The sequence below is a fragment of the Jatropha curcas genome, chromosome 2 (genome assembly GCF_041381405.1).
Source record: "Jatropha curcas cultivar XTBG-Jc1 chromosome 2, XTBG_Jcur_1.0, whole genome shotgun sequence".
Lineage (NCBI taxonomy): Eukaryota > Viridiplantae > Streptophyta > Magnoliopsida > Malpighiales > Euphorbiaceae > Jatropha > Jatropha curcas.
Genome location: NC_143152.1, coordinates 31,045,192 through 31,182,854, shown reverse-complemented (window position 1 = coordinate 31,182,854; position 137,663 = coordinate 31,045,192). Strand labels below are relative to the sequence as shown.

General features: G+C 33.1%; 21 protein-coding genes and 2 non-coding genes across 35 annotated transcripts; 17 read left to right on the top strand and 6 right to left on the bottom strand.

Moving 5' to 3' along the window:
* Window positions 1-44: 44 nt before the first annotated feature.
* On the top strand, window positions 45-16,067 carry LOC105647719 (myosin-9). Its single transcript, XM_089717443.1, has 37 exons — window positions 45-408; window positions 1,501-1,773; window positions 1,898-2,043; window positions 2,127-2,283; window positions 2,408-2,466; window positions 2,705-2,864; window positions 2,974-3,123; window positions 3,199-3,335; window positions 3,432-3,578; window positions 3,669-3,770; window positions 3,891-3,948; window positions 4,029-4,130; window positions 4,314-4,351; window positions 4,543-4,669; window positions 4,753-4,923; window positions 5,106-5,237; window positions 5,350-5,459; window positions 5,615-5,675; window positions 5,890-6,067; window positions 6,230-6,435; window positions 6,530-6,649; window positions 11,272-11,370; window positions 11,648-11,869; window positions 12,356-12,495; window positions 12,696-12,807; window positions 12,929-12,970; window positions 13,081-13,335; window positions 13,441-13,596; window positions 13,682-13,888; window positions 14,011-14,151; window positions 14,622-14,692; window positions 14,804-14,903; window positions 14,974-15,030; window positions 15,109-15,165; window positions 15,251-15,331; window positions 15,411-15,493; window positions 15,575-16,067. Exons 1-37 carry the CDS (start codon window positions 406-408, stop codon window positions 15,696-15,698), a joined length of 4,584 nt encoding a protein of 1,527 aa, XP_089573569.1. The 5' UTR covers window positions 45-405; the 3' UTR covers window positions 15,699-16,067.
* Window positions 16,068-16,149: 82 nt separating this feature from the next.
* On the top strand, window positions 16,150-21,183 carry LOC105647720 (Peptidase C13 family). The gene is made up of 10 exons (XM_012233911.4): window positions 16,150-17,291; window positions 17,448-17,489; window positions 17,617-17,761; window positions 18,237-18,466; window positions 18,795-18,852; window positions 19,139-19,216; window positions 19,350-19,438; window positions 20,000-20,081; window positions 20,521-20,706; window positions 20,798-21,183. The coding sequence occupies exons 1-10, from the start codon at window positions 17,125-17,127 to the stop codon at window positions 20,936-20,938; spliced, it is 1,218 nt and encodes a 405-aa protein (XP_012089301.1). The 5' UTR covers window positions 16,150-17,124; the 3' UTR covers window positions 20,939-21,183.
* Window positions 21,184-22,085: 902 nt separating this feature from the next.
* LOC105647722 (c-Myc-binding protein) lies at window positions 22,086-24,501 on the top strand. 2 transcript variants are annotated; one of them, XM_020684594.3, is made up of 5 exons: window positions 22,086-22,351; window positions 22,514-22,586; window positions 22,700-22,748; window positions 23,538-23,674; window positions 24,208-24,501. In XM_020684594.3, exons 1-5 carry the CDS (start codon window positions 22,334-22,336, stop codon window positions 24,219-24,221), a joined length of 291 nt encoding a protein of 96 aa, XP_020540253.1. In that variant the 5' UTR covers window positions 22,086-22,333; the 3' UTR covers window positions 24,222-24,501. The 2 variants fall into 2 exon arrangements, with proteins under 2 accessions (XP_020540253.1, XP_012089302.1); XM_012233912.4 differs by having other exon boundaries at window positions 22,114-22,351; window positions 23,538-23,661.
* An 847-nt stretch (window positions 24,502-25,348) lies between these two features.
* On the top strand, window positions 25,349-31,196 carry LOC105647723 (AT hook motif DNA-binding family protein). 2 transcript variants are annotated; one of them, XM_037639998.2, is made up of 6 exons: window positions 25,349-25,808; window positions 28,112-28,164; window positions 29,199-29,330; window positions 30,239-30,391; window positions 30,579-30,858; window positions 30,942-31,196. In XM_037639998.2, exons 1-6 carry the CDS (start codon window positions 25,421-25,423, stop codon window positions 30,995-30,997), a joined length of 1,062 nt encoding a protein of 353 aa, XP_037495926.1. In that variant the 5' UTR covers window positions 25,349-25,420; the 3' UTR covers window positions 30,998-31,196. The 2 variants fall into 2 exon arrangements, with proteins under 2 accessions (XP_037495926.1, XP_037495925.1); XM_037639997.2 differs by having other exon boundaries at window positions 30,933-31,196.
* Window positions 31,197-32,751: 1,555 nt separating this feature from the next.
* On the top strand, window positions 32,752-37,071 carry EIN4 (Signal transduction histidine kinase, hybrid-type, ethylene sensor). Its single transcript, XM_012233914.4, has 2 exons — window positions 32,752-35,356; window positions 36,238-37,071. The coding sequence occupies exons 1-2, from the start codon at window positions 33,608-33,610 to the stop codon at window positions 36,778-36,780; spliced, it is 2,292 nt and encodes a 763-aa protein (XP_012089304.1). The 5' UTR covers window positions 32,752-33,607; the 3' UTR covers window positions 36,781-37,071.
* A 963-nt stretch (window positions 37,072-38,034) lies between these two features.
* LOC105647725 (Methyltransferase family protein) lies at window positions 38,035-44,002 on the top strand. Of its 5 annotated transcripts, XR_005178461.2 has the most exons (9): window positions 38,041-38,336; window positions 38,419-38,528; window positions 38,602-38,804; window positions 38,891-38,982; window positions 39,797-39,899; window positions 40,060-40,202; window positions 40,379-40,507; window positions 40,738-40,776; window positions 43,786-44,002. XR_005178461.2 is itself a non-coding variant. In XM_089718344.1 (8 exons), exons 1-7 carry the CDS (start codon window positions 38,139-38,141, stop codon window positions 40,475-40,477), a joined length of 948 nt encoding a protein of 315 aa, XP_089574470.1. In that variant the 5' UTR covers window positions 38,041-38,138; the 3' UTR covers window positions 40,478-40,507; window positions 43,786-44,002. The 5 variants fall into 5 exon arrangements, 4 of the variants coding, with proteins under 4 accessions (XP_089574471.1, XP_089574470.1, XP_037495933.1 ...); XM_089718344.1 differs by lacking the exon at window positions 40,738-40,776; XM_037640005.2 differs by lacking the exon at window positions 43,786-44,002 and having other exon boundaries at window positions 40,738-41,015.
* Window positions 44,003-45,102: 1,100 nt separating this feature from the next.
* AHL19 (AT-hook motif nuclear-localized protein 19) lies at window positions 45,103-46,734 on the bottom strand. The gene has a single exon (XM_012233919.4). The coding sequence runs from the start codon at window positions 46,224-46,226 to the stop codon at window positions 45,369-45,371; it is 858 nt and encodes a 285-aa protein (XP_012089309.1). The 5' UTR covers window positions 46,227-46,734; the 3' UTR covers window positions 45,103-45,368.
* Window positions 46,735-50,502: 3,768 nt separating this feature from the next.
* On the top strand, window positions 50,503-53,542 carry LOC105647727 (nucleolar/coiled-body phosphoprotein). Its single transcript, XM_012233920.4, has 5 exons — window positions 50,503-50,783; window positions 51,272-51,579; window positions 51,676-51,765; window positions 52,616-53,004; window positions 53,147-53,542. The coding sequence occupies exons 1-5, from the start codon at window positions 50,600-50,602 to the stop codon at window positions 53,409-53,411; spliced, it is 1,236 nt and encodes a 411-aa protein (XP_012089310.1). The 5' UTR covers window positions 50,503-50,599; the 3' UTR covers window positions 53,412-53,542.
* Window positions 53,543-54,405: 863 nt separating this feature from the next.
* On the bottom strand, window positions 54,406-57,057 carry LOC105647728 (pentatricopeptide repeat-containing protein At3g26782, mitochondrial). The gene has a single exon (XM_012233921.4). It carries the CDS (start codon window positions 56,904-56,906, stop codon window positions 54,480-54,482), a length of 2,427 nt encoding a protein of 808 aa, XP_012089311.1. The 5' UTR covers window positions 56,907-57,057; the 3' UTR covers window positions 54,406-54,479.
* An 881-nt stretch (window positions 57,058-57,938) lies between these two features.
* LOC105647729 (peptidyl-prolyl cis-trans isomerase CYP19-3) lies at window positions 57,939-60,010 on the top strand. The gene is made up of 2 exons (XM_012233922.4): window positions 57,939-58,049; window positions 59,233-60,010. The coding sequence occupies exon 2, from the start codon at window positions 59,247-59,249 to the stop codon at window positions 59,769-59,771; it is 525 nt and encodes a 174-aa protein (XP_012089312.1). The 5' UTR covers window positions 57,939-58,049; window positions 59,233-59,246; the 3' UTR covers window positions 59,772-60,010.
* LOC119370910 (small nucleolar RNA snoR86) lies at window positions 58,399-58,519 on the top strand. The gene has a single exon (XR_005178462.1). It is a non-coding gene; the product is annotated as a small nucleolar RNA snoR86 (small nucleolar RNA).
* On the top strand, window positions 58,911-59,032 carry LOC119370911 (small nucleolar RNA snoR86). Its single transcript, XR_005178463.1, has one exon. It is a non-coding gene; the product is annotated as a small nucleolar RNA snoR86 (small nucleolar RNA).
* A 215-nt stretch (window positions 60,011-60,225) lies between the features above and the next one.
* LOC105647730 (rubisco accumulation factor-like protein) lies at window positions 60,226-61,901 on the bottom strand. The gene has a single exon (XM_012233924.4). It carries the CDS (start codon window positions 61,822-61,824, stop codon window positions 60,466-60,468), a length of 1,359 nt encoding a protein of 452 aa, XP_012089314.1. The 5' UTR covers window positions 61,825-61,901; the 3' UTR covers window positions 60,226-60,465.
* A 6,906-nt stretch (window positions 61,902-68,807) lies between these two features.
* LOC105647731 (ethylene-response factor C3) lies at window positions 68,808-69,920 on the top strand. The gene has a single exon (XM_012233925.4). The coding sequence runs from the start codon at window positions 68,815-68,817 to the stop codon at window positions 69,550-69,552; it is 738 nt and encodes a 245-aa protein (XP_012089315.2). The 5' UTR covers window positions 68,808-68,814; the 3' UTR covers window positions 69,553-69,920.
* Window positions 69,921-75,290: 5,370 nt separating this feature from the next.
* LOC105647732 (RNA-binding ASCH domain protein) lies at window positions 75,291-80,133 on the bottom strand. Its single transcript, XM_012233926.4, has 7 exons — window positions 79,849-80,133; window positions 78,093-78,236; window positions 77,293-77,360; window positions 77,143-77,193; window positions 77,002-77,061; window positions 76,459-76,905; window positions 75,291-75,741 (listed from the first exon to the last, which is right to left on the bottom strand). Exons 1-7 carry the CDS (start codon window positions 80,012-80,014, stop codon window positions 75,703-75,705), a joined length of 975 nt encoding a protein of 324 aa, XP_012089316.1. The 5' UTR covers window positions 80,015-80,133; the 3' UTR covers window positions 75,291-75,702.
* Window positions 80,134-82,194: 2,061 nt separating this feature from the next.
* Window positions 82,195-89,014, top strand: LOC105647733 (serine/threonine-protein phosphatase PP1). 3 transcript variants are annotated; one of them, XM_012233927.4, is made up of 4 exons: window positions 82,195-82,699; window positions 86,343-86,902; window positions 87,258-87,524; window positions 88,353-88,715. In XM_012233927.4, exons 1-4 carry the CDS (start codon window positions 82,525-82,527, stop codon window positions 88,386-88,388), a joined length of 1,038 nt encoding a protein of 345 aa, XP_012089317.1. In that variant the 5' UTR covers window positions 82,195-82,524; the 3' UTR covers window positions 88,389-88,715. The 3 variants fall into 3 exon arrangements, with proteins under 3 accessions (XP_012089317.1, XP_020540382.1, XP_012089318.1); XM_020684723.3 differs by lacking the exon at window positions 88,353-88,715 and adding an exon at window positions 88,073-88,339; XM_012233928.4 differs by lacking the exon at window positions 88,353-88,715 and adding an exon at window positions 88,733-89,014 and having other exon boundaries at window positions 82,196-82,699.
* A 4,024-nt stretch (window positions 89,015-93,038) lies between these two features.
* LOC105647734 (phosphoenolpyruvate carboxylase kinase 2) lies at window positions 93,039-94,609 on the bottom strand. The gene is made up of 2 exons (XM_012233929.4): window positions 93,722-94,609; window positions 93,039-93,625 (listed from the first exon to the last, which is right to left on the bottom strand). Exons 1-2 carry the CDS (start codon window positions 94,503-94,505, stop codon window positions 93,579-93,581), a joined length of 831 nt encoding a protein of 276 aa, XP_012089319.1. The 5' UTR covers window positions 94,506-94,609; the 3' UTR covers window positions 93,039-93,578.
* Window positions 94,610-101,659: 7,050 nt separating this feature from the next.
* Window positions 101,660-104,355, bottom strand: LOC105647866 (putative terpene synthase 6). The gene is made up of 7 exons (XM_089717356.1): window positions 104,194-104,355; window positions 103,764-104,037; window positions 103,298-103,670; window positions 102,958-103,176; window positions 102,713-102,854; window positions 102,360-102,608; window positions 101,660-102,175 (listed from the first exon to the last, which is right to left on the bottom strand). The coding sequence occupies exons 1-7, from the start codon at window positions 104,353-104,355 to the stop codon at window positions 101,888-101,890; spliced, it is 1,707 nt and encodes a 568-aa protein (XP_089573482.1). The 3' UTR covers window positions 101,660-101,887.
* A 2,742-nt stretch (window positions 104,356-107,097) lies between these two features.
* On the top strand, window positions 107,098-108,455 carry LOC105647867 (transcription factor MYB15). The gene is made up of 3 exons (XM_012234091.4): window positions 107,098-107,463; window positions 107,544-107,673; window positions 107,911-108,455. Exons 1-3 carry the CDS (start codon window positions 107,331-107,333, stop codon window positions 108,284-108,286), a joined length of 639 nt encoding a protein of 212 aa, XP_012089481.1. The 5' UTR covers window positions 107,098-107,330; the 3' UTR covers window positions 108,287-108,455.
* Window positions 108,456-109,665: 1,210 nt separating this feature from the next.
* CJD1 (Chloroplast J-like domain 1) lies at window positions 109,666-114,991 on the top strand. The gene is made up of 10 exons (XM_012233930.4): window positions 109,666-109,901; window positions 110,301-110,397; window positions 110,507-110,611; window positions 110,747-110,824; window positions 111,304-111,359; window positions 111,532-111,589; window positions 112,283-112,408; window positions 112,539-112,634; window positions 113,714-113,785; window positions 114,750-114,991. Exons 1-10 carry the CDS (start codon window positions 109,795-109,797, stop codon window positions 114,810-114,812), a joined length of 858 nt encoding a protein of 285 aa, XP_012089320.1. The 5' UTR covers window positions 109,666-109,794; the 3' UTR covers window positions 114,813-114,991.
* Window positions 114,992-115,621: 630 nt separating this feature from the next.
* CDC5 (cell division cycle 5) lies at window positions 115,622-121,922 on the top strand. Its single transcript, XM_012233931.4, has 4 exons — window positions 115,622-116,336; window positions 117,131-118,855; window positions 119,763-120,044; window positions 120,758-121,922. The coding sequence occupies exons 1-4, from the start codon at window positions 116,160-116,162 to the stop codon at window positions 121,562-121,564; spliced, it is 2,991 nt and encodes a 996-aa protein (XP_012089321.1). The 5' UTR covers window positions 115,622-116,159; the 3' UTR covers window positions 121,565-121,922.
* Window positions 121,923-122,427: 505 nt separating this feature from the next.
* LOC105647738 (putative low-specificity L-threonine aldolase 2) lies at window positions 122,428-127,522 on the top strand. Of its 5 annotated transcripts, none has more exons than XM_012233937.4 (11): window positions 122,428-122,578; window positions 124,443-124,486; window positions 124,958-125,405; window positions 125,595-125,706; window positions 125,947-125,997; window positions 126,122-126,193; window positions 126,293-126,425; window positions 126,518-126,576; window positions 126,814-126,914; window positions 127,119-127,185; window positions 127,275-127,522. In XM_012233937.4, exons 3-11 carry the CDS (start codon window positions 124,963-124,965, stop codon window positions 127,311-127,313), a joined length of 1,077 nt encoding a protein of 358 aa, XP_012089327.1. In that variant the 5' UTR covers window positions 122,428-122,578; window positions 124,443-124,486; window positions 124,958-124,962; the 3' UTR covers window positions 127,314-127,522. The 5 variants fall into 5 exon arrangements, with proteins under 5 accessions (XP_012089327.1, XP_012089324.1, XP_012089326.1 ...); XM_012233934.4 differs by lacking the exon at window positions 122,428-122,578 and adding an exon at window positions 123,527-123,679; XM_012233936.4 differs by lacking the exon at window positions 122,428-122,578 and adding an exon at window positions 123,741-124,122.
* A 4,589-nt stretch (window positions 127,523-132,111) lies between these two features.
* On the top strand, window positions 132,112-133,710 carry LOC105647739 (protein LIGHT-DEPENDENT SHORT HYPOCOTYLS 1). The gene has a single exon (XM_012233939.4). It carries the CDS (start codon window positions 132,831-132,833, stop codon window positions 133,425-133,427), a length of 597 nt encoding a protein of 198 aa, XP_012089329.1. The 5' UTR covers window positions 132,112-132,830; the 3' UTR covers window positions 133,428-133,710.
* Window positions 133,711-137,663: the final 3,953 nt, after the last annotated feature.

Sequence of the window (137,663 nt, the reverse complement as noted above, 5' to 3'; positions counted from 1 at the left end):
AGTAACCACGAATTGGCGCGAAACCAAAGGGAAGCAAACCGAACTCGGTGGCCCTCTCAAAGACTGTCTCAATACCCACCAAAAAAAAGGACTCTCTGCACTCTCGAATCTTTCCTTTTCCTTCTTTCGATCAAACATTTTCCATTTTCGATCTGCATCCCTTTCTTTTCCCCTTTTCATTTCCATTTTTCTTTTCTTTTTGAATCTGTCAGCTGTTGGTGATTGGTCATTTGTGTTTTAGTCTCACTTGATCCAGTTTTCAGAAAACTGTGTTATTGGTTCATGTTAGTTTTCAAATGGCATTTATCAGTTGGGATTTTTGTGATCAAGAATGGTTGAATTTCTACAGTTCATGCAGATAGAACTTGATTAGCCACCAGGCGTTGATTGATCAAAACCTTAAAAATGGTACGTGAATTAATGCTTCAAATTCATAATTTAACCAGTAGAACGCAGGTTAGACTGTTACATTATAGGCTACAATTATTTCCAATAATAATAACAATTTTCACCTTTTAGTTTTAGCATGATATATTATTTGGGATTTCAATTCTAATTCTCAAATGAAAAACAAATGATTTTTGATCATAAATGGCTCAAGTGGATGACTATTGGAAATAAGGAAGATATTGTAAATTTGACTTAGATATTTGGGTAGATTGCCCATGATTAACAAAATGCACTCATGTTGGCCATGTTAAATAGTTTGGTATCCGTTGGAAAGAGATTAGGATGGCATTCTCAAGTGTTGTGAAAATTTTTCTGGAAGGAGTAGAAGAGGAAGATGGATCCAACAGGCAATTTGACCAGCAAGATAACATAGTTCTTAGTAGTATTGCAATATTATTTTTGATGATCACTACATAGTGTTACCATATGGGAAATAGGTGTTTGTCAGTTTGATTCAAGTTACAATATTAAGGTTAATAAGATTGAGGATGAGAATATATATTTCTTACGGATGGACACAAGTCCATAATAGTGGTTCAATTATCGCGAAGAACTGTTTTAGCTTTTCATGGAATTGGCTACTTTATATTGCATTCAAAGTGATTATTGCTTCAATTCTAATTGTTCGTGTAGAAATGCCAAATGCTTTAAGATAGCATATAGGCAAGCATGGAAAATATAGAGCGAATAAAACAAGATACTTTGAGATGCTGGTGAACATTTGTAACTGCTTTCTTCTGGGGAGGTTGAGTAAATCTTTTGGTTGACTCCAACAATTGAGAGGAAAGAAATATATATAAACATTTTGAGTATGAAACAGAATTGAGAGGATTTTGCTCGAACTATTGACATCAGTTAGAGTTCAAGGATAGATACCAAAGAAATATCAAGACGAATGATGTTTTAACAGAGCTTAAAGATCAAGTTATTCCCATGTCATTGATAAAGGATTTGCCTGCTTCTTTAAATTTGCTGTGGAAAGCCTATGCTGTTTAACTGACTCGCATATTCTAGCTATATAAGCATTTAATTGTTTGATGTCTTCTGTAGGGAACTACAGTGAATATCATTGAAGGTTCTCAAGTCTGGGTTGAAGACCCAGCACTGGCTTGGATTGACGGACAGGTATTAAAGATTACTGGAAAGAATGTTGAGATTGAGACAACAGATGGAAAGAAGATTACGGCAACCTTATCAAAACTATATCCAAAAGATATGGAAGCACCTGCAGGTGGCGTTGATGACATGACAAAGCTTTCTTATTTGCATGAGCCTGGAGTTCTGCAGAATCTAAAATCAAGATATGAACTCAATGAAATCTATGTAAGCTTTATTTTCTTATATTTATAGCATAACACATAAACGATCAAAAAGAAAAGGAGAAACTCTTTACTTTCTCCCTTGATTGTCTGTGAAATAATATGTAATCTATCTGATTCCATTCCAGACATACACTGGAAATATCCTTATTGCCATTAATCCATTTCAAAGACTGCCTCATATCTATGATGGTCACATGATGCAACAATACAAGGGAGCACCATTTGGTGAGCTAAGTCCTCATGTTTTTGCAGTTGCTGATGTTGCGTACAGGTTTTTCCTATTCCCATACTATGAGCTATACATTACTTTCTTTATCTATGAATGCTCAAGGGTAATGCTTTTACCAAAATCAGGGCAATGGTCAATGAGAAGAAAAGCAATTCCATATTGGTCAGTGGTGAAAGTGGTGCAGGTAAAACTGAGACCACGAAAATGCTTATGAGGTATCTTGCCTTTTTAGGTGGTCGAGCTGCTACTGAAGGAAGGACTGTTGAACAACAAGTTCTCGAAGTATGTTTCAAAAGTTGGATTTGGTTCTAAATTTGATGAAATCACCACTCAGTATTGTTTTTAATAGGTGATCTTCCTAAGGTTTCTAGTATGAATTCTGACTTGACTTTCATATTATCTGCAGTCAAATCCGGTCCTTGAAGCTTTTGGGAATGCTAAAACTGTTAGAAATAATAATTCCAGGTGAGATGTTTCACTTGCATCAAATAATATGATGTTTGATTATAGCCCCTTCAGAGCAATGTGAAAGATAATATCAACAAAGTTGTTGCATGCTGTTTTGCCAAATCCTCCTAAGTTGTTAAGGATGATTTAACTGACATGAATATCCTATATTAGCCTCTAACATTTTATTTAGAGGTTTTAGACCTACATATGTTGGTCATTTGACATTGATGTTCTCCTATTAATACTGGTGCAGTCGTTTTGGTAAATTTGTTGAGATCCAGTTTGATAAGCAAGGAAGAATCTCAGGAGCTGCCATCAGAACTTACCTTTTAGAGAGATCTCGTGTTTGCCAAATTTCTGATCCTGAGCGCAACTATCACTGCTTTTACCTTCTTTGTGCAGCACCACAGGAGGTAATTTTATGAAATTACAGCTTTAATTGTAATTCTGATCCTGTAGTCTCTGCAGATTTGAAGTATTTCTATTTGAATTGATTCTAGCTGAGTTCATTGTTATTAACAGGAAATTGAGAAGTATAAGTTGGGGAACCCAAAATCATTTCATTATCTTAACCAGTCAAATTGCTATGAACTAGTTGGTGTAAGTGATGCCCATGACTACCTTGCCACAAGAAGAGCTATGGATGTCGTTGGAATAAGTGCAAAGGAACAGGTATAGCTTGTGAAGCTTTTGACTCGTATCAATATGTCTGGCATCTTACTCTCTCTCTCTCTCTCTCTCTCTCAGGAGGCAATTTTCAGAGTTGTCGCTGCAATCCTTCATCTTGGCAATATTCTTTTTGCCAAGGGAAAGGACATTGATTCCTCAGTTCCAAAGGATGAGCAAGCCAAATTTCATCTTAAAATGACAGCGGAGCTACTCATGTATTAGTTCTGTTTTCACATCATCAACATCGATGGTTCTCAAATAGGTTTGTGATCAAATAGATGTGAATATTTATAATTTTGTTTTTATTTTAGGTGTGATGCCATAGCTTTGGAAGATGCATTATGCAAGCGTGTTATGATCACCCCTGAGGAGGTTATCAAGCGAAGTCTTGATCCTCAAAGTGCAGCAGTCAGCAGGGATGGTTTAGCTAAAACAATTTATTCACGCTTGTTTGACTGGTAAGCAAACAACTGAGATGAAATTTATCAAGTCAGATTAGAATTTTGATAGTTGTATAGTACTAATTATTTCTGTCTGATTATGTACAGGCTGGTGGATAAAATTAATAATTCCATTGGACAAGATCCTAATTCAAATTGTCTGATTGGAGTCCTTGACATCTATGGTTTTGAAAGCTTTAAGACTAATAGGCAAGGACTAAATCAAAATTATGTAACACATATAATTGAGTAAATTGCACAAACAACCATAGATATTTCATGAAACTAATTTTGAAATTCTGACAATTGTTCACTGTTGCTGCTGTGCAGTTTTGAGCAGTTCTGTATTAATTTCACCAATGAGAAGTTGCAGCAGCATTTCAACCAGGTAACTATGACATAATTCTGGCCATTTGCTGGACTTCATCAATTCCTTTTAACTGAAGAGAGTTTCATAATGACTTCCAGCATGTATTCAAAATGGAACAAGAAGAATATACTAAAGAGCAGATTGATTGGAGCTACATTGAATTTGTTGATAATCAAGATGTTTTGGATCTTATAGAAAAGGTTATTCCTCTATGCTTCATATTAAATGCCATATGTTTTGAACACGTTATCCTATATTTTTGTTATTCCTAACTGTGATGTGTTAATTCGTCGTGCCCTTAAACTACTTTGATGTGGTTTTTGGTTCATACTATTCTACTACATTTGATAAGTATTTACATCATTTACATTGGTATCTTACAGAAACCTGGTGGAATAATTGCGCTCCTTGATGAAGCCTGGTATGTAATTATTATTGCTTGTAACTATATTTTGATTTACTTCTCAAAGAATGTTGCTGCATATACCAATGTTACTATTTTAGATGCTTTCCTCTTGACTCATGTAGGCTACATATAAATTATTACTTTAAGCTTTTACCGAAGGATCAGATTAGTTTTTCTCATTCTTGTTAAAACGCCTTGTTCTTCAGCATGTTCCCAAAGTCGACCCATGAAACATTCGCAAATAAGCTTTATCAGACATTTCAAAAACACAAGCGTTTTATCAAGCCGAAATTGTCTCGAACAGATTTCACCATTGCTCATTATGCTGGAGAGGTATGACTCCTAAAGCATCAGTTGGTGTATAGTTGTGAACTGCTGTTACATCAATATTATCTTCCTCATAATTTTCTTTTCAGGTCCTGTATCAATCTGATCAATTTTTGGACAAGAACAAGGACTATGTGGTTGCAGAACATCAGGAATTGTTAGGTGCTTCCAAATGTTCATTTGTTGCAGGCCTTTTCCCTCCACTTCCAGAAGAGACAAGTAAAACGTCAAAGTTCTCTTCTATTGGTTCTCGTTTTAAGGTAATTTTATATGTGACAAAAATTGGATTTTTTTTTTATTTTTTATTTTTTATCTTACATAAAGTGTTGGTTGTGTAATTCCAAGTTTTCCAACCATACCTCTTAATGTCATTTCTCATGCTGTGATGCTGCCTTCTAGTCCCAAAACTGGAAACTAATTCTCTATATCATAAATAATGCAGCTTCAACTACAACAGTTAATGGAGACATTAAATTCTACTGAACCTCACTATATCAGATGTGTAAAGCCAAACAACTTACTTAAACCTGCCATATTTGAGAATGTTAATATCATGCAACAATTGAGATGCGGTGTAAGTACAGTTTTAGCCCTTATTTAAGTTAAGCTCATTTATGGGAAAGAAAATAGATCTGATTCTTTTCTTTTTTATTGGATCCAAAACTCAATGCTGGTTGTTCCTTTAGGGTGTCTTAGAGGCTATTAGAATTAGTTGTGCTGGATACCCGACTCGCAGAGCTTTCTTTGAATTCATAAACAGATTTGGGCTTCTTGCTCCAGAGGCTCTGGAAGGAAAGTAAGTACTTTTTAGGCTAAGCTGCAGTTTAAGAGGACACTTATTGCAACATGTTGGACATTGAAAAATGGATCCAGATTGAATTTGTTCTTGTACTTTTCTGATTGAACTTGAATAGAATATGAATTTATTTGTTGTGAATTCACTGTGAGCAGCTATGATGAAAAGATTGCCTGCAGAAAGATTCTGGAAAAGAAAGGGCTTCAAGGCTTTCAGGTAATACTGGATGCTTCTTTGCTGCTTTGACAATAGCTGATAGGCTGATAATCTGTAAAATCATTATGGTAGTACGTCCTGGTATTAATGGATTATGGATGAAATAAAACCTAAAATGCATGATTGATCACACTTGTTTTAAAAGGTTCATGAGTCCAGTTATGTGTACTTTGATAAAAGCCACTTACTCAATTGGCCCTGAAATGGCTTTCAGATAGGCAAAACGAAGGTATTCTTAAGAGCTGGTCAGATGGCTGAATTAGACGCACGGAGAGCTGAGGTACTCAGCAATGCAGCAAAAACTATCCAGCGTCGTGTACGAACTCATTGTGCTCGTAAACGGTTTATTGCATTGCGGCAGGCTACAATATATCTTCAGGCAGTATGCAGAGGTAATGCATCATAAACGTACAGTGACAATTTTCTCATTTACCCTGCCAGAGTAATTTCATTCATGGTTGTCTTATTTTCATCTTTAGTGATTCTTTCAATTATTTTTCTCAATTCTATCAGTCTCTATTTTGACTTCTTTTCACATGAATTTATATTTCTAGGAAGACTTGCATGCAAACTTTTCGACCACATAAAAAGGGAGGCAGCTGCTGTGAAAATTCAGAAGCATGTACGCAAATATGAATCCAGAAAAGCATTCAAAGAACTCCATGTCTGTGCACTTGTCTTACAAACAGGTTTAAGAGCAATGGCTGCTCGTAAGAAATTCAGATTTAGGAAGCAAACTAAAGCTGCAATCATCATTCAGGTATCATTCTTAATGCATTATGTTGATTATACTTTACTTAATGGCATGTGCAACTGTCATTGTAATTCTCTTTCACCTTGATTGGCAAATATAGACTCAATGGCGTTGTCGTAAAGCTGTTTCTTACTACAAGAGGCTCAAGAAAGGAGCAATTGTCTCACAAACCAGATGGAGAGGAAAGATTGCGAGAAAGGAGCTTAGGAAGCTGAAAATGGTCAGTATTGGCTGGTCTTTTATAAATAAGGTTTTACATAATTTGCAGCTGTTAAGCATTATTTTGTTAGTATCTATCAACTTTGAGTGCATAGTCATTGCACCAAAGTGAAGGGCATCATCCAATGAGTGGAATTGTGTGTTACTAGATAAGACACCTATCCGACTATACTTGTGTTTAAAGATACATTATATGATTGATCAAGAGAACTGAGGCTTATAGAGATGAAAAAGGTTTACAACACAGAAATCATGTCAAAATTTAAGAAACATGGGGGGAATGATGGTTGACAGTCAATGCTTTAAATTAAAAGCCAGTTCTAACCATAAAGATTGTGTAGTTGCTAAGAAGACAAAAGAATTTGGAGAAAATTCTGTATCTTCATGCTTCTGTATCATATACATTTATACAAGAGATAGCCTACAATATTCCTAAATTTAAGCACATCACATCCCATATTTACATCCCCAATAAATCCCCAGATTACAGCTATTAAATACCAGAATTATAGCAAATTAGTAAAGATATATACAATAATTACAGCTGATATTGACTCACTATACAGCTGTTATTGACACCCCCCCTCAAATTGACGCTGGTGAATCAAGCAGCATCAATTTGTTTACGAAAAATTGATGTCGAGCAACAGTGAGGGGCTTGGTCAGGATATCGGCGATCTGCTGTGTTGTAGAAATATATGGGAGGCTGATTACATTATTATCAAAACATTCTCGGATTGAATGACAGTCTATTTCAATGTGTTTGGTGCGCTCATGGTAGACTGGATTAGCGACAATCTGGATGGCACTAGTATTATCCGCATGAAGAGGAGTTGACCCAGCTTGAGTATAACCCAATTCAGATAACAAACCACGCAACCATATTATTTCTGAGCATGTTGCAGACATTGCCCTATATTCCGCTTCAGTGGAAGACTTGGAGACTCTGTCTTGTTTCTTGCATTTCCAAGAAATTAGAGCTTCACCTAAATATACACACCACCCGGTTGTAGACCGACGAGTATCCGGGCAACCCGCCCAATCAGAGTCACTATAAGCAGCAAGAGTAAGGGAAGAGTTAGCTGGAAAAAATAGACCACGATGTGGAGTTCCATGCAAGTACCGAATTATGCGTTTCACAGCAACCATATGTAAGTGGCGTGGAGATGCCATGAATTGACTCATCAAATTGACAGCAAAAGAGATATCCGGTCTTGTTATTGTCAAGTAGATAAGACTTCCAACAAGGCGCCGATATAATGTAGGATCCTGTAGAAGTTCACCCTCCTCTTTACGAAATTTGACATTAACTTCCATAGGAGTATCCACTGGTTTTGTGTTTGTTAACCCAGCCAAGTGAATTAGTTCTTGAATGTACTTGTGTTGATTTACAAAGATTCCCTTGGTGCTTCTGTGAACTTCTAATCCCAGGAAATAAGTAAGAGACCCTAGATCTTTCATGTGAAATGAAGCAGTTAAAGATGATTTCAATTGTTGAATGCAAACAGTATCACTACCAGTGATTAAAACATCATCCACATATACAAGTAACATAACTATGCCTTGAGTTGTCTTTTGGAAAAATAAAGAAGGATCATATTGACTCTGTTGGAAGGAGAGATCAAGCAAAGTTTGACGAAATTTTGCAAACCAGGCACGAGGGGCTTGTTTCAACCCATACAGAGAACGTTGCAGATGACATACCTCATTTGGACCAGTTTGCAATCCCTGTGGCGGACGCATAAAAACATTTTCTTTAAGATCCCCGTGAAGAAAGGCATTCTTAACATCCATTTGATGTATAAGCCAGTCTTGAGAAGCTGCAATAGCCAAAATTGTACGAACTGTAGTCATTTTCGTGACCGGAGCAAATGTTTCGTCATAGTCAATCCCATATTCCTGGCGATTTCCTAGCGCTACCAGACGAGCTTTACAACGTTCAAAAGAACCATCTGCTTTCAATTTGACAGTAAAAACCCATTTGGAACCAATGGGAGTGATTTCTGGTGGACACGGTTTAAGTTGCCAAGTCTGATTCTCTGCCAGAGCATCCAGTTCATCTCGAATAGCTTTCTTCCAACAATCAGATTTAATTGCTTCTGAATATGACTTTGGTATGGCAATAGAAGACAAAGTAGCAACCATGGATGTATGAGATTCATTTTTTCTTTCTGGAGAGAAACCATACCTGTCTGGGGCTCTGATGGTTCGAGCAGATCTTCTAAGTGGTGGAGGTGCAATGTCGGGCTCAGGTGGCAGAGGGGACCCAGGCGAAGCTTCAAGTGCCATTACTGTTGATGGAGTATCAGATTGTTGTTGAATTTGTCTATGAACAGGTCTTCTAGTATACACAATCCCAGGATGAAATCGGGTTATTGGAAGAGAAGAGTTGGAAGGTGAGTCATTGAAGTTGTCTTCAAAAGATGGAAGCAGTGTATAAGAAGAGGTATTGGATGATCCTTCAAAGGAAGAGTAAAATTTTTTGGTATCGAAAAAAATGACATTACGAGAAATACGAATCCGTTGGGTGGTTGGATCAAAACACTGAAAACCCTTTTGATTTGGTGCGTAGCCAAGAAAGACACATTTTATTGATTGTGGGGAAAGCTTGGTTCGTTCGTGAGGTGGTAGAAGGACAAAACATACACATCCAAAAGGATGTAAATGTTTATAATTTGGTATGGTTTTATGAAGCAAAAAATATGGTGTTTGATTATTGAGGGTCTGTGAGGGAAGTCGATTTATGAGATGTACGGCAGTGGATAAGGCTTCAACCCAAAATTTTGGTGGAACAAATGATTCAATGAGCAAAGTTCGAACCACATCAAGTAAATGGCGATTTTTTCGCTCAGCCACACCATTTTGCTGAGGGGTATATGGACAACTTCGTTGAGATAGAATCCCTTTTGATTGAAGAAAAACTTGGAATTTTTGTGACATGTATTCCCCACCCGAATCAGAACGCAATATTTTGATAGTCTTAGAATACTGATTTTCAATTAAGGCTAAAAATTTTTGGAAAACATCAAAGACCTCTGATTTTTGTCGCAAAAAATAGATCCAAGTGAAGCGACTGTAATCATCAATGAATGTTACAAAATATTTGTAATGATTATGAGAAATAACAGGTGAAATTCCCCAAACATCACTATAGATTAAATCAAAAGATTCATTTTTATGAGTAGCATGAGATGGAAAAGGTAAGGTTTTGCTTTTACCCATTTTGCAACTAGAACAATTAAAATCAATATTTTTAGACAAGGTTTTAGTTCCCAATACACCAGACTTAAACAAAAGAGAAATAGTCTTATCATTAGGATGACCCAACTTCGTATGCCATAAGTGATATTCATCTTGAACTGAAGTAGTTAGAAAAGAAGACACACTTTGAAGCTTGGTCGGTTCATGGATATTAAGAGGAAACAATCTGCCCCATTTAGGTCCCTTTGCCACCGTTTTCCCCGTCATTACCTCCTGCACAACACAACCAGAGGGAGAAAAAATGACTTCACAATTATTCTCCACTATTTGTCCAACAGATAATAAATTTGTAGTGATTTTAGGAGCAATAAAAACATTCTTCAGAAAAGGAGAGGAAGAAATATCACCAGTAGCCATAATGGGAACATGATTCCCACTAGCAGTCTCGATTTTCAAGTGCCCATCATATTTTTTAATGTTACACAGATTGTCAAGTGATGGAGTCATGTGATTTGATGTAGCTGAATCACAAAGCCAGATTTTAGAGAGGGATTTGTTTTTACCCGTAATTCCAAGTGCAGAAAGAGCTGAAATGACTATTTGTTGAACTGCCTCTTGAGTAAGTACAGGAACAGCTTGTTGAGAAGCATTATTCGATGTTGATGCCGCCAAATGATTGGTTGTTGAAGCATGCAAAGCCTGAACATAAATCTTGAATTGAAATTCCCAAGCAAAGTAATTCTTGCCTGTGAATTTGATGCAAGCAACAACGTCAGATTTTTCCATGATTAGAAAACCAAGATGATATGAAAAAAGGGGAAAAAAAAAAAAAAAAAAAAAAACAACACAAGATGAGAACTATCTCAGACAAGAAAACACAAGAGAGGTATCTCGTAAGGCTCTGATACCATAACAAGACAAAAGAATTTGGAGAAAATTCTGTATCTTCATGCTTCTGTATCATATACATTTATACAAGAGATAGCCTACAATATTCCTAAATTTAAGCACATCACATCCCATATTTACATCCCCAATAAATCCCCAGATTACAGCTATTAAATACCAGAATTATAGCAAATTAGTAAAGATATATACAATAATTACAGCTGATATTGACTCACTATACAGCTGTTATTGACAGTTGCATAGTTTCAATATTTATATCTAATTACATTTGGAAATAGAAAGACTGGATAATGCAATATGTATTGATATGGAACCTACACCACTGCAGAACCACTGACTGCAGGGTTTGGTAGTCAACAAGAAGCCAAAAAGCTATTATGGAGGCCACAATATACTGTCATGCAGCATATCTTGCATGGTTTATGTTTCTTTCTAAAATGATTTGAACCTGCTTCAGATTAATGCTTCCTATTATAAATTGGAATACTGATGTATACCTCCAATTTTCTGCAGGAGGCAAGGGAAACAGGTGCACTAAAAGAGGCCAAAAATAAGCTCGAAAAACAAGTAGAGGAACTCACTTGGCGTGTACAATTGGAAAAACGTTTGAGGGTAACTTTTATTTTCTGTGGGTGGACATTATTCATTGAACAAGATATTGACATGTGCTTCTTGACTAATGAATTATATATTTAAATTTACAATAATTTAGTAGTATACCAGCGCAATATCAGTTGTCATGTCAATTTAGAAATCTAAAAGAAAATTATCCCCACTCCAACACACCTCAATTAATTTTCTGCTCCTTTTCAATCTGAAAAAAACTTGCTGCTGCTTGTTGATATAGTTAGATTATTACTTATGCCAAGTATTTAAATCATACATGCAGACTGACTTGGAAGAAGCAAAAGCGCAGGAGGCAATAAAGTTTCAGAATTCATTGGAAGAAATGCAAAAGAAGCTAGAAGAATCAAATGCCTTGCTGGTTAAGGAAAGAGAATCTGCAAGGAAGGCTATTGAAGAAGCACCTCCTGTTATTAAAGAAACTCAAGTACTTGTTGAAGATACAAAGCAAATTGAGTCTCTAACAGAAGAAGTGGAAAACCTAAAGGTAAGAAGGTTTGAGCAGTAATCTTCAATGCAGGAAGTCTCATACACTGGGGCACCATTTTTTGTTATCTAATTTTTGGAGATCTTATAGTAAAACCTGAGGCTTTCATGTCCATTAATTATGAAATGGAGCATTGTCGTAGCAGAAAACCTTTGAGACCCAAACTGTCAGACTTGACTCAGAACAATAACCAAAGAAGACTAATATTGAGTTCATAAATGGCCATAAAGATAATTGGATTTTTTATTGCAAATGGTATAAGCATACCTTATTGCTAAAGTTTATATAGCTGCCTGAGATAGAGGTATCCAGATGGCATTATATCCACTTAAGTTAACATGCTCAGAAACTTTATATTTATAATTCATAATCTACCAGAGTATGACTTAAGTTTGTAAACATTGTTTTAGTTCATTTTACATGCACTAGCTGTAGAATATTATCATCAGCACAGTTAAGTTTGATATTGGCCTTTCACATCCACAGGCATCATTGGATTCTGAGAGACAAAGAGCAGATGATAATGAGATAAGATTAAATGAAGCATATGAATCTAGCGAGGAAAAACGAAAAAAATTAGAAGATACAGAGAAAAAAGTTCAACAGCTTCAGGAATCTTTGCAGAGGTACTGTGTAACAAATCATTTCACATTTTCACTCACCTGTTTTATCTATATTATGTCAGCACCTTTTGTGCCAGAAACAATAGCTATTGAACTGTAAACTTTGTAAGTTAAACTAAGTGCATCTTTCTATGAGGAGAAAGTAACCACTATTAACAATTTTTCCTGTTTAAGTGACTAGCTCTTATACTTGTTGTGATTAGGCTAGAAGAGAAGCTTACCAATTTAGAATCAGAGAATCAAGTTCTGCGGCAACAAGCTGTGTCAATGGCACCCAATAAGTTCCTTTCAGGGCGCTCCCGATCAATTATGCAGGTACTTCCATTTGATGAATAATATGCTAGATTTGCAATTTCCACGCCCCCCCCCCCCCCCCCCCCCCCCCGGGCCATGCCCAATAACCTAAGAGCTTTTTTGTTTTCATGATGATTGACAGAGGGCTGAAAGTCACATTCCAGTAGATACAAAGTCAGGTTTGGTAAGTTTAGCTTATTTAAATGCACACGTAGCCCCAGATAAAGAACCAGAATTTTCCAAATTTCAGAAGCTGAAATTTTTTTGATGTTGTCACCTGATTAAATGAATCAGGATCTGCATAGTGCTTCACTAAACCACAGGGAACTGGCTGAAGTAGATGACAAACCTCAAAAGTCACTAAATGAGAAACAACAAGAGAACCAGGAATTGCTTATTCGATGTATTGCACAACACCTAGGCTTTTCAGCAAACAGACCTATTGCTGCCTGTATCATATACAAATGCCTTCTACAGTGGCGATCATTTGAAGTTGAACGTACTAGTGTCTTTGATCGGATAATTCAGACCATAGGCCATGCTATTGAGGTTTAAATGCCAAAACTTCCATGCTACAATCAACATCAAAAACTTTTTTCTTTCTCCTTCTCAGAAGTTGCCTCTTTTAACATATTATTGCAACTTGGATATCAGACCCAGGATAACAATGATGTATTGGCTTATTGGTTATCCAATGCATCAACACTTCTCTTGCTACTCCAGCGCACATTGAAGGCAAGTGGTGCTGCAGGAATGGCTCCACAGCGTCGCCGATCATCATCAGCTACTCTTTTTGGAAGAATGACACAGGTAAGTATAAGGGCACCTCATTGAATCATAACACCAAATTGCATTCTTGAACTAATTCAGGTGTCTCCTGTTACCCTCTGTTCAGAGTTTCCGTGGAGCTCCCCAAGGAGTCAATCTTTCCTTAATCAATGGTGGCATCAATGGAGGAGTGGATACTTTGCGGCAAGTTGAAGCCAAGTACCCGGCTTTGCTTTTCAAACAGCAGCTTACAGCATATGTAGAAAAGATTTATGGAATGATTCGAGATAATCTGAAGAAAGAAATTTCTCCTTTGCTAGGGTTGTGCATCCAGGTACATTATAAGCAATACACATCACAGAATTGCTAAATTGTTATGTGAAACTGTTACTGTTTTACTAATAGGTTTTAATTCCTTGTTAAGATAACTTTCTGTTTGAAATATGATTGACAAAGGCACCAAGAACATCCAGAGCAAGCCTAGTTAAGGGAGTGCGTTCAGTTGCTAATACTGCAGCCCAGCAAGCTTTGATTGCTCACTGGCAAGGGATTGTGAAGAGCCTTGGAAACTTCTTGAACACTTTGAAAGCAAATCATGTAAGTGAGATCTCTCCGTTTCGTCCCTTCAACTTAACTTTAGTGTTTTCGGCCTCACTATTATTCTGGGAATACCGGAAGGTTGTGACTTGCATCTCAAGCCAACTAGCTTTTCCTCTGTATGTTTTTATGAAAACAAGAAGAAATGATGGAGGGTTGACTTCATGGGACCTATGGGTCTGATCAGCCACCATTTCATTTTCTTCTCCCAGCTTTTCTGTCACTTGTACAAGGATGGCTACAAGAAACTGAACTTCTCTTTCTAACTTGTTAAACAGGAACTCTTGTTCTTTCATTTTACTTTCACTTCTGCCCTTCCATATAATATTTGATCAACTAAAGTTTCATTTTCTTTAATTGATCATTTTCCTGTATTCATATTATCTTTCTGCACATCAAGTGAAGTCTCTCTTGAAATAAAAATATATTTCCAACTTATTTTCTCCATTTTTATGCGATTCCTTTTCCAGGTACCCCCCTTCTTAGTTCGTAAGGTGTTCACACAAATATTTTCCTTCATCAATGTTCAACTATTTAACAGGTAATCATTCTGCGCTCCTATTTTCAGCTGCTGTTTGAGTTCCAATGATAGATTGATTAACAATTTTCTTATTAATTTTCCTACACTCTTCCCCTATCTCCTCCTTTGCAGTCTTCTATTGAGGCGAGAGTGTTGTTCATTTAGTAATGGTGAATATGTTAAAGCCGGATTGGCTGAATTGGAACATTGGTGTTACAAAGCAACAGATGAGGTTAGTCATCCACCCATTACATTTTCAGCTTGTAACATAAATATTTACTAACCAAAAATTATAAATGCAGTATGCAGGTTCATCATGGGATGAGCTGAAGCATATCAGACAAGCTATTGGGTTTCTGGTATATTTCATTTTCCGCCATCGCATATTGCAACAATGAAAATGGAAAAACAGTGATGCGATGAAATTTTTGTTGCAGGTCATACATCAAAAACCAAAGAAAACACTGGATGAAATAAGTCATGACCTGTGTCCAGTGAGTGATGCATATGAAAGGACATTGGAGTACACATAATATCTAGTTTGCTAAATTACAACTAAGTTAATTGTTCTTTTTACAGGTTCTCAGTATACAGCAGCTATACCGAATTAGTACAATGTACTGGGATGACAAGTACGGGACACACAGTGTGTCCTCAGATGTAAGCTTTTAGTAATTTCATTACACGAACTCTGTTCCATATGCTGAGCTTTACTGTACAATTTTTTTTTCTTCTCTAGGTTATATCCAATATGAGAGTGTTGATGACAGAAGATTCAAATAATGCAGTTAGTAGTTCTTTCCTGTTAGATGATGATTCAAGGTTGAGCTTCTCCTCCATTGGTTTCTTGAATTTAAATAATAATATTATTATTTTAACTCAAAAAGGTTTGTTCTGTTGCAGCATTCCGTTTTCAGTTGATGACTTATCCAAGTCAATGGAACAAATTGACATTTCTGACATTGAACCACCACCTCTAATTCGAGAGAATTCAGGTTTCAGTTTCTTGCTGCCGCGTGCGGATTAGACATGAAAATAGCAGAAATGGATGATGCTGATGCATGGATTATCTCTCTCGTTTCTTTACCTATAAAGAAAGATGTGACTCGCAAGGCAATTCAATTTTGGAGTGTCATTGTGGAGTTTTTCCACTATTGATTTTGCATTACAGTAGACTTTCTTTTCTTCTTTTTGATATCTTTTTTGGGTTAATGGTAGTAGATAGTTTTGCTTCATAGAAAGGGATGACATTTCTCCCTTATCAATATAATGAAACATGAAACAATTCCTTTTTTTTTTTTTTTTTTTTTTTTTTTTTTTTGTTGTTGTACAAGTAGCTCATACTTTCCTTAGAAGGGTAAGAAAAAAGAAATAAAAGCATACATAATTTTTCCCATGAATTATTATTTTCACTCCCCAAGACAGCAATATCCCGAGAGGAAAAAAAAAAAAAAAAAGAAGGATGTAGAATTCGGAAATGGGGAAGGAGAAACACAATCACCACAACCGGACACAAAATTTGTTAAATACGATGATAAGGTGAGACCCATGATCCTAACACAATTATGGTAAGAAAAATGAATAAAATAAAAAAGCATACATTGTTTTCTAATCTAAAAAATGTAAGGGTGTGAGTTCAGTGTCCTTATCCTTAATGCCATACAATGGTAATTAAAGACGAAAATAGCATGTTGAATAGTATTGATCCGAAAAATATGATAGTGGAGACCAGGTATAATACTCTCCTCTGTCCCGAGACTGGTGCGGAAACGAGCACTAGTGAGCTAAAATGCAGACATTATATTCTATCAAGAGGGGCTAATGTCTCCATGAAAAAGAAGCTCTGTAGATACTGCAGGGCCATGCTTATAATGCATATCTCTCCGCAAGTGAAGAACTCGTTAGAATCCGTAAATTAGTAATTAAGTTTTGCGTGAACCTAGTCATTGAATAGCATGAAAATTTCAAAAGAAATACTACTAGCCTCTACCATTATCTGTAACCCACTCACTCGTTTCCGCTGGAGGAGAAAACTTTTCCTTCCTATGTAAGAAAAACTTTCTTTTTAAAAAGTTTCCGTCTGACGTCAACACCTCTTTCGCAAAGTCCACAGGACAGCTACTCCAAAACTCACATGAAAATGTCCATTCTAGTTTCATAACCGCTTCAAGTTAAACGAGGGCAAGCCCATTAGGGGGGTTTTAGTGTTAATATGAGTCGTAGTTTACTTAGACAGTAGACGACAGGTAGTTTATTTGCTCGTTCGACCGGCGGTCTGGTTCGATCCACTCCTAATCATATTTTTCATGAGGGTCAGAAGGGGCTGTGATTCAAAACTAGCTGAAGTTTGAAGCTATGCGTTTACGCAGATCGGATCGCTATGTTGTGAATAAACGACGGAGGAAAATTTTTGACAAATTGCGACTGGAAGAAGTATAATTAAATCGAATATCATGTGGTTCGAGATTTTCAATTCTAAAATGGCAGTTTGGCTGTTGTTGATGCTTCTGGGTTCGAACTTTGTCAGCAATTCAATTGCTTATACTTCGCATTCCTCTTCAACTGACACCACCATGCACACCAACAACTGGGCTGTCTTGGTCTGCACTTCTCGCTTCTGGTAATTAATTCAGTACCCATTTGTTAGATTTTATGAAGTCCCTAACTATGTTGGGATTTTATCTTTTCTTGCTTTTTGGCATTTCTGTGTTTATTTCCTTTCCTGATTTCGTGAAGTTTATTAGTTGAATTGGATTTTGTCACTTTCTTTTTTCAGGTTTAATTACCGGCACATGGCTAATACTTTATCTTTGTATAGGTAAGCATTTGACTTTTCTCTGGAATTTTTTCTTTGACTAGCTTTCCCATTTCTTTTCCTGTGTAAATTTATGTATGCGTGTTTTGTCTATGTATGTATGATACTCTTTGTTTTTGTGGTTTTGCAGGACAGTTAAGAGACTAGGAATACCTGATGAGAGGATAATACTTATGTTGGCTGATGATATGGCTTGCAATGCTAGGAATAAGTACCCTGCCCAAGTCTTTAACAATGAGAATCACAGACTTAACTTATATGGAGATAATGTTGAGGTCAGTTTTCGGGTATCCATTAGGCTTCTGTGCCCTTTTAAGCTGTATATGCAACTCGTGTAAATGGCTTTGGGCAATACATTGAGAAAGAACAAATGGAGAATGGCACCTCATCAAGAAAGGAATTCTTCAATATTCTTGCCAACAAATCATGTGATTTCTAGTTTGCTATCTTTATAACTGAAATCTAAAGATGTTAACAAAATTTAGTGTTCAATTGATTACTCATCTCTACAATGGTGAGAAGCCTTAGATTAATTTATTTATATGATATGCAATGACTAGATGAAAAAACAGCATTTTATCATAACTCCTTATTTCTTCATAACATATTTATTATACCTAATTCTCTTATCCAATATCAGTACATTGGAGAGGAACATTTTATTGTTTTGAATCAAATGGTAGTTGAAAGGCTTTTGAAGTTTGTGTTTTCTCTAGGAGACACTGATTTTGTTGAGCTGCAATCAATCAGGTTGACTATCGAGGTTATGAAGTGACAGTTGAAAATTTTTTGCGGGTTTTGACTGGGCGCCATGCTACTGCTGTTCCAAGATCAAAACGTCTTTTAAGTGATGAAGGAAGTCATATCCTCCTGTATATGACTGGACATGGAGGAGATGAATTCTTAAAATTTCAGGATTCTGAAGAGCTCCAAAGTCATGATTTAGCTGATGCTGTGAAACAAATGAAGGAAAAGCATAGGTGAGATGCTTTTTAACTTTGTGCTTATTAGCTCAGAAGTTGAAAATTCTTTGTAGATCCATTGTAAAAGATAAATGAAATAGTTTGTGGATGTTATAATTAATTCTAGTTCTAACATTTTGCTTGGACTAGCTTTGACTTCTTCTTGAGACAAAAACCAGCACCAGACTAATACAATTTGATTGGATCTTTTCTATGAGGAAAAGAAAAATCTAGAATCATAATTGTAATATTTAGTTGATTACCACAGTTCTTTTATATTAATGTTGATATTCGTGATCACTATAGGAACATGAGCTCACAATCATGCTGAATGTGATATATCTAGGTTCAAGGAATTGTTGATAATGGTGGATACGTGCCAAGCTGCCACTCTATTCAATCAGGTACCACTGTTATTCTAGATAGGGATGGTTTTGTTCTTGACTTTTTTTCCTGAACCTTTTTCAAGTTAATTTTATTGCATATCTTCAGTTATATGTCAACTAGCTGAGTTCATTTTAGACTTGACTAGTCAATGCAGTTTCTGCAATAGAAAAATTAAAATAAACTAGAAAAACATATTTCTCATTAAACAAACTCATTTCTGCCACTCGTCGATGGCGACTAATATATGCCACATGAAATGAGAGGGTAGATTTTCATTCTGATGCAAAGATATGGTTTTTTCAGCTTCATTCACCTGGTGTTTTGGCTATTGGAAGTAGCATGAAAGGAGAGAATTCATACTCGCATCACTTGGACTCTGATGTAAGCATGCAGCGATTGCTTTCTCATTTAGTGCTCCCTTAACTTATGTTGACCTTGGATGCTTTTCATTTTGTATCGTACCATTCAATTTTCCTTCACTTCCAAGTTTTATGTTGCCATTTATATTGTACAGGTTGGTGTTTCTGTTGTGGATCGTTTTACATTCTACACCCTTGCATTCTTTGAGAGGCTAAATATGTATGACAATGCCTCATTGAGCAGGTATATTTAAATGGCATGATACTTCTAAATTAAGTTGCTGATGGCATGTTTAAATGTACTTTCTGGTGCTGCAACAACCTTTTATGTTTATCCTGTACATACTGGTTAGTTAACTGAGTTTTACGCTGGTCTTCTTGTGCTTTAGTTTAAAACTTAACAAAAGTATATGGAAAGATTGTCATTATCAGACCAAGAATGAGAATAGGAAACAGAGGTTCCCAATATCCTTCCAACTAGCAGTCAAGGTTATCACTTGTCAAAATTTTCTGTAATTCTTTTCAGCTGGTACAAGCGTGGCCAGAACTGATGTGAGGTATTACATGCAATCATAAAAGTGAGTTATACAATCCAATTATACAGGAAAACGAGCCTATTCAAATATGCTGTCATGATCTGCTAATTCATCTATGATGTGTATTAGATTAGATCTAATTAACATTTCATTGGGTGGGGGAAAAATAATTCAGTTTGAAGTGTTTTGTTTCGTCATAGTGGAATTTTTCACTTGTGTGCATATTTACATTGATGATGAACTCAATTCTCTGGTAATTTATTTTGCAGCCTTTTTTCGTCATATGATCCAAATACACTGATGTCGACTGCATATTACCGAACCGATATATACCAACGACGTTTGGAGCAGGTATTCAAGTGCTAGGCTAGAACCAGTATACAGAAATTTTTATAAAGCTTGCTTGTATTTACTGTCAGCAGTCATGCAAGTTTAGTCGCCCTAAACTGTCATCTTTCAACCAGTAGCAATTAGCTTTCTGTGGATTTTTCCACTAAACTAAATTTCCTGCAATTTCATTTCATGTTACAGCTCTCTAGAGAATCTATAATTCTTAATATGGTATTCGTTTTCTGTTCCTAGTATACAAACTTCAAGGTTGGTACTCATAATATGTATCTGGTTGCAGTACGCTATAACATTTGAAACACGTACACCTTCTCCTAAGCCAAACTAAGGCACAGCCAATGTTTGTTTTTCATGCGTTTGTTGAAACCAATTGCTTAGCTGAATCAATACTGATGGACTAGAAACAATTGATGACTAATTTTTGCGTTTCTGTCTTATTTAGGTACCTGTGACGAACTTTTTTGGTTCTGTCATGGAAACTATACATACTGACTCTGCTTATCAAGTCCACCAAAGAAAAAACACTGATCTAGCTGAAAATAAGACACCTTTGGAGAAATCAGTTCATCATGGAGAGAGTACTTCGATAAATTATGTTCCGGATCAAATTAGTGATGTCAAGACCAAGGTAAGTATCTCACGTACCACGTATGATAATGTACATAAGTTATTATTTTATGCATGATTATCTCTAAAAGTGTAAGAGACAAATGCTGCAGGGTCAGGTTTGCCCTTTTACACAAATGTGGAGTGATCTCAACCGCGAGATGGAAAAAATTGGACATGTTGATTTGTTGGTGAATTATGGTTTGGTATTGATGCTTCCTTTGTTGATAGTTTCTGCATGGCTGTCATCATGAAGAATTAATTGTAGCTGATACTGTTTCATCATCTCCATCTAGGAACTGTTCTGCCTGCCAAATTTTTTGGTTCGCAGTTCATGACTCCATATCTGCTGATATACAATTAGATTGATACATGTGTCGTTTTTTTTCTTTGATACAATGTTTGATAAGCTGTAATAGAATGTAATGCAATCAAATACATAAAAACATCGAGAAGGATCTGAATTGAAGTTGCAACAATTGAGAGAGATTTTTTGCGAGTTTTGTGCTTATCTTGGATAATCCTTCTACCTCTCTTGTTAAAGGTTGCTCTTTGGCTCAAGTACAATCAACTTTTTTTCTTCTACTGTTTGCTGCAGACATACCAATCTTGATTGAAAATTAATGAATCCGTGTTTTTGTTTTGCATGCCAATCTCATTTCTTTTTGCATGAGGGAACATCATTTTAAATTTTGAAAAATTTTACTAATTTTCTGAATATTTTTATTTCTTTTTTCACATTTTTTATTTTATTTGATAATCTAAGAGATAAGTACCCAATATAAATATAATAAGCTTTGGAGTGAACATTTAACTTGATGCAAAATTTAGCTGCGATGCCTCATCTCGTCTGTCCAAAAACTTTAGGTTATGTTTGATTTGTTTTAGAATTATGAATGAAATAAATACAGTTTTCGGTTTATAATTTCATTTTCTTTGTTTTATTAATAATATATTTAATTACTTTTATTATAACTAACAAGTATATTATTAAACAGGTTGTAAGGTAAGTTTTGCTCGAAATGTTGTTAAACTATTTAGTCATTTTTATTCAAAAAAAATATATATTTAACTGTGAAATGGCTTGTACTATTTGATTATTTACTATTTAGCCATTTACATTTAAAATAATACTGCTTACTATTTAATCCCTCGTATAATTATTAAAATTACACTTTTTAGATACAGAAATTACTTGTCAAAAAAAATTTAAATTACTGTTAAACTTTAAGGATAAATTAGTAACTTTGTCAAATAGTAAGGACGTGATAATAATTGTTGAGCTCAAAAGACTCGATAGTTAATTACCGTTTAAACAAAGCACGCATGCCTAATTTATATTAAAAAACTTACAAACGAAACGCATTTCTAAGTTAATTACTTCAGAAAAACGATGATGGCGATTTCGATTTCTTGGAGGATTTGCAGATTAGTTTCTAATTCTAACATTTCTACTCTCCAGGGGCAAATTAGGAATAGTAAGATAGTAAGTTGGGCTGTGAGCTCAACAATGGAAGCGCATACATAATTATCTGTCAGGTGAGGCCCACCATTCTCTAATCAACCCTTCCTCTATCCTTCTAAATGTTGCAGAATGATTTTTGATTATTGAAACCCCGTGAAGAAGAAGCAGCAGCAGCTAATAGATCATGATGCGATACAAAGAGGTAATCACTAATCAATCTTTCTATCTATCTATTTGCATGCACATGCGTTTAATTCTGATGCAAAGACTGTAATTTGTTATTGTTAAATTCTTATACTATATACCAGATCTTGGATTTTGCAAATCCATGACTGCCCATTTTAATATGGTATATACTGTATAGGAAAAAGAGGTAAAGAAGGAAGCGTTCAGGAAATATCTTGAATCCGGTGGAGTTCTTGATGCTCTCACCAAAGGTATCTCCGATTCAGTTTTTTATTCCATTTGACTTTTTTTTTTTTTTTTTATATATCTTCTCTGTCAGAAATTTTGTTCTACTGATTTTTCTTTTATTTTGTCGCTTTGGTAGTTCTTGTTTCACTCTATGAGCAAAATGAGAAACCTTCTTCTGCCCTAGAGTAAGTTTTCATTTCTTTGTATGCATATCCGCAGTAATGTATTCTCTAGCTATTAAATATAATGTACAAAAGTGGGTACGAATTATTGTTGATTTTCGTAGTGTTTGATTATATCTCTAAATTGAAAATGAAAATACAATTCCTTTTGTTCCAACCTATTCTCTTTGTTCAGGGAAGTCTCCTGATATATATCCTCTGGTTTCTTTATAAGATTTGGGAATATTTTTTTCCTACAATGTTTATGTTTTGTATGACAACAAAAGTAAGGACCTTGCAACTATCTTCCAGACTTCCATACTGGCTTTTTTTTCTTTTTTTATCAGAGAAATTCTTATTGAGACTAAGGTATAGCAAGCTAAATAAAACCAATTGGCTTAACTTCAGCGACATGATTTATCTTCCATGTTAGCTTTGGAGTAGCCATGTTGTATTCTAATAGTCTTATTCAATATTCATTTGCATGCAGTGGATTGGGTGCTTGATCAAACTTCAAACTGAAGAATTGTGATTTAGTTGCATCTAAAATTGGAGAAATTTGAGGAATACTTAATTGAATTATACCAATTAAAACTCAAGTTATTTGATTTGGGTTGCATGGTTTCTTCAACCACGTCAGCTTTCAAGTAGGCTTTTACGTTAATTAGCTAGGCAAATGGTCATGTGATAGACTGGGTTTATCTCAGAAATTAGTGCATTATTCTCCCATTATTTTGGTTCAATGTTGTGAATGCACAGGATGCTTGCTAACTTTGATGTTGCTAAACATGCATTTGTTTTGAGTTTTGACAGATTTATTCAACAAAAATTAGGTGGCCCAAGTTTGTCGGAGTATGAAAAGCTGCAAGCTGAAATTTCAGATTTGCAAATGAAGTATAATGATCTGTTGGCTGCACATCAGGAAACTTGCAAAGAGGTTAGATCATCAGGTTCAACTTCCTTCAAAGAAATAAATTGCTACTCAATTATGCTAGTTGGGTGTTTCAAAATCTGTTCAATTAATTTAAATAAATCCCTTTCTTGAATCATGATTTTGCTCATTCTCAATTCTAACTTTAGCAGTCTATTGATAAACTGCTGGCATAAGCTAGACATCTTTCTAAATTTGACTATATTAATTAATATCATTCACATTTGTTACAATTCATTGTTAAGAATTTTATACTTGTTCTTGCAAAGTTACTTCCCAGTTCCGAGTAAGCTTGCCATTATGATTTTCTCTATACCAAAAACAAAAAAGGCAATACAGTGTCTGATATCATTGAAGCAATCCATTCATTACTTTTCTCTCGAAAATGAATTTACTTCTTTAATTTTTTTCATAATGGATTAATACTGTAACTCGGTGACCATCTTATCAAATACTCAATGCAAAGCTATTTGAATTGTTCATCGTTTCTGTATTTGAATTGCATATCCCCCTTTGGCTATTAATCATACCTGATCTTATGTTTTGTTGCAGTTGGAGGAACTTAAGAACTCACATAATGTAACATCCACTACAGAAACCAGCAATGGGGAAGCACCAAAGGATGAACTCTGAACTCTGGTGTCCTTGTAATGCAAAAAGTCAAAAGTTCAGAATACCTGATCTGAATTGGAATACTCCTGGATGCAAATATCAGAAGGAAAAAAAAAAAAAAAATTTATATCCTGTGAGAGTTTAATTTAATTCTATGACTATTATTTTTTGGGATTCTCTTTTCATTGACAAAGAGTATATATATATATATATATATATATTTTTTTTTTTGCATTAGTTTTGTAATATTGCATATTTTTTAAGTTATTTTTGTAGAAAAAGAAAAAGAAGAACAAAGATAATAAAAGTAAACATTTGAGGACTAAAAGAGAAGATGGAAGTCCCTTTCTTTTTTTTTTTTTTTCTAGAAAAAAGAAGCTTGCCTAACTTTGTTTTCAACACATATTTGGAATTCTATCCTAATCCCATAATTGATTGCACTTTAATTATGGAACTCCAATTGGCGTGATTGAGAAGGTTACTAAAAGTTATCACACTCTACTACAACTACAGTTAAAACAAATTTTATATATAAATTGAAGCATTTAATATAAAAAATTTTTATAAATTATTATTTAGTGTAAAAATTAAATTTTTTATAATTAATTGTACCGATGAATTTATACTTTTGGCTGTATTGCTTGTAGCTAGTGGACTCGGTGAGTCGGATAATCCGATATTCGGTTTGTTCAAACACCCAATCCTAAACACACGTGGAAGCAAAAACAATTGTAAAAAATAAGAAAAAAAATATAAAAAATACGTCATTTATCCAAAAACGTAGAATAAATAAAAGAAAGGGAAACTATAAAAATAAAAAATAAAAGGGAACTATAAATAAAAAAATAGTAACCGATTTATTGATAGAAGGTTGGAAGTCAAAATGAAGTCATCAGAGTAACAGAACAGACCAATCCCAAGCGTCTGTCATCTAACCCATATTTTATAAACCTCCTGGCAGAAAAACAAGTACTCCTGTAAGTCAAACATAATAGTCAAATATCGCACCACAGACGTAATCCAACGGCTGAAAGTCAATCCCCTAATATAAAAACCCTAAAAAATCACAAATAAAAATCAATATCAATTCTTCGAAAAAGAAAATTAAAAAAATATCTCACAATTCTCTTCTCTCTCTCTCTCCCTATACAAAATGGAACCTAATGAAAGCCAACAACACCACCTCAGCTCCTACTTCACCACCACCACCACCACTCCCGCCACCACTACCCCTTCACCCACCAATGGACTTCTTCCGCCGCCTCCCAATTCTGCTTCCGACGGTGGCGGCGGACCTCATATGGTCTTCCCTCACTCTGTCGGACCATCCTCTGCTGCTGTCTCAACTGCACCAGTGGAGCCCACGAGGAGGAAGCGTGGCAGGCCGAGGAAGTATGGAACGCCAGAGCAAGCATTAGCGGCAAAGAAAACGACGTCATCTTCTTCTAATTCTTTTCCCAGGGAGAAGAGGGAAGCGACTTCTTCGACGTCTCCTGCCTACTCGGGTTCCTCAAGAAAGTCTCAACAGTTGCTTGCCCTTGGTGGGTTTTACTCTCACTGTTATTCTATTATTATCATCTCCTTGCTAGTTGAAAATCTCATTCTTCAAAGTTCTTTTGTACTCTTTGGATCTTAATTCTGTATTCAGCGTCAGCATAAAAATTATCGTTTGATTGTGAATTTTGTTTATGTGTGACATTTTTCTTTGCGAATTAAATTTTTTGTTGCGTCCTACTGTTTTGTGTTTTAACGGTTTGCATGGGCTTAGTCAACAATTGTACTTCCAACTGCTTTTGGAAAGTTTATGGTTTTTGTCTTTCTTGTTTCTCCCTTTTTAGTTGGTTGCAACATTATATAGAGGGAGTTTATTTTGCTTCTAGTGAACTTATGTTTTCGTACGTCTCTCTTCTTTTTTCCCTTTCTAAGATATTTCTATTAGTGTTGTAGTACTTGGTCTTTGGTTGATAAGTCCATTACTTTACTATTTCTGGTGCTTTCCCACCCCCCAATCTCCCACCCCTCCCCCCCCCCCCCCCCCCCACCCCTTTTCTTTGTTGTTTTGCCTGTTCGTTATTGCATTAGTTGTCCGTTTGGAAGTGGTGCTGAAAAATCTTCACTTATTGGGTGGCTGCTTGTGAATTTCTTGGATTCTGGAGGGTTTGTAAGCCTTTTTTTTTTTTTTTTTTTTTCACCTTGGCGAAAGTTCAACATCATGTGGAATTTCATTTTGTTATTTGTATAGTGACAATTCTTGAGTTTCTGATTGATAAATCCTTTCACTTTTGCTCCTGTTGCATTTGAGTTTAGAGAGCTTTGTGACAAATTGCTCACTAGAATGGTTCTGTTTTTGGTGCATTCCAAGTGATCCTTTTTTTTTCTAATTTCAGTTTGGTCTTATTCACATGTATCTTGGTGTTCGTCTCTTTCTTTGTGCATTTATGTACATGTTTATGCGTGCACATTTTTCACTTTTGAAGAATTCCCAACTAATTGCTTTGGAGGATATTATTAAGATTTCTTTTTTTTAAAAAAAAAGTTCTTCACTTTGGAATTTTATCACTGGCATCTGTTGCAATTTAAGGCGATCATTGAATTTTTCCCTGAATTTGTCATGTACGAGAAAGGCCTTTTTGGTCATGCAGTTACTTTCATTAACGCTTTAAATGTTCGTATGACCTTAGGATAGAATATGATGTCCTCTAATCATTTAGTACTGTACAGGATAAACAAGGTGCAGTAGAATGAAACAGTTCCAGCTAATGAGTACTGTAGATATTTAAGACTAGTTTGTTGAATTAAGATCACAAAAAGGAAAAAAAATTTGAGAGTATGTTCTTTATTTCTATTGATTCCCTAAAGTCTGAGCACCACTAGATTTGATGTATGTCTCTTTGGTTGACTTGTATTAGATTCAGTGTATGTCTCTTTGGTTTAGTTGTATTTGGATAAATGCTCTTATACTAGTGCAAGACTTGTAATGGTAGTGCATATCAATTTCTACCAGTGGCACTTGAATAATCTGCTAGGATATTTTAATGTATATAGCTTAGAGTCATTGGATTTGGTATGGTGATGAGTTTGTTTCCATGAGCTTTTTTCTTTTCATTGGCCAGAAAGCCCTATCTATATAGATTGCTATATAACTGTTCATCCTAATGTTTGTTTCAGTTCAAACTGTACAGAAATTCTTGTAAATAAGAAACAAAGAAAAAGTGATTTAATATAAATTTACCAGGGGTTTTGTTTTGGTGTTGCTTTGTTGGTAACACATAAGTAGCCTTAAATAAGATCATCTCAATGTATCTGAATGAGAATAAATCATGTCCTTTTCTTTGGCTTGCCACTTATTGTGATGAGAAGGATCTGCAGGAAAAGAAAGGCTTGAAAAGAAAATATGGATAGTTTTAGAAGTATTGTTCAATTACACCTGATTGGTTTTGCTGATTAAATGTATGTATTTTTTCATTGGTTGACTAAGGTATTATTATTATTGTTATTGTTTGAAGTTTTAGAATTTGGTTTTTAACTGGTTGATTAAGAATGTTTTCTGGTGCAAGCCCTAATGCTTGTTAACATGTTAAATTCTAATGTGATGACAATGTTCGCTGATGGTGATCATGCTTTCGTTTATTGGATGTGGCTTATAGTTATATCTTTAATGATATGTTGAGTTGCTCTTTTGTTGTCATTTGCAGCTCCTCTGCGTATTATTTATAAATGTAAACATTGGATGTATCATTTTTTTTTGTCCTTTTGTCTCCTATCAATTTTTTTTTAGTTCTCAATTCAGTTGTAGTTTATATTTGAATACTTATGCTTTCATGCTCCTAATTGGTTTTTCCAGGCAATGCCGGACAAGGTTTTACTCCACATGTTATAAATGTTTCTGCTGGTGAGGTATGAAAAAAGTTTTGATCTTTGGCGATACTTCTCGTTGTTAATCAGTTAGGAGCTCTCAGTATATATGTGTTTCTTCGTGCTTTTTCCTTTCAAGAAAACATGCATTTGCTTGTACTTGCTATTCTGAAATCAGGCAGTTAGACAAGTTTTCTGAAAATTAAATTTATCGTAAACTTGCACTCATTGTACTTGATTTTAGTAAGATAGTTTCTATGGATAGCGTTTATAAAAGCAGCTGATGACAATGGTTGGCACCTAAATAAGTTTTGAGAAAGGTGGATGGTGTACTACATGCTGGACAGTGACTAGGGTATATATAGAGGGAAGGTTATGATTGTGTCGTAAAACCAAAGTTTGTGTATATTACTCCCAAATGGGTGAGAGAAGCCAACGATATTCATTATTTCTTCCATAGTATCTTCTAGCTCTTATGAACTTTCAGTTGGAGTTGCATTTTTTTTTTCTTCCATGCTAATTGTGTGGTATCATAGTATCATGTGCTTTCAGATTTAGATTCAGATCTTTTGAACTTAAAAGAATGTATTTGGCAATTTTTACTATTTTAGTTTTGAAGGAAAGGTAGCAGATTTCTTTTGTTAATGAAAACTTGGAGAATTTGTTTCTATGGTCTCTGACTGGAAAGATAAATTTTCCTGATGTAATTTCTTTTCCGGATTGTTCACTTTAGGGTTGCTTTTGCTATTTATGTCTGTCTCTCTGTTTGAAAGTTATTGTGCTCATTGAGGTTGCTAATTGGGTGGTTTGTTTGTCTCTATCTTTCACTTTTCTCCCTTTTCTTTTTCTAATTTCATAACCAATGGTTTTGCTCGTTCGATTTTACATTCATCTTTCATATTTATGTATGCATATATGTGTGTCTGTGTGCATTATTCGTTTGCGTTCACTTGAAATATCTCAGTCATTACTTGTTATATTATCTGAGGTAAGTTTGAATGTTGATACTAGTTTATATATGAACAACTTGCCTCTCTGTACATTCCTGAGTAACATAACATGTGGATCCTTGACAGGATGTAGCTCAGAAAATTATGCTTTTTGTGCAACAAAGTAGGCGTGAAATTTGTATTTTGTCTGCTTCTGGTTCAATCTCAAATGCATCCCTCCGCCAGCCAGCAACTTCAGGAGGCAACATTACATATGAGGTAGTTCACTATACCTTTTGAAGGTGTGGTCTTATGAAATGAGAGAAAAGAAGTATTATAAAAATATAGTTTCATGATTCATCATTTGACTGGAAATATGCTTTTGTATGGAACAAAGAACAAATATTGATATCGACATAATGGAAAGTAAAAGGAAAATGAAATGCAGAGAGAGCCTAGCAAGAAATTAGGATATATTAATGGCGCATGATACGGCAGACTGAGACATTGTACAGAACAGGTTGTTATTCTAGCAGGATCTATATAAATCCTGCTTAATTGTGAGTATCTTACAATTTCATACATTTGTTTTACGCTCCTGAAAGTGAAATTCATTTGGGAATATTCAGTGGAAGTAGGAGGGTAGTTATTGTTTGGACATACAAAGTCAATTTTGTCAAGGGGCTAATGCATCAGTGGTCCACTAGAGAAATTGTGGGGGATGAGAAATAGCTAATCACATCATTAAATCAATAATTTTTTTAATATTCAAAAGTAATTGCGGTTTGTTCTTGTGGTCAGACTCAGACCACTCTGGTGCAGAGTGTGTTTGCAATGCCCAGTGGATGATATTCCAAACAGGAATATGTTAACATAGAACTTTGAGAATATTCAAAAGCAAATACATTTAATTGATTACTTGGTATGCCATGCAATATTTCCCTGTAGTTCTCTAACAATTTGAAAGTTGTACATTTTTTTGTCTCCAAATTAAAAAAAAAAAAAAAAAAAAAAAAATCCTTATTAGTTCTTATTAATGGTTAATCATTTGCGCAAGGGATCATAACTTTATATCAAATAGTTTTCTCTGACAGGCAACTTTAAATATCTAATTATGGTTGGGTTACAAACAAAACATAGTTGATCAACTGTGAAAAATAATTGCTTTGTGCATATTCTTACATCAGGGTCGGTTTGAGATCATTTCGCTATCTGGATCTTATGTGCGCACTGATATTGGAGGTAGAACTGGAGGGCTTAGTGTATGTCTATCTAATACGGATGGCCACATCATTGGAGGAGGGGTTGGTGGACCCCTAACAGCTGGTGGCCCTGTTCAGGTATATCTTTTTAAATAATTGCTTGAAACAAAAATCTGGTGCATGATATAGGGAACATCCAATGACCCAGGGAAATCGTTTACGCACGCTCATGTAGAAAGAATCCTGGCTGTGAAAATTCTGTCTATATCTTTTAATAGGTTGAGCAAGTCGTTGATATCTATGATTTATAGTCAGGTATGTACAGGTCATTGTAGGTACATTTGTGCTTGATAACAAGAAGGATGTTAACACTGGTGTAAAAGTTGACGCGTCTCCAGTTGGGGGACCATCAATGTCAAACATGGGCTTCCGTTCTCCGGGTGATTCGACTGGGAGAAATCCAGTCAGGGGAAATGATGATCATCCAACCATGGGAGGCAATCCTTTCATGATTCCTCCTCTAGGTATGCATGTGGCTCCTTCAAGGCCCACAGATTGGAGGGGTGGTCCAGATACTAGAGTCAATACCGGTTATGACTTGACAGGTATATTCTCCATCAGAGAGGGAGAAAGAGTGGAGGGAGGGAGGTAAAGAGTGACTAACATCTTTATTTTCCAGGAAGAACAGGTCATGGAGCACACCAATCTCCTGAAAATGGTGACTACGAACAATTTCCGGACTAGAGATTTATTTTGGGCTTTGAAATAGTGTTTTCCCATATCTATCTCTCTAATGACACAGGTACTTTGACAAGAGAAATACATTGTACAACTTTTTTCACCCATTGTGGAGTGTAACATGGTATATCTGTACAGATTACTTGGACTCATAACTCTTTGTTAACTTATGCTATTCTTAAATTTGACGTGTTGATCTTAATAATTTCTAGGTCTATGATTCTGCATACCATTGAAATATTGTCTTCTATTGATCATTTTGCGTGCTCGTTGGTAAAGAAACTCACCCGTTCTGGAGTCGAAGGTGTGAGTAATGCAACTTGGGATAATTACAATTAGTGATAATCACTATTTAAGACATGTTATACGAAGCATGGTTTTGGTCTTCGTCCCGGATAAAAGGAAGATCCAATGTCGATATTTGACGAGCTGTAATAGCATGAACGTATGTTGTCTTTTTGCTTCTTATTGAAATGGAGTCAAATCTTGTTTGTTAGATTTCTATGCTAAATCCAGTTTTTGACTTGACGCCATCATGTCATGTGAATGGGACTGGCTATGGTTTGGTTGTGGTGGAGGTAGGAATTGTGATGGGTTGGCTTAGTCAGAAAAGCATGAGGATGAGGAAAGAAAAGTTGGAAAGCAATATTTGTTTGTAATATATGACCTTCCAAGAATGTCTTGATTCAATGATTTGAACACTAATTATATGCTTAATCTCCATTAAGCAACGCGATTAGGTAAATAATTAGTATATTATAGCTGAATTAAGCAAATATCTGAAGCGAGATTGAGCTAGTTAATGAACAGAATATGCCTTTAATAAATTTTACAAAATTCGATGCCCAAGTTGCCCTTCTTCCTCGTGTCATTGGCACGTGCATCACGTTCTCAGATTTTTTTTCCTTCTTTTTTTGGCAGATATAGATGATTGGTGTTTGTGGAGTTGGTTCAAAAATTTTGTATAAATTAAATTGGCGACTTATAAAAATCAAAATTGAATTAAATTATAAGAATATTCAAATTAGATTAATAATTTGCTTTTTTTGTAAATTTTACAAATGTGAGTTTTTCAAAATTACGGTTTTAATTTGATTTGATTTGAATGTTTTGGGTGGCTTTTAATGGTTTAGGTAAGACGATTACTTTTGGTTATGGGTTTGGGTTGACACCGTGTCAACTCAGACGAGACAAGATGTAACTGCCGGCCACACTTTCAACGGTCAGGAATTTCCACGTAAGCAACTATAGCGATAGCGTCACAAGACACCGACCTTGAGATCTACGCCAAATAGATTAGACCATCCAACGGCAGCTATTCAATGATGTTTTGCTTCTTCTTCTTCTTCTTTTTTTTTTTTTTTTTTTAATAATTATTATTATTTGTATGCATCATCAATAATCATTCGCCATGCAATTGTCTATTTTTTTTTAAAAGAAAAATGTCAAATTATTTTATTTGGGCAAAATTTCTTAAACAATAAAAAATATTCTTTATCTTCCTTAACGAAGATGAATTTTTCTCAAATATATTATTATTTCAAAATTTAAAATAAAAATTTAATATTTTTCATAAAAAAATTAAATTGATCATGATTTTTATACAAAATTAATTTTAAATTAAATTTAAAAATTCAGTCAAAGTTTAAGATGATTTGTTTGTTGTTTAATGGGCTGAGGTAAAGGAAGGGCGTCTAGGTTCTCTTCACATACACACCGTGGGTCCCCAATACTTAAACCCCTTACTTCTCTCCCAGGAAAAAGCAAGACACATTTCTTTGTACTTTTTCTTGCAACAGGAACCGGGGAGAGGGGGAGAGAGTGGGGGGTTGAGGTTCCAATAAGATTTCTTCTTCAACATATATATAAAACTCTCTTTCTCTAATTTTTCGTCTTCTCCTTAGTGAAGTGCACAGTATTTGTACTACTTATTTCTCTCTTAAAGAGGGTTTTTTCTCTTTTCTGTGTGTATTGCTTGTTTGATGGTTTTGTATATGTATTAGGACGGAAAAGATTTTTCTTTTTTTGGGGCATAATTCGAGTGGGAAAGTCTACAGAGAATCTAAAAGATTTAATTTTTGGTTTTGGTGGCTGATAAAGCTTTGATTTTGGTAGGTTTGGCACACGGGAGGCAGAAGGTGTGTTATTTTCATCTCCGCTTTCTTTTTTTTTTTTTTTTTCGGGACATTCTTTTTTCTTTCTAATTTTAGCTGCTTTCAATAAATTGTTCTTATTAAAAAAATTTTGTTGTCATGGTGCAAATATCATGAATACTCTAATAAGCAAAAAGAATTGTAAAGCAGAGGAGAAATGTGGGGAAATAACTTGTCTTTTGGATGGCCATAAAGAGAGAATCATTGTGGAATTGTCAAGTTTCAGGCTGGCTGGTGTTTAAGATCTTGAAATCTACCAAATAAATTTGTCGTTTTTGGCTGATGCTTAGGGTAAGTGTTTTAGATCTTGAACTATCACTAGTAAATAATTGGTGGGTTTATGAGGCCATGACAAAAGGAATATTCTTTTATGTTCTATTAATTTAAATCCTATTATGCAAGGGGTTTGTACGATTATGGAATTTTGATGAGAATGTGTTGAGCAAGTGTTGACTTGGGTGCAATGTTAAGAGCATTAGCTCCTGGGTTGCTTTTATTATCAGTTCTCGTGATCTCGGTCTCTGCCATTGATAATGAGTTTGTGAACTGTAATTGTGATGATGAGAGTTTATGGAGCATACATAGCATTCTAGAGTGTCAGAGGGTTAGTGATTTCTTGATTGCAATTGCCTACTTTTCAATACCCATTGAACTCCTTTACTTTATTAGCTGCTCCAACTTTCCATTTAAATGGGTCCTCGTTCAGTTTATAGCTTTTATAGTCCTTTGTGGATTGACACATTTGCTCAATGGATGGACTTATTATGGGCCGCACTCATTTCAATTGATGCTGTCTCTCACAATTGCCAAATTCCTTACAGCTTTGGTTTCATGTGCAACTGCAATAACCCTTTTGACTTTGATTCCTCTTCTTCTCAAATGGAAAGTGAGGGAGCTTTTCTTGAAACAAAACGTGTTGGAATTAGATCAAGAAGTAGGTATAATGAAGAAGCAGAAGGAGGCAAGCTTGCATGTCCGTATGCTAACCCGTGAAATCAGGAAATCCCTTGATAAGCATACGATATTGTATACAACTTTAGTTGAGCTTTCCAAAACTTTGGATTTGCATAATTGTGCAGTGTGGATGCCAAATGAGAGTAGAACAGAGATGCATCTCACCCATGAGTTGAGACGAAGTTCTAAAGGTTATCACGTTTCTATCCCCATTAATGATCTGGATGTGTTAGAGATAAAAGGTAGCAAGGGGGTAAAGATTTTGAGGCCAAATTCAGCACTTGGGGCTGCAAGTGGTGGTGGATCAGATGAGGCAGGCGCTGTGGCAGGAATCCGGATGCCAATGCTTCAAGTTTCAAATTTCAAAGGGGGGACACCTGAACTTGTGGATACCTGTTATGCTGTATTAATCTTAGTTCTTCCAAATGTGAATTCTAGAGTTTGGAGCTGTGAGGAAATGGAAATAGTGGAAGTAGTTGCTGATCAGGTGGCTGTGGCTTTATCCCATGCTTCAGTTCTTGAAGAATCTCACCTAATGCGAGAGAAGTTGAGTGAGCAAAACCGTGCTTTGCAGCAAGCCAAGAAGAATGCGATGATGGCAAGCCAGGCAAGAAACTCATTTCAGAAGGTGATGAGTCATGGGATGAGGAGGCCAATGCACTCAATCTTGGGCCTGCTTTCAATGTTCCAAGATGAGAACCTGAACTTTGAGCAGAAGATTATTATTGATACATTGGTGAAAACTGGCAATGTTCTTTCAACTTTAATAAATGATGTGATGGAGATTTCAGCAAAAGATAGTGGAAGATTCCCATTAGAAACGAGGCCTTTCCGGCTACACTCTATGATCAAGGAAGCTTCTTGCCTTGCTAAGTGCTTTTGTGTGCATAAAGGCTTTGATTTTGCAATTGACGTTCAGAGTTCTTTGCCTAATTTAGTGATAGGAGATGAGCGAAGGGCTTTTCAAGTTATTCTGCATATGGTTGGATATCTGTTGAACATCTATGGCGGAAGTGGAAATGTCATATTTAGAGTTTTCTCAGAAAATGGTAGTGAGGGTAAGAATGATAGAATGTTGGGGATGTGGAAACCAAATGCTCCAGAGGAGTATGTGTCTATAAAGTTTGAGATTGAAATTAGGGAGGGAAATTCTTTGTCGGATGGATCAATCCCAAAAACACATAATTCTGGGAGGAGGCAAAACGGTGATGAAGTTAAAGAAGGTTTGAGCTTTACAATGTGCAAGAAGCTTGTTCAGGTGAGCACACTATAAAGTTCGCTAATTTTTTTTCTTTTTTTGTTTACTTGTGCTCTCAATGATTATTTCATTATCCCTAAACTTCATAAAGGCAGATAACTCATGGACTAGAATATTGAATTTTGTTCAGTTTCATCTAGAGATAAACATTATTGTACCATATGGAAGATGGTTAGTAAAGATTTAAAATAATCAATCGCATTGAATTAATTTTCCCATCATGGAAGATATATGATCTTCAGACTTTGCATCTTGGGCAGCCTCTTTTTGCTATTTTATTGAATTAGTTTCTGTGCTTACTTGGGGAACTAATTTTTTCTTAGTTAATTGGGCCCCGGCTGGGGTTCAACTTGCAACCTCTCAGGGTTGGAGTTGCATTTTTTCAGCTTTATATTCCATGGGGCATCTAGACAAGAAATTGTAAACCTAAAATGCATGACCTGTTGTTTTATACTGGTTTATTTGTCATGTATTTTTTTTTTTTTTTTTTTTTTTTCCATATGCTAATCTAAATGAAAGGCCCAAGAGATAGATCATAGTTCTTTTGTAGCCAAATGCAACCATAAACAAATAGTTCTTTTTTGAGCAAAAGGAAACTAAATTAGTTGTACACAATCCAAGAATTGTTAAAGAAAACATAAGACTTTCACTAAATTATTCCTTATCAAATGAAGCTAACTAGGTATTAACTTCATGCTGGGCAAAGGAAATCAATTTAACTCAACCTTTTCTTGCTTAAACTTATAGGAATGCATCATCTCCTTTTTCCTTGAGTGAGAATTATGAAATTTGATATTTGTTGGACCTATTCAAATTTCAAGACGAAATTTGTATATTGTTAGGATCTGAAAGCCATCATTAATGTAATCTCATGTCTGCAGATGATGCAAGGTAATATCTGGATATCTCAGAATTCTCTGGGTTTTGCACAAAGCATGAGTCTGCTTCTCAGGTTTCAAATCCGACCTTCCTATGGAAGAGCCATATTTGCCTCTGGAACTTCCTCAGAACAACCAAATTCTAATTCTATGTTCAGAGGTCTTCGGGTTATACTTGCTGATGATGATGATATAAACAGGACTGTGACCTCAAAGCTGCTTAGGAAGCTAGGTTGTGAAGTGACTGCTGTTTCATCTGGATTTGAATGCCTTAGTGCCCTCAGCTCGGGTGAAAATTCATTTGGAGTTGTTATTTTGGATCTTCAGATGCCAGAAATGGATGGTTTTGAAGTAGCAATGAGAATCCGCAAGTTCCGAAGTCGCAACTGGCCATTGATTATAGCCGTGACTGCAAGTGCTGAGGATTATATTTGGGAGAGATGCCTACAGGTGGGAATGAATGGAGTGATTCGAAAACCCGTTCTCTTACGAGGGATGGCTGACGAGCTTCGAAGAGTTCTGCAAAGGGCAGGTGAAGGGTTGTAAAGAGCAAGTTATGGAATTTTCACACTGATTTCTCAACAAAAATCTTGAGGATTGGATCATCTCCCCTTTGTGGTCCAGCATGGAGATGCTAAGGCATTTATAATTGATGGTATAGAAAATATAGACCGTCACTTTCTGCTAACTTCTTTGTTTAGCTCTATGACTAGAATATCATAGAATGGATTAAACCTCGATGTGAAACTAGTCAAATTTTTTATCTGATAGTGAAACAAATGCCAATATGATTCACAACATCAAAGTAATACTACATACTAGCTTCTTCGACTGTTCTCTTGATGCCTTCTTCAAAATATCTTTATTTTTTGTATGAGTTGGTGGCTTATACTGCACCTTGTTTGGAAACCTTGTTCTTACAGTTGGAATTTGAACTTTCAGAGATTAGCTTTATGCTTCCCTGTTTGAAAGTAGTTGTCATGTAGAATTATGAACTTAAAACTTGAAATGAATTCGTAAACATAATGCTGTGTGTGTACAGTAAATATTCTTGTTTTGGGAGCAGAAAACTGCTATTGTGCAGGTTAAATTAGTTCTGTCACAATTGTGGTGGTTTTTGCTGGAGGCCAATCTCCATCACGCCTCCCTGAAAAATAGATCCCCATATCCATTTCTATAATTCTCATTTCCAATCCTTATCTTTATTGGAATTTTCAATTCCTTTTCTGTTTAGTTTGAAGTTTTCAATATAATACTTTAGTTTATTTATTTTAATCATTATTAAATTATAAATAGAATACTATTAATTAAAAAAGTTGTCAATATATATATACATATTTTTACATAATGGAAATTATATATATTAATTTTAATAACCATGTAAATACATAAATTAGCACTTATATTTTTATAAAACTTTTTATGGGATGTTGCGGGATGTATTATATTTATAAAGTTAAAAATTTTGATAATATGGTACATTCACCATTTTAAGAATAATAATTTTTAAAAATTTTTATTTTTTATATGTAAAATATTAATTTAATATGTGATAAAAATAACTTGTGAAATAATAATTTTTTACATTTTTTTAACTATTTGATAAGTGTTTAATTCAATTAATTTCACAATTTGAATATTAATAAATTTTTTTGAATGATAGAATGTTAATAGATTAAATATATATATTTTTATAAATTTAATAAATCAAAGTAAAATCGAGGTAATCATAAAATTTCCCTTCAAGAATAGGTCCGTGAATTTATGCATTCGACCTTAAATTTTTTTGTAAGTTATGACGTATATCCATTTCCTAACAAATTGCTGGGCTTAAGCCCAACAAACCAGGCTCCTCCATTCAGTATCTAGCACAGCCTACTCTCCGGCGACGTCGGTTGCAAACAATGAACGAAGAAGAAACAGAAGCAGAGTACTTCTCTAAGGACTTCGAATGGGAAACACTAAAGCATGAGGTAGAAAGTAATCCTTCTTTTCAATACCATTTACTTCCTTTCAATTCCTCTCAACGACAACATGAAATTGAAGATTCAAAGGCATGGCAGAGATTCCACGTCCGCCACTCCTCCGGCAAATTCTTCAAGGTCTCTCTCTGTCTCACTCAACAATTATTTTCGTTATTTTTGTTGTTTTTTCCTAAAATAAGGAGAAATTCGCCTATTGCAGGAGAGAAGGTACTTGTTGAAGGAATTTCCTGAGTTGGTTTCTTGTGGAGACTTCTCCAGGGTTTTAGAGGTTGGTTGCGGTAATGGCAGCTCTGTAATTCCAATTTTACGGTAATTTCACAACGCCTCTTAATTTTGGAGTGTTATGTGCCGGCGCTAATGCTTCTTTCTTCTTTTTGTTCAGTGGCAACAAAAACGTCATCGTTTATGCTTGTGATTGTAGCGCTGAGACTCTTCAGAAAGCTAAAGAGGTTGCGGATGATGCCGCTAATATTGTCTCTGTCCAATACCGCTTTAAGCCTTTCTGTTGTGATTTCGCTCTCTCTGGGTTTCCAAAGTGGTTGTTTTGTAATTCTTGCAAATTAGCAAAAAAACGCTTCTCTTCTGGTTAGTCGATTTCTTTGTCTTCTTTTAAGTAATATTGACAATTTCGGGTACATTTGAATTTTGGTAATTTGCGTTTCTTTTCTCAGATGTCAGAGAGACAAGAACAGTTGATGTAAATGGTTCATACTCGTTGGAAGAAGATGGTTGTTGCATTGGCGGAGTTGATTTTGTTACCTTGGTATGCTTTATTCTTTTGCTATTGTCAATTACTATGCATGCACTAAATTAATTACGCTCTTGTGCGTATACATAACATTTGGTTGATCAAAAGTAGCCAGTCATGTAATCCATAATTAAAAATATAACAATTTTCAAACATGGTGTGGATGCAGCAGCCATGGTTTGGATGTTGCTTTGGTTCAGTGGTAACTTTTTTTTGTAGGGTGATTATGCCTTTAATGAAGAGAAATCACATTTATGGCTGAATCACGAGAAAGAAATGGGAAGTCTTTAGCTTATACCTTTTGGCAATATACGTTTCAACAAAAAAAAATACCTTGTTCTTCACGTACTAACTGATTGAGAAAGCAAAATCCAAACACTCTGCCTAGTTCTGTAGTCATTGGATTCTAATTCTAATTTGTCCCTGATCATTAGCCCTGGGGTTTGTGAAATAAATCTTTATGGGAAGATTCCATAGTGTTATTTTTCCATATGGTTCAATGTCTCTCGATCTCCTTCTCTCTTGATTTTGTAACTTTGCATGACGACGTTGATGTTTATGAGAAGTTACAGGCATGTTTGGAAAAATGAAGCTTTACCATTTTTGAATTCTCTTTCTATCAGAAAGTAATTATCCTAATGTTTTTAGTTCTGAGCTTACCTGTTTAGTTCCATGCTACGATGGACCATATAACCAATTCCAAATAAATAAATAAAATGACATTCTTTTTTTCTCGTGCATGGTGCCAGTGTCTTTCTAAGAATTCAGATGCTGCATAACAATATTGATTTGGAGATTGAATTGCTTGTTTCTTTGAATGTTATGCCAGATATTCACACTATCAGCAGTGCCACTCCAAAGAATGCCAACAGCCCTCTTGGAGTGTTTTTCTGTATTGAAGCCTGGTGGCCTGCTCTTTTTCAGGGATTATGGTAATAAAACAACCACCATGAATTTACTTACTGAAGAGTCCAAAATCTGCTGTCAATAACAGATTTATCTATGTACTTGATCGACCCTTTTATCCACTCATTTCATTTCTACAAGTGTTTCCTGCACTAGCTGACAAGTTTTCGGTTTGACGAAACTCAGGGCTGTACGACATGACCATGCTGCGATTTGAGCCAGACAAAAGAGTGGGATTCCGAGAATATGTACGATCAGATGGCACCCGTTCTTATTTCTTCTGTTTAGATACTGTCAGGGATCTCTTTGTGGGTGCAGGCTTCATTGAGGTACTGACTTTCGGTTTTTTTTTCTTCCCTGATTGAGCAATCATAGACGGTTTTGATTTCAATTCAAATTTTGTATATAACATATGATACGTATTGGTACACTTCAGTGGCAATCTAGCTGCTAGGTTATCTGTAACTGAAAGAATCTTTAATGCTGCACTAATATGTATTTGCAGCTTGAGCTCGAGTATTGTTGTGTCAAGTCTATGAATAGAAGAAAGAGAAAGAGCATGCAGAGGGTATGGGTCCATGGGAAGTTCCAGAAGCCCATATGAAGAAGTAGCAGCAAATGATGTGTTGTTGAGGTACAATTTGAGATGATAGCTGCTTGTTCTACAAACATATAAATTTTATATACCAAAACACTGTTGGGTTCTCCATTTGATTTTTAAAGGGATTTAGGCGAAATTAATCACTGAAAAAAAAAACATTCTTCACTCTTGTTTTATTGGATCTTTTTTCCTTTTGTTGTGAGATTGTTGCAATGAAGATGAATTGATGAGATTAATGCAAGGGTGGTTATCGTTTTGGACAGGTAACTTGATTATCCTTCTGATAAGTAGTGCATAATCAGGTAACTTAAATAAAATGTCCTTTCAAAGTTTTAAGAGAAAAAAGAGAATTACTATTTAGTACCTATGTTATAGCCATGATCTTTATTTTTACAAAATTAATTTGATGGTCGTCCTATCCATAACTGTCCAACTATTTAGAATTTGTATATTTTTTTCTGTAAACCAACTAAAATTAAGCCCAAGAAAAAAATTTCAGTAAATGTATCTATTTAGTATCTTTTCTTGTTCCTCAATAAAATTAGCAAATTAACAAAAAGACTCTGTAATTGGGATATTATAGAATATAAGTATTATTAAAATTAGTATTATTATTAAAATAAATATAAAAAAATTAAAATGTTATAAATCAGTCAAACTTATTTTTAAGTTGAAAGTTATAAGTTAAAATGTTATTTGGTTTAGTTTATAAATTGAAAAAATTAATTAAAACAGATCAGAAGTCAACTTTTTAAATAATTTGACTAGGCACGCTTAACTACAATTAGTTGCTTTGATTTTTTTTTTTTTTTTTTTTTTGGGGGTAATTTATTTAATTTATAAAATTGGAAAATAGTGGGCTTTATTCTAATGGCCCAAAATTCAAATATGGGCTGTTTCTAACTACACAGATACATCGAGTATCTATCTGGTCAGCAGCCGGGTCTCAAGGGGTTCTAAACGCCAAACGCTTGTCACATCACATGTATGTAATGTATGCGTTGCGTGCACTGTGCAGTGCAAGTGCAACGTTTGGGTCAAAAGTCAACAAGATCTATTGCAAAAGTGGGACCCATTTCCCTCGGTGTTCGCACCCAAATTGATCCAATCCATTTGTCTGTTTCTTACACTCACAGTAGTCTCCATTAGAACTTATTTTATCATTATTATTTTGTCCATTTTGCAGCTTTATTATTACCAAGTTAATTGTATTTGGAAAATATCAATTACCTCCCTCAAACTTTCACAAAATATCACCGGTCACCCTGGCTCAAAGGCCCAATCCTCTCCCTATTCCTCTCTTCTTAAATTTCTTTCAAGCTTCTTTACTTTCTTCTCCTCCTAAATATATAGAAATAATAATTATCTACTGTTTATGTTACTTGATTCTAATTAAACCTCAAAACCCATGTGATGTTCTAAACCCTAGCTAGCCCATTACTGCCAGAGTTTTTCAAGTCTGTTTAAATGTTAGGTGCATGGCCTTAATCTCCTACAGAAAATTAAGATTTAGAACCATTGATTAGACTTTGACAATCAATCATAGGATCAAACAAGACTCCCACAAGAGATCTAAATTGTCACAACTTGTTTCTTGTCCTTTTATAAATTTGTGAAGCAAATAATAAATTATATATAGTATATGTGCTTTAAAACCAAGTGGATATAATACAAAATCACTTATTATATAAAAACTTTATCCTTCAACAGCAACCAAATGCTTCTAGCAGATTAGAATATATATAGTGTTCAAACAAAGGCAGCCATTGCTTGACCTCCTTGTGTTTTGTGTTCATGCATAAATTAAACAATATTAATTACCCTAATTTACCACACAATACTTGTGCTATATATAGGGTTTTCTTTTTCCTATTTCTGTCCTCCTATATATGTAGCTAATTCCTTCAATAGATTAGAAGAAACACATCTTCAATAATCGTAATGTGTTTGTCAGTCCTTATTAGTTAGGGCTTATCTGAATAAATTATTCATGCATGTTAGTAGATGATCAAAGAAGACAAATTAGATTTAATTAAATGTAATGAGTTTGTTCTTTGACTAATCTTTGGATAAATTGATCTTAGTTTAACTAACACACACCTATTCACAATAATTCTAGCTAATTATATAATATACCTCGAAGAACGCCAGTTGTCGCGTAGCTGATAACAGTGTTCGTTTATATATTTGGAGTAATGTCAATTGTATATATATTACTAGAAAATTGAACAAGTCAATATAATATGGTTGTTAATGAAATGGTATATATGCCTTGGCTGAACTATATGACATTACTATTGGCTGAACTAGATAAAATTAGACAAGTTCAAGCTGAGGATTAAGCACAAAACTTGTTAAGGTTAGGTCAAAAGGCACCTAATCCGGCCGCGAACAACGTGTACTCCACGGCAGCATATTAATATAAACAAATTTTCAGAATTGAGGGCTTGGAAAGTGAAGTTATGCTCTTAAAGTTCCATTGCTGATGCATGATTCCCCATTATCATTTCCTATTATACTAGTTGTTGTTTTTTAAATTGCTTTTCTTGTTCATATGATTTAGGCTTTATCTAGTGGTCCACATTTTCTTAATGCTTGTTTTCAGGATTCCTTTTCAAATTATTATATATTATACTTAAATTAATTTATTGGTTCATTGTTAGACTTTCAAAAACATATTAAAGGGCTGGGAAATGTTAGTAAAACAAAACTTTAGAAAGAGAACTAGTGCAAAGAAAAAGGAGGAGCCATATTGGAAGATTATTTTAATCAAGAAAGATTTAATTAATTAAGCTTGATTATAAAATTAACCATGGTGGGCTCCAACAGCACTGCTGCTTTTACCATTAGAATGTTGTATGCAAGTTACTAGGTAATAAAATATATATACATGTATCAGCTAGCTAGGGTTCATTAACAATGGCCATGTGAATCCATGTGAAGAGGGTCCTATGTGTTGCTATATACTCTCTTGGATCCTTTGAGTGTCAAGAAAAACATCCTTTATAGGAACATTGTACTTATCTTAATTAGCTACACAGGAATGCTTAATTAATTAACCCTAATCTCCTTTTCTTTGCTTTAATTTTTTTGCAACCATGGTGTATCTAATTTAGATTTGATGTTTATATGAATTCCTAATCATTTTTTTTTATGTTCTGCAAGATTCACTTGTTATAGAAATAACTGTGCACCTTTTCTTCAGCTATTTATCTTAATGATGCAGCATTAATTGTATATATTAGTGAACAAAAACTTGCAAATTAAACTAACTGGATCATCAACTTCTCTTATAATCTCCTCATTTTCAGGTCCGAGGTAACCAAAAGGCTGTCGATTATTTGCAGATCTAGACCTGGTGAGTTTTGAGTTCATATACATATATAACCAAAATGAATGAATTAGGTCTCCTCAATTTTCCAATAATTTGAAAAGGGATTTATGCATATTCAATTCTTTAAATTCCAATCATATTGTATAAATGTGAAAGAGGGAATTAATGAATTAATGTGCAAGTTGAAGCCATAATTAACTCTTTATATCCTTCTTTATTTCCAACTATAGCTAGTTTCCAAGAATTGCAGTGTCAAGAATTAATAATGAACAAGAAAACTGCACACAGACACACACACACACATATATATATATTTTAGTCTTTATATATATGTATAGTTTGCCACCTCCACTAAAGCCACCACTCCACCTCAACCGGTCTTCATGGTACATTAAAATATTTAGCACATTTTGTCTTCTCCTTAATTAGATTTCTTCTGTATGCACAACACCTATAATGCACTATTTAGTGATTATTAAGCTTTTACTTCACTTTCCACCTTCAAGCTTTCTGCGAAAAGGGGTCGTTCATCACGTTCTAAATAAGAAAATAATTTGTATCTAAATATTTTTTTATACAGTAATAGTTAAATATTTAAGAAAAAATCCTCATCACGTTTATTTATATACTATAATAAAGAAATCTTGTGGACATTAAAGGCTCATATGGCGAAATATGGACCCATGTTGTAAAACATAAATTGAAACCCCTATTTTTAATTGTATATTCTTGTTATTGCAGTCTTCGGATTAAATAAAATATCTTGGTTCTTAAGTTTTTTATTTATCCAAATGAATAATATAATTTTTATATATATCTTTGATGGATCATCAATTTACTTGAAATGGTTATGTTTGCCATAAAAATGGAAATAAATTGTGAAATTGGAATGATGAAGTAACTGACCCTCTCGATCTGGACATGAGATCAAAATCACGTACTTGATATGATCAAAAGAGAAAGGAGGAAGACTGAGAACAAACTAATTACAGTATACACACAAATCAGTTAATAATTTTAAGCAGTCGAATAAAGAGTGGCATAATCCTCATGTTTAAATTCTTCATAAAACTTTCCTCGCAAATCAAATATAAATCTTTTACTTCTTCTTCTTCTTCTTCTTCTTTGTAGAATCTGCAAACCCGGTGTTATTAAGTATTAATTGTGAGTTAATCAGCCAAGAAAAAGCTCTCCCCTCCATGGTGTGATTCAAAAAAAAAAAAAAAAAAAAAAAAAGTAATAAAAGAAAGAAAGAAAAAATAAAAAATCCTACAATTATTCAAGAAAGAGAAGATTTACTAAAAATGATAGAGCTCAGGTCTCAGTTAGTTACTTTTTCTAAGTTCAAAAGAAGGAGAAGAAGAAGAAGAAATAATACTTGGTAGTACAAATAGTACTCCAAAATGAAGCCAAAGGCCATAAAGCAAGAAATATACAAAATATAGATCCATAAGTCTCCAATTTATTCATTCCTAGCTTACTCCTTTATATCGCACCAGTTACCAATACATCAATCCAGAAGAAGATGAGATATTGAATCCTTCTAGTTAATCTCTCTAATTAATAGGGTGGTCTCCATCCAAATCCCTCCAGGTTCAATTGTCCCCCATTAGGAACCATATTGGGAGGCAAATTATACGCAGGCGTTGATGTTGCCGGATCCCCCATTCCTCCACCACTTCCTTCGCCGCCTCCACCACCACTTCCACCACCAATTTGCCCTTGGGCTCCACTACCCCCTTCCTCCTCCTCCTCCAATGGCAACCTCTCATAAGTAGCATTCGAAAACGTTGCTGCAATCACCATAACTGGCCCCGATGCTACTAGTGATCCCACCACACTACCTCCGACAACTTGCCCTTGCCCTCCAGCTAAATATATAGTCAGTCCAGTCGCTCCAGGCGGAGCTGGTCCGGGCAAGAAGGCTCCGGTTAGCGATAAAATCTCAAACCTACCATGGAGGGCCATGACAGCGCCGGGAGCAGATGGTTGCTTAAGGGTTACATTAGTAACCATACCACTACCACTAAGAACACAAACCCCTCTTTGTCTCTTTCTTGCAAAAGAAGCTAAACTCTCAGCTACATCAGACCCATTAGCAATCTCCATTACATGACTTTTGAGAGCATTAGGGCTATCTCTAGTCACAAAAATGGGTGGTTTAGGTTTGTTCTTGGATCCAGGAGGGCGACCTCTAGGGCGGCGACTGGCCATGTCTATAGCACCTTCTTTAGGTTCATCGCTATGTTCTCTATCTTCTTCTTGATCCTCTTCTCGTCTACCACTCTGATCAGTTGTTTCTCTATTGCTGTTCGACATGGAAATACCTAGATCTGGTTTCTTCATTGGAGATGATGAGCTAGTTGATGTGTCCATTCCAGGTAAACCCACCTGCCCGGCCCACCACCGGTTCGCCATGGCTGCTAAGGAACTCTAACTAATTATCAGAAACCGATTAATATGGAAGATGACCACAAGAAACTGAGCGTATGTATAGAAAGGTTAATTTAATTAACACACATAGGAAAGAAATTAAAGAAGGAAGCGAGAATTAAGGGTTTTGAAGAACAAGATTCAAGAAACTTGCTGGTAGATTCAAGAAAGGTTATTCAAAGAAAAGAAAGAAAGAAAGAAAGAAAGAAGAAAGAAAGAAAGAGAGAACCAAGAAAAGTATATATGTATCTGTATAGATTCTTGCTGGTAGAGTGTAATAAACCTAGTAACTTTTAGAACCTACGAAGTAATTGAAGAGAAGAAGAGAAGAAGAAGAGGACGAAGGAGGGAGATAAATGAATCTGTGTTAGATTATGGAAACGTGTGGGTGTGCCTTGAATTTGGGTGTGTCAAGTTCTTAGGGAGCTGTGGGTTTCTTGTATTTTTCTTTCAATAAAATGTGGGTTTGTAGGTATATATATTATATTGTATTAAGAAATGAGAAGATGATGGTCTCTACTCTCTCCTCAGTCCTCTCCTTGGAAATTAGAAATTAGGGTTTTTGAGTGTGGGGTCGCGTGAGCTTGAGAAGAGAGAGAAAGTGGGGCGCACGTCCTTATCTCGCGTACCGATAAATTTTAATTTATTTATTTTATATATATATAATTGAAATGACTTACATACACCTAATATATGGATTCTCGCGTACTGATAAATTTTAGTTTATTTATTTTATATATATATATAATTGAAATGACTTACATACACTTAATATATGGATTCACTGTAGATTAAATTAATAAAAAAAATAAATTTGAGACTATATTTATATATAAATTAGGAGAGAGAATGCTCCATCATAACATACATTATGCATATAAACTAGTCAATCAATGCAATGTTCAAATGATAATTAATTTATTATTTTTTTTAATTTCTTAAATAAAAAAAACATTTATAAATATTTCTTGAAAAATTAAAATTAAAAAGTCAAAGCAAATGTCTTAACGGTACCTTTTATTTTTAAATTGCACTGTATAATTATCATAAACACTTAATAATTACAATAAAGTAATACTTCAATTTTACTACTATTGTAATTCTATTATAATTAATTTTAATTTTGGCAACCCTACCAATTGACTTTTTTTTCTTTGATTGGTCATACTAATTAACCTTTTACAATCTTTACAGGTTTAATTATCAATAATTTAACCTTTTTCAAGTTAAATTAGATTAGATTTGTTGACATGACAATTAATCTTTTTTTTTTTTTGGTTAATTTTTGTTATCAAACCAAATTGTGTTTTTTATAGGAAATATTAATTTCATTGTATTAAATATGAAATACAGTATTAGAATAAAATATTAATAATTCTTTTAAATCGTGTATATATATGTGATTAGGAAGATAATTAAAAATTCAACTTGTCAATGTTATATCTTCAAATTCAATATATAGAAACAATTGTATTTAAATTTCAAGATTATGGGAGTATTTAATTATTATAAATAATTATTGTAGCATTGCGAAAAGTTAGTCTTTCCAAAACATTTATGGTGATAAAATCATGGGATTCATTTGATTGCATAAACAAATGTCAATAATACATGTATAGTTATTTGGTAGTAATATAATATTTAATTACCATGAGAAAGCAACCTCTACTTCGAACCTATAATATATATATATATATATATATATATATATATATATATATATATATGTATGTATTTGCTTTTATTTATAATTTATAACTCTAATTTTTCAACCTTATCGATAAAATAAAAAATTAAAAAAAAAATTCAATCATCGAGCGAAGCATTGAAAATTAATGGGTACTTGCCAAAAAAGCATTATTACATGGGAAAGAAGATAGTAACTATGAAAGGGTATTTTTTTTTTTATTATTATTAATTAAGTTTCATAAAGATTCGAATTTTTACTATTTAATACTTTTAAAAGCGATTTCATTGTTATTAAATAAATTAATTAAAGAAAGTTCATTGGTTAAAGAAATGCATGTGTTGCCAACCAAGAATATCCACAAAGGAAAAAGAAAAAAAAAAAAACAAATTAAATAGTTATAATATACTCATCCACCATCTTTGCATGTTCATTCACTCTCTTGGAGAGGCTATAGATTTTAGTTATTTTATTATTATTTTCTTTTTAATTAATTAATCAGTGACCAATATAAAAATTTTCAGTCCCTCTTTTAATATCTCATTTGCTTCCTTCAGTGCATAGAAAACTTCTTTTCAATCATTATCTTTCTCCAAAGAATGAGGAATATATATACATAATTAATTTTTTAAAAAATATATATATAATAAGAGTCATTTTCTAGTTATACTTAGAATATATATATATTTAATTCAATATATCTACGATAATTTTATTATTCTAGTCAATATTGCTGGATGGAAGTGGAGAGCTAAACTAATTAATGCATTATCCTAATTAATTAATTACTTTGTGACTTGAAAATTAATTTGTTATTGTTATCTCAAAGTATCTTTTAGAGAGAGTGAGCATTTTTATATAATGGAAACTTAAAAATTAAAATTAATAGAAAAGAAGAAACAAACTGTTTACATCACTTACAGTTACAAAGCAAGTTCTGTAGGTAAAAGGTAGTTGAGCTTTCACTTACAACTTACAAGTTCAACCTCCATCTCTACACATGAGGAATTAAAAATTACAGTGGCTGTTGAAACTTTGTCTGAGGACACTTACATCAACAACTAATAACTAATTTCTATCCTATTTATATATATTTTTCATTTCAGTAAATTCTTATAATATTTTATTTATATCTGATTGTCATGATTTACACCATTCCAATTCCACCCTCTTCAATTTCCTTTATTAACCCCAGTATCATATCTATAATTTATTTTGTTTATTTTTTTTGTTTTTAGAATTCATAAATTGATTTTTTTTCCATTTTTATTTTATTTTGAATTTTTAAAGTATTTATTATTATTTAAAATAAAAAAATGTTATATTTTATTATTTTTACTGAAAGTAAAATAAATCATAAACTTAAATTTATGTCTTTAATTCATTTAAAAGTCAAATTGAGCATTTATTGTTATAGTTTTTATGGTTATCTTTAAAATTCAAAGATGGGGAATCTCATGAGAGTGTTTGTTCATTTGATTAACTCAACTTTGGGAATTTTATATATATTAATACCTTTCTCTATTCAATTGTTATCATTAGAGAGAGCAATAATCAATAGTTTTGAGTGATATGACATTCATTGTTCTAATTAAATAATAAAAAGTTCAAATTATAATTATGTTTTTTTTTTTTTTTTGGGTGGCTCCTTTAAATTTTAAAAATATGAATATGTTATATGGCTGACTTCTTATGAGAATTTCAGTATTTTTATAATTTAGTAGACAAATGTCCATATTATAATTGGTAAACTCAATCTTGCATGTTCTTTTTTTTTTATTTTTTTATGGTAATTCATTTTTTTTAGTGGGCATCTTTCTATGGATCATAGCCTGCCCTATAGGGTATAATGCCGCTGTTTACATTACGATATTCTTTATTTTTTTTATTCATCAAAAAGTTTGATGTGCCGAAATAATACTGAAAGTTATATAATAGGTGTAACTCTTTTTGTATTTATCAAATTTGATGAAAGTAACCAAAAAAAACTCGAACTCGAGATCTCCCACTTCTTGCTACTCTATTATTTATTCATTACGATTACTGATTGATAAATAATAATATGATAATATATAATCTTAATTTTATCATTTTAATTTTATAATAAAGTTCGTTTGGAGATGCAGTCTACTTCTATTAATTTAATTGTCAATTAGTAATTTTATTATTATTTTTATTCATAATGGAATTTAAACAACATTGTTTTATTTTATGTAACAGGCTTTAATCTATGAAGTATGAACTTTATTTCTAACCAAAGAATAAAAATATAAACTTTCATGGATGACTTCACATTTACTAATCCAAACAATTTCTTAATTCTTTTGTTGATTTTGATTTTTTTTTTTTTAATTAGGAGGGAAATATTTCTTTACTTGCGGGATTTTTAATTTAACATGGATATTATATATGTACATATGAAATTTATGCCCTTGAATTATTTAATAACTTTTTATTACAACTTATTCGAGTTGAAGCCCATTGTAAGCCTAAATGAATAGGCTTTAGTAACAAAAAAATGGGCTTCGTTTGGCCCATTATATCATCGTCATCTTCTTCAATGGAAAAAAATTAAAGAAACAAGAAGAAATAATGGGTTTGAACTTTTCCTCGAGGAAAGAGAGTTCTGAGAATCCATAGCTGCGTGCAGGAGGGAGCGGTGGAGAGAGAGATGGGTGATAATCTATTCGAAGGCCTACCACCTCCTTCCAATCAACAGGAACAAAATCAACAAGTAGAAGAGATTACTTCAAATAACAGAGAACCATCTCCACCACCACCACCAGCTCCAACCCCAATTTTGAAAAGTGCCCTCAAACGCCCCAAGCCAATCGAATCTAACCCTGACCCAGAAGGTACCTCAAAAAACCCTACAAACTTCCAGTATTATTTGTATCTGTTTTAATCTTATTTCTCAGTCTTCTTTTTTTTTTTTTTTTTTTTTTTTTTTTTTTTTTTTTTAAATCTTGGCTGATTACTTGCATTTTGTATGAGCTGAATTGAGATTATAAAGTGTTCAGGTGTTTGTATAAGTGTGTTTTTCTGCATTTACTTGTTTTGGTATGCTTAGAGGAGAACGGGTTTAGTTGATTTCCCTTTTTTTTGGTTTACAATAAAGGGTAGAGCATATTCGCCACTGAGATTATTGGGGATGAAAAGAAAACATAAAAAGTTTGGAGCTTTGTAAAGGAATTCTAATTATATAGGACTACAGAAGCAAGAATCCATCTTGCATAGTTCAGTTTTCCAAGAGCAAGGATGCTCCTGAAAAGTTGTTAACATTTTTACTATAAAGAGAATCCCTTTTCTTGTTTTGTTTTAAACTTTGAGTTGTTATTTTCAGATATTGCACCTGTAAAGGTCATTCCATCGGAAAAACGATTGAGGTTTAAAACCACAACAGATGCCTCAGAAACACAACTAGTAGAGGCTATGCAGAAGATAACATCACATATTAAGAATCCTACGAAGTTTGCAAAGGCTTCTAAGCTTGCCATACAACTAATTCAGGCTGGAAGTGTAAAGCCAGGGACTAGTGACTGCTTCTTTGCCATACTTGAGGCTGCAATGTCTTCGACCACCACTTGTAATGATCCTTCTGTGCGGGCAGATTATCATGCCTTGTTTTCAGTGGCACAAGATGCTGCTGAAGTGAGTATGTAGTTTGCTTTCAATATGCAGATGAATTTGTCTTCTTAAGGAAAATTTCACCTTTGAGGTCTGTCTTACTATATTTTCTCTTCGCAGTGCCTCAATATGAAGCAGAAGCATCAATTAGCTACATGGACAATTAAGGCAGTGGTGGCAAACGACTTGTTCACTGATGACAGCTTTGTGGTAGGCATTTTACTTGTATTCAGTTTTGCATTTTAACTTATTTACTGATGACAGCAATAAGTATTTACCTTCAACTTCAAGCATGCTTAACTAATTTATAGAATTTTGGTTGTGTAGTACCTTTGTGCCTTTAATCATGTTTGCTCTTTTTCTGCATTCATGCACTGGAATAGTAAGAAGATATTTTGTTGCCACATTAAGGACATAACGTTTGAAGTCTTATAGAATTCTGGGGCTGCCTCAACCTGGGAAGCCAAAGTTGAAAATAAGATGGGCCCTTTTTCACTTTTGTACCTTCTGCTGTCTGAAAATTGACATTCATGCTAAGAATGATATTGGTGTGTTATCATAAGGATGTCTCATGTCCAACAGCACAGACCATTCTAGCTCTTTCCATTCTCAAATATTATATGAAAATATATCATAACACACTCGTTTTCATTTGCTAAATATGCTGTTAAACATCAACAATGGGAATATGGGCATATGCATATAAACATCTGCGATGGACACTGCTGCATGATCATGTAACAATTGATAATCACTTAAAGGCATCAGTCGGTTGAGCAGTATTAGGGTGTGTATTTAATAAATGTATGGAACCAAATCTATTTTGTAACAGGAAAATACAGATTTTGCTTAAGATTGTTGTGCTGTAATTGAAACATCTGGGACTACAATTATTGAAAGCTAACTTGTGATTACGATAACATTTTGTTTCTGTCCTTTTCTTTTTTGTATTTTGGACAAAACCATGTTAACATGGAAATAACTAATAAGAATTTCCGTAAGAGCTTCAATCTTGCCTGAAAGTCCTTTTGTGTTAATATGTTTATGGACTTTCATGCAGTTCTCAAAAGCAGCTGGACGGATAAAAGAAGCCATAACTAATCTTCCAATTGCAACTGAGGATGAGGACATCAAAGAAGCTGCAGCCCTGAAAGACGAGACAGGAACAACTGATGGAGACAGTAAAAACAAGCAGGAGTTATCTTCAGGTGCTTCAGCTGAGGCAACTAAGAAGGATGAATCTGATCCATTTGGGCTTGATGCTTTGATAAGTACAGCAAAGAAAGATGAAAGGGCAAAGGGAAAGAAAGATGCAGTTACCAAGATGAGGAAGGAGGAGGAGGAGGAGGAGGAGGAGGAGGAGGAAGAGAATAGGAGATTCCTCAAATCACAGAGAGAATCTTTGATTATTTGTTTAGAGATTGCTGCTCGTCGTTATAAAACTCCATGGTAGCTTTCTTCCCTAATTGCTACTTATCAATCACAGTTTTGTTATTATTTGGCATCATTGTTCTGTCTCTCTATCTTTCTTGCAGCTGATCACATACTTGTATTGGTTTTTTATTGAAGAGATCACTTGTTTTCTTTTCAGGTGCCAAACAGTGATAGACATTTTGGTAAAGCATGCCTTTGATAATGTTGCAAGGTTCACATCTCGACAAAGGGACGCTATAGACAAATTATGGGCTTCTATTCGGGAACAGCAAAACCGCAGAAAACAAGGGAAATCAATTAATGGTAAACTTGATGTGACTGCCTTTGAATGGCTTCAACAAAAATATTCAACGGAGAAAATTAGCATTCGGCATTCTGTTGGGGGCAGTGGGGATCGTCGTGCTCAACAGTGGCTTGGTTAAATGCCTTGTTTGATATTGTAATACAGCAATTCTGATGACAACTAACACCCAGAAAACAAATTGAAATTTCCAGTGAACTTTCTGCTTATTCCAATATATGCACAACACTCTCTCCCACTATTATCTTAGTATATGCATTACCTGTTATGTTTGTTTGCCTTTGTTTCCAAAAAATAAAAACTAAAATTTCTCACTGTGGTAGTAGCTGACCATAGCAAGGCATCTTTTATGGTGTTAAAAGTAGGGATTACATGGGTGTAGATGAGCTGCACAGACCCGCAAGTTATTTGAGCTCAGCTCGGAAAAAGTTAGAGCTCGGGCCAGTTTGTTTAGCATACGGTTAATGATATTTTGCTCGAAAAGAAAAAGCTTGAGCTCGGGCCAGTTTGTTTAACAAATTGAGTGAAGCTCGAGCCTAAGAATATTTTGCTCAAAGAAAGCTTATTAGCTTGAAATAAATAAGTTTGGGATGAATTGAACTCTAGTCTTGAATTAAGTTTGAGCTGACCTCAAGCATCTATCGAGTCAAGCGCACGTTCAAAATTTCTAAGTTCAAGCTTCAAGCCTAGCAACTCTATTGACTCTATTGAGCCAAACTCCAAGCTTGGGCAAGCCTATTGGGCTAAAGTTAAAGCTTGGCTCGATTTATTATACCCTAGGATTAAAGATGTCCCCCCCCCCCCCCCCCCCAAAAAAAAAGTGAAGTGCAATCAATAAAGACAAACGTAGCAAAAGGCAAAGGGAAATAACAAGGCCTTGACTACTCTCCAGTATGTGAAAAAGCGGGTTTCGTTTTTCACAATGCTGCAAAGTTTCAATTTCATTTGTTTTCGGCGTCTAATGTAATCAAAGAATTTCATAAACATGGTAAGATGATATTATCATCATGTAAATTTGATATATATTGGAGATTTGCAGAATAGAAGACATGCGAGCTGCTGGTTCAGCTAAACAGTTAGAAGAACTACATATAATAGATTTAACACGAGCAATATCTTCACTGTAATTACAATCTATATACATAAAAAATCAATTAATGATACATTTTGCTGTATACTTCTTATATGGCTACCAATAATCGCCGCAAGAACACAATCCTCCACTAAAATGGTGAAATCTATTACGGTCCCTCACTACAATTATCCTCCCATAAACCTTTGACAGTAGCTTAGTTGCTGTATGGCAATCATCACAAATTCGAAGATTCTTCACAACTCGAATTGGAATGCCTGGAGCTGTACTAATGAGTCCAAAAGCCATGGCCAACTTCTCACTGTGGTAGTTAACTGCAGTTTCTTTCTCTTCCTCATCAATATTCTGTAGCACCACAGATGTGTCTGGCAGGTATCCTGCCTCTTTTATTTTCTTGCACATTTCAACTAGCATTTCACTAATTTTCTCAATTTGAGGGTGTGACATGTCTCCCATTGTGAAATCATGAACTGATCCATTAATTTCAATTGAGCTGACACCAGGTTCTTTCTTAATTCCAGTGTCCTTCATTGCTTTTCTCACTCCTGCAACATCATTCCATCTGTTTGCTGCAGCATATATATTTGACATGAGAACTTTATAGCCACAATTTTGGGGTTCCAACGCAAGAAGCTCTCTTACTGCTAATTCCCCCAAGTTAGGATTTTTATGAAGCTTGCAGGCGGCAAGCAGAGCACCCCATATGGTAATATTAGGCGTCATTGGCATCCTTTGAATCATTTCATACGCTTCATCAAGTTGTCCTGCACGACCAAGAAGATCCACCATACATCCATAATGCTCAACCTTTGGATTCAAACCAAAGTCATCGACCATTCTCTCGAACAGTCTTTTTCCTTCTGCTACTAATCCGGCATGACTGCAAGCATGCAAGGCTCCAATAAATGTAATATCATTTGGTTCTACATCTAGTCTCTCCATTTGTGCAAAGAGTTTCAAGGCTTCATTACCACAGCCATGCATTCCATATCCGGCCATCATAGCATTCCACATGCAGATGTCTCGAAACTTTGCTTCACTGAACAGCCTCTGAGCTCCATTTATATCTCCACACTTAGCATACATGTCTACCAGAGCAGTTTTCAGTATTACATCTATTTCAACACCTTGTTTGTCAATGTAACCATGAATCCACTTGCCCATGTCAAGGGCTCCAGCTTCTGCACATAGAGAAAGAAGGCTGACCATTGTCACTTCGTTTGGCATCACCTTGTGATCCCTCATCTGTACAAAGAGATCAAAAGCATCATCAATAAACCCAGTTTGTCCATATGCCGTAATCATAGCAGTCCAAGTCATAACATCTTTATGCTCCAAGCTATCAAACAAATCCCTTGCACTTCTTAAATCACCACATTTTCCATACATGTCAACCAAAGCAGTAGCTAGAGCAAATTTCATTTTATACCCATTTCTCAAAATGTAGGCATGTAGTTTCTTGCCCAATTTTAAAGCCGCTACGAACCCACAAGCAATAATCATACTTAACATTGTGATCTCATTGGGAACAATATTTTCTTTAGTCATTTCAATAAAAAGCCTTTCACCCTCTTCCAAATTATTGGACCTAATATAGCCTGAAACCAAAGCAGTCCATGAAACAATGCTTTTTTTACGGAACCCATCAAAAAGGATTCTTGCAGATGTTAAATTTCCGGACTTGGCATACATGTCAATCAAAGAAGTAACTAAGGACAAACTCACTTTCTCATCAGTGCTATTCCTTATAACATAAGCATGCATTTCTTTCCCCAGCTTAATATTCTCAAGGTCCGCAAACAGATTAACCATGCTAACCATAGCAACTGCACTAGGCTTAACATTCCAAAAAAGCATATCTTTTATAGTTTTTAACCCCTCATGAAACAATCTATTCCGACTATAGCTTCTAATCATTGTACTCCAGGAAACAGCGTCTCTCTCAGGCATTGTATCAAACAGTAACCGTGCAGAAGCTAAACACCCACATTCAGTGTACATTTGCATTAAAGCATTACACACAAAGACATCACCAAAGATTCCATTTTTAATAGCAAAACCATGAATTTCTTTCCCCAAATGGGTCATTGAGGTTTGGCAGCAAGCTTTAAGAATTGATGGAACAGTAAAATTGTCCACTTCATAGTCTACATTCCGTAAATAAGCATATATGTATATTGCCTTCCTGGGTTCGTTGTTTTTAATATAGGAAGTTATAAGTAGATTGCAGAGAGCTTGAGGGCTTAATTGGGCTTTAAAAGGATGGAGGGAAAATTTGTAAGTGGGATTGAAGTCGGTTTTAATCAGGTGGGCATGGATTTGCTTTGTCTGGTCAAGGGATAGGGAATTATTTGGAGGTGGAGACGAGTTCTGCAGGTGTTTGTTTTCATGTGGACGTGAAATTAATCTGTATGTGGAAGCAGGAGGTGGAGGATAAAGAGGAAGAAAGGTGGGTGCTTGGAGTTTTTGGATTGTGGAAGGGAGGAGGGAAGAAGATTTGGCAGTGACCAAAGGCACTTCCATGATGTTTACACCTTGGCTGGACGAATGGGCATGGACAATGCCCAAACTGTTTAAGATATTTCTTAATTCTCATATAATCCTGTTAAATCCAGTCAAGCACAATATTTTTTTTCGGTCATTCTCTCTCTTTTCTCTTTAGTGATTTAGCCCTAATTTTATGTTGGGGGCCGCCGTTTAACCTTTTCGCTTCGCTTCTTTTTACTTTTAATCTTTTATTCATTTTAACAAAATTTCTTTAATAAATTCATATCTATTTTTCTCTACGATAGATTTTTCTTTTTTTGGTTTTGTTATTATTATTTTGTCTATATTTTTAAAGTTTATCTCCCTTTTTTATGAGGATAGTCCTTTTATTGTGAGGGTTTATTACTAATTAAAATAATATGATATTTGATTTTATTTAATTAGAGACCTTAAATCTTAATTTACAAGCGTGAATCTTTAATTAATAGAGCTTGGTAATGCGGTATATTTCTCCATTAATGCTATGGAGATATAATAGTGACATAAACTTATCTGGTAGTGGAGCATGTTCCTCCATTGATGCTATTGAGACATAATGGGGTAAATTCATTTGTGTTCGTTATATGTTGTAAATTGTTAGAAAAACAATACAAATATAGAAGATTCAGAAAAGTTATTATTTTGTCGTCCAAATCACTTAACGGAATAGGTGCTGTTATGAAAATTTATATCTTTTGTTAAGAACAAATCTAAGCTGGAAGATCGAATATTGTATTTTTTTTTTTAATTTTAGTTTTATTGTTCAAAAGAATATGAATTTTTTTGGTCATTTAAAATATCAACGAACTTTGTTAGCTATTAACAATAAATTTATATATTTATTTTTCTCAATATTATTATTAATGAATATTTTCAAAAAAATATATATGTAATCCTATTAAATTAATCCAAATTTAGTTGATGAAATTCATTTAAAATTTTACTGTATTTTTTAAATATATTAAAATAAAATATATGCATATAATGGCAAGTTTGAAATTATATAAAAAATCAGGGGCAGCATATCAACAAAGAATAAAACCCTAAATCTCCATCTTCTCAGCCTATATAATTCTCATCTAAAACCCTACTCCTCATCTCTTCAACCAGCAGCTTCCCCAGTAGCAGTCTCACCCAAAGGTGAACTCTTTCTCTGCGTTATTTTCCGTTTCTGTTTTTGCTATTTACATTTCGTGCTTATATACATGTATAAGTGGTTCTTTTAGCAGTTTAGCACATATCGAAGGCTTGTAGGTGATTATACCGAAAACTCTGCGAGCTCAAAACCTGTGCAATATCATTAATTCATCCACCAAATAACACCCTCATGATATTTCTTTCTATTTTGCTTGAGGATTTTACGCTGGATGATGTACATTTTATGATGCAATAGCATTCATCAAAATCGTCCATGGACTTTACGATGTGTGTTTTGTATGGAATGTTTTCTTTTTCCAAAAATTTTTTTGTTTTAGAAAGCCAATTTGCAGAGCAAGAGCGTCGATAATGGCGAAATTTGCATTGAAGGTTGGCGATAACATAGCAATTCTCCGTGCCTATCAAATCTTTCAATTTCGTTTTGATTATGGCCTCGAACAAGTTGCTACATTTTTTTAACTTATTACAGTTACTTTTTCAAAATGAATTGGTAAAAGAAACTATGCATTTTTAATATTTATTTTTTATTCAATTTGTTGTGAATTTTACAGTGTCCTTTCAAGTTTAATTGGGATTATTAGCTGATGAATCAACCTAGTTCTGTTCAAAATTCATGTTGGAAATTAAGTTCTAGAGCTTCAAATATTGATGGTTTTTTGTATAAGTTCCGGTGATTGTTGGATGTTAATAGAAAGTGTTAGGCGGCTTTTTTAGGGTAGATACTGAGTGCAGTTATTAAAATTGCTTGTCTTGGAGTTGGATAATTTAAAATGTTGAACCCAAAAGCATTTCAAGGATTTGCTTCTTTTCTGTATCATTTTATTTTTATAAAGCCAATTTGCAGAGCAAGGGCGTCAAAAAAATGGCGTGTTTTTGCTTGAAGGTTGGCAATAGCAATAGCAATTCTCCGTGCCTGTCAAGTTTCAATTTCATTTTGATCATGGCCTCGAACAAGTTGCTACATTATTTCATTTTCAAACTTGAAACTCTTAGTTAAAATTGTAACAATCGAGAGAATGTAACTATATGCTTTATGGATTTTGAGTTTTCTGTTTTAGGGAGACTCCATGTATAAGCACGTGTGTGATATGTGTATATTGGGATCAAATTACTGTATGCTTGTGATTCTGGTCTCTGACATGCCTCACCTTTTGATGGATAACAGGATTTGAATTGAAAATGTCAAACCCAAAGGTTTTCTTTGACATTCTTATTGGCAAGGCGAAAGCAGGTCGTGTTGTTATGGAGCTCTTTTCTGATGTTACTCCAAAAACTGCAGAAAATTTCCGTGCTCTCTGCACTGGCGAGAAAGGTCTTGGAATATCTGGCAAGCCCTTGCATTACAAGGGTTCAGTATTCCACAGAATAATCCCCAAATTCATGTGCCAAGGTGGAGATTTCACAAGAGGGAATGGAACTGGAGGAGAATCAATCTATGGCACAAAGTTTGCGGATGAGAACTTCAAGATAAAGCATACAGCGCCTGGTCTTCTTTCAATGGCAAATGCTGGGCCTAACACAAATGGTTCTCAGTTTTTTATTACTACGGAGAAAACCGAGTGGTTGGATGGTAAGCATGTTGTGTTTGGGAAAGTCGTGGAAGGCTACAGTGTGGTCAAGGAAATGGAGAAGGTTGGTTCAGCTAGTGGAAGCACTTCAAAACCTGTTGTCATCGAAGATTGTGGTCAAATAGCAGAGAATTGATGAGACAGTATATGACTTCAAAATATAATTCAATAAAGGAGGTTCTTGGATTACAATTTGCTGTATTGTAGGTTTATGTTAAGACTTGAGAAGAACCATGTATATTATGATAGGCTCGGAGATTCATTTGATGCCTGCCTGCCTGCAAATTTGTTTTAATAGCAGCACCCTGGTTAACATGTACAGGATTTAGTCTTTTCTGTGAAAATAATCATTTCTCATTGAAGATCATTACAGTACATTATTTGTAAGGAGCACTGTTGCTATATTTCCATAATAATATTAGCCAAGAAAATGAGAATTGATTATCTATAATTTTTATATAATCAACTAAAACTGGAAAGAAGTGGTACGCTATCAATAATTTATACTTGTCCTGCTTCTTGAATCTCATGGCAGCTGTGATCCAACAATTAAAATACCATGGCACATCAAGAAAGGTGCGAAAGGGAAATTTTCAAATGAAACTCTTCTAATGCTCTTATAGTTTTATGCATTACAAAGTTCCATAAGGAACAAAAAAAAAAATTGAGTTACATTTGTAGACTATTACAACAGCATCAATATTTTTCGCAACAAAATGGAAGAAAAAATACGTACCTTCTACTGGGTAAGTTCCAGTTTCCTCCTTCATTACAATTGTATGATCAAAGACCAATATAAACCTCCATTTAATAAAAAAAATTGCAACTTTTCACTCCCAATCTTCATCGCGCAATTGATCATCAGTCTCCTCTTTCGGTGGCCTGACCACCGTCACCACAGTCCCTAAACTGACCTCCACACCCTTTGCCTTCAACGCAGAACCCCTCTCCACCTTTAATCCACCATCACCACTGCCATCAACAGCTACCAAGTAAAACCCATCATCTATAGTCACCTCCTTCCTTCCCCTATCAGCCACCACCAAAACAGCCTCTTCTTTATACCATCTATTCACTTTCCAAGGTAAGACTCTTGCATCCGGAAAAGCCACCACCACTCCTCCTTTCCCTAACCCCACGACCGGCTCCCATGCTGGTAACACCACCCACCTCTCCCAGCCTTTCTCCGCTACCACAACGCCGAACTCACCCTCTGTCCTGCATTCCCACGGAGCTTCCAAAATCTCTTTTTCTATCTGTTCTGCTCTACAAACAGGTAAAACCACTACATTACTTGCCTCTGCAACCTCACCAAGTTTCAATCTCACAACTGGAACCCTAACGCTATCCGCCATTTCCCCTTCTTCACCATCCTTATCCTCACTATCCCCCTGTAATTCCTTCAAAATTGAATTTTTCGCCTTTTCAGACTCAGCAACATCCAATGCCATTTCCAAAGCATTTGTTCTTTGCTCTGATAGGTCCTTATGCTCTCTAGATTGTCTATAATACATGAAAGATAGACAATCTCCAGGAAGAGTATAGTCAAAGTCTTCCCACGCCTTATCCCCACGTCTACGAGGAAAATCCTTCATAGCACGGGCTAGATCCTGAGCGCCTTTAGCGTCCAACTTATGCTGTATGAGAAAGCGAGCGGCTGCAGCCCGCTGCGAAACGCTCAGGAGCCGAATTTCATACAGTAACTCTGCCCCACCTGTATCAAATTCAGCAACAATTTCTGGGTCTGTTTTAGATTGAATTAAAGATTCACGAACCTGAGCTGCAACAACTAAACGATTCTGTTCAACACCAGAAATGCCGGTAGATTCCTCAATTGATGTTGGAGAGAAACCTTCTCTAATGAGAGAAGTGATTAAAGGGGCGTACTCATACCAGAGACCAAGCCGATTGGCTAGGATTTCGAGTCGGCCGGCAGCGTCAAGAGATTGGTATTGTGGGGGGAGAGTATTTGGAGGAGGTCTAAAGGGCTGGTATAGTTGTTGACTAGCCGGAGGTGGTGGAGAGGAAGGTATTAGAGTGGCTGATATGGGTTTTAGATGGATTTTTGGGGAGGGTAAGTGGAAAATAAAGAGAGGAGGATTGGGACTAAGAAAAGAAGAAGAAAATGATTTATTTTTGGAATTGTAGAGAGATAGAGGCACATGGGTGTTTACATTTGCAGAGAACATGGTGCGAAGAGGATGTGAGGTTCAAAGGAAGGAAGAAGAAGAAGGAGCACCTTATCTGATAAAATGCAAATTTTGATATTTTCGAAGTTGTGGTTATGAACGGTACATTGGGCCTGCGTAAGTATAAAATTATGAAGAAATTCAATTTCATGAATGAGCCCATTTAACGCAAATGAAAAAATTCTATAAAGCCCATTTATGATCTGTTGGAATTGCGGTTTTGATTGGAATGTACAGTGCTTAGCTGTGGTGAAACAGAAATCTGCATCAATTGGACATTGGATTTCTGTGAACAAAAATAAAAATAAAATTCACAATTAATGAGGTTTTCTGTTTGTTTTGTTTTGTTTTGTTTTCTGACAATAAAAAGGTCACCAAATTGAACTGGGTAAAAATATTCTTGGAAAGCAATGACTCAATTTCAATGTGGATTAACTAACCTGAAGATACCATTTACATAAGTCCAAATATATTTTCTAAAAGATAAATTATTTTTCAAAAATAAATGCAGCCTTCATCATCTTTCAAAACACTAAACAACAGATAAGAATAGAGAAAAGAGTATTTAATATTTTCGGAAACATTAATTTTCTAAATGTCAAATATAAATTGACCCATCATAACAACTTTTACGTAACATAATTTAGAGTGGAAAAAGACCTACAAAATCCCATTTCGCTGAAAAAAAAAACAAGACCACAATGAAATTAAATGTGCAGCCGTTTGAAATTAAATGGTCATAATATGAGAGAATAGAAATTAAAATTTGTTTGGATTGGAGATTTGGTCAAACCAAGTTGGATGGTTGCCATAAACACTGACATCTTTTTGAGATATTAAACAAAGAAATACCAAAATAATAAGAAAAAATGAAAAATTAGTCAGTCCATATGGGTAAGGTCGCTCGTCAATTTTGATGCATGCATATTTCATCACGTTAATAATATGTATAATGCAAAAGCCAGAATTTTTTCAGTCCGCCAATAGCTGCAATTATTGATCAAGTTCTGAATATTTTGTAGATGGGTAGCTTTCGTTTTTCTCATAATTCATAATTGAAGCTCGTAACTGTTATTATTTTGATTAATATTAATCTTTAAGAACCTCTTCATTTTGTTTTTTCTTCCCCATTTTGGTACAAAGAACCTATATATTGATTTAGTAAAAGACAGCTAGGGGGGAAAAGATGCATGCACCTTGCTATTTTTGTATTATATTTGCTTTTGTTTAGCTCACATGATAACATAATATCGTAATTAAGTAATTATTCTATTTATGAAATTATTATTTTTCACTTATTTGTGAATTTATGTACTTCACAAACATTTATATGGTCAAGCATTGTTCGTCTAAATATATATATATATATATATATATATATATATATATATATACACACGCGTTGAGATTTATGGAATAAGTATTTTACATTTTAGATAAAAAAAATAGAATAGTTATTCAATGCATGTGATTTTAGTTTCATATTCTTTTATGAAACAAATTAATCCTTTAATTATACTTTTGTGTGGCTAATATAATATTTTTGTTATTTACTTTAAAATTCTATAATATTTAAGTTGAAGGGTAGACGCGAATGTTTGGGTTGGATATTAGAATCCATAATTATCGAACTAAACAAAGCTTTGAACTTACACAACTTAGTATATGATTTTTTTAATGTGAGATTTTAAAAGAAGTTAGTGTTTAGTTTAGTTTGTTCATTTCATTCGGTTATTTTATATAGTTCTGTTAATTGAATTCAGTTTTCAATATAATTGATTTAATTCGGTTTGATTCATAACGTAGAATCTACTTGTTAATGTTCAATTTATTTCCCAGAACTTCTTTTACATTAGACATTAACAAAAAAAAAAAAGAATGGCTAGCATTTGACTGCAAAATGGTGAAAGTTTTTAGCTTGGAAAACAAGTTAGGTAAACAAGACCTATATAGCATTCTCAATATGCTTGGATAGGATTTTTCTTTTTTCTTTTTTTAAAAAAAAAAATTATATTCACGAGGCTACAAAATAGGCCTCTCAATGCTCAAGATAGTTTGATCCAGTGGTTGAAGATTTGAAGCATACCAGATCCCTCTCTGATTATCTCAGAATCAAGTTATTTGATTCGAATGCTAACTGATACTAACTATCCCTCTTAAGAGACTTGGAGTTATGTTAAAAGTCATAAAGAGGTCTATACTTCCTTTGAATTTCTCTTTCCATTCACTTAAAAAGGTAATTGAGGATTAAGGATGTTGATTTCATCCTTAAAATAAATTATGTTTCCTCTATTTTCATAAGCCATATTGAAGTTTTTGACCAAAGCTGTGTGTGTGTGTGTGTGTGTGTGTGTGAACGTCCATTATAAATCCAAAGACTTTCAAAACATTCTGGAAATTCCAAAATATGTTTGTTTGACCAAAAGAGACAGCAAAGTCACAATCATCACTACATCCCTTATAATATTTGCATAATAATGTTGACCACCTTTCCAAACACTTGTCGTTGTTTCATACATTACTACCAAAATTCACAATTTAAAGTTTACTGTCCATTCGATTGTAAGTCATTTAATTATTTTATTATGAATTAAAATAAGTTATGAAAGTTTTTTCTAACAGTTTTGAATGAGCTCAAGATCCATCTCTGTATTTTATGCAAAAAGTCAAGTGGTACTTTTAACTTTTATTTTGATCTATTGAATATTTCAATTTATAAAATTACATTTATTTAACTGTTTAAATTTGTAAATTTTTTCTATTAAACACTCTAACTTTTAAATTTAAATCAATTAAATACTTATTTAATAGTTGAAATTGAAAAAATTATTCTTTAAAAAGTTGTGCAACCATACATCAAAATCAATTATTTATATGTAAATGCCAAAAATATTAAAAAGAGACTACTATAATTAATACAAAGAGGTATGCAATATTACCAAAATTGATTAATAAGTCTCTTGTAAAATTAAGTGTCCCACAATTTTTTATATGAATATAAGGATGATTTATAGATTTGACCAGAAAAATTACATTTGAAATTCTTTTTTGAGCTTTTATAAAAATTTGTTTAAAATTCATAAATTTGAGACATATGATGGAACATAGTCCTCAAGGTACTCAAATAAAGTTCCACTAAGTTAGATTCCTTGAGTGGATAAGAATAATGCTAGCTCGTGCAAATTTTATTTCAGCTTGGCTGTGTCCAAAAAGTTAAACACATGAATGAATTGGTGGATAGGTCAAAAAATTAATATGAACTCAATCATATCTATCTAGTAAATTTAGTAAACATTAAACATTTAAAAATTTAGTATCATAATTCATACATACGGTACGCTTGAATTTGGTAAATAATTTTTATAAAATTATAAATTTAATTTGTAAAAAATATTTATAGAAATCAGCAGCTTAGTTTATTACTTTTGACAGTTTCGAAATCAGTTGTTTTGAAATAATAAATTAACGTGGTCTGTAGTGGTTGCTCATGTTCTTCGGGAACTGAGCGATTGGCGAGAGTTCCAGATCTTTGTCCAACTTCATACTGGGTCTAGATGGACAGTTGGATCGGGTGGTGGCCATAGCTGGATCTGGCCTGGTCTAGAAGGGTATCTTGCACGGTGGATGGGGCTATTATGGCATCGGAAGGGAAGGTTGCTTGGGGAGCTGTTGTTCGCAATTCATCAGGTCACTTTGTTTGTGGCTACTCTTCTTGGACTCTTGGATATCACTCTCCTAAAGTTGTTGAGGCTATTGCTGTCCGGGATAGAGCTATTTTGATTCTATATTCGAGTGTATGGGATAGAGCTATTGGTCTGAGTTAAAATTGATTTTTTATGCTAAGTTTTTCCTGATTTTTATTAATAAAATATGAGCTATAATTTCAAAAAAAAAAAAAAAATATTGATAGAAAGGAATATTTACAAATTTCCAAAATGAGATTTGTCTTTTAAAAAAATATGAAATACACCATGAAAAGTGTATGAACATTAAATTTCTACATGTTAATCGTATATTGTTAGACAAATTAATTAATTAATTAATTAATTAATATTCTTAGTTATACTAGCAAAAGCATTCTATGGCTGGGTTAGTCTGGTTTACGTGTATCATTTGATTTGAATTTTCAACAAATCATATTTCTGTATTTAAATAATTATATTATATATAATAAAGTTATTTTAAAAGACAAGCACGAGGGCTAATCTTGTTAATATTAGTAATGTAATTGTTTGGCAGGCCTATATAAGACCTAGTTACTAGGGCAACTGCAATGGATTTTTTTTTTTTTTTTTAATCTAAGGACAGCCTAAGAACTTGGTATTTCATAAATTGTCTTAGTTTTTCATTTACATTTTTTTATTCTTCAAGGTTTGATATTAAGACTTCTCATTTTTCATATCTTTTACACCTTATTAATAATTTTTAATTTACATTTATTTAATAAAATAATACTAGAAAAAATAACATTTTAAACTCAAACAATCAAAATTTAAATTTATATAATTAAAATTTTAACTGTTGTATTAAATTCTCAACCGATTCAATAATTAGTCATTAAATTTCAATTGCTCAAAATTCTTAAACCAATTAAATACTTTCCGTCTCATTTTATTTGCATGTTATTTATTTTTTAAATATTTTAAAATATTTATAATGTTTCTAAATTTATATATGTAAACAATTATTTTTCTAATGATTAAAGAACTCATTTAATAATAATCATATTTATTACAATCATTTAAAATTTAATGATTAAAGAACTCATTTTTATGGAGCTTGTACCTTCAATAATTATTTTAACATTAGAATACCAGATACTCATTGAGTTAAAATAATACATTTAGTATGTAGCCTTACTATATCGCACAGACAAAGAGAAAGATAGCTTTAGACTAAACTTTTTTGACCCCTTCCTTTTCTATATTTCTAGTATAATATAAGAAAGATAGCTTAAAAAAAAATTAACATATCTAAAAAGAAATATATAATACTACCACCAGACATCTTTTGATTTAGAAAATTAAATAAAATGTAAATAAATGAGCAAGCGTACGTGTGCATTTTCTGTGTGCTTACGCTTAAGGGGAATGAACCAAACTTTGAGCTCGTAATTTTATTTTACTAATAAAAACAAATAACCTTTGACTATGCCAAACATCTTTGTCCAGATCAAGAAATTAAAACAAAAAAGATAATAAATAATGCTCTGATGTCTAAAGCAGTAATTTTTTTTTATTTATATATAAATCCACTTGCAAAATTTTAAGTAGCTACGAAATTGTAGATGGCAAAAAGAAGAATTGTATAGGTTCATGCACTTATCCAGAAGAAATGAAAATATATATATAGGGATGGGCCGATGGCCAATCTTTCTTTATGATTTATATATAGATTCTTGTTTTTGTTTTATTTAATTAAAATTTTGTAATTATTAGTGGGATACAGTAAATGATTAACAATATCTTTAATTAGAGTTTAGTCTAATTATCTGTTGATTTTCATGACATCATCCTGTGGATTAAGAAGCAAAGGAAGAAGTGTGTCCCACTTGATGTTTCTCGTCAAAGCAGTTAGATTAATCATTGATCCTGTTCGTAATCTTTCTTTTTCTTCTTCTTCTGAGTTTGAATGGTTAAAGAAAAGAAGAAGAAGATTTTGGGTTGTTGAATATGTAAGAAAATTTTTCCATTGATGGTTACTGAAACTGGAAATCTCTAATCTCTGTGGATATCAGTAAAACATTCTTTGAAATATAATTGCACCAACTAATAATATTAAAATGAAGCACTCGTGCAAGATTCAACTTTTCGAATACGAGAAAATATTTAAAAAATGCCACTTCTCAAGTATGAATCAACAATCAACAATTTGGTCAAGACATTATCAAAGACCAAATAATAACAACACAGTCTAAGAGAAGAAATTGGAAGAGATGGATCCAATTAATATACTATGAAGCCATGGTCTTTGAATAAAAGAAATTCAACCCATTTCCCAGTCAAGGATTTGGATTTCCCTTCCAAATGGATAATAATAATTAAGCTTTGCACCATTTAATGAATTTACAGGTTATAAATCATTCAAAGCATCTCTTCTTTGTTTATATTTTTCATGATTTTAGGAATCTGTCTAATGTAATTTCATAAGATAATTGGTTTGACGGATTTAAAATGGATTTAATTTGCAATTTATATTTAATCGAATCTCACTCTGATTTAATTTAGTAAAATATAACATTGATCAAACTCAAATAATAAATTTTAATCGATTTGTTAACGAGAAAAAACTTAAAGCCTTCTTCAAAAACTAATTGCATCTATTTATGAAATGCCAAAAATGTATAATAAGGCAAAACAACGATTCTGTGATTACTTTATCAAACCGCACAAGTAATAAATATTAAACTTTATATATGAAAGTTTATCTCGTAGCTAGCTAGAGTCTTTATTCGTTTTAATAGATTTTATGTTTGGTAGTCTATCCCAAACCTATTATTGGATTATTATTCTCGAAGGTAATACTAATTTTTCTTTTAAATAAAACTACACACGTTGTTCTATATGTTTTTACACCTAATATGAAATGTCCACAGCAACAAGGACTACGAGATAACCCTGAATTAGAACAAGTTGCAGGACAAAGCATATTTATGACGATTAAAGAACCAATAATGTGCCAAGTGGATGAGGCTGAGGCCCCTTCGAGGAGGAGTAGCCACCATCAAGCCCCCAAACCCAAATGAAATCACCAAGCTGACGTCACTAATGATATCCTCATTTGACCTAGCCGCCATACCCCACATGGACCATTTTGACTCACGTGCATTAACTCCTTAATGAGTCCCATTAACGACCATACACATATTTGTGTTTGATGAAAGTGCCCGCCACTTTCTGTATTCATGTAATCGAATATCCTGTCCCTTTTATTGCCGGTATCTTCATTTCCTTTCCTCCTGAATTGTCATCTTCCCTTTCTCCTTTTATTATGCCTATATATACCATTTGCCTTCAAACCCAATTCTCCTCACTGACAATATTACACATAATTAGTAACATTACATTCGAAAAATTTCAAGAAATGGATTCCTCTTTCTTCTCATACCAAACCTACTCTCAATTTTCCCCTGAATCATCTTCTTCTTTTAGTTCTCTCGAATCTTTCTGCAGCCAACCTCTTCCGTACAATGAAAATGACTCCGAAGAAATGTTTCTGTTCGGCGTCCTTAATGAGGCACCCACCTTCTCTGCTAATATGAACTACAGCGAGGTTAACTCAGCAGACTCTAATAATTATCAAGACGAACCTATTCAAGAAATTGCTTATCGAGGAGTAAGAAAGCGGCCTTGGGGGAAATATGCGGCGGAAATCAGAGATTCGACGAGAAATGGAGTTAGAGTTTGGTTAGGAACATTTGATAAAGCTGAGGATGCAGCCTTAGCTTATGATCAAGCTGCATTAGCAATGAGAGGTTCAACGGCTATATTGAATTTTCCCATTGAGAAAGTTTATGAATCACTTCAAGAAATGAAGTATGAATTCCAGGAAGGATATTCTCCGGTTCTTGAATTGAAAAAAAGACATTCGATGAAAAGAAAAGCAGAAAGCAAGAAAAAGAAAGGTAAAGAAGATATGAGAATGGAAAATGTAGTGGTGTTGGAAGATTTAGGTGCTGAGTACTTGGAAGAGCTTCTAACCATCTCTGAGAATGCTACTTCTTGGTGACTTTCACATTTTTTTTTTTTTTTCCTTTTCCATTTTTATTTTCAAAATAGAAAAGGTAAATCAAATTAAAAAATTTACCCATTTATCCACTAATACTCAGACTTCTGAATCTGAACTATTAGCTTATTCGATTCGTTGACTGCTTCAGATGCAAAAGCATTGTTTAAAACCAGTCCAAAGATTTTTTTTTCTTTTTTTTTTTTTTTTAGTTGGTATAAATTTTGTACTTGTTATTTTTTATTTTGGATATGTCATTGTAATGCGTCTTTTTGAAATTCTTGAATGATGAACGAGCAAAGGCTGTTTAATCATGATGTGGTCTTTGACGTTTTGATTAATTAAAGAGGGAACAACTTTTCTTTCACTAATATTTATTATTTATATAATATGTAGTGATTATTAGTTTAAGTGTAGTACAGTTGCTGGATTGTGACCGTTGGTGATAGTTATTGATTTACCCATCCAATAATGCATAATATCGCATCAAACTTAATTTCATTCTTTTGTATTCTAAAAAAATAATTTGCATTTTATAAACTTAATGGATCCCACATGCAACTACTATAGGCCACGTACCGGTATCCTATTTTGTTATTTTACAGACATGTCACCATGGAGTTTATATATATATATATATATATATAATTTCTTTCTTTTTATTACTTAGTTCCAAACAAGAAATTCTCAATTTCTGATGGCCATTCTATATGAACATGTGAATTATGTTTCCTTTAGCCCATTCGAAGTCCATAGGAAAGTTTTGATCAATTCTTATGGGTTAGTGTTACCTAAGATGGGCCTTGGGCCGTTGACCTTCTTCTTACTTTAAGAACAAGCTAGTACACAAAGAATAAAATTAATCTGTGTAAGAATATTCATAAAACCACCAAAAAATAAAAAATAGAAGAAGGATAAGCATCTGCAGATTTGGAACTAAATCCGTTTAAAATCATATTATTATTATTGGTATCAATCTCCAGTTCAGTTAAATTCATATATATCATCCTCATATTGATGTACATGTATGAATATATAGATTTATAATAACCATGAAATTTTTCAAAGATTTGGCGGTGCTGCAACTAGAACACCGGCGGCCGGAGCAAAAGAGGATTGAACAAAAGGAATTATTCTTCTAAATTGCAGACGTTTATTAACCTGCAGGGTCATTCTTGCAAGCTCCATTACGTAGAAATTACGCAAAGCAAACATCGGGTTGTGAGGGCAAGTTATGGGGAACAGCTCCAGAACTCCAACAAACAATATCATTGCAAGCACAAAATGCGAGCCATTATTGCTAGATTTCTTTTGTGCCCCTTGAGTTGTCTTCCAAGGCTTACTTGTAATGATAGATGGTGTCGTTTTATATTCTATATATTAACAATGTCGTTTAATATTTGGTGCGGTCAGCTATGATATACTCAACTTCTTCTTTAGTAGGTGAACCTAAACCTACTCTGCTCTGGTGGTGCCCTTGCGGGCACGTTCCTCTCTGGGTCGGTCTGGTCTAATCGAAGTCAACTGACTTTACGAATTAATAAATTTAGTTCGATTTCAAACAAGATATATTTTTTATGTTTAATTTTTCCAATTCAATTCGATTTAGAATCGAACCGCTCGTTTTCACACCTCAGCCTAGACTGAGCCACTCAAAGTGAGATAGAAAAATAATTTGGCCAAATTCCTGAATTAAAAAAAAAAAAAAAAATGTAACCCCCTAAACTTTGACTATGACCTTATGACCCCTCTCCGGGGTTACACAAAATTCAATTGTTGACTTCAGGTGGTAAATTTGATGATGAATCTTGATGACGGCCAGAGCAAAAAAAGATTGAACAATGGGAATTATTCTTCTAAATTGCTCCATTTTGTAGAAATTATACAAAGCAAAATTCCTGCTGCCATGACAAGTTATAGAGAGTCCCTCGAAAACTCCAGTTGTAAGCACAGCTTGGCCAGCCTCCATTATTGCTAGATTTCTTTTAAGTAGTTTGGAAAATGTAGATTTGTGTCATTTGCGTTGTTTTGAAAGTCTTATTCATAAAACCCTCAATGGTTAAGATGAAATTGAAATGATACCTTTTCCTTTACTTAGAGGTCTTGAGTTCGAATTTTGAATATAAAATCCATTTAAACACTAGAAAGAGAGTGTTTTACCTTTTTTGTGGGTTTGCTTGGCACGGATCCAAAATAATCGGCTCAGTGAACTGGTTAAAAATATATATAAACAAAAAGTCTCATTCAGGTATAAATATTTTTTAGAATAAATATAAAGGTATTTGAGATTAATAATAAATACTAAAATTTCAAATGGATTTTAGTGTAAATAGTTTAAAATTAGCGCCTTTTTCCATCCCAAGGATTAACTCAGACTCTATTATAAATAACAAAGTACATTAATAAAAATTTTCACGATTATGTAAATAGATTTATAATAAGCATGAAATTATTCATGAATTAATAATATACACACACACACACACTTCAACTTTTGACTCGAGACGGTGGTGCATTTGGTGGTGAATCTTGACGACGGAGTGTACTGGCTGCCGGAGGAGTAAAGGATTGAAGATCGGGAATCGTTCTTTTAAACTGTAGACGTTTATTAACCTGCAGGGCGATTCTTGCATGCTTCATTTTGTAGAAATTATGCAAAGCAAGATTTCTGCTGCCATGGCAAGTTATAGGGAGCAGCTGCAAAACTCCGACCAGCAATATCATTGCAAGCACAAATTGGCGAGCCTCCATTATTGCTAGATTTGTTTAGATGTGCCATATTTGAGTTGCCTTTCAAGTCTTATTTATAAGGGGGCATGATGTCGTTTTACATAATATTAACATGCCGTTCTTTACGTTCAACAAATAAAATCCTAGGATTTCAAAGCCTTTCCCTAATTACCGCAAAGTAATTAATTTATTTATTCATGCCGTAGCTAGCTTCTTCCATATTCCACTCCTCCTATTTAATTATTTGCAACTCCAAATTAGGGTTTGAAGTCAAGTTTGCCAACTAGCTAGGGATTGGCTGGATTTGGAGTCAACTACACCAATTTGCAACTTTATGTCTTTGTTTAATTAGCAGTAGCTATATACTTTTCAATAATTAAGCAAGTCAAATTAAATGGATCCATCTTTCATGTTTTGAACAGAAAAAAAAAAAAGGAAAAAATAAGCACGCACCATGATAAATAATGTTCGTTACTAGTTAAAACATATATTTATTTATGTAACTAATAAATTGATCTTATGATAATAATTGGTCTCATTGCATCATGCTCGCCGGAGATGAAGGGTGGTGGTGGATGTATATTCGAAGGTGCACCTTGATGGCGCAAGACGTTAGGCAGCGGAGCAGAATGAGAGACCGGAGTAATTTTCTGATAATGACCACCCGGACGTTTGACATAATGCAACTGAAAGGGCATTATTGTTTCAACTTCCATTCTATAAAAATGCAAAGTAGAAACATCTGATCTGCTTCCATGGCAACTTCTTGGAGCCACCATCAAAATTACTCCAACAACCAGTACTGCTATTATAGCAAACACATTTGAACGATGAACTTCCATTTCTTAATTACCTTACTCTATGTAGGATTTCTGTGTCTCTTAATGTATATATGTTGGTTCCATTCTTGTATATAAATATATATATATAAATTTATATACCTAACCTAATTCAGGTCAATATTGCCATGCAGAATCGCTATCATCTTGTTGGATTAATTAATGAGGCCATAACTCGAGTTGACTGCAATTAGGTTTGATTATTTCACGTTGGAACTTTTTTTTTTTTTTTTTTTAACTTTCGACTTTTGTACATTTTCTTCGACTTTTGATTATTTCACATTATTTATATATTCTCAAAATAAGAGATCTGAGTGTTTGATAATTTTCTTCGCTAGAACTGGAGCATTTGTCCCATATTGGAGGAGTATTAAGCTAGGAGGTGGTGGTGATGATATTGAAGTTCGTTCCCTGATGGTGGCGGTGGTGGGGATCGATCTTCTTCTACGAACCTTTCTAGTCACCACATCCAAATCACGAGAGGTTCTGCCTGAATAACAAGTATGAGATTGTAAAAGCGACCAATAAATCAAGAAAATATAACAAAGAAATATGAAATAGCATTCATCTTTTGGTGCCCAAGTTTTATTTTTATCTCAAACTACACTGTATAAGAGAGTAAGACTACATTATATAGTTGTAAGTTAGAATATGTCCACGAACGAGTAGTTGGGTGCCTCTATAAATTTAATTCAACGTTGAGATTGGAAGCTTCATAGGGGATATCAACTTTTTTTTTATAATTATTTGGAAAACAATTTGTTTACATAAACATCAATCTAGTTGAATTAATTAATGATGCCATGGCTCGAGTTGACTGCAATTAGGTTTTGCTATAGTTTCACATCCATGTTTATTGCCTACCCTTTTGGAAGTTTCATCACTCCTGAATTACTAAAGTTATTGCTTCAAGCTTTTCAGTTTTCAACTATGAATTTGCTGGATATACAAGCTTTTGTTCTTATAAATATTTTCTCTTGCAATTTATTTATTTCAGGATAATTGCTTATAAAGGAGAAATTATGCAACTATAAATAAGCCTTGATGATAAAACAAAGCAAATTGAAGATATACGACTTGCCATTTCAATCCTACAGAGTTTCTGAAAGACTGGTAGCGGTGGTTCACCTCAGCCATCTTCTTCTCCCACCCATATGCTACCCGGCGTCCCCCCACCGGCAAAGAAAGAATCCTGTTTCTACTGGAAACTAAAGGTTTCTTTTTCTTTCCTATTGATGGGTCATTTTACATGTCTATCAGCCAGCCAACCGTTTGTTGGATATGTACTCAGAAATTATAAAGTCACTTTCTTTCTGATCTAATTAGCATAAATACTCGTTATTTTTCTTTAAACTGCAAAGAGCTTTTCCTTTTACGCTGATAATATGTAAAGGTAGACATGTACATAAAAAAAAAAAAAAATGCCTTGAAAATAAAAACATCTTTAATTTCCACAAGCTTTTGAACCCATGATATCCAGCATCAACATGGCGGCGGCGGCGGCGGAGGAGACAATGTCGGCGGTGGTGGTGGCCGAGGAGGAGGACTTTTGAAATGGAAAGGAGGATTAAGCCTAGGAGGTGGTGGTGGGGATATTCTGTCAACCTTTCTAGTTACCACATTAAAATCAGGAGAGGTTCTGCCTGCACAACAGGTATGAAATTGTAAGAGCAACCCATAAATCAAGAAGAAAACCAACAAATATGAAATAACCTTCATGTTTTGGCACCTAATTTTATATCATTATCTCAAACTACATTATATAGTTGTGAGTTGGAACTTGTCAAAAGAGTAGTTGGGCTTCATTCAATTTAATTCAACTACGCGTTTCTTAGGAGATATGAACTCTGTTTTTTATTATATTTTGGATGACAATTTGCTCATATGAAAATGATTGATGTTCCAGTTGAAACTTTCTTTACCTAATTTTATTCTTGTTTAGGTTTTAATACATACTTCTAAAGAAAAATAACATTATCAGGATTTGAACATCTTGCTTACGCGGAAATAACAAACTCCACAGTTCACACTCAGCAAATGGTATTTGTATTACTGAAAGCTTTTTCTTTCTCAGAATTCAGCTTAGCTTTCATAAAATAAAAGGTTATTTTATGAACAATTGAAACACCAGAACAGATGGACTAAAGAGAAGAAGAGAGAATTACACAGCAATTTCAAAACCCGGCAGCCGATGGGTTCCTGTAATTTGATTCGATCTGAATCGACATACATCATTCCAGGCCATTTCAACAATGTAAAAGTTGACACCTTTGCAAACTTTTTGTTAAAATCTGTCCTTTGAGTACACCTTGCCACAATTCTAAAAATACAATGTAACCCAGTTTTCTTTAAACTACACTGTTCTATTGAAACAATAAATTGATTAGAAACCCTGGTTATGGAACACACATCAAACACCTAAACTACTAGTGTACATGTGCTAAAGAATAAAATAAAACGAAGTAGAAGTAACCAGCTAATGTTTCATCTTCAACTGATAGAAGTTTAACCACTCTGGATACCACTTCATTTGTGTAGGAGATTTAATATACAAAACTCATTCCCAACAGAAGCCAACATATAATCAGGATGGCTTCAACCCTTTAACTGCTGCAGCAAAAATCTAGAAATCCAAAGATGAATCTTGTCAAAGCATGGAAATAGAAATAGCAGTCACATATAAAAAAACAACAAAAACAGTTTTTCAGTCCTATGTTCCTTTCTAACCAAGTTTCGATTTTTCATCTTATGCATGAGAATGGTATCAGTACTTACAATTTATACCATTACTTAATTTTAATTTCTTAAAATTTAAAAAATTTCAAGTCTCAACTTAGCATTTTATATAAATATATATACTTTTATTAATTATGTAATATTTTCGCATTGGCTTGAGCCTAGTTAGATTTTGAAAAATAAATCAAAGCTTGTTCCCTGAAATCCAGGCTCATTATGGATTGAGTTGAGCTAAGGGAAAAATGACCAAACCCCATAAATTAGTCAGGCAAGTAGCCGACCCTGCGCACAGGTCTATGCTACAAACATAGACCAATGGGAATTAAATGCTGACCTAAATTTAAGCAATCAAGCATCAAAATCCTTCCAAATTATTGAAACTGTCTGGGTTTGCAAGTAAAAGATTTAAATGCATACCAAACTGCAAAGATGAAACTGTTACATTATATGCATGCTCCTATTCATATTGAACTTGAATTTCTATTTACTGAATGAGAATAAATTCTTTCAACCAATGAAACAAAAAGAAAAAGTACAAAATTGAAAAAATAAATAATACCCGTGAGGTTAAATTAAAAGAATAAGTAAATAAATAACTTAACACCTTAGCAGGAGCTCTGAGCTGTTTTGCATCTGCACGAGTTCGACTATGGCTGCTGCTTTCCACATCCTTGATACCATTGCTTTGCTCCATCTCATTTGACACTGAAGATTCATCATTAGAACCTTCATAAAAGTTGTTCTGTGGCACATTATGCTGTTCCAAAAGTTTGTCTTTCGCTTGATCACTTCTTGTAGAATTAGAATTGCTATTATGGACTGTATTTGTTAAGAAATATTGATCCTTCTTGCTGAACTGAGTAGCAGCTGCACGAGCACCAGCAATGACTGCAGTGAGAGTTGATGATTTCTCCACTTCAGATGCTTTCTCAGGAAGCATGGCAACAGACCCTGGTCTTAAGGAAAAAGGATCACGAGGATTTGGAAGTGGGAATTTTACAGGCATTGGACCTTTAACTGGGATAAGACCTCTAACTGCAGCTTCATAGATCTGTCAACAGTATAAAGTTAGATCTGTAATCCCATGTCAATATTTGCATGCATATATAGAATGAAGCAAATGCATTTTAATTTCTGTAATCCGTACCTTCTTTTCCAAGTTATAAACGCGTTGATAGCCACGCATCTCAAATGGAACTAGCAATTTCTAGATCAAGTGAAAAATAAGTAATTAGCATTTAACATACTAAGTACGGGTTCAAATGTATGGCAAGTGCAAGGGGCATACCTGTGGATGCTCACAAAGCCAGCAAAAATCTGTTTGACCTTCTAACCTTGCCTGTAGGAGAAGAATCCTGATTAATCCGCACAGTTCACAGGATCATCAATTGAAATCAAGTACATGGATGATAAAAAGGTCAGAAAATTGTTTGCCTACCCCTACAGGTATCGCCTCCCAGCTTGCTAGCTCTTCACATTTAACACAGCCAACCACTTCAACACACCCTATATGATACATGAAACCACTATGAGATCAAAATTTTGCCTCGAAAAAGGGTAAAATTAAAAAGGGGAATTTAAGGATGCTCCCTAAAAGGGCCTGTTCACGGGCTGGGCTTGGGCTTTGAAAATGTTAAATTTTCCAAAGTCCCAGCCTGCAACCGAACTGCACAAAAGCTAACAGTCTTTTGACAATGCAGGTTTTTCCCCTTAAGTCCAAAATAAGATTTAAAGAATAGCATAAAAGCAAAGATAATGGGGACAAATAAAGGGTGTGCAGTGAAGACAAAAAACTAGTCAATAATATTAAACCTAGATGTTGCATAACATTTAGACCATATGGTCAAGACACAAACCACTAGTGGAGTAACCATGACTGCTTCAAATTTTTCAACCACTGCTGCTGTATATTAATTTTCATATTGGTGTAACAAGCACACAGTTAACTTACAACTTCCTTTCTCAGTAAACATAAATTATGAGGTAATTGGCCCCAAAATTTACTTAGTTCCAAACTTTGGCGTATGCAAATAGGGTAAAAAGGACACAGCGGTTATGATATAGATGGGGGGAAATAATTTATATGACAGAAGCAGATTGTAACACCCATAATTCAAAACACACAGTGACACAGGATAGCATCAGCAAGCAAACAAATCATTTCGTGAATTTGCAGAAGTCTATAAGAGGGAGGAAAAAAACACAATTAAGTCTTGAAAAATACCAAAATTCAAATACCTAAAAGTCTTGACACTGGATAATGTTCTGGAAACTTAATATCAGTAATGCCATTCAATGCATAGATCTCCCGATAGAAATCCTCCATTGCTTTGATTGTCTCTTCCTCTGGAACTTTACTTGCAGCATGAATCCAAAGGCGGCCTTTAAAAGATAAGACATGATTCATAACAATTAATAGCATATTCGACGGAGGGAACATAGAATATAAGAGAATGATACATTGTACAGCTAATTATGAATTACCCTTGTGAAATTAATTAAGCATATTAGAGCCTCCATGCTCAACCAGGCACTAAACCAGTGTGCTTGAAGAACTCTTCTATTAAGCCCTACGCCAGTTTTAGCTTCCAATTTAAATTAGCATATAGACCAATATTTGGGACATTGGAGACATAAAATGTAGCTTACTACCATGGCGATACTGTTTTGATGAAATTCATAACAGTCTAGACTTGTATTATCAGTTCATGTGCGAAAGAATGAAATTAATGTTTTTCATAAATACCTATTTCACCATTAACATTAAGACATTGCTCAAGTAATATCTTAATCTCACCAGTATAATATATCCTTTTGTTTCCCATTTTTTTTTCTAGCTTATAGTTATTACTAGAGTTAAAATCCACATATCAAAATGGCACGTGATAAGAATGAGTGGTCGTCATGTAAGTGTTTATATGCATTAGTCATATAAACAAACAGAACTTCGGCATTTCACTGAATAAATATTCTCTAAGAACTTTTCAATTTACTGTTATTATGCAGCATTGCATGGACTTTGACACTTGGACTGGCACCACACCATCACCACACCACCTCAAACTCTTCGTATGCTGAAGTCATGGCTTAGTACCTAGTAAACTAACAAAACTTCGTTTTCTACTTATCTTTCTAAATTGGTTTGACAGCATAGAATTTTTTCTTTCATGAAGTGAAATGAAAAGAATGGACCTTTTTGCTCCATGAACAGGGCAGAACCAACCTCCAAAACCGGAGGAGGAGGAGGGGGGTGGGGCAACGAAAAATTTTCCAAAGTTAGGGGGACCAAATTAAAAAAAAAAAAAAAATGTAGCTGCAGAGCCCCACCCCCCACCCCCCTGGCGAGAAGCTCCATCCTTTCCTGTGAAATACAATACTGAACCTAGCACAGGCAGCATGCAAAGGAAAAACTGGCATAAAGTGAAACTTGTTTTCCAAATTAAGCAACAGTCCAAAATTGATCAGCATTAACTAAATCGATTACCCACATCCAACTACATAATGAAACATAAATATAGATTGACCAACCTAGCTTTCTTGACCACAATTCGTATCTTTTAAATCAAGAATAAACAAGGAAATCAGAAGAGCATTTATTATCTCATGGAACACGAAGAAAAGTCGGCTGCATCTGCTACTACTATAGTCAGTAAGCAAATAAGACATTCATTTGTCCAGCAAAACAAATAAAAGTTAAAGATAATTGTCATCCAGAATCCCAAGAATTGATTTAGGGTGAACGGGAGTTAAGCAGGCTCAGCAAAATCTCCTGAAATTTAAAAAAGATAATACAATAACCAAACGTAAATAAAGTACACTCGATTACTCAAGCTCGTACTCACCAAAATTTCCAACCTTTTTTCTCTCTCTCATTAACCAGAAAGACATTGAATGCCTAGAAAGAAACCTCCATGCTCAAATATAATATCCTACAATAACTGGGAACTGCGAATTCGTATTTGCCACAAAATAAGGAGTTTAAGGGGTGAATTACCTCGAATAGGAGCAGGCCAGGACCTGCCTTCAATGCGCTTGATCCCATAAACTAAAAGGGAAGCCCACGGCTGGTGCATGGTCAAACACGGGTTCGTGTAATTACCATGGCTCCTTCCCCCTCCTCCTCCTCCTCCTCCTCCTCCTCCTCCTCCTCCCCTGTTCATCTCTAGTTCTTTGGCCAACTGGGTACCTGATATCTTCGATCTTCTCTTAGTATTCGTGATCGAGAGTTGGAAGCTGGAGCTGTTTCAAGTCCGAGTACTGTGAGAAAAGTAGTTATTTATTTATTTGGTTTTTTTAACATTCTCGTCGATTTTGTTATTTATTTATTTGGTTTTTCTTTTCCAGATTACTTTTTAACTTGTTTTGTTCAGGTCCGCAATACTTGTCTATCCTTTTATTATTTGGAGAAGGAATTTGACTCAAACAAATTAGTGAAATAAAAAGATGAATTTTGAATTACTGATTTATTTTATAAAGGATTAATATATATAAACTATTATTTTTGAAAATTAATTTAAAGGTCCATGAATTTTGTAATTTTTCAATTATATTATCTAATTGTTTGAGTTTATGTAATTTGTTCACTAATTAATTAAAAGTAAGTAAAAAAAAAAATCCCATAATATAATCTTTTATGTTTAAAAATCACTCACTATTTCCTTTTATTAATCATTCTTCATCTTCTTTTTCACTTTCTAATTTGAAATTTAATAAATTAGCTAATACATAATTAAAAAGTCAAAAATTACAAAAATTATTAAAATTAATTTTGTAAAATAGAGATTCTAACTATATTTTATTTCATAATATAGAGGTTAAATAGTAATTCACTTTAAACTTAAAAATAAAGTTAACATTTCAAGTCATTTAATATACGGTAATAATTATTAATCGAGTTTAAAACAAGAGAACTATTCATTTTATAAACTACTTATATTATAATATCCAGTAATTAAGTAACATAAATTATTAAATTGCTCAATAATGAAAAGCTCGTGTCTTAATAAATAAACAAAAATCAATTCTTAGTGCTTTATGTGATTTTTTTTTATTTTTAAGAAATTAAATAGTGTATATATATTTAAGTATTATATTTTTTACCATTGAATTAAGAAATTAAAAAATATTTTTTAATGGAATTGTTAAGAAAAATTTCTTAAAACTATCAAACCATTAAGTTATTTGAATAATAACTTGGGCCTATAGAATCAGTAAATCACTTTCATTTACTATTCAAAAGTGATATGGGATTTTTTTATTTTATTTTATTTTTTGGTTTGTAATTATTTGTGATAATGTTAGATTAAGTTGCTAATAAGTCATTTTCAGTGGTTTGCTGGGCCGAAAGATCAAAAGCATGTAGAGTGTTGTAGGACATAAGTTTATGGGCCCAGTTGGCCCACTACTCAAAGGGCTAGCTCTCTTTCTAGACGCGGAAGCCACTCAATGGCTTATATACTTATTTTCAAGAAGAAGATCGATTTCGAATAATTATTTTTATATAAAAAATAATGTAAAATTCATGAATTTATTTAAAATTTTAGAATATTTCTTTGATTTTATAAATTGGGAATTTATGTATGATTTTTCAATATAACAAAATTTCTTATTTAGTTTTGAATTAAGTTACTTCTCGGAAGCTATTAAGAATTATGATTGTATTCAGCAACAACTTTTTTTAAAAAGCCAATTAAAACACTCAATGTTATTTTTTATAGTGTTTTATAACATAATATTTGAACTAATTTTTATGTTTAAACTAATTTTTACAAGCTTTTAAATATAGTTATTTTTTATAGTATTCGACAATATAAGTTTGAACTAACTTTTACAGGTTTTTAGAGGTGATTAAACACGTGTTAAGTTTTTAGTTTTTTCTGAAAACCTACTCAAATAGTTATTAACTACTGAAAGAGCTCTAAAACACCTAACAATTAAATTTGTGGAACAGACTTCTCCAATCTATTAAATGAAAGTGCCAATAATTATAAATAAATTTAAAATGTGCACAGATATTTGTAATAAATATAGATAGAGTACGAATTATAAATTTCTAATACCCACTATTAATTGCATATTATATTTTATAAATAAATTTGAAATGTGCACATATATTTGTAATAAATATAGATAGAGTATAAATTATAAATTTCTAATACCCGCTATTAATTGCATATTATATTAAATAAATTTCATCACGAAAATTCACAGATACTCACCCTGCTTGTATCGATTACAATGTACAATTTTTCATACTCTCACCGTAGAGCTGTGATTTCTATTCCTGGAAATTGACCAAACACACGGTCTTAATTTTCATTCTTTCTCCATATAGTCTTTAGGTCAGCCCAGTAAGTTGCAACCCCTCCACTCTTCTCATTCTATCTCTCAGCAAGCAAAAAATCCATATTCTCCCTTTCAAAACGGCACTTCTTCCTTGAGAAAACGACACTCGACCATTGCTCATTTCTCATCACCTCCATGTTATGCCCTCACTCTTTCTCTTTTTATTCTTCTTCTCCGTCTCCTGTTCCAGCTTTTCTTTCTCACAATCACATCCAGTAGATAAGCCGTTGACTTTTGGTTTCAGCTTTCATTTTTAGTCACTTAGATAGCGTTTTTTTTTTTTTTTTTTTTTTTTTAAATAAAAAAACGAAAGAAGAATAGAGAAATGGACCAAGGGGTTCTCGATGATATAATCAGGCGGCTTCTAGAGGTTCGGGGCAAACCCGGGAAGCAGGTCCAGCTATCAGAGTCCGAGATCCGTCAGCTCTGCGTCGTGTCGAGAGAGATTTTCTTGCAACAGCCTAAATTGTTAGAGCTTGAAGCGCCCATCAAGATTTGTGGTATTCATTATTTGTTATCTCTTCTTTCTTTTGGACTACCGATGTTATTTCCATTTATTTTGTTTGGTGGGGTTTCTAAATTGGTTTTAATGTATTTACTTTGTGTTTTTAGGCCTTTTTTGGGGTAACTATTAATCGGTTTTTGTGTTTAACTATGGCTTTAGTTGCTTCACTCTTTTGCAAGCTAATTCTATGAAATCCAGTTTGTTCTTATGATAACCCTATGAAGATTGGTCTGTTTTCTTCGAGCCAATTGATTGTCTTTTGGTGATTTTTGGAGCCTTTCCTTCTCTATTTTGACTGTTTTAGACGCATCTATTTCGGTTTAGAAGAAACCTTCAGTATGTATACGGCTTATCCCAAACCCATTTTTATTAAAGGTTATCTACTTTAAATTGGTCTTAGCGTGCGTTTCCTGACACGGTGGTTCTATTCTGATGAAATGCGGAGTTTGCTTGGTTTATTTGAATTGCTCGCACTTAGGCACAACAATGTCATCCAACTCACCTCACCTTCATCCTTCTTATGGGGGCTAAATGTATACTTTTGCTTAACTTAAAATCCTTACTGCTCTCCGTAGTTCCAACTTCTGGTTTACTATCTCATTATTTTCATTGATTAAGACTATCATTTGGGAATAACATGTACCATAAAACATCATCTTGTATACCACTAGTTAACTCATTACTAATCGGGGTAAATAAGATAGATCCCTAATATAATCCTACAGTTATGGGTAACTCATCTGCATCCCCTCTCCGTTGTTCCCACACTTGTGACTGTACCTTCATACATATCCTTATTAGCATTTATATGTATGATGTAAATACTTTTTTTGCCAACGCCCATCAAAAGAACTTTTCTCAACACTCTATTGTATACTTTTTCTTTTTCTTCTTCTTCTTCTTCTTCCTTTTTTTTTTTCTTGAGAATCTGTAAGGATTTTATGGTGTTTTATGGTGCTTGTTATTATGGAATGGTCCCATTCAACTTATGACGTGGGACAATGAGTCATTAATCCTATTTGTTGATATTTAGTTTTGTGAATTTAAGGTTGTGTTTACTGATAGAAAAACCAACCTTTGATGTAAATTTTAGTCACTTCATCCTTTGGCTTTGGCTTGAATTCCTAGCTGATTAGCAGGTGCTTTGGGTGTGCTTAAATGCGTACTTTGAATATTATCTGTTAATAATGTGAACTCAATTTGTATTTTTATGACCTGTAAAAAGTTGTATTTACTATACTATTTTAAGTTTTCTTCCATGTTTGAGAGGTTCAAGTGTTTATTTTAATTAGTGGTCTGAAACTCTCTTAGTATCAACTTGTGACGTGGGATTATGATTCATTAATCCTATTTGTTGATATTTAGTTTTGCAAATTCAAGTTTGTTTTTAGTGATAAAAAAAATGAGTCTTTGATTTCAATTCATTGGGTCACTTCATCCTTTGGCTTTGGTTTGAATTGCTACAAAACCTTGCTGATTACTACGTGCTTTGGGTGTTTTTAAATGCTTACTTTGAATATTATCTGTTTGTAGTGTGACTCATTTTGCGTTTTTATGACTTGTAAAAAGTTGTATTTACTATACTATTTTCATTTTTCTTCCATGTTCCTATTTACTTTTGTGATCTATATTAAGTTTGTTGGTTAATCGGGAATTGCCTATGAAACTATTTTCTGCTTATTTTTCACAAATGGATTAAATGACATAGTTAGGTAAAGGCCTTGTTTATTTATGAATTTTGGTTTGTTTATGGATAATTTGGTTCAAGTCTTTTCAGAATTCAAACTTTTTTGACTTTTGAGGAGAAAGCTGAAATTCTTTGCACTGTACTTAATTGTTTTGACAAGCTTTTACTTTGACCAGAGTAAATTCTTAAATTTGGAATAATGTCAATTCTCTTTTTGTCTTCTTTGTTTGAAGTTGAAATTATGGCCTTTGGTTCAATTGATCTGAGTTAATAGACAAACATGTATGGACTATTACATTGTATTCAATTTCCTTTATTTGAATGCCTGTTATGGGTAGGCCTGCAGTTCAATTTGCAGTACCGTGTTGCATTTCATGCTACATATTTTCTTGTCAGTTTGTGAATCATGGCAGCTATCCTGGTAACTGAATTTTTAGGTCTGAATTGGTTGGTGGACTGCATGTTTTCTCTTGGACACGTCAACTCCCTTTAGAGAACGTCCTTCGTTAACAAAGAAGTTCATCTTATTCGGTGTACATTGATGGCATAGTTGTTATAAAAGGGGCAATGGCTTGCTCCTCAAAATTTCTACATGTGGGCAACCTCACCTTTTTCCTTCAACGGTCACCTAGGGTTTTCTTTCAGTATAAAGCTATCCAGCAATTATTGGTTTATATAAAATAAATAAAAGAAATAGAATGTAACATAAAACCGGTGGTGTGCTCTGCATTGAACCTAGCCATTCAAATGCTCAATTTCTTATCCTATATTTGCTTTCTATTCTCTCTCTCTCTCTCTTCCCGTGTTCTTGATTCTACGCCATTCTCTCATAACTCCAATATCTTTATATATAACTGTTATGCTGTCAATTTTTGTCCCTATTTTTTTTCTCATGTTTTTCTTATTTGTTTCTTTTTTTTTTTTTTTTTTTTGAACTTTCTGCGCTTCACTTACTTGGCGTGGGCCTTAACCCAGAGGCTAGCACCTAAGCTCTAGCAGCTCTTTGCGCCTTGGGCCTTTAATTACTATGATTGATGATCATATGTTACACAGCTGCTTAATGAATGTTTTATTGTGGATTTCACTGACTACCTGTCTATCTCTGTTTCTACATGTTGACTTTTATACAGATTGTTCTGTGATGGATATTTTTGCTGCAAATAATTAGCTGCTTATTTTGAGCTGCTGCATCCACTAGTTATATTGGTCATAAAATTCTATGTAGGGATTTTTGTATATTTGTCAAATAGGATTTCTTGGGGTGCCTTAGGTTCTTGGTATATTTAATTGGTTCTACACAGTTTTCTCTTTTCGTTTGTAAGAAATAATTTTCTAGTGGCATGCAATGTAATCATATTTTCCAAGAGGTCATTGGTTTATTTAATCGTCAGGAACTTCCCAGCACACAAATTCTCTATAAATTTAAGTAGATAATATGAGGGGTTTGTTATTCAACAGCTTTTGGATGGTTAATTGCATTTTTTTATGTGATAGGACAAGACTGTTATGCTTGAACCTATGATCTCTGTACAGTGGCATGAGGTGTTCAGTTGCTTACTTGACATGTGTCGTGGATGTTTTCTTAACATTATGTGTCTTCACTTAAGATTATGGCGGTTATTGGCATGGGGTAAAAAGTCCTCTAGGTGGAGTTTAATTATTTTATGATGTTGCCACAGGATATTTTTGGCTGAACTGATAATTGATATTTTTATGGTATATTGGATATATATTTGAATGTTTTATGCCATGATGTGGTTCTGAAGCAATTATTTGAAGTTGTTGTATGTGTGGGCGCACGCCCATTGAGTTCATGCTTTAGGCTGATTAGTTTGAAGGGTCACAAGCTTAATATGTGAAAGCATTAAGTTAACATCTCAACATGTTTCTGGATTTATGTTAAAGAAGCGTTTGCAAATGTCTGCTGATGGAGTCTGTTTATAACATGCAGGTGACATCCATGGTCAATATTCTGATCTTCTAAGGCTGTTTGAATATGGTGGATTACCTCCACATGCAAACTACTTATTTTTGGGGGATTACGTTGATAGAGGCAAGCAAAGTCTGGAGACAATATGCCTTCTCCTTGCATACAAGATAAAATATCCCGAAAACTTCTTCCTTTTGAGGGGAAATCATGAATGTGCTTCTATAAACCGCATATATGGTTTCTATGATGAGTGTAAGAGAAGATTTAATGTTAGGCTATGGAAGATATTCACAGATTGTTTTAATTGCCTGCCGGTGGCAGCTCTAATTGATGAGAAGATTCTCTGCATGCATGGGGGTCTTTCTCCTGACCTGAATAATTTGGATCAGATTAGAAACTTACAACGACCAACTGATGTGCCAGACACAGGTTTGCTTTGTGATCTTCTATGGTCAGATCCTAGTAAAGACGTTCAAGGTTGGGGAATGAATGACAGGGGAGTTTCATATACTTTTGGTCCAGACAAAGTGACAGAGTTTCTTGAGAAGCATGATTTGGATCTCATTTGCCGTGCTCACCAGGTTTTACCTACCATAGCAATTCAATTTCTCTTAATTACTGTGCTATTAAACTTCATATCCCCTACTTCAAGGCTGTAGAGAGTACAAAATCTAGAGCCATACATTTTTCTTCATGAATTGTGGGAACTGTTCTTAATATTGGAGCAGTTCTTAAGCTCATTGCCCCATTTATGAATCCCTAATAGAGCCTTTAGTACTACTCCCTCGCAATTAATTCCATATCTCCAGTTCTTCACAGTGGTAATGGCTCTGGTTGCCCATTCTGTGTTGTCCTTTGAGTTACTGTAGGGGATATGTTTTCTCATTGCTGCTAGCGCTTTATCATTCATTTGCTCTCCCTAATATGTTGTTTCAGGTGGTGGAGGATGGATATGAGTTCTTTGCTAACCGGCAACTTGTAACTATATTTTCAGCACCCAATTATTGTGGGGAATTCGATAATGCTGGTGCTATGATGAGTGTGGATGAGACACTAATGTGCTCTTTTCAAATATTAAAGCCTGCTGATAAAAAGTCAAAATTTAACTTTGGGAGCACAACTACGGCAAAACCTGGAAACACCTCAGGGTTTCTTGGTAGTACAACTACAGCAAAGCCTGGAAACTCTCCAGCAGGAGTTAAGGTAAACAAATAACTTCCAAACATAAGTGGAATATTTTGCTGTTTAAGTTCAATTTTTGAATGCATGACATTGTATGGCACAATGCCCTGTAAGTTTATAGTTTCTCTATTTGATTGGCCATGATTGTCGAGGACCTCAAATTTTCAAGAATATATGTGCTTTGTGCATGGAATGTGTAGTTTATATTTATAACATTATCCATTGCCATTTTCATTGGCTAATATGGTAGGCAATCTTCCTCTTCAATGTTTTGGTCTTATAGTTTTCTGATCAATCTCCTATTCACCTGTATCCCAGGATGAGCATAATATGTAATGAATTGAATGTTTTACAATTTGAACATTGCATAAGGTTTTTTTCCATTAATTGTTTTCCTCACCTAAATTATTGCTTATCATTTCTCCATTCCATGGGATTCGTATTAAACTTACAAATGTGTTTTTCTCCTTTGAATCTGTTAGAATGAATCTGAGAATTAGTCAAAATTAAGTCTGAATCACATCCTAGTTGATGAAAATGATGATCAGTGCAGTATAACTTCTTTGTAGGGTTTAACCCAGATCCATGGATCCAATCTGATCTGACTGAGACAAAAACTCAAAAGTCGACCCTCTTTTACTCAATTTTCTTGTGAAAGAAACCCTTGGCAAGGCTTTTTATAGGGTATCCGAATGTGATTTTTCGCCAAGTCTAACAGAAATCTTCTGTTTCTCTACTGTCTTGCTTATCTGTTGATTCTGCAATTTGATATTATCTGGCAAAGTGAGTGGTGTATGAACCAAAGACTGAATTGACATCGGAGGACTTGTGATATGCTATTGTTTGTAGGAAACAAAGGGGATGGCATTTAGTAGTAAAGTTTAATAACTTATGTTCTTCTACAATGGAGAAGATAGCTGTCAAAGGATTCAATGATGCATAACTAGAAGAACAAGGACCTTCTACTAGTAACTTTTCCTTTTAATCACACACAAAGGACATCACTCCTTTTTGCAAAAATAAGCTTAACAGATGGAAGTTTTAATTTTTCAAAATCCTACTTTTGTCAATACCATTCAACTCTGAATCGGGTCGTGATTGATATGTTGGATATGCTGAAATATTGTGGACAAATAAAATAACATTATTGCTGCCTAACTTCTTTGTATGTCATGTTGTCCACATTCAACATGTTTGATTCGCATGTACCTTCAATTTTGGCATTGCAGTCCTTCCTGGGTGCAAAAGTGTGAAGGTTGGACGTCCCATTAGAGTCGAAGCTGAACACGCTGAGATTGTTATGACAGGAAACTCGAGTTCCATTTAGTTTCATTGTAATATGCTAAAATTGTATAAAATGGAAGAGAGAAATAGAAACTGATGCAAAAGATTGTTTTTCCCTTTTTATAAAGTTGGATTTTAAGGTAAGAAGGCTGTATTTTCCTTCTCATCCTGATTGTACACTAATAGCGCCAGAATTGCTGCTATGAATTATTTCTTTTTTCGATTTATCCCTAATGCTTTATCTGAAATGTTGAAGAATGTCACCATTTTGGTGATTGAAGGCCAGTAGCAGCTGGGAGGAAGTTGGTCTAGCTTTTTCTGGTTTTGTTTCTGAGAGTAAACTCTTATGCTGTGTTCTGTTTTTGGATTGTTTAACTCGCCAAGGTTCCGGTCGAATATGGAGAATCTGTGCAAACATAACTAGATGAACTAATTTGGTTTTCTGAGAATGGGTTTCATTCCTTTTGAAGTTTAGTGAAGGGGGTTAGGAGTGGAGATTGAAAATGCCAATTCATGATTTTGAAGTTTGTGATGCCTCCTTTTGCAATATTTTCCTTAAACATGTGAAGCCTAAAATTTGGTTTTCTATAAATATATGTATATATATTTAAAAGTTGTCAAACTTATTATTATTATTATTATTATTATTTGCAAATAAAAGTTGAGAACTAAAACAATAGAAATCTTTTTTTTTTTTTTTTTTTTTTTTTTTTTTGGCCTTTTCTTTGATATTGTTCTCTGAAAAAGAATTTTATGAATCTTAAAAAAAGTTGGGTTTCTTCTTCCGTGGACTCACTTTGAATATTGGTAGAACTGCTGTTTTGGGTGCTGAGCTTTGGGCTCTCTTATCACTTAGCAGGTATGAAATTAGCTATAAAGATTCAACTAGTCTGTTTGTTGAGAGCGAAAAACCTTTCAGCGGTTCAATTGATTCAATCCAACGGGTGATTTAGCCTTCTAAAACTCTGCCATTTTTGGTTCTGTAAAATCTATAATAATAATAATAATAACAACAATATATAAAGTGGAGAGGCAGGGAAACTTGAGGTTTGCTAAAAATGCCCCTAATAAATTGACAAAAATATTTTTAAAGATTTTAATTTTATTGGTTGAATATGAAAAAATAAAAATAATTTAATTTCAATTGGTTGTATTTATTTTCTATTTAGATTTAATTTTTATTGGATACAAAAAGAAATTATATTATATATTAAATAAGGTATAATATCAAATATGGTAAAGATATAAAATTCAATTTAAGAAATTAAGAAATTACATAATATATTAAATATAGTACATTTTAAATACGATAAGAATATAATTCAATTTAATTTGTTGTTAATAATTAATTGAAATCTAAAAATTAGAAATATTTTATATTAATTAAAAATAATTTTTTGCAATTAATGAATAAGAACTAATTATTAAAAAAAGTGGGAACAAGATCTTTTATTATATTATAAATTATTAGTCAATTAAAGATCTCTTATTCTATCCATTTCAAAAAAAGATCTCTCATTCTTTAATAATTTTGATTCGTTATATTAATTTTCTATTTAAATTTAAATTTTATTGAACAAAATAAGAAATGATATTATATATTATATAAAATATATATTAAATATGATAAGAATATCATATTTGTAAAGATCTTAATTTTATTGGTTGAAAAATGAATTTAGGTAATTTAATTTTAATTGATTATATTAATTTTCCATTTAAATTGAAATTTCATTGAATAAAATAAGAAAGTACATTCTATATTAGAAAATATATATATATCAAATATGGTAAAAATATAAGAATTAAATTTGATAAAATAAGAAACTGTATCATATATTGAATATGGTCAATATGGTTATGAAAAATTATATTGTACACTAAAAATGGTATACTTTAAATATGATAAGCATATAAGAATTTAATTTAATTTATTCTTAATATTTTTTATTATTAGTTTGGTTATTTCAAAAAATCTAAAAAAAAATAATGAAATTTTATTAATTAATATATGATTTCATTTTATCCAATAGAATGAAAAGAATGAAAATTTATAATTATATTATCAGATATTTCAATTCAGTTTATTTTAATTTTATAATTACTATAAATAAAATATATATTTCAACGTCAATCAAGCGGTGGATTACTTCTGACTACAGTTTTTTTCACCAGTTTAGTAAGTCAAAGGGAGGGCACTCTTGTTGTATAACCCGCAGTGTTATTTTAGATCATAAAAGCCTATAATTAATTAAAAAAACATATTTTCAATTATTATTATTATTACAATATTGAGTTTTTGTTTCGCTCATTCACTCTCCATGATCAATACTGTTAGATTTTATATTTTGAGTGAGCTTTTATTTCGTTGAGGATGGTATTTTGGTCTTATGGCATAACTTATCGTTTAAGAATACAATTATGAAGGAAAGGTACTTTTGCCATAATTAGTGACTCTATAACAGAATAATAATAATAATATTTAATAAAATAATGATTATTACCAAAGAAGATGATGTATGGGATGACCAAAAGACCTACAAAACAGTGTCTTTTTCCGTTGTGAACACGAAATTACTCCTGAAAGAGACATATATTTATATTGATTTCCCTCTTTGCCCTTCCATTCTTTTCTCTTCTGAAAATGATGGCTTTAAATACAAATTCTAATTCTTAGCTGCTTTTTTATTATGAGAAAAACAAAAACTGTTGGCACAAAACAAATTTCTCACATGGGTAGGTCCTAAATTCACATGCACTAATTATATTTTTATATATGGATCATGGCTTCAATTCATTAATACCACTGTGATAGTTATTATATTATCTGTTTTCTAAAATAATGTATTAATTTACTATCACGAGCTGAAAGAGGGCGACAGAAATTCATTTTCCTTTAATCAAAGGTTTTGATTTGGAGCTTTAATTATAAAACAGTTTTAAAGACTTAACATGAAGTGTTTTACTCTCCTTTACGGGCTCTTTCCTACCCGAGATTAATCGGATAGATGGATTTTTATATAGATTTTACCAAAATAATAATGTATTAATTCACAAATGATATTTAAAGATAATTAACTTTAATTGAAAAAATTAGAATATAATTGTTGGAGATATATCATTAATAATAAAATATTAATTGAATAATGCACTTATTTATTTATAATAATCCAAAGAAACATAAAAATATAAATTAGATTGAAGAGTGAATTTTGGGTTATAATGTAAATACTATGATTTAGATTCCTTGAAGAAGCCGAAAGATAAGTTATCAATTAGATGGAACGTGCTTTATCATCAGATTCAGACCAGTCAAGCTTTCCAACTCTTTTGTTTTCCGAAATTTCAACTACAATGTTAAAAAGTCAAACAACATTTCCTCTCTTTCTTTCCTTCGGTCGATCTACCGTACTTACTGCTGGTCCTACGCCACCTGGCAGCTGTATAGATTCCCAAACAAATATGTATGATAAGCTATCAAACTGCTTTCATACCTGATTTTTTTTTTTAAAAGATTATTATTAGATTAGAGTAGCGAGTAATTTTCACATAATATTTTAAATTAAAAAACTGCCAGCAGGGGCACAATAATTCATAGGCCACCTCATGACGAAGAGGGACAATTTTGTCATATTAGATGTCCTTCTAGATTAAATGGACACAACCTTTTGCATCTCCTTCAAATTATGGATAATAATTTATAGATAATAATTTGATTTAATAATATTTTAAGCCCATCTTGGTAATATAACCATTAACCAAACAGCAGCCAACTAATAAGAGTATGTAACCACCGCCAGTTGCTTATCATATCTAAGTTTTTATCCTTATTTAAAATAATAATATATTGAGCTTTTCTTTAATGAACAATTAAATAATATTTTCTTTAACAATATAATTACTCTTCCTTTTCAATTCATAGATATTACTAGAAGCTTTGACAATTTATGACTGACAAATTGTAGATAGTCTAAATTCCAACCCGCCCTTTAAGCCAAGAAATTGGGAAAAAGACATAAATTGAAAAGCATATACTGTATACTAACTTCTTCATTACGTTAGAAGTCTCCATGTTCATTTTTCAGCCTGACTTTATTATATTCTGGAAATACTTTTCTACATATTTTCAACATTGAAGAGTATAAACCTGAGCATATACTTTTTATACCTCCTCCATTGAAGCTGATAGGAAAATTCTAAAATCAAACATCTTTTAAACATGTCCAATTGGAGCACCACAAAAAAAGAAAATTAAAAAAAGAGAGAAAATGCAAATTCAATTCACATTCTAAATTTGCATTTACAAGACATACATTAAGATTCGTACGAGGAAAAATAAAGAGGCAAAATACCAGTAGTAGTAATAACAGTACAAACTACAAAGTACAAACGTCTTCAGCTTTCCCTCTTCCTTAGCCCAAAAAAAGGGGGCAACAAAGGCGGGGAAAGACTTGATTTTTTAATATTTTTTATTTTTCTTTTTCCACATTTATCTACAAATCCTATTCTTTCTCTCCTTCCATTCTCATATCAAACAAAGCCAAAACAGAAACCGGGCAAAAAGAAAAAAATAATAATAATAAAAAAAAAAGTCTCATTTCTCGATAGTGGAGCCCCCCATGTGACTTCGCTTGTCTTTTTCTTCTTCTCTCTCTAAGGCAGTAGCGTGGAAAAACTGGAATTCTGGAAGTACCCTCCATCGGACTTCGCGCTACCCACTGATATGTAGATGTACACAGTGATAAGTTATTAGTGCTTTCACCTGTAATTTCTTCTTTCATTGAGGGCATTTTAGTCCATTGAACTTGTCTCTCCTTCGTTCAGAATCCATGGGTGCCCTGTAATTCAAACAGAACAAAACAGAGTAAGCATTACAATTCCATACGTAAATTAAAAATCAAAAAGTGATTTAAAAAATTAAGGAAAAAACTTACTTAGAGCTTGCTCAGCTGAGAATCGCCGGGAAACGTCTCTGCATATCATTTTCTTCAAGAGATCCTTCGCCTCCGGCGAAACATTCCTAAATATCCGCGGCGGAAATCTCAGATTTCCTCTAATAACCGCTTCGAATATCTCCTCTACCGTCTCGCCGTAAAACGGTGGTATCCCAGCCAACATTACATACAAAACTACACCAGCACTCCATATATCAGCCTTCTCGTTATAATCTCTCCCTAACACAACCTCCGGCGCCACATAATACGGTGTTCCTACTACACCGGTCATCGTCCCCTCATCGCTTAGCCAATCTGCCGATCCAAAATCGGCCAATTTCACTCTATTCCGCGAGTCAAACAGGATATTATCCGGCTTGATGTCTCTGTGCACAATATTGAATCTATGGCAATGAGAAATGGCATTTAACAATTGTTTCATAATCGTAGCAGATTTTGCTTCAGAAAGACCTCCATTACTCTTGATAATCTTATCATAAAGAGTATACTGCTCACAGAGCTCCATAACCATGGTGAGTGAGTCATCGGTGTCGTATACATCGTGGATCTGAACAATGTTTGGATGCGGAGATAAGACAGTCATGATTTTAGCTTCGTTTTGAAGGCACTCGCGGTCGGTGGAATCCGTAAGGAGGTTTTTGTCTACGATTTTGCAAGCGAAGAAGTCGTTACTGATCGGAGAGAAGCAGCGAGAAATGATGCCAAATCGGCCACGGCCAACCTCCTCGCAAAGCTGGTAGTTGTTCTTCACAGTGTCGCACATTTCCGGTGATCGTTTTTGGATTATTTTGTAAGGCGTTTTGATTTGGTTTGAGTTTAGTTTGGCAATCTGTTTGTTTAGATTTATAGAGGAAGAGAGAGAAGTAAAGGAATAGATGGAGAATATTCGGTTGTTGGTGGGCTTAACCAGTTAAGATTCGTCACTTTTTTTTTTCGTAGGGTAACACTGACGCCGCTTTTGTTTTAAAATTGAACCGTTTAGAAGTTGAAAAAAATAATTCTATATTTATTTTTTAAGCTCTTATATAATAAATAACTTATAGAAAAATGTTCATCATTTATTAATTATTCTTTTATTTATTCTGTATCCTAAGTCTATTAAAACAATTAATCTAAATTTACACTAAATAGATATATGAAGAGGCAAAGTACTTTCTCTTTAGTTTTAAAAATATTTCATACTCCATATTTAAATTCTAAACCTCTAGTTAAAGGAAAAAAAATTTTTTATTTATTTTATCTTAGTTCCGGAGAATATAAATCGTGTTTTTTAATAAAATAATTAATGAATTATTTATTTTAATCAATTTTTTTATTATTGTGAGATAGATAATTACCCATTATATGTATAATTTATTAATTTAATAAATGATTCAAATCCGTATCAAGAAAATAAGTAACATATGGAATCAATAGGCGTGTCTATGAGATTTGATGCTCTAGTCTTTGCGATTAATGAGTTAATAAGAAAATTATTTCATAATATACTCTATAATATTATTCCAATTTATTAAATATTTTTTATAAAAAATTTATTATGATATATGGTACAATTTTTATTTTTTAAGATTTAAAGCAAGAAGTGTACGATTTGGTTTTGTGGTTAAACATGAAAGGAAATGATGAAAGCGCGAAACAAGAAGCACTTTTAGTTATGCGCATGTATATGACGTGTTCTTATGTAGTTCTTTATTAATTTCATTTTTCTTGTATTTTATGTATATTAATATTTTTATTTTTCTTTAACATATTTAGAAAAATTACTGGTTAATATAGTTAAAATATAATTTTTATTTAATTTTTTCTTAATATATTCTTGCATTTTTTTGATTAAGTATATCCATCGAAGATACATATTAAACATGGGTAAAATATAAAATTATAAACCAATGAGTACTGAGATAAGTGATTTGGTAATTTTTTTCTTTTAAGTGAGGTCAAGGATTTCCATCTTCATGGATATCCTAAATACTCACTGAAAATACTTTACTCTTTAATAGGCATTTTACATCTTAATGAATTGACCTGGTGTGAGCAGAATTTAGTTATAATTCTTAAATAATTATCTTATTTTAAAAAGAAAAATAAGATTAAAATTTGGATAAGTGAAATGAGCCTCTTTTTACGACTCAAAAAGGAAAAAATTGTAACGTTATCTTATTATTTTAACTATCTTTTAAATTTAAAATAATATAATTCTTTTTTCTCTGTTTCTTGGTAGTAATAGAAAAAAAAAAAAACGTAATAAAAAGACACGTTATCTCCATTTTAATATGAAGGTCAATCCCACTATCTAATACTATTAGAGACTGTTGTGAATGCCAGCCTGCCTAACTAGCAATTGTCTTATAGATGCATTATTAGAGTTCATAAATTAATTTATTTTCCTCCTAAAATCAGAAAACAATATAATATAATATAATAAATTAAATAATAATTAAAATCCATTAATTTTTCTATGGCTTATCCATATAGAAAGGGCAGTAGTACATGATTGTAAAATTACAAAACCCACTTTATCCTATCCAATAGATTGTCTCGACAAACTACCAATCACTTCACCATACTTATTGCTTCAAAACATGAAATTGCAGATTAGGTTTGTTTTGGGCAACTGTTTCCATTCTCTTGTCTTTTCATTTATCTGATTACATTATTTTCATTTCCAGTTAGTCCTGCTCTTAACTAACCACATGTAGTTAGTTGGCCATTTGACTCAACAATTTAAGTCTTTTCAATTAACTATAGTTAGCAAACTCAATTGTTTGGTTAAATTTTACAGTGACATAAATATGGTGGCAGAAGCTAGGCCTAGCAAATGCAAAAATGATTATGTGAGTGGGGCACTTACTAAACATTTGCCAGTTGCCACTCGACGTTTTGCACATCTGTCTCCACTAAAATTATCACTTTTTTAATTTCTGGTTTTATTTTCCTTAAAGCGTGGATGAGATGAGACGTTGTTACTGTATTTCATCTTATCAATTTTTTGAAAAGCGAGCAGTCTCGAATATTAATAAATAAATAAATAAAAATCATTTGCATTTATATTTTGTAGATACACACGTGGGGAGAGAAGTCCTCTCACAGTGTTTGGGATCCTTAAAAAAAAAAAATATTAATAATTTTAATATTGTCCATGCCATGTCAAGGATAAAATTGTAAATATATACAAGATGAAGGCTCTGGTTATTTTCAAAAAATAATTTGTATTTTTTTTAAAAATATTTTTCAAATGATTTATTTTTTATTCAGAAAAATATTTTCCTTGATTCAATTTTATAAATTCCTCAAATAATAATAATAAAAAATTAGGGAAAATATTTTTCTTCAAAATACCACAGGGAAACAAGTGGAGCCTAAAAAGTCACTTTGGCTTTAGGAGGAGGGGCCTACGCATACTCACCCAAGTGCTTTGATATGCCGGACAACTGAAGGTACATACATGGAGCAAAGGACACTTTAACGTATCAACTACGAAGTAGGGCTTAGAGGGACCCGTAGGCAACAAAAGAAACTTTTCCTGCTCTCGTGGCAAACTATTTACCACACAAGACGTCCTATTTTGTGCCTAAAAAAAATTATACTACATACGTATATATATAATTCAACCTTGAAAAATTAATTTTGATTTAGTGATATTAATTTTTTAAGTACTCCCACTCTAATCAACGTCTAATTAAATAATTTACAAATTTAATATTGCACCAAATTGGCTAGCAAGAAATATGCGGGCATGATGGAACCCTAATGAAACCCAATATCTTCCAAAAAGCATGATTCTTGAGAACTAATAATAAATAAATAAATAAAATGATATACATTTGATTAATTTCACCTAGGATAAGTTTAATTTAATATTATTATATATTTTCAATTGGAATGGATGTTTAATAGTATATTATTCTTGATAACCCTTTCGTTTTCAAGAAAAGATAGAATAATTGCTCGCCTTGCTATCACGCGTATTTATTAATTTAATTTAATGATTAATAAAAAAATTATGTTTGCTTTAATTAAGGATTTGCATATATGCCATGCGTGATGCCTTTCTAAAATATTATATAAAAATTCATAACTTATGAAAATAAATATGAAGTGTAAATATACGTGGGTGAGTACACTGACATTTGTGACATCTTACGTGTGCCATGTTCCTTGGAGTTCATAAGAAAAATTAGAAAAAAATAAAAATGAAAGTGCTGATGGTTGCTTACATAATTAACAGGCAACAGACTACGCTGCATTATAACATAATCACTGAAGATTTTTAATATTTTAATTATAAAAGCTGAAAACAAAAATCCAAAACAGTGACAGCATTAGATTCTGGTTTTGTATAATTTAATATATGATGGCATGATCCTCTTTCATTAATTTATTTTCTTCCAACTTCTACAGGACACAGATTTCACAAACAGGTGGTGGTTTGCAAACCCATCCATGTGTGTTCTATAGAAGTTGGAACAAAATAAATCATTATTCTTATTGTAATAATTTATTTTTCGTTGCTAATCATATACGATCTGATTGGTTCATTAATGTGAAGAGTTTGAGGTCTAGAGTGAGAATTTTTTTCTTTTTATCAATTTAGATAGTCAAGAAAAAGAACAGACTACACATATTGCGTAATCTATCATATTATTTCATTCATTTATTGTATCATTTTCGACTTTTGTGTTACTTTGGTTTGATATTAATTTGATTTGAACATGTATTAAAAATAAATGATTCATATAGTCGACCAATTAATTTCATGCATCTTTTTTGAGCTCTTTAGCTTCCATCACCTTTGGAACACCATATTCATGAAATAAAAGGTTATGAGAAAAGGCAAATTGAGGCTCAAAGTGGCCCATTGGGCCTTAGAAGCTACACAATCCAAAATCTAAATGGATGTATTGCTTAGCACAGTGCCATGTATCCCGAGTGGGTAAATTAATTTATGTTATATTTTTTTGAAACCAGGAGGTGTAATCCCGCTCTTGCGTTAGAATGTAAATATTTTTTGCCTTTTCGGTAAAATATGCATGTCAAAGACCAAATTTATATTATTATCCTTACAGAAGTTAAGGTCACTTACTGTCTCAACTAATTCCTTATTAGTTAATTTATATTATCTTTAATTCATATCAATGTAATTTACAAGTTTTAAATCAGAATTTTAGTAAAATTGTATTATCGAGAATTATTTAATTTTGATTCTTTACACTAAAATAAACTTTCATTATAATTATTGGTTGTATTTCATTTAATTAATGATGATCAATTTTTGCAAAATAATTATACTTTTGTTTTATTGAAAATTATTTAATATATATATATATATATATAATAATTTTAATGTATACATGAAAATTGTACTTATAAATATATACCCGTGCAAAAAAAAAAAAAATTCATATAAATCTTTAGATTTGATGGTCAAATAAATCATGAACTTTGTACATTTTAACACAAAAAACTAATATTTATCGTTAATATTTTAACTAAATTAGGAATCTTAATATTTTATTATTCAAATTAATATTTTAATTTTCTTAATATTAATCAGTGAGCTATCTTGTTGCATAAAAAGTTAATTATTTATATTAATTTAATTTACTAAAAATCTAAGTAAAAGACCATTCAAATAAAATATTAACAAAATAATAAAATGTAAATTGATAACTTCAAATTGATACTGATTATTTAAATTTATTGTTATACTTAGCAATAATAAAACATAAGATGTATGAATTATTTAGGAATTATAATTATAAATTAATAGAAATCTTACTAATTTATCACTTTATTATAGATTATCAATACATATTTAATTTTTATAGAAAAAATCACTATAAAAAAATTTATTTTGCTTTGGCTATAGGATTCATTATCATTTTATATCAAGTACTTTTCTCTTTATTGATTTAATTCTTAATTTTAAAGGTATTATTTTTTTGAGTTTTTATTATTTTATTTTTTAACCTTGGTCCAATAATAAAATTTTATTTTTGTATTCCATTTCAATAATTTTTTATAATACTTATTCATTTTGTTTACATATATATATTATAATATTTAATATTTATCACTTTTATTATATTATAAAAAAATCAATAACCATATCTATATAAATATATAAAAACAAAACTTTCAAAGTTGACATGACACAAAATTAAAGTTTTGAAATGCTGATTTATTTTTTATATATATTTTTAATTTTTTTATTATATAACTATTAATTATTATCATTTATCCATACAAAGTGGAGAATTTTATATTTGTAACGACCCTCTGATTATATTCTTGGTAATCAATTCACTATAATCTTTGTCTTAAATGTAAATGAATAGAAAAGACAAAAATAATGTAACATAAAAATTGGCCATAAAAATAAATAATTCCTCTATTTTCTCTCTCTCTTTCCCCTCTTAGAGAGGAAGTCAGATTTCAGGTCAGATTACAAAAGTCAAAGACAAGGAATTATATTATCATTTCCAGGTCAGATTTCATTCAGGAATTGATTGGAGGAGCACTAAATTGTAATATTTCAGACTTGATGAATAGGTATATGCGTCGCGAAAGTACCGATAATAAACAACTTCCATTACACGACCACCGTTTATGTTAGTCATAAGAAGAGGCATTGGCACTGGACTTGGTTTCATCAATTCCTCATTCGTATCTTTTCATGCATTGTCACATATTTTTCGAAGCTCTTTCATTGCCTTCTCTCTCTCACCTCTTATTTTTTTAAGAGGATGATGAAGAAGATGAGAGATGGCATCACAAAAATGGACTCTCTTTGTTTAAAAACAGAAATATATGGTATAACTCCATCGATCTCTGTTACGAGGTTTGGAGGCCGATCGAATCGCACTGTAGGTGTGAGTGCGATCGGGATGGGGAGAAAACAATTATGGCTACAGCACCACCTCAAAAAGCGACTTAGTCATAGTGGTCGAGCTGCATATGAAGTCTTTATGGAGGAGGAGAAACAGAGAAGCAGTGGTGTGGAGATCCAATAAAGAAGGTGGTATTGAGATGGTGAACGGTGCAGTAAAAACTTGACAATATCACTTTTTTTTACTAGAAATAGACTTGTTTATACTTTTTTCTTCATTTTTTTATTTTATCATTCATTTTTCAGATTACATTTTTTTATTTTCTTATCATGTTTTTTCGCTTTTTCTTATTTCTTTTAAATGAAATTGATAGAGAGAGATAGAGAGTGTATGGGAGAGGAGAGAAATGGGTAGATGATTACCTTTAAGAGTAATATTTGCGATGGATGGATGGAGAGATGCCTTGAACGGCAAAATGAGATACGACTCTAATAATTTTTTCAATGTATTTATTTATTAGGTTTATACAGTTGCAGGAATGGAGATTTGGAGAAATGAAGAGATTTGGGTAGTGATCGTAATTTTTGTGTTATCAAAAGGACATTTAGTCTGGTATTAGGCATTTAATGGCAAAAAGCAATAAAATTCGACGAAATGACGGTTTAAGAAGAGGAATCCAATCTTAAGGGCTAAATACCTAGTATACTAAAATACGAGAACGATTTAGTTAATTTTGTAAAATCTCAGGGATGAAATAATTATTTTCCCTTCTTAGGATAGAAACCCACACAGTTAATGACAAAGCAAACTGAGGAGAATTTTCACTTTCAATTGTTTAGACACATAAAACATTTCACTTCATTTGGCTTCCATCAAAATCTTTGTTTTTGCCTTCTCTTTTGTTTCTTAAACTTATTTAGAGTAGTTAAAAAAGAAAACAGAAATTTTAATCCTTTAACAATTTTTCAATTGAAATCAACAAAATTAGAATGATAGAATTATATGTTGGATTTTCACTTCAAATCTTCAGACACAAAGAAACAATTTATTCGATTTCAAACACTTTTGTTTCTTATTTTTGTTTAGAGTCACATCCTTAACACTGACACTTATCACATAATTAGCAAACTTTGCAATACACTTATCACAAAGAAATCCATCTCCTTGCAGGCTCTAATTGAACTTCCATTCTTCCAGATTGAATTAACTTAACTTAATTTAATGACAACCCGATCGGCCAATACATTATTAGAAATGAAAAAGAAGTTTTTTTTTAGGAACAAAGAAACAAAAATCAAACACGGGGATCAGATTTTCATTCAGGAATTGGTTGGAGGAGCACTAATTTGATGTAATCTTTCAGACCTGAAGAGTAGGTAAATGCGTCTCCACACTGATAAACAACTTCCATTACACGAGCAAGGTTTATATTAGTCATAAGAAGAGGCATTGGCACTTCATTTGGTTTCATCAATTCTTCATTCATAACTTTCCAGGCATTGTCACATATTTTTCGAAGCTCTTCCATTGCCTTCTCTTTCGAAACACCATATTGTCTCATGTAGCAATCTCCAGCTAAACAATGTCCTTCCTTTTGTTCGTCCTTTAAAATTTAAATAAACATTAATTACTTGAAAATATAGTACATATAATATTATAACTAAGAGAAAATTGTTTGATCTTTATACTCCAAACCCAAACCTAGGCGTCAAAGTTACAGGAGATATTAGGTTGTAAGAAGATCTTGACGTCATAGATCAATTTATTAGAGAAAGAAATAAATATACCTGGCGGGCTACCATGTCATTTATCAAACGGCCAAAGAATTTGGAAGAATCAACAATTCTGGGATTACTTTGTAGCCACTGAAATTCTTTAACACCTGCAAGTTTTCCCATTCCAACAGCGGTCACTGCTGATAATAAAGCAAATGTGCTTGAGATTAATGCGTTACGCATATACTCGTCGAATGATGGCAAATGTCGATCGTAAAACCACTTCGTCTCTGTAAGATAGGATCTTGCCAATTCTTTGAACTAAAATTAGAAAAAAAAAAAAAAAAAAGAAAGAAAAATGGGTGTAAGTTAATACTTTCTGTAGCATATTAGGCATTAAATCATGGCAGGGATAAATCATATACTTTCTCTTTGGTATAGTTGAGACAAAAGGTTCCTCCTTCCTTTCTTTCGTCAGTCACCCACTCGTCAAAGAAAATCAAGACTGCTTTATAAAGAATCTTCAAATAATCTGTAGGTAGCTCATCAATGGCATTAATATTGCTCCTGGAAGTTACAAGTAAAAAAAAAAATATCTCGTTCAAAAACCTAGTGTAGAGTGGAGAGATGAAACAAGGAACAAAGAAGTTAATTAGGATGTCAAATTAACCTCTTTAATGCATCAGTAAAGCATTTTAGTTCTTCAAATGTACCATAAGAATCATATGTATCATCCACCAGTGCCAGCAACTCTACACACTTTCCAACAAGAATACGTGAAAGACCAAACTGTGGCTCAAAGTGGACTCCAATTCCTATAAAATATCCTTCTACAATTCTCTCTCTTGCATATGGAAGTTTCTCCGTAATATTTATTTCTTTCCACCACCTGATTAAATTACACAAGATAACAAAATTAATATCAAATTTAACGATCATAATTACTACTAATCAATGAATCTTAGTGTGTGTGCGCATGTGTGTGTATATATATATATATACATATATACCTGGAGACAATGCCTAACTCTTGTTTGTATAGTAATTGGAGTCGATTATAATCTAACTTTGCAAACTTAAGTAAAGTTTCATCATGGGATTCCTCCTGTTCGCAGAAAGAGATGTACTTTCTAGCCTCTACTCTTGGAAGGCCTCTATGGAAGGGCAAACTCAAAGCATCCTTTATGTGTTTCGCAAGATTAGAGCTTGACTGCGTAGCAAAACACTCCAAATGTGGCCTTACAAAAACAAGTGCTTCATCTAGAATATCTTCTCCTCGCATGCTCACAAATGTAGCTTCATAAAGGCTAAGAATGCTTTTCACATCTTTTGTTATGTCCTCTTTGAATTTTCCTTCGCTGTCCTTGAATTTTTGAAACACATCTGATTCACCATAATATTGACTTCATTAGTAACCACACATGCAACTATCTTTACTATATATATATGCAACAGATCAGGTAGCCAGATACTCACTACAAGGCACTTGGAACCCATGTTGTCTTAAAACTCGAAATAGAAGCGCCACTGTGTAGATATCGTAGTCAATATTACCAATATCATCATGGATGACATTAAAAATATGATGTGACTGTTCATCAATTTCTTTCTCAAAATGATAAGATACACCAAGTCGGCATAATAAATCAATGAATCCTATGTTCTTCGCTAAATTCTCTTTAGACGCAGCCAGCTTTTCCTTCACCTTTTCTTTTAGATCTTCTACCTTTTTGGTACAGGATTCAATTTCCTGCATCAAATAAACAAACATATAGTAAATATTATAAAAGAACGAGAAAAAAAAGTTAACAAGTGTGGTTAAATGGTTGATGCTGAACTTATTTTTGAGTTAGTAATTAAATTTCAATATGTGTAATAATGGTTGATTAGTGATTAACAATTATACCTGGTTGAATAAGGACAGTGAAGCAAAGTTAGAACCCCACACAGTAGGGGGGAAGTTTGCCAATGGACGATCATGGTTTTGGTCTAAGTTAGCAGCTGTGGGATGAGCTTGTGTTCCCATTTCTCTGATAGCAGGAGAAGAGAAAGGCTTCTTATTGCTCATTTCAAGGTAAACCCAAGGCTATACTTATAGAAAAGGATTCACATCACAGTTAATTATATTATTATCTTTAGTAGCCAACTACTAGCATGGGAAAGCTTATCCAGATAGGAAATTCTTATTAATAGATATCTTATTTTTCTTTCTCGAACAGAATGCTGATAAATATTTTTCTTTCTCGAACGTATCAAACATGCTAGCATATGAATGAATCAAATTAAAATTTTCATCTGCAGGAAGTCCTTCTTAATATTATCTTACCGAAGTTTATATGAAAAAATTCTATAAAATAATTTTGTAACAGTTCAATTATGATTCTATATTTTTATACTTTATTTTAGTAAATGATATAGTTATTACTTAAATATAAAAATATATTATCGTTAATAAATTTCCGCGAACTTAAAGAGTGCCGCCAAATAAATGATGCAGGCTTTAGAGACAAATCTGAGCCTTTTACTGGATAATAATATATTACAGAGATGATGAACAACAATCAACAAACATTAACCAAAGGCCCCTTGTAAAATCCTCTCATGGATAGCCCATATCACTTCTTTTCAGCCCAGGAAGCCCATCAAGACCGCAGAGCATGAAATTACACTATAAAATATTGAAAAGTCAAAACTATGCCGTTTTTTTTTTTTTTTTTTGCTTAATATCTCTCTTCCTTTTCTCAAATCTCTCTATAAAAATTCTTAATTTAAAATTTTATATGTTTAGAGGTTCAAGGATATTTAAATGCTCTTTACTTGATTTCCTTTGACATTATGAAAATTAAGAAACTCAAATTTAATTTAATACTTCTGCGTAAAATTATATCCTTAAATCAAATTTATGCATACATTAACTTTAAATTTAAAATGAAGCACATTTTTCAAAATTTAAACTTATATATAACGGTAAAAAAAATCCTATATAGTCAACCAAACGATGGTGTGAGAAATGCCTTTTTGAACAAAACAAAATTTGCCCATTGCTTGCTTAAGCTCACTTTCTCTTACCAAATCTAATGTCGGCAAAGGTCCTGGATTTTCCTCCCCCACTAAATCCTGCAGCTTTAGGACCACTTTCCCGGAAATTTCTACAATGTGCCAAGAAATTTTTGAAGATTTAATTAAAATATCTTGACACCAAGTCAAGATTTTTGTTATAATGCCATCAACCAGTCTCGTTACGATGATTTCTTATATTTTAAGTCAATAAATTGATTCAAATGCATTCAAATGATTTCTTATATATGATTCAAATATCTTGAATTGGTTTTATTGAATACTTTAACTTGCAAAATTAGATCAATTAAACACTAATTAAAAAGTCAAAATTTATGAAAATTATTATTTTAAAAGTCATGTTAAGTACATATCAATTTGATATTTTGCAAATAAAAACTAAAAATTCTAAAAACTATTGATATTAGTGTCGAAAAGTGTGTAATATTACCAAAATTTACAAATTCAAATACACGATAGATCATCCGTAAAGTTTAAGGTACCATAAAATTAAAATTTCAAAGTTCAAAATTGAATTTATATATTCAGCCTATTTGGTTTGGAATTCATTGCATTTTCACTAAAAGATGATAAAATTAAAATTTTAAAGTATGAATATTAAATATCGAATATTTCACATTCAGGGTAATTAAGGTTTTAATTATGAAATGTGATCACATTAAAGACAACAATAAAAGTTCGAAAATGTGGTCTTCTTGGTGAGCCCAACAACCAACAAATCACCACACACGTCTTGACTTTGATTCTCGACATTCTCAATAAAGGAACATGTGACTGAAATTTTGTTGATTGCAAAAAAGGAGAAAAGAAAAAGAAAAGGTTTATTAAAACATCAAATCAATTAATTTATGTTTTCATATACATAAATATATTTCACCAAAATTCTATATATTTAAATTAACTAATTAATAATATATTAAATTAATATTTTTGAATCTTTATATAGGCAAAATAATAAGCTCTCTGACCCGTATTTTACATATATGTGCCATGATTTACTATATATATATATATATATTAATTGTGTGCAAGGTTGAAAATTGAAAATGCACCTACCACTAAATTATATTTTTATGCGTGAGAACTGTTAATACTAAGGAAGAAGTAATGTATTTTCGAAAAAATCAAGCATATAGTGATTAATTTTAGCTAATTCTCAAAAAAAAAAAAAAAAAAGCACGTGTACATTTATCAAAAAGTTCAACAGGCCCAATCGATTTTGCGTGGTGGGCCAAATGGGCTTGCTTTGTCCACTCTCGTTCATCGCGCATACTAATTTTGACTATAAGACACACACACAAAGATACACATCAATCTCTTAAAAAAGCAACCAATATGTACAGTGGTGGCCTTTTTTTTTTTTTTTGAAATTTCAAATCAAAGTATATCCATGTTATAATTACATTCAGAAGTGTATTGTGTGAATAATTACAAGTTGACCTCTACCTAATGCTAAATTGAAAATTTGAACTCTGATGTTTTCTTTTTTCTTTTTTAATTTTCAATGCATAAAAAAAAGTTATTATTTTCACAATTTTTTTAGACTCTAAACATTTTTAATTTCTAAAAGTATTTCATATAAAAAATTCATGTTTTTCTATAATTTAAAAGTATTTTCAATATTTCTTACATTACATTACATATACACGTGTGACAACGGAATATCGTCACATACTTCAAAATCAAACAAAAAAAAAAAAAGTGAGCTGAAGAGTTCTTCGATGAATCATGGCTTAGTCATCAACGATCGCTGTATATGTGAGAAATATTTAAATGAAACAAAAAGGAATATTTAACTTTTGAAAACCATGCAATTCTTTTCCCATTTCGAGAACGTGAGAGAAGAAACAAAAAGACATTGTCGATCATCATCTTGAAAGTTTTCAGTTCCAAAAATACCAAAAACAGAGATCAGAAAAAAAATATATCCATAATATCAAAAGCTCAAAAAGAGATAGAAAAAAAATGGTGAGAATTCCTTGCTGTGAAAATATGGGGTTGAAGAAGGGACCATGGACACCTGAAGAAGATCAAATCTTGATCTCTTACATCCAGCGTTATGGCCATGGCAACTGGCGAGCTCTACCTAGGCAAGCAGGTCAGTTTTTATATATGTTTATTAATTAATTTCCTTATTATGTGTACAATAACTTAATTATTTTCTCTTCTTTTAATTAGGTTTATTAAGGTGTGGAAAGAGTTGCAGGCTTAGATGGATAAATTACTTGAGGCCAGATATCAAAAGAGGAAACTTCACAGATGAAGAAGAAGAAACTATCATTAAGCTACGTCAGATTCTTGGAAACAGGTAGGTAATTAAATATATACTACAAATTAATAGTTATTAGATACATAATTAATTTCAGAAATTGGTTCAGTTAGCGAGTCGATCTACTCTCCTTCTTATTTACATTCGATTCTTATAGCCAGAAGATTAATGATTTTACGTATTTTTTTTCTTATTAAGATGCTTTAACTCTTAAGTGGGTATGTTTAAGATTATGAAATTAAAATTTTATGTAATATATATAAAAATGATTCTCAGATGGTCGACAATAGCAGCAAAATTACCAGGAAGAACAGACAACGAGATAAAGAATTATTGGCATAGCCATCTAAAGAAGAGATTTGATGAGGAGAAATATGGTAGTTCAAGCACAGGCAGTTCTGGTAACTGCAGTAAAAAGTCAAAAAGGACAGTGAAAAACAACGCAATTAGATCATCAGAGAATGTAAATATTTCTGCTGGTCATGATCACGCATCAGCTTTCTCACAACAGTCATCCCATGATGAGTTATCCAGTGCTTTTGCAAATGTAGAAGCTGTCGTTGATGGTTTGAATACTATAAGCGACACGGCGTTTTGGTATGACATTTTCATGAAAACAAGAAATTACTCTAGAGAAGTTGATGGAAATTGATTTATGGCAGTAGAACTGTAGTATAGTATATATGGGTTATTTTTGTTTTTGTAATTACTTGTCTTCCTTCATTTTCAATGGTACGTAAGAATTGATTAACATTAATGTTTCTGTAATTTTTTCCCTTCAAATTAATGCAATAAATCCCCACAGATTTCATGCTTAAGAATGTGTTAATTACGCGTAAATAATAGAAAAATAGCATATTAATTTATACCAGTTTGGGATAGAAGGAGAGGAGAAGGGTAATCAATTTATTTACCCAAAACTACACTTGAGTTTGATAAATGAAAAAATCTGATTAGATAGAACTTTTTACAACGGTATAAAATAAAAATAGATATTTTCTCTCGAGATAATAAAAGATAAGCTAAAAAAAAAAAAAAAACCTGTAAATATCGAAACAATATAAGTCTTAGTTGTTATATGCAAGTCAAAAAAAGTACTTTGGACTCAACACTTGTTTTTGCTAAGTAATATGTGAAATGATTGATATTTCTTACGACATGCATCAAATCAATATGATTTAACTGAGTAATAGTCGAATCAAACTTATTAAAACTTTTTAATTTGTAATATGATTCCCAGAAAATATAAAATGCATTAAAAATGGCTAATAATTCGGTTTCATTAGAATCTAAAATGTCAACAAATTTAAAAAAGATGCAAGGTACCATCTCTTTGACAGTTTGGCAACACTTCCCCTATACCTGTAGGCCCGGCTTACCTCTTGCTGCAATATGCCCCTATATTGAATCTAACTGAACCCGAGCAATATGCCCGTTTCTACAAACAATCCTTCTGCTAAAATTCAATCGTTGTTGAAAGCTAATAAAGCAATATGCCCTATTATTTTAATCACATTTAATTAAGTTTCTTTCAATTTTAAATTTATACTAAATGCAGATGATACTTTTATTTTTTAGACAATTGAGTTAACTTAATTAATATTCTTTTTATTTTTATATAGTATTTAAAAATAAAAAACAAAGACAATGAATTATAATATTAAACACATAAAAAATGAAAGGCTTGTATTATTTTAATATTATAAATATTTAAAATTTTATAGTTATATAGCGGTAAATACATACATGATAGATATAAGTTTGAATACCTCTTTTTTAATATTTTAAAAAATCAATAAATTAAAATTTAATAATAATAAAATAAAATAAAAAAATAACATTTAAAAAAAAGAAAAAAACTGTTATTGCTTGGTTTGATGTATGGTTGAATGCATGGAATAAGTAAATAATTACCCTATGATAATTGGTTAATAAACCCTAATTTTGGAGTGAATAATTCTATAACCTATGGGGCGGAGAAAATAAAAAACAGGGTGAAAATAATTAAAAAGAAAAACAAAAGGGGAATTCCCGGTAATTCAATTCACCGAACTTGAATTTCCGTATTGGACACAACGGATAGAAGCTACCTTGTACCAAAACCCTCTCCAGAACCCTAAACTGAATTTCCCGTCAGCATACTCGCTAACAGTCAAAGCAATGGCTTTGGCGATCTCATATGTCTTTAACTGCGCTAAACCCCAAATTGCGCTGAGAAATTGCAATCTCAAACACTCGCTTTCAATTTTTGCTCCTACGATTATCAGGTAAGTTGTTTTCAATCTGTAAAATTCAATACTCTGCATTTTTCTCAGCAACCAAACAGAAATGTTATATTCAATTAATTCCTCTGTACCTCCCACATTTCGCAAGCCCAATCTTGTCGTTCACTGTAAAATAGCTAAAATTAGTATTTCAAGCTTCATATAGAATTCTTCTGTAGCAATGATCGACGGATAGAATTCTATAAATTGTTTCGCTGCTGAGGAAGTATTGCAAAAGTAATTGCGATTTGGACACTGAATTTGCAAAACAGATTATTTGTTTGGGACGCAATTTCCAATTTTTTTGCTTATTCTTTGTCCTTCTTTTGAGTGTATGACTTTCTTTTGTTGTATTGGTTTATTTTCAATGGATTTATAAACCTTTGCTATGAACCTTACCAGATTTTCTAGAAGTGTTCCAGAGAATAAAAGGCTGGTTTGCGTTGCTGCATCTGCAGCAGGAAGTTCTAGTCCAGATAGTGACCTAAACCCATATGAGGTAATATTGGATGACCTTGGTTTGCACTGAGGACGTTGAAGTTGTAAATGCTTTAATTGCTAGATTGGTTATTCTTTTGTTTAAATTATTTTAATTTAGGGTATTTCAGGTCCTTGGCGTGAGCCCCTTTGAGGGGTTTGACAAAGTGAAGGCAGCATATACAAAAAAGCTCAAGGAGGCTGAGAGCATAGGTGATGAAGTGACTGCTTCTCTGGTAGGTGCACTTATCTAATTTTCTCATGTTGTAAAAAGAGTATATTTTTCATAAAATTATCTTTGATTTCCCACTTGCTTGTTCTTGTGCTGCTGTGGGTGTATTCATAATAAGAAATATTGTTTCCACTTCCAGCTTGAAAAGGCGTATGATAAACTGATGATGTCACAGTTAACAAGTCGTAAGAAGGGTGTAGCCTATGGTTCATTTAAGGTATGATTTTGGACACTTTCTTTGTATTATTTGAACCTTTGAGTTCATGGTGAAACATACTTTATATATGCAGTCGTTTCTATATTGTTACTTAAGTGGTTGCATAAATCTAGAACCTTTTTTAGTAATCTGAAGATTCTCTAAATTACTGCAATGGTTTGAGATTGTTTATAGTTTGGCAAAATTCTTTGCTTAATGGGTATATGTGGTGATCACAAAAAGGATAAATCTTTCATGTAAATCTTCCCTGAGGATTTAATTTTAGTGTTTATGCTAGGTATTTATCACCTAAAGCTGCAGAAAAACTAAAATTCTTAATTGGTAAAATTTATGTGTAATATTTGTGAAAATTTCTATTGGAAACTTCAGACTTAGAATTGGAGATGTTTTCATTAATATTCTGAAAAGATAATTAGTTTTCAGGATCTATTTCTGCCTTACAATGATTATCCTTCTATATTTTATTTTGTATAACACAGGTTTCAAAGGACATAAAATATGCTGATAAGCAGCCAATTGTACCATGGGGACCAAGGTTTGTATTTGTTATGGAATTTGATTTTCTTGAAAACCCATACTCTAATTACTTGTTGAGAGAACACAAAAACAATCTTCTGTTTTGCATATTATAGTGGCTTCTTCAGCTATATTCTTAGGGTTTTCGTGCTTGTATGTCCCCTCATATTTATTTCCTAATATGTTATCAGGTTTGCCAAGTCCAGTATCCAAGACATGCGCATCAATTTGGCAATATCTGGTGCATTTGTAAGTAGTGGAATGAGTTTTCCTTGCTAAAAGACGAGATTAGGAATATAGATATTGTGCATGGTGCTATTAGTTCACAGCCTTGTGTTTTTAGTAGATTCTTTGCCTTTATGTGTGCATGTTGCATATTTTGTGGTGGTCATCAGTTTATTATACAATAAGGACATACTCATTTATTTAATTATTTCTTTCACCAATCGCTAGAACATGCACGGTTCATGATGCAGAACTGAAGTTCTGGCAGGAGGGGCCTCAATAATGTTTGTTGTCTGAAAACTGCATTTATCATAGGTCTGAATACAACTTGCAAAGATTATCCTTGTTCTAAATGGAGGTTTGCCAATTGATTATTTCATGAATCAAATTCAAAACCTGTTGGTCAATTTGACTTGATCTGATTGATTTGGCTGATACATGCAAGTTTAAACACATTCTGCATCTGCAATGTTAATAGAAGTTTGTTGCATGTTTCGTGTTTTATGCAACCTCAGTATTGTATTATGGTCTTCATAAAAAAAAAAAAAAAAAGAATGTGCATAAATAATCTTCATGCTTGATGAAGCTCTTTACTTACCAATGCTTCTGTAACACATTAGCTTAAATATTTGATATCTCAGACCTCTCTGATGTTCAGACGTTCGTTCTATTCTTTAATTGATATGCATCTCCCATCCTGCCCTTATCTTTCTGCAGATAGCTTGGATTCTTATCAAACGCAATGCTGATTACAAACCTCTGCAGTTTTTGGCTTTTGCATTCGTATATAGAATTTTTGAGAAGTTAAAATCCTTTGAACCACCTGTATCTCCAACATTTACGGTAAGTGGAACTTAGATTGCAGCCTTTTCCCAACATATTAGACATTATTTATGGATAAACCTCTAAACATTTCTACATTCTTGAACTGCATTTTCAGTCTTTTAAATATTGGATGTGATCTTCCCTGCAGGAAGATGGTGAAGATGATGGGCGAGCATTGCGAATGGGAAAACGACTCCTCCGTTCTCTTGCACTAGTTTTTGGCTGTATCGCTTTTGCTTCTCTGGTATGATGTTTTCCCAACTTGTTTGTGTATCTTCAAGAAGAACATAGACACATTAACAGGTCCAAAGCCTCATGTGATAGCTCATGTAGTAAGCAATTGATTTATAGCCTTCATCTTAAATTCTTAAGAACTTCATATGCATGATATAGGACAGTCTCAGTATCCATAACAAAATTGCAGTGGAGATGTAAAGTAGAAGCAAGTAGGGATAGCTGTAGTATTTTTGACGCCTTCTTTGTTTTACAAAAAAATGAGGCGTGTGAATGAAAGGTACAATAACACAGAGGGCTGCTATATTGCAAATTTCTTTAGTGGGGCTGTGACTATAATTTTGAGTGGGCCCATAAACAATGTAGTTCCATCCCTACAAGCAATGACTGATCTACTTACTATATATTCATGCTTTTTTTCTTTAAATAAGCAAATTCCTAGGAAAAAATGGGTCACCACCGTAGCTTTTTGATCCTGTATAATATTTGACTTCCCACTGTCTGCACTTGTGAACTGTATGGTAGATGGAATTCAACTTTACATTGAGAATACAGACAAGAAACCGCCTTGGTCATCCCAGGGAAAGCTCAACCTTTTTGTATTTAAATTGCTTTTGTAATACCTCCACTTGTTCTGACAAACTTGAAGGGAGTTTAGGAGAAAATGATGTGTCTTTTCTTGGTGGAGAATTCCACTTATATACTATTTACAAGCTGATTTCCAGCCCCTAGAATAGCTATATACAGATCTGTTTACATCTTAATTAAGGAAAGAATAAAATATTTACAGAAGAAAATCCATGGGCTTTAATTGACCAACTAGAGGCCTAAAATCATACAAAATAAAATCTGACACAAAATCAGCAATTCTTAAAAGCAGATTCTTCTAAATCAGCAAATTCTTAATAGCAGATTCTTCTAAATCAGCAAATATTTAATATTAGATTCTTTTAAGAGTTCCTGAACTGGAAAGATACCAATTTAAATTAATTCTTTCCCTGTTCCTATAATTATTATGCTCAGATTTCTTTATCTGATGGTTCTCTTCTATGTTCTTATCATCAGTGTTTTTTGGTTGGTTTCTTGCAGGCATACACTGGTATCTTGAATTTGATTGAGTTTGCTGGCAGTTATATACCCGCTTTTCTATACAATAATCAGGTACTTACTTTGTTTTTATCACGAATAACAGAATATTTAATGTTCTTAGGACAATTTGGGTCGATTTTATTTAATATTGCACACACTTCTGAATAAGAATTAGGATGCACACAGAATTGTCTGTAAACTATGGTGATTGTATTTATGTTCATGGAGCTGAAAAGAACAAGTTGTTGACATAAACTTGAGTGCCATTGCATGCACTAGATTTTAGCACTGCATGCACTAGATTTTAGCACGTGCACTATTTGTCATAGGACAAGAAGTGGAAAATTTGTTTGGCTGAAGTTTGGATTGGGGTTTGGCTGAATTAGAGGAGTTAGGAACATTGGCAAATGCAGGTATATTTTTTCTCACAGGCGGGAAGAAAATTGTTTAAAATTAAAACAGTAACTTTGAGCCTCACATTTTTAGGATCTATGAGTAACTGCTATGGAGAAACCTACACTTCCTAAGATTAGAATTGCGTTATGTATCTCAAAAGAGGCATACCTGCTCAAATTCTTATTCAATTAACTTATTCTATTTTCTCAGAGATAAATTATTACAAGCATATTACCTATATTAAAACGGGTAAATTTCCCTGAAGGCTATTTTTAGGTTGCTGGGAGACCTGGGTTATGCCGAATCAACTAAACTACATCTTTTCTGTGAGGGAGTCCAATGTCTTGAAATTAAAATTTCCAAATGTTCAATGATTTAAGCAATAATCTGCTAGACTAATTTCCAGTTTCCTATATTGCTTGAATATTTGGTCCATCTATTTGACAGACTACCGTGATTGCTTTGCTGTTCAGTGCTTAAAATGAATTTATATTTTATGTTATTGAAAGAGACTATCACTTAGTTCTACAAGACACATTTCTGTTGTTAAGCGTTGCATGCTAATCTATTTATGATTTGTCTGAATGAACAACTGGTGGTGAATGTCGTGTCAATCCTAATAACGCAATTTTATCTGCAGGAACTGTTAGTCACCACTTCCTCAGCTATCATTCTGTACATTTTGGGATCATACTATCGTTAATGTATTGGTGAAAAGATCAACAGCAATGCAGCTGGGCTTTTTTTCTTTTGAGAAACTGGCTTCGTTCTAAATTTATTTAGCGGTCAAATCTATTGTGTGGGGAACTTTGTAAGATTAAAAAATAAAATTAATAGGAAAAAAATTTTGGTTAAATTTTAATGGAAGTTGCAATTTGTTTTGATGCGGCTTTGAACATTAGACAAATTTCTTGTTTAATTTGTTGCTATTACCAAAGGCCCTTAAGATGTCATGTGAAGGCTAAACTCTTTTCTCCTTTTAACCATAGGCCTCACTTTGCCTCTTTTATGGGCTTGTTTGATGCAAATTCGGACTAATCAAGCGAGTGGATTTAGAATATTGAATAATTTTCCATAAAAGAATCCAAAAATAACATCATGCATGAAGAGAAAGAAATCAAATCACTAAAAGAAAGGAACCCATAAAAAGGTAAGCATTATACTTTCTGATACTATCTAATCTTTCCTTCAAGCTTATATAAAAGTACAGTAATGCAACAAAATACAGCAAAAACACCGATAAACTCAAGTAAGTGGGTTAAGTCTGATGCTGCTTGCGTCATATCATACCCATAAGAGAAAGTGCTTCTAATATAAAATTTTTCAATTCATAATAATTAAACCTTCACCTTTTATTTAAAGAATCTAAATTATTTCCGTTCAAATCAAATAGCTTTTTATTGGTAGTGTAAAGCGTGAGAACAAGACCCAAAGTTTATGGTATTTCTACTTGCTAGGCTTTAAATAGATTTTGCATTTTTTTTTTTTCCATTTGTAAACTGCATGTCGTATGTACCAAAGTAGTGGGTCGGCTGACTGGACGACCCAATGAAGAGGTTCGATTGAGGTTTTCACTCCTTAACCCCCTTAGCAAATCCAAACCCAGTCAGCGAGAGCCCTTGTGCCCTCTTGCCAGGTTTCTCTCTAGTTCCTCCGAGCGTTCTTCATATCCTCTACGCCGTTTTTCTCGCCGGCTAGTCTTTCTTCGTCTCTTCGTTCAATTCTCAAATTCCTATCGCCTTCCTCGAGCGCTCACCGGTGTTTTTTTGTTCATTTTTAATCTGTCTTAGCTTTGTATAATATCGTCGCCGGTAAATTGCTGGCTTTTGTTGTTTCACTACTATTTCTTCGCCGTCACCTTATCTCTTCGCCTGTTTTGCTTTTATCTTATCCAATTGCGGTTGCTGTTGTAGCTTCGAGTTTAGTAAATCCACATCAGAGAAAACCCTAAGAATACAGATTGAGAGCATAACTCCCAGTCTCAGATTTTTTGTTTCAGCTTTCGAAATCCTAGAATCTTGAAGAGGTAGTTAAATTAAAAGGAAGCAAGATGAGGATTATGATAAAAGGTGGTGTGTGGAAGAACACCGAGGATGAGATCCTTAAAGCGGCTGTTATGAAATATGGGAAGAATCAGTGGGCACGAATCTCTTCACTTCTTGTTCGTAAATCTGCTAAGCAGTGTAAAGCTCGCTGGTATGAGTGGCTCGATCCGTCCATCAAAAAGGTACTACTCTTCGCTTCTTTTTCTCTTCCATATGCTGGTATGCACGCACATTCACATTCAATTTTTTGCATGTTTGTACGTCTGTTTGTGAGCTTCTTTTCTAATATTTGAGGGATGCTCAGTGAATTATTTTAGTTTGGTTTTTGCCGATTTAGAACAAACGCTTCTAATGTTTGAGCCACAGAAATGTACAATGTTTGATAATTGGTTCATGTCAATGAATGACGTTACAAAAATAAAAGGCATGAACCTTAATTTTTGTTATTTAACTTTAGAGAAAGGTGGGCTATGGAATTAGAATTGGTTCCTTTTACTTGTTAGGTAATTTAATAAGGCCTATGAAATTAGAAAAATGTGATTTTTTTTTTTTTCTGGTTATGTACTGCTTCAGCTTTGGGATTATTCAAGAGGCTGCGAAACAAGGAGTCTATATGCAATTTTGGATTTTTAGCTTTTTGTTGACTTCATTGGATGGGCTGATGGGCGTTATGTATTTTGTTAACCCAATTAAGAGAACATATAATTTGAGTTAGCTAAGGAAGCCTTATTTTTTTAACCTTAGCTGTATAATGCAGTAGTATGCTTACTGAACTGAACTTTTTGTTCAGTTTCCCCCAATAATGAAAAATTCTTATCCCTATTCATCCCTTCTGATACTGAAAAGTGACATCGTTAAACTTCAAATGTGGGCTTGATTCTTACATTTAACTTTGTTATGTTTTTAGCGGTAAACTCAACTTGAGGTAGCTACATCTTATGTGGAGACTAATTCTTTATTTTCATGGTGTTTGCAGACTGAGTGGACTCGGGAAGAGGATGAGAAATTGCTTCATCTTGCTAAACTTATGCCAACTCAATGGAGGACAATTGCCCCAATTGTTGGCCGTACTCCATCTCAGTGCCTAGAGCGTTATGAGAAACTTCTCGATGCAGCCTGTGTTAAGGATGAGAATTATGAAGCTGGTGATGACCCACGAAAATTGCGTCCTGGAGAGATTGATCCAAATCCAGAATCCAAACCTGCACGTCCTGATCCTGTTGATATGGATGAAGATGAGAAGGAAATGCTTTCTGAAGCACGAGCTCGATTAGCGAACACTAGGGGCAAGAAAGCGAAAAGGAAAGCAAGAGAAAAACAACTTGAAGAGGCCAGGAGGCTTGCTTCCTTGCAAAAAAGGAGAGAACTGAAAGCAGCTGGTATTGACACACGACATCGTAAGAGGAAAAGGAAGGGTATTGACTATAATGCAGAAATTCCTTTTGAGAAGAGGCCTCCTCCTGGCTTTTTTGATGTTGCTGATGAAGATAGACCAGTGGAACAGCCTAAGTTCCCAACTACAATTGAAGAACTAGAAGGCAAAAGAAGAGTTGATCTAGAGGCTCAATTGAGAAAGCAGGATATTGCAAAGAATAAAATTGCTCAAAGGCAGGATGCCCCATCAGCTATACTACAAGCAAACAAGTTGAATGATCCAGAAACAGTAAGGAAAAGGTCAAAACTGATGCTTCCCGCGCCGCAGATTTCAGACCATGAATTGGAGGAAATTGCAAAGATGGGATATGCGAGTGATCTTCTTGCTGGAAGTGAGGAACTAACTGAAGGGAGTGGTGCAACACGTGCTCTTCTGGCAAATTATGCTGACACACAACGGCAGGGAGTGACACCATTGCGAACACCACAGAGAACTCCTGCCGGCAAGGGTGACGCTATTATGATGGAAGCAGAAAATTTGGCTCGGTTGAGGGAGTCTCAAACACCATTATTGGGAGGAGAAAATCCAGAATTGCACCCTTCGGATTTTTCTGGGGTAACTCCCAAGAGAAGGGAGATCCAAACACCAAATCCAATGTTGACCCCTTCTGCAACTCCTGGCGGTGTTGGTTCGACGCCTAGAATTGGTATGACACCATCAAGAGATGGATACTCTTTTGGTGTGACACCAAAAGGAACTCCCATCAGGGATGAACTTCGTATAAATGAAGACATGGATATGCATGATAGTGCAAAACTTGAGCAGCGAAGACAGGCTGATCTGAGAAAGAACTTGCGGTCTGGTCTCAGTAATCTCCCACAACCCAAGAATGAATACCAAATAGTTATTCAACCTCCTCCAGAAGATAATGAAGAACCGGAGGAGAAGATTGAAGAGGATATGTCTGATAGGCTTGCTAGAGAAAAGGCTGAGGAAGAAGCGCGGCAACAGGCATTGCTTAGGAAGAGGTCTAAAGTGCTGCAGAGGGAACTCCCCAGGCTTCCTGCTGCTTCATTGGAACTAATAAGAAATTCTTTACTGAGAGCTGATGGAGATAAGAGTTCCTTTGTTCCTCCTACATCAATTGAACAGGCTGGTGAAATGATACGAAAGGAACTTCTAAGCTTACTTGAGCATGATAATGCAAAATATCCACTAGATGAGAAGCCGAATAAAGAGAAAAAGAAAGGAGCAAAGCGCCCTGCAAATGCACCTGCTGCTTCTATCCCTGTGATAGAGGATTTTGAAGAAGAAGAGCTAAAAGAAGTATGTATTTTATATTGTCTTTCTTAAATTTGTGCCATTCCATTTATTGAATTTCCAGGGCTCATGTTGAACTTCGTACTGTTTACAGCTGCTTTAGCATTTTTTAAAATAAAAATTTCTGCGGGATATTGGTAGCATGGCAGTAATCAAATAGAAGTACATAGAGTTGGGTATTTTTTGGATATGGATGCAATTTCCTTCCGATATTATTGAATTCCAAAGGATCACATGCTATCCCTCTTTAGAATTGGTGTTATGAAATAAGTTGATGTTGGAACTCCTTAACTATTTCCTTCTACTTTGAAACTAGCATGAAGGTGGAAACAATCCTCCGTCATAATTTAGTTTTTACTAAGAAAATGGTATTATGAATCTATATTCATGAAGTGGGTTAAAGATGAAATTTTGCTATTTGTTTAGTGAAACCAACTGAATTATCAACGTATAGATAATTCATGTATGGACTTACTTTATTGTTGGAGATTAATATTTTTGTCTCAAAACTGCATAGGTTGCTACAGAAGGATTTTTATCTGAAAGAATTTGAACCACTGGTGCTAATAAAAAGAGTAGATGGGCACATTTGTAACTTATCAAATGCTGGAGGAATTATGTGTATTCTCAAACTCATGTATTTCACAATCTGTGTGTGAGCGCGTGCTTGTGAGCTCTTATCTGCTGTAATGTTATAATTAATATTCTGTGTTACCCAATTCATTAAATTGTCTATTTTCTCTATCTGCAATCTGCAATTGTTGCATATGGATTTTATTCCATGCAGCTTATGTCTTTGCTTGATTTGATAAAATAGCAGCATTGATAATTGTATCTCTTGGAAGGCCTTAAAATCCTGTCTAGTGATTGATCTCATTTTCTAACTGTTTGATGATTGCATTCTATTTTACAGGCTGATGATTTGATTAAGGAAGAAGCTAATTATATTCGTGTGGCAATGGGTCATGAAAGTGAATCTCTTGATGAATTTGTTGAAGCACATAAAACATGTCTGAATGATCTTATGTACTTCCCCACTCGAAGCGCTTATGGTCTCGCAAGCGTTGCTGGAAATGTGGAGAAACTTACAGCCTTACAGAATGAGTTTGACAGTGTTAAAATGAGGTTAGAGGCTGAAAGAGAGAAGGCATTACGCCTTGAGAAGAAGGTTAATGTTCTTACACAAGGTTATCAGGTATGTTGTGAGTTTTGATATTGCTGGTGGAAGTTTTTTCTAGATTTATTTTGGCTTTATGTTTGTTGTAGTTTTTTATCACTTTCCTTTTAATTTGTTCTTTATTTCCTCTGATTTGTTTTGAAGGTATGAACCTAAGATGTTTCTAAAATCCCACATCAAAGAGACTTAAATTTTAGCACTTCTTACAATTATGCTCATGGCCTTTGAAGGCTTGCCTAAATGGTTCTGAAATTATATTATTATTTATATTGTGAGGTCTCTTATTCAAAGTTTTTTGGCGGGTTTGTGTGTTGATTATGCTATGAGCACAACTTCCCTCCACATTATATAGCCTTGTATATATCATGCTTCCTTTATTTTCTCCCTTCTTGGGTATTTTATTCCCTCATTTTTGTCATCAATACAGTTAATTACAGTAGTTTAAACATATCAAAAGAGATTTGCACGTTTGCTTTAGTACCAAAAATGGTCATAGTTCTTTAATGCTTTTTCATGTAACTAATAGTGAAATGTGTGGTTTCATTTTCTTCAAGATTTGTAGTTTATATCATATATGAACTATTTTGTATAAACCTTTGTGACAAGTAATGTGTAATTGAAACTTAATCTATCACTTATTTCTGATGGGATCTTTCAATTTTTACTGTCATTGGATTTTGTGTAAATGATATCTTGTAAGTTACTCGACCATTGACATCTTGAATGAACAGACAAGGGCAGAAAGGCAGCTATTGCCACCAATTGAGTCAATTTTAAAGCAGCTGGACACTGCTGGAACTGAACTGGAGTGCTTCCAAGCTCTGCAGAAGCAAGAGCAATTAGCAGCCTCACACAGGATCAATGGCCTTTGGGAGGAAGTTCAGAAGCAAAAGGAACTAGAGCAAGATTTGCAAAGACGATATGGAGATCTTGTAGCTCAGCTGGAAAGGACACAACATATCATTAATCATTACAGAGCAATAGCAAAGCAACAAGAAGAAATTGATGCAAGAAATCGAGCACTTGAGTTGGCAGAGAATGCAGCAAAGCCTGCTGCCTTGCCAAACTCAGAAACATCTGAGCCTTTACCGTCAAATGACTTTGGAAATTCTACACCAGTCAATTCATCTGATGTTGATATCTCAGAGCAGAAAAATTCATCTGATGTTGACATCTCAGAGCAGAAAACAAATGATGCTGAAGATCATGTTATTACAAGTCAAGAACATGACATGGATGCTGATTCAGAGAAAGAGCAGACACCCATGGATGTAAACTTATCTAATGATGTACCTACTTCGGTTGTTTCCGATGGGAAGAATCTGAACGATGAATCTGCTGATGGGAATGCTGGTGAGATTGCAGAGGTTGTAAAGGATGGTGCAGTTGCTGAGGACCAACAAAATATTGTGGAAGCCACGAACTTAGATGATGATGTCACCAAACAAGGAGGCAGTAGCGAAGATGGCAGGGAAAAGTTAGTCAAGGCTGAGGAAAATGCGGCCAATACTGAACACGATGGAGGGAGAGAGTCCTAAAATTGTGGATGGGAAGGAAAGCTCAAAATTGCATGAAAACTTTTCCTTAATTTTTGACAAACTTTTGGCGAGGACTGGAGCCCTGAGTTCAAGTGTCTTGTATGTCCCTTTTTCTGTTAACATGAATGGTTAAAATATGGGATTTTTGCGGGGTTGTTCCCGCAGTCTGTCCATTCTATGTGTTTTTTACAAGAACTGGACATGTATACTCATGGTTTTGTGCTGTTTTGAATTCCATAACATACCTGCTGGAGAAATTCCAGTCGTATGCATGGTGCGGTGCAACTGTTGTTATGTCTCGAGTAATTACCATACTATGGCTATAAAAGGATATTGTATAATAGTCACTTTCATTCAATTATTATATCAAGTTCTAATTTAATGGCAAATAAACTCCATCGATACCTCGGATTAAGGCTGAGGTTTGTTGCTTTATTGTTCGTCTGGATCCAATCTGTTTAAGTTGTGACATATCTAGTACGATCTCATAGACATGAGTTTAATCTGTTGGAATTTCAACTATTTATATTTGAATATCAGTTTACTGATAAGGTTTGATTTAGTCGTACTTGAATCGGTTTGATTCCGCGGTATACATTTGTGACATATTTGCCTTATAAGGTAGATGTGAGCTGAGCCCACATGAATGTGCAAGCCTGGAAGGTACCAGCCAAACGTGCGATAAACCTGCCACTACAGCACATGAAACGTGGCCCAACACGCCTCTTCAGCCTAACACGCCTTTGCGGCTTTACTAAAAGGAGAAATTTTCGTCAAGGAGTCCCCTCTATTTTTAAATTATTATTACTGGGATAAGACTAAAAGCCTTGCCTACTCAGTGCCTTGTTGGAAATTATCATCCAACTAGGCATAATTCTCCCAGAAACAACCTATTCTTCTTCTTCTTGCAAGAAAGATAAGCTCAAGACAACCATCTCTATAAGTGGTCTCTCTCTCTCTCTCTCTCTCTCTCTCTCTCTCTCTGTATAGTTGTAAAGTAGCAATTGAACTCAGGTACGTTTGTTCATACACATTGTTAATTCCAGAGGGAATTTGTTTTTTTCTGCAGTCTGATTTATGTTATTAACCTGTTGGTTGCATCAGGAAATAATTATGATGCCTTTTCCTTTTCCCTATTATACGTCTTTATTGATTGTGATGCTTGAGTGGAAATGATGGTTGATGGTGGGCTCATTTTCCAGATTCTTGTATTTGTATTAACTCAGAATCTTCAAAATTCATAACAATCCAAACACTTTTGGACATTGGTCCCTGTCAGAAAATGGTTTCAATTTTTTTTTCCCTTTTTCATTTTAATAAAATCTGAACCTCATTGTACATAATCAAATGACATGCAAACTCTATTTTTAGTTTTCATTTTTCTGTTTAACCTTTTACCACAAACTATGAAAGCAATCATTTTGATTGAACGACATTAATAATAAGCATGATCATTTCGCTTTCTCTTCTTATTCGTCTTAATTTATAGTCGTATTTACCTTTTTAAAAGAGAATGAAATATTTTATTGCAGAGATACGTTAGGAAAAAAGACTAACAAAAATTTATTATTTAACTATATTAACAATATATTTTTAATCTATATAAAAATCAAATTATGCATATTTTTATGAATGAAATATTTTATTTTGTTTTGAATTAAATTATATCAGTTCAATATAAGAACATGCTTATAACGGCACTTTCCTTATTATTATTCAATGCTGACTGTGCTTATCAATGATTTCTTCGTCCACAACATTTCTTTAAAGTGCCCAACTTCAAATTGGCTATGGCTTTCCTCTATCACCAGTGCGTGTATTACAGTGTCAAAACCTATGGCTAAGGTTCTTGGACAATATAAATAATTTTTAGCTGGTTGTTAGGTTAATCAATCGTCAACGTTTCCATAATCAAATATATTTTAATTGGTGCGAAAAGGTGAAGAAATATCGGCCTTTTATACCCACCATATTTTAAAGAAAATATAGAAAGTTATTTAAAAAATTGCTATCTTTGTTGGGAAAAAGGCCAGAATAGAGAAAAAAACAACTAAAAAATGAAAGCTTTTTAACTTCCTTTATCACTGTCAGTTCCGGAGGATTCCACTATTTCTGGTACAGGTTTTTCTTGTGATTCCTCTCTTTAACTTTATATGGGTCTGTCTTTCATTTTGTTTGCATGACACTGCATTTCAAGGACCAAGTGGACAATCTTGCTTGTGTACACACTCACATACACATGTTTGTGCATGTCCATATGGGTTTCAGTGGTTAGGTTGGCTGTGTGGATTCCTGTTCAAGAATCAATTAATAAAATTGCTCGAGTTCCATCAGTAGACAACATGTTTCTTTGGATATTAAAGAATTAGATGTATAACTCTAAGAAATATATATAAGATATTTGTTATACATATTTTAGTGATAAGTTAGATCTCTCCCTTGGATTCCTTCTGAGAACATATTTGAAAAAGAAGACTTTTACAACAAGCTTAAAGAAGACTGCTGATTCTTTGAGCTATAAAAATCTGGATTTTGGACAAAGATGGAATAGTTAGCTGGTGTGTTTAAGTTTACTTGGATTAGCCTTTTGTTTATTTTCTTCTAATAACGCTTTTCTTTTGGAGATTCTTGGGCGACTTTTGCTTAATTAGGTGGGTTCAATAATTTAAGTAATCTGAAAATTGTTTAGTTTTTTCTCTTTTAAAGTACTTAAATCTTGTTTCTACACAATATAGTCTAAACATGGTTTTTGTTGTCTTAATTTCTTTTTGCGTTTACGCTAATAATTCTGTTGGTTTTTGTTTATAATTTCGTGGTTTCTGTTTGGAGTCTGAGGTTATAGCTTTAGTAATCTGTTTTAGTTTCTTGTTTCTTGCAGAATACAAGGAAGTGGACAAGCAGAGAAGAAAAAGGCTCCCAAGGGTATGACCATGCCTCTCTGTCTCACACGCTCATACGCTAATTCTGGACTTGGCTGAGCTGAAAATTTCTTGAATTTCCTTAAGACTAGTTCAAGATGGGTTAAACTGTAATTAGTGAGACAATTGAAAGCCCTTTGCTTTTGACCAGAGCAATTCACCAACTATGTGACGCGGACAAGTCATACTTGAATTGAGGGTCAACATATATGGATTTATTGGTTTTTTTTTTTTTTTAATCAAATTCTAGTTAGATCAAAACAATTGTGATTTTATGAATTTTGCGGTTATTTTTATCTTCCAAATTCTCACCATAGAGATTGGACTCCACTTCTTAAAACTTTCTTGCCTGTTGTAAACATCAATCTATCTAGGGCAATTAATTTCAAGTAATGATTTCACATTTTGTAAATGCATTTCAATTGAAGACATGGAATTTGGAGTAATTTCCATTTTTATGGTGGATTGCTTTCAGTGAAAATGGTAACAAGAACAGTCGATCTCCGCTCTGACACTGTCACTAAACCAACCGAAGCGATGAGAGCAGCTATGGCAAACGCTGAGGTTGATGATGATGTTCTGGGAGATGACCCAAACGCCTTACGATTACAGACCGAAATGGCCAGAATCATGGGCAAGGAAGCAGCTCTATTTGTTCCATCAGGCACTATGGGTAACCTTATTAGTGTGCTTGTGCATTGTGACATTAGAGGAAGTGAAGTCATTCTTGGACACGATTCTCATATCCACATATATGAGAATGGAGGCATTTCAACACTCGGTGGTGTGCATCCAAGGACAGTGAAGAATAACAAGGATGGAACAATGGATATCGATTTAATTGAAGCTGCCATCAGAGATCCGAAATGGCAGCTTGTGTATCCAACTACTAGGCTTATCTGTTTGGAAAATTCACATGCCAAGTACGTACCATTTCATCATAAAATTATTTGTAGTTTGTGATGAATGATTGAATAATTTAATGATTCTGTTGTTTGATTATTTTTGTTGTTTCCTTTTCAATTTACCCAGAAAAAAGTTTATTCTGTAACTTTTCACGTCCATTATGTCTTATGATTTTTTTTTTTTTTTTTTTTTTTAAATCAAAGCAGCTGTGGTGGTAGATGCCTATCTGTAGAATATACAGATAAAGTTGGTGAATTAGCTAAAAAGTACGGTTTGAAGCTTCACATAGATGGGGCTCGCATTTTCAATGCAGCAGCTGTGAGTAGAAAAATAAAATTCTCCTTTCAACTATGTGTTAATTTCTGCACATATGGAGATCTGCCTGCAAGAGATTTCATCTAGAACTGCCTTTTGAGCTTATTAACTGGTCTATTTTTCATGTTAATTTGCTGAGCTGCTTTTTCTTTTTCTTTTTTTTTTTAAAAAAAGAACTTTTAAAGTATTAAAGATGTGTTTGACCGATTCTTTCAGTATCTAATCTGAAAACTTTGTCTTCAGGCACTTAAAGTTCCTGTACATAGGCTTGTTCAAGCTGCTGATTCAGTTTCGGTATGATACAAATGTTGATCTTTTTCAATCATGTCATTTCTTTATCTAATTTTTTAAATGAATAATATTGTTTTACTCAGTATGTTATATCATATTTTATGTATCTCCTCAAAATTTAATTCAGGTATGCCTATCAAAAGGTTTAGGTGCACCAGTTGGAACCGTTATCGTTGGTTCAAAAAGCTTTATCGCTAAGGTATTAACTGAAATTTGCTTTGAGGTCAAAGGCCAGCTTTTTTCTTTTACTCTCTTTGCCAAGAATAGCCTAAAAACAATTATTTATTTGCTGTTTCAGTCTAGAATCCTAAGGAAAACATTAGGAGGTGGGATGAGGCAGGTTGGTATGCTTTGTGCTGCTGGTTTAGTTGCTGTACAAGAGAATGTCGGAAAGCTCGAGGACGATCACAAGAAAGCCAAGACAATAGCAGGTTAACATCTAAATGCTCGATTTTATATTCCCTTCCCTTGTTTTGCAAATGATTACTCTAATTTGTAAATTCTTGGAATTTTTTTTTTCTAGAGGGACTGCATCAGTTTAAGGAACTAAGAGTGGATGCTGCTGCAGTAGAAACCAATATCGTACGTATCTATTGCAATGCTTATAATTTCTGTTGCAGCTCTTTTACTTCAGAATTGAAATTTAATCTGACGAAAGAGTAACCAATTTAACATTTGCTTTCAACAGTTTGTTTTTTGTTCAGTATATGAAATATGAACCAACATGTGATTGGCATAATTCGGTTATGTTAAAGGTTTCAGTAAAAGACTTTGAACAAAGTAAAATACTTACTCTTTCCTTCTGTTGTGTTTGATCAGATATATGTGGATGTAGTAGAGAGCTCAAAATTTACAGCAGAAAAACTATGTAAGAGCTTGGAACAACATGGTGTACTTGTGATGCTAGAGGGTCCATTCAGGTCAGTTTCAGCCTCATTCTTACTAGATTCATGAGATCTTAATTTCTACCATCTTGCATATGATATACAGTAGCATAACTGAAAGTTACCGGAATCATTAATCTTCAATATGCCAATAGCACTGAGGTTCAACACATATCATCGATCAGCTAATTTTCTAATACATGCATGACAGTAAGCTAATGAGTCTCTATCTTTGGTCAGCTTTCGGATTGTTCTTCACCATCAAATTTCAGCAAGTGATGTGCAGTACACTTTGTCGTGCTTTCAGGTAATCAATGTCACCTTCATCTCCATCTTTAAAAGCTTGCTTGATTCTGAAAATTGCAGCTCATATTTTTTGCTGACTTGAAATTGCAGCAAATATTGACAGGGGTGCAAGCTGAAAATGGCAACTAGAGGAAGAAAATTCTGTCATAATAAGCTCATTTTCATTTGTTAAGTAAAATTGTTGAAGAAATAAACTGCCTTCAGCAATCCTCCCATGTGGATTACTTACTTGTGTGTAAAATAATAGTCTAAAAGAATTCTATCTTCTCATTGTCAACATAAAACCCATCTGAGAAAATATGATCAATGGGATAGAGATCTATCTATTTTCAAATTAATTTCTTGTGGGTTCTATTGAAATGAAAATGGAGAAATCTAATAGCATGGAATCGTGTGAAATTGCAAACTATAATATTTGTTTAAAAAAATAAATAAATAAATAAATAAATAAATAATGTGTGCATGGGTTCTGGTGAGCCTTTATAGAGCTGAAATTAAAACTTCCACAAGTAAAATGAATAGGCCAGCCCTATTATCTAATGGGCCTTGTTTGGGCTTTGTGTTGTAAAATTGATATGGCCCTCTTTCTCTTCAATATGCAAATACCATGCAATGAAGTTCAATATTCTAAAGATTATCAAGGGGAAAACAAGAGAGAGAATAGAATTTCCCATTACAGCACATTGGGACAAAATTTTTAATAGCATAATTAGGGTTGGCTTTTTCTCCCTTCCAAGGAAAGATTTTATACTTGAGGGAAAGAACAAATAAAATTTATTCGAATTGAATTAGATGTTATTACATTTTCAACTCGTGATCTTAGAAAGATAAAATTTTCAAATGGAAAAAAAGAAAATTATCATTTCTTTTTCATTTTTCTTTTTCTCTGCTTCTTGCATATGTCCAACATACATATAGTTGCATTTATCCTTAGAGAGTAATTGGCAAGTTTATTTAAGGTAAAATGCTTTGAGTGCTTACTACATGTGGAGTTGTTTGAGTAATACTAAATATATGTTTGTACATTTGAAACTTAAGCTTGAAGATTTTAAGAAATGGAAACATTTTTGTTTTAGTTGCTAAGTATGAACAAAAGACATAGCATATGAAGTTAGGTATGGTTTTTATTCTCATATGTGTCTTCTTGAATGAGATGGGGCCTAATAAATAATTCAAATTAGGCTAAGGAATTGCCTTGAAGGTTCCCAATTTTTGTTGCTTTTGATTATCTTTTATTCAAACATTGAAACATAATTCTGAATTGCTAAACATTCGCTATTTATTTTAAAAAACATAATGTGTTGATGGATTAAAATCTATTATATATCCTTTACTAATTAAATATAAAATACATGGTATAATTAATTTGGTCATTTGGCTTAATAGCTGAATACCTATTTTTCGCAATGGAGTAAAAAAAAATTTACCATTTTTCTCTTTTTAAAATATTTCTTTTTCTTTTTTTCTTTTTTTGTCTTGTCGAGAAAAAAAAAAGGAGGGAACATGATATTAGTAATTTACTAAAGGAAAAGTATGATTCAATATACAAGAATGGACAGAAATTTGTTGCTTCTATATGTAAATATTGTGGGTTTTGAGTTATGAATTATCATCTCTCTTGCCATTGTTGTGTAGTTCTTTTGCTTTCTTTTTGGGTACTTTTTTGGACATATTTGTTCCCCAATCTTTGACCAAACCAATATGTTTTTTTTTAAATTTTATGAAATTTCTATACATATTTGATTCACAAACTATAATAATAAAACATATATATAGTTGTACAACCTTTTCATGCCTTCAATTTCTTGGTGAGACATTGTGAGTTTTAGTTTACCCTAATTGGCAGTAGCAGACCAATTCCTTGGTACCAACAGCTAAGTCTAGCTTTTAGATCCCAAATGCAGGGATAGTGTTTTTGTTGCTCCAAATGGAAATATTCAGACTTGCCTTTTTTCTACCATTTTCACTTATCTATTCTAGGCAGGCACCTACTTTATTTTATATGTAAGTAATGATCATATCCAATGAGGTTTTGAAATTTACAATCACATGATGCAAACCCCACCCTAATTAATACGATCTATTGAATTTTTTTCTCCTCTAAAATATATTAGATATGATGTTTTTAACCTCTTTTCACTTTTACAGACTTGTTGTCTTTTACTGGGTGGTGAATCTTTTTCTGGGCTGTGGCAGTGGGCCCTTTAATGTTCCTTTTACTATCAATCCACTAATTGACAAAGTAAAAAAGTTATTGTATTATTTGCTGTATAAGAAACTATTGATATTGAATTATTGACCAATCAAAAGAAAAAAGAAATAAATTGATGATCAATCTTATTTTTAAATTTATAACATTAACAGATGTAGATGTGTGACCTTTTATTGATTTAAAAGGTGTTATTTTCTCTTTTTTTAACAAAAAAAAAAAAAAAAAAAAATCAAGAATTAAGTACTTACTCTACTAGGAATTAAGCATCTTTTACAAATCTTTGTTTTATTTTTTGGTATATAAGAAGAGAAAACAAAAAATATAAACAAAAGTGTTAGATCATTTGAAATAAGCTATTCCAGCGATATCATGAGTTACCAAAGAATAACATTAGTTGATGGACAATGATGAATCTAGAATTTTTTTTTTCGGGGTGAATACATAATTTTCTAAAAAAAAAAAAAAAAGAGGTCAAAACATAAATAAATTGAATTTTATAAATTAGTTTAGACAATTATATATACATATTAAAAAATTTTAGGACCCCTCTTTTTACTAAATGGATCCGCCATTGTTGATGAATAATAAAAAATATAAAGTCCCATCACAATAGTAAAAATAAATTTCGCAAGTCAATAGTAAAAATTTTTAGGTTTGTAATTAAGTGAAATAAGAAGTTAAAAAATCAATTAACTTTGAAAAAAAAATTTATTTTTAATAGAAATGTTGAAAAGAATGTCAAATTATTCTGAGGGTAGCTGAACCATTTTCTTTTTCTTTTTTCTTTTTTCTTTTTTCTTTTTTCTTTTATGCTTACCTGAAGTTTAAAATTTTTTTTTGGTTATTGCATTTATATTATTTACCTGAGGATGGCTGCAAGAGGGGGAACAATTGCTTAAAAAATCTGGTATAACTAGAATCATTTTGTTCCCTGCAAATGGAACAAGCAGAAACCACCCAGTTTTTTACATTTTTCCCTTTTTCAGCAAAATGGAGGTTTACTGTAATTAGGAAATATCGAAATTGATTAATTAATCCCATATTCTTAAATTTGCAGGGATGTCTGTGAACGTTCTTTTGGCCATCCCTCTTGGAAGCCATGAAACCTTATTGGTAGGAAATCTGTTTCTTGCTCTTACCCAAAGTAGAAGGTCATAGCCTTATATTTGTAGGCCTCCTTTTCGAAGAACATGACTCTGTCTTCCTCGCTTGATACGTGCATTCAAAGCGACAGGATGTATAATTATCCTTTTTTTTTTTTTTCCTTTAAAGATATAATAATGACACCATATCTATCTGCAAATGATGTTTTTTACTGTTCTGTATTAAAATGTTTACCTGTATCCTTCACATTCTTTTATGGATATGGATATACTTGGTGAAGTGATTGGTCTAGGTTCGTCAATGAGTCAATACCTAACCTTGTCCAAGATTGAAATGAGACCACCCTTATAAATATTTCTAATTAATTAGATTCTTTTTTCTCTCCTCTCAAAGATCTATGATTGTAACTTCTTAATTAAAATGCTTTGTCCACATTTATAAAGAAGGACATGCAATTCATACTTATTTTGATTAGAATCTTAAAAACATATTTGTAATTCTATCTTTTTTAATTTATAAAATTATTATATTTGATAACAATTGGAAAATAATTTGTAAAAGTTTTGAAATTTTCTCTTTTAGTGTGTATTCTTTAATTAAATAATATGTATTTATATAAAATACTAACAATCTCACTGTAATTGAGTACACGAGAATCACTTATCTACATGGAGTATATGTATTCAAAAATTTTAATAATAGCAATTACAATAAATGAGAATATGGGTTTTTATAAAATAAATAAATAACAATCAAACTATTATGAATATATAAAAACTATTTGGTGTAATGTAGGGTAACTATATATATTCCCATTTCACCTTGTGGTTCCCCAAATGTACAGTCTTGTCTTAAACTGGTGTTGCAGAGTAATAATCTTTAGTTGCTGCAATTTTATCTGTACATGGACGAGAATCAATTAGTGGTAAAAACAAATAATTCCAAATTGAAAAAAATAAAAGAAAATAAAAGAAGCAAAGAAAAACACTTTATGAAGACACATCATCTTTACGCATTCTTGTCGACATACCCACTGGAAGAAAGGGGAAAAAAAAAAAGGAAGAAAAGAAAGCAACTTGCATTATTTCTATTTCCCTATGCCCAGTCTCCTATTTTCATTTGCAAATTATTTACATTTCATCTAATAAAATTTAGAAATTATATGTGTGTGTATATATATATATATATATATATATATATATATATATATATATATATCGTTTTAGCATGATATAGAGATCAAATAAAAAATTTATGCACGTGTTCTAACGCTTGAATCATTAGGGTAAATTAATATTTATCCCCATTCAACCATCTGGTAATTATTCAAAATAAGTTTAATTAAGTGAAAGGATGAATAGAAGATATAAAAGGAAGGTGTAGAGGAGTTTGGAAGTGAATTGAAGAAGCAATTGCTAAGAAGGTTCGTGGAGAAATGAAAGTAGAGTGGCTATCAGAATTTCTAGTTTTAGAGGAAAGTGAAAGACACGCACATAAAAGGAAGGAAATAAGAGTGATGGCATATTATGTGTTGTGGCTCTTAGGTCACCATCGATTATGCTCACTGCCAAACATGTCCTATTATAGCAAAACAAAACGCTGTCTTGTCCTCTTTCAACTTATTATCTGAACCAACGAGACTATTTGACTCTCTCTCTCTCTTTCATTCACTCACTCACACTCACCCTTTTTCTAACTTTATCTACAGTGAGAACTTGAGTAGCTTGTTCTTTTCCTGGAAAGAAAATCTGATGATCTGATCTTCTCTTTAAGCATATTTCAGAAATCATCTCTCAATAACTGCAGTCTTTAAAGATTTTCTTGCAGACTGCAAAAACCCATTCTTTAATCAGAATCTTTTCTTTTTCTTCAACAAAAAAAATTAGAAATTTTCTTTCTTTTCTTTCTTTATACCCACATCAAATTCTCAACCTCCTTCTTGTCTCTCTATCTTTCTATTTTGAAGAAGCTAGCCATGCAAATTCTTCCTAGCTGATCCCTTTTTGGTTATTCTTGTGTTTTTTTTTTTTTTTTTTTTTCCAAGAAATAGGCATACCCATTTTTACAGGGGCAAAGAGGATTATTATATAGCACTGTCAAAGCTTCTTCGCTTTCTTTCATTTCAACCTCATCCTCGAAATCTCAGAAAAAAGAAAAAACGAAAAACTCTCTTCTATCCTTTTTTAGGGTTCTTTCTTGTGTCACCTTCCAAACAAGAACGACGGACGAGCAGTTGCAGGTACAGTTAAAGCAGAACAGGTACCCTACAAAAGAACTACAAATCTTTCATTAAGATCTTGATAAAGACGGAAGGAAAAACCCTAATTTACATGGATTTAGCTTCGTCTTCAACGAATCCAAATTTTTCAAGCCCGATAATGGGTGGTCAGATCACCACCACCACTGCCACGACAAATTCCACCGGCTCCGCCACAGCAACAACCACCACATCGCCATCTTCAACTCCAAGTCGTTATGAAAACCAGAAACGCAGAGACTGGAACACTTTTTGCCAGTACTTAAGGAATCATAGGCCTCCTCTTTCACTTCCTGTGTGTAGTGGCGCTCATGTTCTTGAATTTCTTCGATATCTTGATCAATTTGGTAAAACTAAAGTTCATAATCAAACTTGTCCATTTTTTGGTCTTCCCAATCCACCAGCACCTTGTCCTTGCCCTCTCCGGCAAGCATGGGGGAGCCTCGACGCTCTCATCGGACGGCTCAGAGCTGCCTATGAAGAACATGGAGGGAGACCTGAAGGAAACCCATTTGGTGCAAGAGCTGTAAGGATTTATCTAAGAGAAGTTAGGGATTTTCAAGCTAAAGCAAGAGGTGTTAGTTATGAGAAGAAGCGAAAAAGGCCTAAACCCAAACCCACCTCAACAGCACCACCGCCAGCACCGCCGCATGATTCAAGTGCAGGCTAATGGAAGAATCATATATGGGTATTTTTTTTTTTCTTCGGCTGCTCTCTTTTTAAGTTATTATTTATATTTCATAAAGAAAATGGTTATATAATGAACTTTGCTTTGCTTTGCTTTCTAAGAACATATGTTTGGATTTGTGGGTACCATTGGAACTGCTCTTTAAGGGACAGTGCCTTCCAATGAGGTTGGCTAGTAACCAAGTTACTAAGTAATAAGTATTGGTAGTAATAGTAGTACATCATGATAGTAGATTTATATATTAGTAGATGCTAAATTAAATGGATTTGTACTTGAATATATATATATATATATATATATATATATATATATATATATATATATATTATCTAAGTATTTGTATATATATATATATGCTCTTATTAGTCTCTAACTAGCATTTGCTGTTTCAGTTTCTTCTCTGAATAGAATTGGACATGTTTTTTTATTTCTGTGCAAAAACTAAAAAACAGAAATCAATCAATTGAGTTCTTGTGTATATATATATATTTATATCTACTGTATATAAATATTACACAAACAGTAATTTAAATAAAATATTCTAACAGTGAATTGTATAGAGCATCAGTTAAGTTAGTATGCCTGAAAATAATCGATTTGCATCAGAAACATCACAAGTAACAGACAATATTATATAAGTATAGATTGCAGAGTTGCATATAATTTATCTTCATTTGTAAAGAATTAACCTAGAAAATGAAATATTCCCAATGGTGGGAGTTCACGAGCCTCTGAAGAGTGAATTGATCAGTTAGGTATCCATTTAAAGAAAATGGGATGGACTCTATATTGAGGCTAAAGGACAAAAATTTAGATTCAGCTTTTCTGATATTGATGCCAACTAAAAACACACGTGTTACAAAACAATTAAATACATTAAGAAATGTAGTATCGGGAATTTGTTTGCCAATTTTATAATCTACCTGGACCGACAATGCCATTAAATTACTTTGATTGTTTGGCTAATGTTGGATTGTCCTAATGGGATTATATTATATTTGTGTTTTAGGCTCATACCCTTGAAGGGTACTACTTAATATTCTTTGAAAAAAATATGAAAGAGATAGATGCTCTAATAATTTGGTTACATGGCAGTCATTTCTTCTTGATAGTAAGTAAATTAATTTAGCAAATTGCATGTGTTAGCGCCACAAACTATACTACAGGATCAGTGATCACACAGAAAGAAATCATGCTCATTAAGATGAAGATCCTCCATTAAAGAAGGATTTGGCAGCAGTCAAAGTGGCCGGATCGGCCATGGTTGGCTGGAAAAACCAGCCACATCAGGAGAATTAAGTTGGAGGTGACCAACGCTAACCAATTTAATGGATTTCTTTATGGCATTTAGATACAATCAAATTTAGGGTTTCTTTTATCTTTCTTGTTTTCCTTAATTTTTAGGTTGCGTAGGCTTAGTTGAAGCTTAATTTTAATTTTCCTTTAGTTAAAAATAAAGCTTAATCATTTAATTATAAGTTGATTGCTAGAGGATTAACATTATGATTAATAACCATATCTTTGTTTCCTTTGCTATGAAAATATTGTTGTTACATATACCTTCTCTTCTTGATTTTTGTTTGAATCTCTCTCTCTCTCTCTCTCTCTCTCTCTCTCCATTTCTTTCTGCAATTTGTGTGTGAAGTTGTTGAGATAGATTTATGGATATATATTTTTCATCTTCCTTATTTTGCTCTTTCCCTTCTGTGGCTCCCTTTAGTTTGATTTTTGACAGTGAGTATATATATGTATGAATTAAAATTAAGTAAGAGATGGGGAGACATGTCTCATAAATGTTTTTATTATGTTATTTTGTGAGAAATCTAGGGTTTTACAATAACATATATATCTTTATTTGTATTTCTTCTTGGAATTTCTCCATCATTACAATTATTATAGGAGTCTTATAAAGTTGCACATACATATATCTATATTATGTGACATGACAGCTTAACATATATATATTCGCGGAAAAATACTTATATGGAAGGACAACCACAAACCTAAAACGAGATTGATCTCTTGGAGAGTTCATGCAACGTTCCTGTGTGTTTGTTTTTTGTCTGTGGATATATGGTTTCCTTTTACTTCTTTTGTGTTATATTTTCCATTGCAAACTTTTAAAAAACCTCCATTTTTTTGAAAATTTTCTAATTCAACGGTTGAATTTATAAGGATAAATTTTGCTTAATTAGATACATTATTTCGTGGATTTTTTTTAACCTACATACTGAATTGGATAATTTTAATTACCATTTTCGACTCTCAATTCCATCCTAGCTCTCTTGATTATATTATTTTTCATTTTGTTGATTTTATTATTAAAAATCTCGATACGTCTTTCAAGTTGTCTTCTTCTTTTTTCAAATCTAATTGTGGGGAAGAAATTCTAATATTGTTGAGATTGGAATTCTAGCTAATGTTCCATGCTCACTCTCTTATGGTCTTGTCTGTATGGTATAGTCCTCTTACCTTGACCATTTTTCACCAAATTTCCAAATCTCTCTCAATATTAATAAAATCTTTATTTCTAAAAAAAAATTATAATTTTATTAATACTTTAGTCTATTTATCTAAAATAGTCTATTTTAATTGTCATAGTTGAGAAAATGCAAAATTGGTCTCATATAAATTAATATACGAGAGTCTCTATTTTTTAAAATTAACTATGAGATTCGTAATTTATGATTTCATTAATATTTTAATCTTTCTATTTTGAATGGAATGATCAAAATATTAAAAGAATAATAATTTAGGGATTTTATAAGTTTTAAAAATAAATTTTGTTCATTTGACTATAATTTGAGGATCAATTTATAGAAAGTAAGAATAAATTCATTTAGGTCTAATCAAAGTTAATATATATATATATATATATATATATATATATATATATATATATATATATATATATATATATATATATATATATATATATATATATATATGACTACAATTGTAATATATATGTATATATTAGTTTTTTTAGTCATAAAATGATTATTGATATTAAGAATTGAAAAACGAAAAATGTGATCAATGCTAGAACTAGATCTCATATTATGGATATTTCTCTCAACAACTTTATTTAACAATACTGTAGAAAACTTACATATCTGCTTCAATAGGGTGATCAGGATTAAGGTGAAGGAGGGGTAAATAAAATAAGGACGGGTAAATAATTTTTATACTTTACTTTAAAAGAACTGAGTCAGAAAACTGTAATGATATAAAATAATGGTAAATCTTACTTTTCCTTATCCTTCAAACCTCAATTTTCCTTATACCTTAACTTAAAAGGGTGTAATAAAAGAGATAAAGATTTAAATTAATTTATATATATTATCTTTTTTAAACTAATTTCATTAATTTATCTCATCCTAAACATGAAGTTTTTATTGTTGTAACCCTCCTACTTCTCATTTAAACAATTATCTATTTTTTATATATTAAATTAAGTGATATTATGGTTTATAACATATATGAATTCTTATACGGGATTAAGACACATGTAAAAAGTAATTACAAATTTCGAAATGAGATTAGCTTGTAAGGAAAAATATGTTGTAGGAAACAAAAAAAATAACAAAAACTAATAGCTAAGATAAGAAATAATAATAACAATAAATAACTCACTTAGAATTTAGAACGAACAAAAAGTGTTTTCATATAATAATTTAATTTTAGATACATATATATATGATAAAGAAAAGACGACAAGGCCTTTTAAGGAGAGGGATATTGACCTTATTGCGTTTTAAAAAATAAAAATAAAAATAAAAACTAAATAATAAGAGAAAATTAAGGATGAAAAATTCTTTGTTAATTTTTTTTTTTATTTTCAATCAACGTCCTCTTATCGTTTTTGAATATGAAACAAATTTTAGTACGGTATTTATAATTGTTTTTTTTCCTATAATTTTTTTTTTATAAATTAAATTCTTAACTTTATAAAAATCATTTATTGAACTCAAATGTATCTTATCACTTGAGTTATTTTTTATGGATTTAAATAATTATATAGGAAAATTTGAAAATTATTTGTCTTTTTAAGAATTAGAACAAGTCGAAGCATATGTAATAATTTTTTTTTAAGAATAAGTTGAAGTACAATAAAATTAAACTTTATGAAATAGAAATAATTAAATTCCTTTTTCTTTCTATTTGCTTAAAGAAAAATTGTCAATTGTGAAAAAATTTTCTTTTTATTCTTCTTTC

Bases quoted from the DNA above. Each gene is read 5' to 3' on its own strand.
- LOC105647719 (XM_089717443.1), top strand. The intron at 4,131-4,313 runs GTTATTCCTCTA...GGTATCTTACAG, and splicing joins TTTTGGATCTTATAGAAAAG to AAACCTGGTGGAATAATTGC. The intron at 14,152-14,621 runs GTAAGTGAGATC...TTCCTTTTCCAG, and splicing joins ACACTTTGAAAGCAAATCAT to GTACCCCCCTTCTTAGTTCG.
- LOC105647720 (XM_012233911.4), top strand. From the start codon at position 17,125: ATGTGGTTCGAGATTTTCAATTCTAAAATGGCAGTTTGGCTGTTGTTG. The intron at 17,762-18,236 runs GTCAGTTTTCGG...GCAATCAATCAG, and splicing joins TATATGGAGATAATGTTGAG to GTTGACTATCGAGGTTATGA. The intron at 19,439-19,999 runs GTATATTTAAAT...TTTATTTTGCAG, and splicing joins GACAATGCCTCATTGAGCAG to CCTTTTTTCGTCATATGATC.
- LOC105647722 (XM_012233912.4), top strand. The intron at 22,587-22,699 runs GTATCTCCGATT...TCGCTTTGGTAG, and splicing joins TCTTGATGCTCTCACCAAAG to TTCTTGTTTCACTCTATGAG. The intron at 23,662-24,207 runs GTTAGATCATCA...GTTTTGTTGCAG, and splicing joins ATCAGGAAACTTGCAAAGAG to TTGGAGGAACTTAAGAACTC.
- LOC105647723 (XM_037639997.2), top strand. From the start codon at position 25,421: ATGGAACCTAATGAAAGCCAACAACACCACCTCAGCTCCTACTTCACC. The intron at 28,165-29,198 runs GTATGAAAAAAG...GATCCTTGACAG, and splicing joins TAAATGTTTCTGCTGGTGAG to GATGTAGCTCAGAAAATTAT. The intron at 29,331-30,238 runs GTAGTTCACTAT...TTCTTACATCAG, and splicing joins GAGGCAACATTACATATGAG to GGTCGGTTTGAGATCATTTC.
- EIN4 (XM_012233914.4), top strand. From the start codon at position 33,608: ATGTTAAGAGCATTAGCTCCTGGGTTGCTTTTATTATCAGTTCTCGTG. The intron at 35,357-36,237 runs GTGAGCACACTA...TCATGTCTGCAG, and splicing joins TGTGCAAGAAGCTTGTTCAG to ATGATGCAAGGTAATATCTG.
- LOC105647725 (XM_089718344.1), top strand. From the start codon at position 38,139: ATGAACGAAGAAGAAACAGAAGCAGAGTACTTCTCTAAGGACTTCGAA. The intron at 38,337-38,418 runs GTCTCTCTCTGT...CGCCTATTGCAG, and splicing joins CCTCCGGCAAATTCTTCAAG to GAGAGAAGGTACTTGTTGAA. The intron at 38,983-39,796 runs GTATGCTTTATT...ATGTTATGCCAG, and splicing joins GAGTTGATTTTGTTACCTTG to ATATTCACACTATCAGCAGT.
- AHL19 (XM_012233919.4), bottom strand. From the start codon at position 46,226: ATGGCGAACCGGTGGTGGGCCGGGCAGGTGGGTTTACCTGGAATGGAC.
- LOC105647727 (XM_012233920.4), top strand. From the start codon at position 50,600: ATGGGTGATAATCTATTCGAAGGCCTACCACCTCCTTCCAATCAACAG. The intron at 50,784-51,271 runs GTACCTCAAAAA...TGTTATTTTCAG, and splicing joins ATCTAACCCTGACCCAGAAG to ATATTGCACCTGTAAAGGTC. The intron at 51,580-51,675 runs GTGAGTATGTAG...TTCTCTTCGCAG, and splicing joins TGGCACAAGATGCTGCTGAA to TGCCTCAATATGAAGCAGAA.
- LOC105647728 (XM_012233921.4), bottom strand. From the start codon at position 56,906: ATGGAAGTGCCTTTGGTCACTGCCAAATCTTCTTCCCTCCTCCCTTCC.
- LOC105647729 (XM_012233922.4), top strand. From the start codon at position 59,247: ATGTCAAACCCAAAGGTTTTCTTTGACATTCTTATTGGCAAGGCGAAA.
- LOC105647730 (XM_012233924.4), bottom strand. From the start codon at position 61,824: ATGTTCTCTGCAAATGTAAACACCCATGTGCCTCTATCTCTCTACAAT.
- LOC105647731 (XM_012233925.4), top strand. From the start codon at position 68,815: ATGCCTATATATACCATTTGCCTTCAAACCCAATTCTCCTCACTGACA.
- LOC105647732 (XM_012233926.4), bottom strand. From the start codon at position 80,014: ATGAACAGGGGAGGAGGAGGAGGAGGAGGAGGAGGAGGAGGAGGAGGG. The intron at 77,062-77,142 runs GTATGCCCCTTG...CACTTGATCTAG, and splicing joins GGCTTTGTGAGCATCCACAG to AAATTGCTAGTTCCATTTGA. The intron at 76,906-77,001 runs GTACGGATTACA...TACTGTTGACAG, and splicing joins TTTATAACTTGGAAAAGAAG to ATCTATGAAGCTGCAGTTAG.
- LOC105647733 (XM_012233927.4), top strand. From the start codon at position 82,525: ATGGACCAAGGGGTTCTCGATGATATAATCAGGCGGCTTCTAGAGGTT. The intron at 86,903-87,257 runs GTTTTACCTACC...ATGTTGTTTCAG, and splicing joins TCATTTGCCGTGCTCACCAG to GTGGTGGAGGATGGATATGA. The intron at 87,525-88,352 runs GTAAACAAATAA...TATTGTTTGTAG, and splicing joins ACTCTCCAGCAGGAGTTAAG to GAAACAAAGGGGATGGCATT.
- LOC105647734 (XM_012233929.4), bottom strand. From the start codon at position 94,505: ATGTGCGACACTGTGAAGAACAACTACCAGCTTTGCGAGGAGGTTGGC. The intron at 93,626-93,721 runs GTAAGTTTTTTC...TTTGAATTACAG, and splicing joins CTCAGCTGAGCAAGCTCTAA to GGCACCCATGGATTCTGAAC.
- LOC105647866 (XM_089717356.1), bottom strand. From the start codon at position 104,355: ATGAGCAATAAGAAGCCTTTCTCTTCTCCTGCTATCAGAGAAATGGGA. The intron at 103,671-103,763 runs GTGAGTATCTGG...ATGGTGAATCAG, and splicing joins TGGGTTCCAAGTGCCTTGTA to ATGTGTTTCAAAAATTCAAG. The intron at 102,609-102,712 runs GTATATGATTTA...TTCTAATTTTAG, and splicing joins TCAACTATACCAAAGAGAAA to TTCAAAGAATTGGCAAGATC.
- LOC105647867 (XM_012234091.4), top strand. From the start codon at position 107,331: ATGGTGAGAATTCCTTGCTGTGAAAATATGGGGTTGAAGAAGGGACCA. The intron at 107,464-107,543 runs GTCAGTTTTTAT...TCTTTTAATTAG, and splicing joins AGCTCTACCTAGGCAAGCAG to GTTTATTAAGGTGTGGAAAG. The intron at 107,674-107,910 runs GTAGGTAATTAA...AATGATTCTCAG, and splicing joins CGTCAGATTCTTGGAAACAG to ATGGTCGACAATAGCAGCAA.
- CJD1 (XM_012233930.4), top strand. From the start codon at position 109,795: ATGGCTTTGGCGATCTCATATGTCTTTAACTGCGCTAAACCCCAAATT. The intron at 110,612-110,746 runs GTAGGTGCACTT...TTCCACTTCCAG, and splicing joins ATGAAGTGACTGCTTCTCTG to CTTGAAAAGGCGTATGATAA. The intron at 110,825-111,303 runs GTATGATTTTGG...TGTATAACACAG, and splicing joins TAGCCTATGGTTCATTTAAG to GTTTCAAAGGACATAAAATA.
- CDC5 (XM_012233931.4), top strand. From the start codon at position 116,160: ATGAGGATTATGATAAAAGGTGGTGTGTGGAAGAACACCGAGGATGAG. The intron at 116,337-117,130 runs GTACTACTCTTC...TGGTGTTTGCAG, and splicing joins TCGATCCGTCCATCAAAAAG to ACTGAGTGGACTCGGGAAGA. The intron at 120,045-120,757 runs GTATGTTGTGAG...TTGAATGAACAG, and splicing joins TTCTTACACAAGGTTATCAG to ACAAGGGCAGAAAGGCAGCT.
- LOC105647738 (XM_012233937.4), top strand. From the start codon at position 124,963: ATGGTAACAAGAACAGTCGATCTCCGCTCTGACACTGTCACTAAACCA. The intron at 125,406-125,594 runs GTACGTACCATT...AAATCAAAGCAG, and splicing joins TTGGAAAATTCACATGCCAA to CTGTGGTGGTAGATGCCTAT. The intron at 126,194-126,292 runs GTATTAACTGAA...TTGCTGTTTCAG, and splicing joins CAAAAAGCTTTATCGCTAAG to TCTAGAATCCTAAGGAAAAC.
- LOC105647739 (XM_012233939.4), top strand. From the start codon at position 132,831: ATGGATTTAGCTTCGTCTTCAACGAATCCAAATTTTTCAAGCCCGATA.